Raw genomic sequence first — 144179 nt, forward strand, 5'->3', positions numbered from 1 at the left:
CAAGACAAATTTTTTTTCCAGAGTTTCAGTGAGAATAATGAAATGAGAGCCAGTTCAGTTTGTTAATCAGCTTACCAATATAAGATTAAATGGTAGAAACAAACAATATATAATAAAAAGCAAAGTGGCATTTTTTCAAAATAATATAAAATGTAAGTGGTGAAATTAAAAGGTATTCTCAATTTTCTGGTTATAAAATTATGATAAATTATTTTAAATTTTAAGTCATAGATTACTATTTCTTATTGCTGGATAATACACCACTGAGTCAGACTACTGGCAAGGGTATCAAAAACCCACAACTATGTAGTCGGACTAATTAGAGTGGGTAAACTGATGTGCTTCCAGTACACCATCCCTGGGGATGAGTTTAAATAGTAAGACACGGGGATGAATTTAAATAATAAGACATGGGAATTAATTTAAATAATAGACATCATACATGGGGATTAATTTAAATAATAAGACCAAATCAGTAACTTATGCTGCTGCTGCTAAGTCGCTTCAGTCGTGTCCGACTCTGTGCGACCCCATAGACGGCAGCCCACCAGGCTTCCCCGTCCCTGGGATTCTCCAGGCAAGAACACTGGAGTGGGTTGCCATTTCCTTCTCCAATGCATGAAAGTGAAAAGTGAAAGTGAAGTCACTCAGTCGTGTCCGACTCTATCGACCCCATGGACTGCAGCCTACCAGGCTCCTCCGTCCATGGGACTCTCCAGGCAAAAGTACTGGAGTGGGGTGCCATTGCCCTCTCCGAGTAACTTATGACTACTTATAATTATTTATAACTAGTAAACTATGACTAGTTCACATATGTTCTGAAGAGTTTACAATAAGGATACTTCAGAAATATGATTTATTACTTATTATAAGGAGATAGGTAAAATGCTCAGGATTTCCATATAGAAATTAAATTCAAGGTTGAAATCTATGTCCCCATATGTACTAGGGTGTTTACTAGAAAAAAGGAAAGCAACAAATACAAGTTTAACTTATACTACAGTTAATGGCTCCCCCAGGGTTAGAATGTTTATGAAATAATATCCTGCCTTTGCCAAGAGACTCTTTTATTTCCTCATGTGTGTCATATAAAATGGACTTCTTAACACATGTAATCCTTAATGTGTTCAGTTAAAAAAAAAGAAAACACCCTGGGGAAAATGGGTAAGACTATAAGAAACACTTTTTCTCTAATCAAGAAAATAATGCTTAAGACGTTATAAATGTCACAAAATTGAGAAAGAAATAAATTTGTAGCATACTAGATTAGTGAAATTTCCAATCACTATTTTGCAAATCATTTTGGAGTATTTTATTTGCCTTATAATTGGTTTTAATTTTTAAATAAAATTAATTAAAATGGTTATTTTGAAGTTGCTCTAAGTGCTAAGAAACATGTGAATCTTTCTTTAGTAAATTTTAAAGGTACACAATATTTACAGGTAGATTTAAAAGAATATCAAGAGAATGGAAAGGCAAGCAACATGTTGAGAGATGTTTGGAAATACATATTTGACAAGCATTCATACATAAAAAAGCATCTTCAACTCTATAAGAAAAAGTCAATGAAAAAATGAACAAAAGACTTGAATAGCCACTAAACAAAAGGAGATATTCTACTGAGCATAAACCTACAGTAAGTGTTCAATGTCATCAGTTATCAAGAACATGCAAAATGAAACCATAATGGAATTACTGTAAGTACCCTCCAGAATATGGGGAGAAAACAGCTGCTGCTGCTGCTAAGTCACATCAGTCTTGTCCGACTCTGTGCGACCCCATAGACGGCAGCCCATCAGGCTCTGCCATCCCTGGGATTCTCCAGGCAAGAACACTGGAGTGGGTTGCCATTTCCTTCTCCAATGCATGAAAGTGAAAAGTGAAAGTGAAGTTGCTCAGTCATGTCTGACTCTTCACGGCCCCATGGACTGCAGCCTACCAGGCTCCTCTGTCCATGGGACTTTCCAGGAAAGAGTACTGGAGTGGGGTGCCATTGCCTTCTCCAGAAAACAGCTGAACAATACTAAATATTAGTAATGATGGAACAACTGGATCACTCACACATTTCTGGTGAGAAATTAAATTGGTACAACCCTTGTTGGGAAACTTGGCAACATCTACTAAACCTCTTTATACTTGCTGTATGTACTGTGATGCAGTAAATCTCCCTCCTTGGAGAGGCCCTTAGAGCTGCACATATATCCCTGTACCAAAAAGCATACACAGGTATGGTCATACATATACAAGTAGCGTGGTAATGCTGCTCTCAAGAGTTATACGTGATAGCAGCTCAAAAGCCAACAACTATTAAATGGGATGAATACATCAGAAGATAGTCAAACAATGAAATTCAATATAGCAAAGGAAAAGCACACACATGTGATGTAAGTAGCAACATGAATGAATCTCACAAACATGATGTTAGATGCAAGGAAGAAGTAGCTGAAGACTACATGCTGTCTATAATATTTAGATTAAAGGAATAATCTCCATCACGATGGTAATTGAAACTATGGTGGTTCCCACAGGTGGTAATTACAAGGGAATATGAAGGGGACTTGCAAAATATTGTTAATTTTTTTTTGTACTGATCTGTGTCATGCTTAAGTTTACAAAAATTGATTGATATATCCATTTATATATCTCCCTTTGCTAAGTCCCCATTTAAATATACTGCATATTTTTCTGCTAAAATGTCATTTTCTTACAGATTTGAAGAAGCATATTACAAATACTTTGCATAAATACTTCATCAAACATATTAAGCAGATGAAAATATTTATGAGCAAAAGATAATATATATAAAATCAGTTCAGTTCAGTCACTCAGTCGTGTCTGACATTTAGTGACCCCATGGACTGCAGCACACCAGGCTTCCCTGTCCAATACCAACTCCTGGAGCCTACTCAAACTCATATCCATTGAGTCAGTGATGCCATCCAATCATCTCATCTTCTGTCGTCCCCTTCTCCTTCTGCCTTCAATCTTTCCCAGCATCAGGGTCTTTGCCAGTAAGGCCAAAGTATTGGAGCTTCAGCTTTAGCATCAGTACTTCCAACAAATATTCAGGACTGATTTCCTTCAAGATGGACTGGTTGGATCTCTTTGCAGTTCAAGGGACTCTCAAGAGTCTTCTCCAACACCACAGTTCAAAAGCATCAATTCTTTGGCGCTCAGCTTTGTTTATAGTTCAACTCGCACATCCATACGTGACTACTGGAAAAACCATAGCTTTGACTAAATGGACATTTGTTGGTAAAGTAATGTGTCTGCTTTTTAATATGTGGTCAAGGTTGGTCATAGCTTGTCTTCTGAGGAGCAAGCACCTTCTGATTTTATGGCTGCACTCACCAACTGCAGTGATTTTGGAGCCCCCCAAAATAAAGTCTCTCACTGTTTCCATTGTTTCCCCATCTATTTGCCATGAAGTGATGGGACTAGATGCCATGATCTTAGTTTTCCAAATGCTGAGTTTTAGGCCAACTTTTTCACTCTCCTCTTTCAGTTTCATCAAGAGGCTCTTTAGTTCTTCATTTTCTGTCATAGGATGGTGTCATCTGCATATATGAGGTTATTGATATTTCTCCCAGGAATCTTGATTCTAGCTTGTGCTTCATCCAGCATGGCATTTTGCATGATGTACTCTGCACAGAAGTTAAATAAGCAGGAAACAGTATACAGCCTTGATGTACTCCTTTCCCAATTTGGAACCAGTCTGTTGTCCAGTTGTAACTGTGGCTTCCTGACTTTCATACAGATTTCTCAGGAGACAGGTAAGATGGTTTGGTATTCCCATCTCTTGAATGTTCCATACTTTGTTCTGATCCACACAGTCAAAGGCTTTTGCATAGTCAATAAAGCAGAAGTAGATGTTTTTCTGGAACACTTGCCTTTTATGTGATCCAGTGGATGCTGGCAATTTGATCTCTGGTTCCTCTGCCTTTTCTAAATCCAGCTTGAGCATCTGGAAGTTGACAGTTCACGAACTGTTGAAGCCTGGTTTGGAGGATTTTGAGCATTAGTTTGCTAGTGTGTGAGATGAGAGCAGTTGTGCAGTACTTTGAACATTCTTTGGCATTGCCTTTCTTTGGGATTGAGATGAAAACTGACCTTTTCCAGTCCTGTGGCCACTGCTGAGTTTTCTAAATTTGCTGGCATATTGAGTGCAGCACTATAACAGCATCATTTTCTGAATTTCAAATAGCTCAATAGAATACTATCAGCTCCACTAGCTTTGTTCGTAGTGATGCTTCCTAAGGCCCACTTGACTTTGCGTTACAGGATGTCTGGCTCTAGGCAAGTGATCAGACCATCCTGGTTATCAGGGTCATGAAGATCTTTTTTGTCTAGTCCTTCTGTGTATTCTTGCTACCTCTTCTTAATATATTCTGCTTCTGTTAGGTCCATACCATTTCTGTCCTTATTGTGCCCATCTTTGCATGAAATGTTCCCTTTGTATCTCTAACTTCTTGAAGCAATCTTTAGTCTTTCCCATTCTATTGTTTTCCTCTATTTCTTTGCACTGATCACTGAGGAAGTCTTTCTTATTTCGCCTTGCTTTTCTTTGAAACTCTTCATTCAAATGGGTACATCTTTCCTTTTCTTCTTTGCCTTTCACTTTTCTTCTTTCTCAACTTTTTAAGGCCTCCTCAGACAACCATTTTGCTTTTTTGCATTTCTTTTTCTTGGGAATGGTCTTGATCACTGCTTCCTGTACAATGTCACGAACCTCTATCCATAGTTCTTTGGGCCCTCTATCAGATCTAATCCTTTGAATCTGTCACTTCCACTGTATAATCGTAAGGGATTTGATTTAGGTCATACCTGAATGGTCTAGTGGCTTTCCCTACTTTCTTCAATTTAAGTCTGAATTTGGCAATAAGGTGTTCAGGATCTGAGCCACAGTGAGCTTCCGGTCTTGTTTTGGCTGACTATATAGAGCGTCTCCATCTTTGGCTGCAAAGAATATAATCAATCTGATTTCAGTATTGACCATCTGGTGATGTCCATATGTACAGTCTTCTTTTGTGTTGCTGGAAGAGGGTGTTTGCTATGACCAGTGCATTCTCTTCATAAAACTCTATTAGCCTTTGCCCTGCTTCATTCTGTACTCCAAGGCCAAATTTGCCTGTTAGTCCAGGTATCTTTTAACTTCCTTCGTTTGCCATTCCAGTATGCTATAATGAAAAGGACATCTTTTTTTTGGTGTTAGTTCTAGAAGATCTTGTAGATCTGCATAGAACCATTCAGCTTCAGCTTCTTCAGCATTACTGGTTGGGACATAGACTTGGATTACTGTGATATTGAATGGTTTGCCTTGGAAACGAACAGAGATCATTCTGTCATTTTTGAGACTGCACCCAACCACTGCATTTCCTACTCTGTTGTTGACTATGAGGGCTACTCCATTTCTTCAAAGGGATTCTTGCCAACAGGAGTTGATATAATGGTCATCTGAGGCCTGATTCAATGAACAATGCAAAGAAACAGGAAAACAACAGAAGAGGAAAGACTAGAGACTACCTCAAGAAAACTGGAAATATCAAAGGAACATTTCATCCAAAGATGGATAAAGGACAGAAATGGTAAAGATTTAATAGAGGCAAAAGAGATCAAGAAGAGATGGCAAAAATACATGAAAGAACTGTACAAAAAAATATCTTACAGACCCGGGTAATCATGATGGTGTGGTCACTCATCCAGAGCCAGACATTCTGGATGGTGAAGTCAAGTGGACCTTAGGAAGCATTGTTATCAATAAAGCTAGTGGAGGTGATAGAATTCCAGCAGACCTATTTAAAATCCTAAGAAATGATGCTTTTAAAGTGCTGTACGTAATATGCCAGCAAATTTGGAAAGCCCAGCAGTGGCCAAAGGACTGAAAAAGTTCAATCTTCATTCCAGTTCCCAAGAACTGCAGTACTAAACAATATTCAAAATACCAAACAGTTGCTTCTGTGAGCCGTGTGTTATGGATCTGTGACCTCTGGAGGAGAGGATTTTGATCTGAGGTCAGAGATGAGGCTTGACTACTTGGAGCTTTTTGTGTAGCTCCGGTTCAGTCGCTCAGTCGTGTCCGACTCTTTGCGACCCCATGAATCGCAGCACGCCAGACCTCCCTGTCCATCACCAACTCCCGGTGTTCACTCAGACTCACATCCATTGAGTCAGTGATGCCATCCAGCCATCTCATCCTCTGTCACTTTTTGTGTAGCAAATCTTTATTAAACTATAACATAGGTAGGGAAAGTTTCTGACATAGACATCAGAAGGGGACAGAAAGAGGGCCCCCTTGCTAGTTTTTAGCAAGGTATTTTATGTCTGTTAGAAAGCTATTAATCATATAAGAAAAACACCTCAAGGCTGAGGGAGTTTCACCAGGCCCCTCTCCCACAATATGCATTTTTGAGATAGAATGGCACGAATGTATCATCCTCTGGCCATAAAACAATTGACAGGAATACTGGTTTGTTGAGCCTTTATCAGCCCCAGGTTTGAGAAGAGAAAAAAAGTTAGTCTTAGGTGGAATCATTTTGAAGAAAGGCAAATTTCAAAGCAAATACATAGCTTCATTAAAATAACTTAAGAAAAACATTTTCATAAGAAAAATGCATTGGTCAGCTGAAGGTAGAACCAGGTGTACTCAACACATAATTAAAAGAAGCCCCTTTTAATTTTGTGTAGAGAAGGAAAAAAAAGAAAAAGAAACAAACAAAAAACAACATCTGCTACTTGCAGTTTATTTCCTCCTGCCACCTGGCTACCTCTGGCCTTCCTACCTGTTACCCTCTCATTATCAGACAATTGTCCTCATCTCCCACGCTGGTAAGGTTATGCTCAAAATCCTTCAAGCTAGGTTTCAACAGTACATGAACTGAGAACTTCCAGATGTTCAAGCTGGGTATAGAAAAGGCAGAGGAAACAGATCAAATTGCCAACATTTGCTGGATCATAGAGAAAGCAAGGGAATTTCAAAAAACATCTATCTCTGTATCATTGACTACACTAAAGCCTTTGACTATGTGAAAAGTGTGAAAGTCGCTCAGTTGTGTCTGACCCTTTGAGACCCCATGTACTATATAGTCGATGGAATTCTCCACGCCAGAATACTGGAGTGGGTAGCCTTTCCCTTCTCCAGGGGATCTTCCTAACCCAGGGGTTGAACCCAGATCTCTCACATTGCAGGCGGATTCTTTACCAGCTGAGCCACAAGAGAAGTCCAAGAATACTGGAGTGGGTAGCCTATCCCTTCTCCAGTGGATCTTCCCAGCCCAGGAATCAAACCCGGGTTTCCTGCATTGCTGGCAGATTTTTTACCAACTGAGCTATCAGGGAAGCCTAGGGATCATAACATATGTGGAAAACTCTTAGAGTGACGGTAATACCAGACCATTTTAACTGTCTCCTGAGAAACCTGTATGAAGGTCAAGAAGAAATAGTTAAAACACGACATGGAACAACACACTGGTTCAAAATTGAGAAAGGAGTATAACAAGTCAGTTTATTGTCACCCTGTTTATTTAACTTACATGCAGAGCACACCATGCAAAATGCTGTGCTGGATGAGTTACAAGTTGAAATCAAGATTGCCAGGAAAAATATCAACAACCTCACATATGCAGATTAAACCACTTTAATGGCAGAAAATGAAGTGGAATTAAAGAGCCTCTTGATGAGGGTGAAAGAGGAGAGTGAAAAGCTGGCTTAAAATTCAGTAATTAAAAACACTGAACATTGACATTTTACATCAATGTTTTAGGAATCAGTGAACTAAAATGGAGAGGAATGGGCAAATTTAATTCACGTGACCATGGTATCTATGGTTGGGCAAGAATCCTTTAGAAGAAAAGGAGTAGCCCTCATAGTCAACAAAAGAGTCTGAAATGCAGTACTTGGGGTGCAATCTCAAAAATGACAGAATGATCATAGTTCATTTCCAAGCCATTCAGTATCACAGTAATCCAAGTCTATGTCCCAACCACTAATACTGAAGAAGCCAAAGGTGAATGGTTCTGTGAAGACCTACAAGATCTTCAGAACTAACCCCCCCCCCAAAAAAAAAAAAAAAAAAAAGAAAAAGAAAATGTCCTTTTCATCACAGGGGACTGGAATACAAAAGTAGGAAGTCAAGAGATATCTGGAATAACAGGCAAATTTGGCCTTCGGGTACAAAACAAAGCAGGACAGAGTTAACAGAGACTTGCAAAAAGAACGCGCTGATCATAGCAAACACCTTCTTCCAACAACACAAGAGATGACTCTACACGTGAACATCACCAGATGGTCAATACCAAAATCAAATGGATTATATTCTTCGCAGCCAGAGATGGAGAGGCTCTACACAGTCAGCAAAAACAAGACCGGGAGCTAACTTGGCTCAGATGATGAACTCATTATTGCCAAATTCAGACTTAAATTGAAGAACATAGGAAAAACCACCAAGCCATTCATGTATGACCTAAATGAAATCCCTTATGATTATACAGTAGAAGTGACAAATAGATTCAAGGGATCAGATCTGATAGAGTGACTGAAGAACTATGGACAGAGGTTTGTAACACTGTACAGGAGGCAGTGACCAAAACCATCCTCAAGAAAAAGAAATGAAAAAAGGCCAAATGGTTGTCTGAAGAGGCCTTATAAATAGCTGAGAAAAGAAGTGAAAGGCAATGGAAAGATAGAAAGATATACCCATTTGAATAAAGAGTTCCAGAAAATAGCAAGGAGAGATAGGAAAGCCTTCTTAAGTGAACAATGCAAAGAAATAGAGGAAAACAATAGAACAGGAAGGACTAGAGATCTCTGCAAGAAAATTAGATAACATTTCATGCAAAGATGGGCACAATAAAGGACAAAAACGGTATGGACCTAATAGAAGCAGAAGATATTAGGAAGCGGTAGCAAGAATACACAGAAGAACTATTTTAAAAGGTCTTAATAACCCAAATAACCACAACAAAGGATGAGATGGTTGGATGGCATCACCGACTCAATGGACGTGAGTTTGAGTAAGTTCGGGGACATGGTAAAGGACAGGGAAGCCTGGTGTGCTGCAGTCCATTGGGTTGCAAAGAATCAGACGTGACTGAACGACTGAACAATGACAATACATGTAAAATATATTAAAATAATGAATATTTTTCTCAATTTGTTGCTTAGTTTTCCATATCCTTAATACAGCTTTTAAATCTGGAACTTAGAATTTTTGTATGCATTTTCATAAAAACAAAACAAAACAAAACAAAACTTAGAGATACTTTGGGGCTTCCTTGATGGTGCTAGTGGTAAAGAACCCATCTGCCAATTCAGGAGATGAAAGACAAGTGAGTTTGATCCCTGGATTAGGAAGATCCCCTGGAAGAGGGCATAGGAACCCACTACAGCATTCTTGCCTGGAGAACCCCATGGACAGAGGAGCCTAGCAGGCTACAGTCCATAGGGTTGCAAAGAGTCAGACATGACTGAGAAACTTAGCATGCACACAGAGACAATTTGAAATATCCTAACATATTAAATGGTTGTGTAGGTGTGTTATATTAAAATTAAAGATCTAGTCACAAAAAAATAAGCCAATATTTATATTAAAATGTAGACAGCTGAGCTCACTTTAACTTTCAGAATATGCCCCAATTATGTAATATGTTAGTGGATAGCTTTGGAATTGTTTTAAGGTAAGTCGATTTTCTAGTTTTAGGACAACTAATAGCTTAGAAGTTACTTATAGAACTACACGTAATTGACATGTCAGTCATAGTAGTAGTGTCAGTAGTTGCTCAGTTGTGTCCAATTCTTTGTGATCCAATGGATGGTAGCCCACCAGGCTCCTCTGTCCATGGGATTCTCCAGGCAAGAATACTGGAGTGGGTTGCCATTTCCTTCTCCAGGGGATTTTATTCACTCAGGGATACAACCTGCATCTCCAGCACTGAGGTGTTGAAAGTGTATAACTTGTATTGATTTTAAAAAAAATACTGTTAATGGTTATAAGTAATAGTGACTTAATTCAGAAAAAGTGACCCTGTCTAACTATGGAAAAGATTTGATTTTATAAGTGAACTTTATGGAAAACTCAAATCTGATGTAGCATGTATCTACTTATTTCTCTTTCTGCAGCTTTCTGATTATTAGTCACTTCTCTGCATTTCAGAAGATGGGAGATATCTTTCAAAACCCTTGTCTGATATTTTCTCTAATTAGTAAAAATATCTCTTTTTCCCTGCTCCTTTGAAAAAATAAGAATTTGCCTTTGCTTAGGTGGTTATTTCTAGATAAAACAAGCCAGTGTTATGTTAATAACAACTAAAAGGACAGTGTTTGAACAGAGGAAGGAACTGTGCTCAGTACAGTGTGGATACTGTTCCAAAAGCACAGTTCTAAGAATAAATAGGACACTGTGCATACAGAAATACAGGAGAGGTGCGCTAAAAATGCTAGATTAAATATGTATGTACATGTATTCAAGGGGCTTCCCTGCTGGCTCACCCGAGCCACTAACACACATATTTAAATGAAATATATATGTAAATAGCATATTTACACATTGAAAAAGACAGTTGCTTAGTTGTGGCAGACCCTTTGCTACCCCACGGACTGTAGCCCACCAGGCTCTTCTGTTCTTAAATTCTCTAGGCAAGAATACCAGTGTGGGTAACCATTCCCTTCTCCAGAGGATCTTCCCAACGGAGTGATCACCTCAAGTCTTCTGAATTGGAGACAAATTCTTTACCAAATGAGACACCAGAGAAGCATTATATATATATATATATATATATATATACATACACACATATATTCAGTTTTTACTTTAGAAACTCTATATGTTTTACTGTTATGCTTTTTGTATCATTTCATTTTATTTTAAGAATCTACACTAAGGCTTTGGCGTAGTGAATTGAGATCAAATTGAGATCAAATTGCCAACATCCACTGGATCATCAAAAAAGCAAAAAAGTTCTAGAAAAACATCTACTTCTGCTTTATTGACTATGCAAAAGCCTTTGACTGTGTGGATCACAACAAACTGTGGAATATTCTTCAAGAGATGAGAATATCAGACCACCTTACCTGCCTCCTGAGAAATCTGTATGCAGGTCAAGAAGCAACAGTTAGAACTGGACATGGAACAATAGACTGGTTCCAAATCAGAAAAGGAGAACATCAAGGCTGTATATTGTCACCCTGTTTATTTAACTTCTATGCAGAGTACATCATGCGAAATGCCCTGTTGTATGAAGCACAAGCTGGTATCAAGACTTCCAGGAGATATATCAATAAAATCAGATATGCAGATGATACCACCCTTATGAAAGTGAAGAGGAAAAAAAAAGCCTCTTGATAAAAGGGAAAGAGGAAGACTGAAAAAGCTGGCTTGAAACTCAACATTCAAAAAACTAAGATGATGGCATCCAGTCCCATCATTTCATGGCAAATAGATGGGGAAATAAGGGAAACAGTGAGAGACTTTATTTTCTTGGGCTCCAAAATCACTACAGATGGTGACTGAAGCCATGAAATTAAAAGACGCTTGCACCTTAGAAGAAAAGCTATGACCAACCTAGACAGCATATTAAAAAGCAAAGACATTACTTTGCCGACAAACGTCCTTCTACTCAAAGCTATGGTTTTTCCAGTAGTTATGTATGGATGTGAGAGTTGGACTATAAAGAAAGCTGAATGCCGAAGAATTGATGCTTTTGAACTGTGGTGCTGGAGAAGACACTTGAGAGTCCCTTGGACTGCAAGGAGATCCAACCAGTCCATCCTAAAGGAAATCAATCCTGAGTATTCATTGGAAGGACTGATGTTGAAGCCGAAGCTACAATACTTTGGCCACCTGATGGGAAGAACTGACTCACTGGGACAGACCCTGAGGCTGGGAAAGATTGAAGGCAAGGGGAGAAGGGGACGAGAGAGGATGAGATGGTTGAATGCCATTACCAACTCAATGGACATGAGTTTGAGTAAGCTCTGGGAGTTGGTGATGGATAGGGAAGCCTAGTGTGCTGCATTCCATGGGGTTGCAAAGAGTCAGACATGACTGAGCGACTGAACTGAACTGAACTGATCATTTCATTTTCTTTTAAGAATCTACACTAAACTAAAATATACAAATACATGTTGAAAACTGCATAATTTTGCATCAATTAGTTAGTGTTAGTCATTCAGTCATGTCCGGCTCTTTAGGACCCTATGGTCCATAGTCCACCAGGCTCCTCTGTCCATGGAACTCTCCTTAAGCCAGTATCAAATTCACATCATGTAAGAATTGCCTAGGGGAGGAGAGAGTGAGATGTATGGAAAGAATATCATGGAAACTTATATTACCATAAGTAAAATAGATAGCCAACAGAAATTTGGTGTATGGCTCAGGGAACTCACACAGGGGTACTGTATCTACCTACAGAAGTGGGATGGGGAGAGAGATGGGAGGGAGTTTCAAAAGGGAGGGAATATATGTATACCTATGGCTGATACATGTTGAGGTTTGACAGAAAACAGCAAAATTCTGTAAAACAATTATTCTTCAATAAAAAATAAATTAATTTAAAAAATTACCTTCTTCATACTTATTCAAACCATGATAATGAGGGTGTTTCCACTAACTGCTGCTCAAATTGTATGCATGAGATCAATGTATTGAACAAAAATGAGTCAATGGGTAAGAGATCAATTTTTTCTGATAATAGTTATTATATGCTATAACAGGAGTTGAATTTTCATGGATTAACATATTGACATTAAATCCAAACTTCAAGAACAATTATCTAATTATAATTCTCAAAAACATCATTTCAGCAATGTAACTACCATTTAATTTTAGAAATTTCAAGAAAATTTGTGCTAGTCATTAATGATCATATCTGTACAACACATAAAACAATATTTTAGATTATAATAATCAATATACTAAATTTCAGTTGCTATCAAATAGAATCAACAATGTTTTTGGATAATTTCAAATAATATAAATGTGCTTTGTTAGTACAGATTATTTGCTAATTCTTATATTTGAATATATATACTACATGCAAATAGAAAATTTCCTTCTTTCGGAAGAAATTATATAAAGAGATACATATATGTATGTATATATATATATACACATATATGTGTGTATATATATATATATATATATATATATATATATGTATCTACAAACTGCCATATAGCTACAAACACATATATTGTTTTCCTCAAAACTAGCCCACTAAAATACCTAAATCAGGGTCATTGAGGCATGTTATATACAATATTATGTACAGTTGAGGTACCATGTACAGTAAACATTACCACTTTTACTGTAAGATTTTTCAGTTTTGAACAAAATCTATTCTGTAGTACCACCACAATCATAATATTGAACAGATCATGAAATCCACAAATTTAATTAGTGACTCAATCATATTCCCATAAAAGAGAGATATAATGGCAGACATTGATGCAGGAAGTTAGATAAAAATACACTGAGTAAAATCATACAGAGAGAACCATGCATACCTGGTTCCCTTTTGGTTTTACTGAGGTCAGTATGCATACACAAAAAGTCACCCTTAAAGTCTAAATTCTAGGATGTCGGACAACACACAGTCATATACACACTCTACAAAAATAAAGAGAAGTTCTATCATCTCCCCCAAATCATTGATTTCCCTTTATAGTCAAGACATCTGGCCAGCCCAGTCCTTTGCAACAGATTTGTGTTTATAAGTACCTTTGTCAAAAGGTTATATGACCCAAACCAGACATATTTTTCCATGTTGTTTCATATATCAGTAGTTTTTATTTTTATTAATGAATAACATTCCATTGTATAATGTATAACGCCACGTATCCATCATTATATTATTATACATTCTCCCTAGCAATAAATAATGTGAATGTTATGACTTTTGGCTATTCAAATGTACATGTAGAGGTATTGTTTTAATTTGCATTTCCATGTTGCTATATGATGGAGAACATCTTTTCATATAATATTTGCCATCTGTATATCTTTTTTAGTGAGCTTTCTGTTAAGGATTTTGACCTACTTTTTTAATCAGGCTGTTTGATTTTTATAGATGGGTCAGTATTTCTTTGTGTATTTTGCATAACAGTCCTTTATAAAATATGCTTTTTGCAAATAATTAGTCCTAAGCTGTGGCTTTTCATTCTCTTGATACTGACTTAGAGCACAAGTTTCTAATTTTAATGAAATTCAGCTTACTGATTCTTTCTTTCATGGATTGGTGCCTTTGGTGTCATAACTAGAAAGGCATTAACAAACTCAAGGTTATCCAGATTGTATATGCTATCTTCCAGGAATTTTACAGTTTGTATTTTATATTTATATCTTTGTGAAATTCTCTACTTTTGTTCATAAGTCTAATATAGCAATATTAATATTCTCCTCCAGCCTTATGCTTTATTTTTTGCATAGTTTACCTTTTTCAATCGATTACATTCAAATAAATCCATATTTAATGCATATCTATTTCAGAACTTTTCAAATAGTTGTGTTCCTCTTTTTCATCTACTCTGATAATCTCTGCTTTTTAATTGGAGTTTAAGCTCATTGACAGTTAAGGTAATTATTGTACAACTCTAGTTAAGTCTACAGAGAAGGCAATGGCACCCCACTCCAGTACTCTTGCCTGGAAAATCCCATAGACGGAGGAGCCTCGTAGGCTGCAGTACATGGGGTCGCTGAGGGTCGGACATGACTGAGTGACTTCACTTTCACTTTTCACTTTCATGCATTGGAGAAGGAAATGGCAACCCACTCCAATGTTCTTGCCTGGAGAATCCCAGGGACGGGGGAGCCTGGGGGGCTGCCGTCTATGGGGTCGCACAGAGTCGGACACGACCGAAGTGACTCAGCAGCAGTTAAGTCTAAAACGTCACTTTTTTTTTTTTTAATCTACAGTTTTTTCTCCTTTGTTCCACTCTCACTGCCTTTATTCTCACTGCCTTTTTAAAAGAATATAACACACACACACACACAAACATACACATAAATGTATGAAAATTTACATAAGAATTCATCTTAACCTTTTAATACTGTTCATGGGGTTTTCAGGGATACTGTTCATCAACAGATGGTCAATACCAAAGTCAGATTGATTATATTCTTTGCAGCAGAAGATGGAGAAGCTCTATACAGTCAGCAAAAACAAGACCTGGAGCTGACTGTGGCTCATATCATGAACTCCTTATTGACAAATTCAGACTTAAATTGAAGAAAATAGGGAAAATCATTAGACCATTCAGGTATGACCTAAATCAAATCCCTTATGATTATACAGTGGAAGTGACAAATAGAGTCAAAGGATAAGATATGGTAGAGTGCCTGAAGAACTATGGATGGAGGTTCGTGACGTTGTACAGGAGGCAGTGATCAAGACCATTCCCAAGGGAAAAAATACAGAAAGGCAAAAATGGTTGTCTGAAGAGGCCTTAAAAAGAGCTGGAAAAGAACAGAAGCTAAAGGCAAAGGAGAAAAGGAAAGTGAAAGTGAAAAGTGAAAATGAAGTCACTCAGTCATGTCCGACTCTTTGTGACCCTGTGGACTGTAGCCTATCAGGCTCCTCTGTCCATGGGATTTTCCAGGCAAGAGTACTGGAGTGGGGTGCCATTTCCTTCTCCAGGGGATCTTCCCAACCCAGGGATCGAACCTGGGTCTCATACCCATTTGAATACAGAGTTTCAAAGAATAGCAAGGAGAGGTAACAAAGCCTTCCTCAGCGATAGATGCAAAGAAATAGAGAAAAACAATAGACTGGGCAAGACTAGAGATCTCTTCAAGAAAATTAGAGATACTAAGGGAAAATTTCATGCAAAGATGGGCACAATAAAGGATGGAAATGGTATGGACCTAACAGAAGTAGAAGACATTAAGAAGAGGTGGCAAGGATATACAGAAGAACTATACAAAAAAGATCTTCATGATCCAGATAACCACGATGGTGTGATTACTCACCTAGAGCCAGACATCCTGGAATGAGAAGTTGAGTGGGCCTTAGGAAGCATCACTACGAACAAAGCTAGTGGAGGTGATGCAATTTCAGTTGAGCTATTTCAAATCCTAAAAGATGATGCTGTGAAAGTGCTGTACTCAAAATGCCAGCAAATTTGGAAAACTCAGCAGTGGTCACAGGACTAGAAAAGGTCAGTTTTCATTCCAGGCCCAAAGAAGGGCAATGGCAAAGAATGTTCAAACTACCGCACAATTGCACTCATCTCACATGCTAGCAAAGTAATGCTCAATAGTACATGAACCATGAACTTCCAGATGTTCAAGCGGGATTTAGACAAGGTAGAGGAACCAGATATCAAATTGCCAACATCTGCTGGATCACAAAAAAGCAAGAGGGTTCCAGAAAAACATCTAACTCTGCTTTATTGACTATGCCAAAGCCTTTGACTGTGTAGATCACAACAAACTGTGGAACATTTTTTAAGAGATCGGAATACCAGACTACCTTACCTGTTTCCTGAGAAATCTGTATGCAGGTCAAGAAGCAACAGTTAGAACTGGACATGGAACAATAGACTGGTTCCAAATCAGAAAAGGAGAACATCAAGGCTGTATATTGTCACCCTGCTTATTTAACTTCTATGCAGAGTACATCATGTGAAATGCCAGGCTGGATGAAGCACAAGCTGGAATTAAGATTGCCGGGAGACATATCAATAACCTCAGATATGCAGATGACACCATCCTTATGGCAGAAAGTGAAGAGGAACTATAGAAGCTCTTGATGAATTTGAAAGAGAAGAGTGAAAAATGTGGCTTGAAACTAAACATTCAAAAAATGTCATGGCATCTGGTCCCATAACTTCATGGCAAATAGATAGGGAACAAGGAAACAGTGAGAGACTTTATTTTCTTGGGCTCCAAAATCACTACAGATGGTGACTGGAGCCATGAAATTAAAAGACACTTGCTCCTTGGAAGAAAAGCTATGACCAACCTAGACAGATATTAAAAAGTATAGAGACATTACTTTGCCGACAAAGGTCCTTATACTCAAAGCTATGGTTTTTCTAGTAGTCATGTATGGACATGAGATTTGGACTACAAATAGCTGACTGCCAAAGAACTGATGCTTTCAAGAAGAAAATTCTTGAGAGTCCCTTGGACTGCAAGGAAATCAAACCAATTAATCCTAAAGCAAATCCATCCTGAGTATTCATTGGAAGGACTGATGGTGAAGCTGAAACTCCAATATTTGGACACCTGATGTAAAGAACAGACTCATTGGAAAAGACCCTGGTGCTGGGAAAGATTGAATGTAAAAGGAAAAGGTGATGACAGAGGATAAGATCATTGGATGGCATCATGGACTCAATGGACATGAGTTTGAGTAAGCTCCCCGAGTTGGTGATGGACGGAATCCTGGCGAACTGCAGTCCTTGGGGCTGCAGAGTCGGACACAACTGAGTGACTGAACTGAACTCATCTCAGTTTAATGGTCTTTTATATTTTTCTATTTATTTTATGAATTACATGCAAAATCCTATATTTCACTTAGGGTAAGTAAAATGCAAATAAAATTTAAGAGCTTTGTAACTTTATAATTTTATTAAGCTTCTCCCCTTCCCTTTCACTAGTTGCCATATGTATTATATCCACATATGCTATAAACCCCACAGTACAATGTCATAGATTTTCCTTTAATCGTTCATAAGCATATTAAGAAAATGAAATGAATTATAGTTTTATACCTAATTGTATATTTATCATATATCTGCTTCTTCATTATTAAAGCTTTGAGTTTCCATATACAATAAGTTATATCCTGAAAAATTTTTAAAATAGTTCTGAGAAATTCACTAGGTTATTATTTACAGATCTCATGGTTTGGTAATGACTGCAGTTTTATCTAACTGCTCTGTCACAGATTTCTGAATTCCAACCTGTTCTTCATTTATGCATAGTTTCTCAAAAATCTGGATCAGCTGAGTTAATATTTTTTAAAAATAGGGTTTAAATCTATTAAAATTCAAGCATGTGAGGAGTAGACAGACATAAAATTACATGTGCATATCCAAGTATTGATTTTTAAGGTATTCTGGTAAATATCTTTATGTAATAAATAGGTTAATTTTTCAAAAGTTACTTTTTCCCGGTAATGGTTATAAGATATCACAACACCTATTGTTTACTCCTTTCGTCACGATTTACATATCATTTAGCTCACATGAACTGGCAGGAAAAGTTGATGACTTCTTTTTTGTCCTTTCCACTCTTTTTTTCCTAATCTTGGCTTCTGCTTATGACATTACACTTCAAATCAATTTGAGTAAAAGGAGAGCTAAAGCTAAAAACCAGAGATAAGATGTGTCTTATTTAACATTTCAAACCCAATACACTACATTCCTGTATCTGAGAACAATTAAAAAAAAAAAAAAAAAAAACTTCAACTCAAAAGGATAATGAAAAGACCATTCAAAGTAATCACATAAAAAGCCATCTTACAAATATATTAAAGCTAAACCAACCTTAAAGTTGGAGAAATGCAATTCAGAGACTAAACTAGCATATAACTGGATCTGCCTTAGATAAAACAAATTTATTAATACATTAAAACTAGAGAAGGCAATGGCACCCCACTCCAGTACTCTTGCCTGGAAAATCCCATGGACGGAGGAGCCTGGTGGGCTGCAGTCCATGGGGTCACTAAGAGTCGGACACGACTGAGCAACTTCACTTTCACTTTTCACTTTCATGCATTGGAGAAGGAAATGGCAACCCACTCCAGTGTTCTTGCCTGGAGAATCCCAGGGACGTGGGAGCCTGGTGGGCTGCCATCTATGGGGTTGCACAGAGTCGGACACGACTGAAGTGACTTAGCAGCATATTATCAAAAGGCACAGTTATTTAAATAAATTTGTGTACCTTTAAAATTCCTGAATATTAATCAATTTCATGGTTTCAAAATGGCCTAATATTAGAAGTAATATGAGTGTGTCTTTGACTTTTTTAGAAAAAATAATTGGTAAGATGAATTCTGTGAGTACCAGCGTTGACTTACTAACTTAACATTTAAAATATTATGCCGGACTAAACAGATTTAAATATAACACACCAAAAGAAAGAGAATTATTCATGACAAATCTGTATGTAAATATAGATTTTCTTTCCTTTAAGCAGGAATGAAAACTTGCTGCTACTGTAATAAATAAGTGAAATTCATTTCTTTGATAACTCAGGAGAGGAAAAAAGAACTATAAACAATGTCTGTGCTACTAAATTCAAACTCCTTCAAAAAGATCCTAAATCACACTCAATGTTGTCATCTTTAATCTTGTATAATATTCAGAAACTAAAACAATCCTTATAACGTGAATATATATAAATATTTTTTTCATTTTTATTGTGTTGTCAAATTGTTTTTAATGCATAAAGACAATTTTTTAAAATATTCTTTTATATTCATGTTGGAAACTTTACTTTACCACTGTGTAAGCTGTATTTCCCTGATTCTGGGAAAGAAGGAATGCAGGAGGAAAAGGGGATGACAGAGGATGAGACGGTTGGATGACATCACCGACTTGATAGACATGAGTTTGAGCAAGCTCCAGGAGTTGGTGATGGATAGGCAAGCCTGGTGTGCTACAGTCCATGGGGTTGCAAAGAGTCGGATATGATGGAGCAACTGAACAGACTGACTGAAGTTTTACTTCAAAGTGAAAATTTACCTACTTCTTCAGCAGCCCCTATTTCAAGCCTCTGTTGCATTTTTTTTTTTTTTTTTTCTCATTTCCAAACACCCTGGAGTACGAAAGTCAAGTGGGGTTTAGAAAGTATTACTATGAACAAAGCTACTGGAGATGATGGAATTCCAGCTGAGCTACTTCAAATAATAAAAGATGATGCTGTTAAAGGGCTGCATTAATATGCCAGCAAATTCGGAAAACTCAGCAGTGGCCACAGGACTAGAAAAAGTCAGATTTCACTCCAATTCCAAAGAAGGGTAATGCCAAAGAATGCTCAAACTACTGTACAGTTGAGCTCATTTCATATGCTAGCAAGTTCAGTTCAGTTTAGTTCAGTCACTCAGTCATGCCCGACTCTTTGTGACCCCATGAATCGCAGCACACTAGGCCTCCCTATCCATCACTAACTCCCGGAGTTCACTCAGACCCACGTCCATTGAGTCAGCGATGCCATCCAGCCATCTCATCCTCTGTCGTCCCCTTCTCCTCCTGCCCCCAATCCCTCCCAGCATCAGCGTCCTTTCCAATGAGTCAGTTCTTCGCATGAGGTGGCCAAAGTACTGGAGTTTCAGCTTTAGCATCATTCCTTCCAAAGAAATCCCAGGGCTGATCTCCTTCAGAATGGACTGGCTGGATCTCCTTGCAGTCCAAGGGACTCTCAAGAGTCTTCTCCAACACCACTATTCAAAAGCATCAATTCTTCGGCGCTCAGCTTTCTTCACAGTCCAACTCTCACATCCATACATGACCACTGGAAAAACCATAGCCTTGACTGGATGGACCTTTGTTGGCAAAGTAATGTCTCTGCTTTTGAATATGCTATCTAGGTTGGTTATAACTTTTCTTCCAAGGAGTAAGTGTCTTTTAATTCCATGGCTGCAGTCACCATCTGCAGTGATTTTGGAGTCAAGAAAAATAAAGTCTGACACTGTTTCCACTGTTTCCCCATCTATTTCCCATGAAGTGATGGGACAAGATGCCATGATCTTTGTTTTCTGAATGTTGAGTTTTAAGCCAACGTTTTCACTCTCCTCTTTCACCTTCATCAAGAGGCTCTTTAGTTCCTCTTCACTTTCTACCATAAGGGTGGTGTCATCTGCATATCTGAGGTTATTGATATTTCTCCCGGCAATCTTGATTCCAAGGTAATGATCAAAATCCTTCAAGGCAGGCTTCAACAGTATATGAACCAAGAACTTCCAGATGTACAAGCTGGATTTAGAAAAGACAGAGGAACCAGAGATCAAATTGCCAACATCCATTGGATTATAGAAAAATGAAGGGAATTAAATCCAAAACAAACAAACTGGAAAATTCTTAAAGAGATGGGAATACCAGAGCTTCTTACCTGTATCATGAGAAACCTGTATCCTGGTCAAGAAGCAACAGTTAGAACTGGAAATGGAACAATGGACTGATTCGAAATTGGAAAAGGAGTCTGTCAAGGCTGTATATTTTCACCTGGCTTATTTAACTTATATGCAGAGTATATCATGCAAAATGCCAGGCTGGATGAATCACAAGATGGAATCAAGATTGCTAGGAAAAATATAAACAACCTCAGATATGCAGATGCTATCACTCTAATGGCAGAAAGCAAAAAGAAACTAAAGAGACTCTTGATGAAAATGAAAGAAGAGAGTGAAAATGCTGGCTCAAAACTCAACATTCAAAAAACTAAGATCATGGCATCTGGTCCAATCACTTCATGACAAATAGACGGGGAAAACATGAAAACAGTGACAAATTTTATTTTCTTTGAACTCCAAAATCACTGTGGACAGTGACTGCAGTAATGAAATTAAAAGACGCTTATTTCTTGGAAGAAAAGGTATGACAAACCTAGACAGCATATTAAAAAGCAGAGACATCACTTTGCTGAAAAGTGTCTGTATAGTAAAAGTTACGGTTTTTCCAGTAGTCATGTGCAGATGTGAGAGTTGGACCATAAAGACGGCTAAATGCCAAAGAATTGATACTTTCCAATATGGTGCTGGAGAAGATTCTTCAGAATCCTCTGGACTACAAGGGAATCAAACCTCAATCTTAAAATAAATCTACCCTGAATATTCACTGAAAGAACTGTTGCTGTTGCTCAAGCTCCAAAACTTTGTCAACCTGATGCAAAGAGTCGACTCATTGGAAAAGACCCCGACGCTGGGAAAGATTGAAGGCAGGACAAGAAGGGGAACAACAAAAGGATGAGATGGTTGGATGGCATCATTGACTCAATGGACATGAGTTTGAGCAAACTCCACGAGACAGTGAAGAACAGGGAATCCTGGTGTGCTGTTGTTCATGGGTTTGCAGAGTCAGACATGACTTAGTGACTGAATAACAAAAACAAAATAACCTAGTATATGATTATTTCCTCCTTTATCTCAGAAAAATTTAGGTTTCATTAGCATATGAAGTTTATCTATCTTCTGTTAGTTTTTGTATTCCCCAACATTGGTACAGAATAGGTACTTAATTAATATAAATGTCAAGTTATTCCGTATTTCACCATTTGTACACCAGTTCTAGTCTGAACTCTACCTTCTCTCCTGAACTGCGGGGGTAGCCTCTTATGTGAGATTTCTGTAACCAACCTTACATGCCTTGTATCAGGTTCAAGAAACTACCTTTCCTATAACAATCTTTTATCCCTCTTGAATGATTTTAGAAACTAAACAACTATATGCTTTTCATGCACTTTGTGCCAAGTCACTTCAGTTCATGCACTACAGCAGCTTAAATAACTCAATTTCCATCACTTTTAGCTTAAAATCTTTCCATTATTTCCCACTGCTCTTTAATATACATTTTGAGAGTCCTTAATATGTTTTTCAAGGTCCTACAGTATTTGAATTCTTACTTTTCTCATTCTTCTTCCATCCTCCTCTGGGCTCCAGCTCTGTATCAGTATCTTTTCCTTCTTACCTGAACTTCCTTGAATTCCCTTTGTAATCCTATTCTCTGTAAATGCTTTCTCTATTTAACTCTTTAGCAACCTTCAGTTGTCTGCTTAAATGTCATTTTCTAGACAAGGGTTATCCTAACACTCCTAAATCTTTTTCTGCCATACACACCCTCGTCTGCTTGTATTGATATTATGAATGAAAGGAACAGGGTGAACAATCCTGACATCTCTGTGCTTTCTGCTACTCTACCAAATTGTTTTTCAGGGAAGATTCAAAGTTTGCTTGAAATGGATTTTTCCTAGTGAATATAATTTTACTTTTAGAAAAATAAATTTTTTAAAGAGGTATTTCAGTTAGTTGAAAAAGAGGCAATGCAAAATCTTCTGAGAGTGGAATACTAATGATTTTCTTACTTGATAGAGACAGAAGTCCTTGGAATAGAGTTATTACTATTGGAGTATAGGAGCAATTTTCCTGGAGTGTAGAAATCCATGGGTAGAGGGGGTTTCTTTAAGAAGGTGGCACTTTCTTTTCTTTGCTTTTTTGTTTCTTAGTGTTTGAAAATTAGTGAAGTTAGGAATAGGAAGGGCTTTGCTAGGTTGAAAGACAATAATAAAGACACAGAAAAACACATGAAAAATGGGGACTTTGAAGAAATCCCTGACGATTCAATTTACTGTTTAATATAAAGTTTAGATAGGCAGTTGAACAAGTGGTAAGGGCTCCTACTGTGATTTATTGGGCAACAACAAAAAACATTTTATAGGTCCTGGTCAATGTGCTGACAGGGTGACAGTGGTCTTCCAACATCTGTCCACTAATACCAAGGGATAGAAAGGAGACTACAGAAAATGTGGGTAGATCTGAAACTTCAGTAACTCAATAACTAGATGGACTGCCTAGACCAGGACTGTACCAGTAAGAGTGGAACATAATGCAAGACCTATAAAGCCATTTGAAATAAAATGTATACTATTTAGATGTGAAAGATATAAATGTGATGAAGACAATAACTGCTGTATTTCTATATAAGCATCCGGAATAATAGCTAAAAGAGATAAAGGAGTATATGATAATAATTATAGTAACAGTTTTCCAGAATGCCAGTTAAATCAAACTGTGATAAGAGTGAGAATCATCTTTTTTGGTATTTGATAGAATGTTTTACTAAAAAAAAAAAAAAAAAAAGATGGTTCCAGAAATAAAATTTAGCTTTAAAACTTTGCTACTTCATTGTCTCTATGATCTTGAATAAATCACATAATTCCTCAAAACTTCAACCTAAAATAACAGCTTCTATAAGTATTATTTTCATTACCTGTTTCATTACCATTATTTTTCTTCTGTTATGCAGAACAAATAATTTAGAATCTTAAGAAATCCATTTTAAATTTCTTCATGTTCAGTTTTAAGTTGCTCTTATTAAGACTGCTATGGTTTGATACTCCTTTAAAAAATTTAGCTTGAAATACAGTAAAGTACACAGGGAGGATAAAACTATCATTTATTTATGATCTCCCTCCAAAGTTATAAAGAACTGATTAATGTTTAAGGGGCAGGAAAAGTAGAATTAACTGAAGAACTATTTGTAAAGGAATCAGACATTTTGGGTTGTTAATGCCCATCTCCCACATAGGAAATCCATCAACTCTAAAATATACTTGGCTGAAATAAGCTAAAAGTTGTAAGCCATATTTGTTAAACAGTTTAAGATGTCATTTGTTGAAATAATTTGAATCCTTGTAGCTGGTAATAAAGCTAGAAAATGAAAGGGTAGCCACTGTAGGATGAAACGCAAAGAACGCTGAAATGATTGTACCTTTCATTGCTGTGTCTCCTCCTAATGTCCTTGTTGAATGTAAAAAAAAAATAATTTAACATAACATTGGGTTTTATGGTATTATAAAAATTATACGAGAGGCTTGTTCCAGTTTTATAAAAATTAGCTCACGTTGTACATTTCTACAAGGGGCACTGATTATGCACACCTGAGACTCCAGAAGACAAAATGTGGATCACTTCAGCATGCTTGCTGCTTTCAGCATTTGAATCTGGCTGAGTTTCTAATTAGAAACATAAATAAAACATGAAGCATAAATAAGGAGTGTTAATGAAAACTACAGACTGGGACTAATCTAAAGACTATTTTCAGGAAGAGTGACATTTCTCTTATTTAGGTATATTGTAATACAGGAAAAAATCCTGGAATATATTGTATTTCATATTGTAGTCTATGTAAAACCATTATTTTGAAAATGAATGAAGGCAAGAAATAATAATAATAATTTAGTTGCTCAGTCAGGTCTGACTCTCTGCAACCCCGTGGACTGTTAGTAAACCTGGGTCTTCTGCATTGCAGGCAGATTCTTTAGTTTGAGCCACCAGAGAAGCCTGAGGCAAAGAAAAATGAGCAGTAAATGCTTAGATAACTATCAAGGAGTTAAACCATGTACTGTGAGATATAATGTCACATAATCTTAACTAGTTACCTATGAATTATGAGGTCTTTTTTATGCATACAAAACTAGACTGGAATTGAGGATTTAAAATCATGAAAAGTAGATAGTATTTAGAATATGTGATTTTGAGCGACAAAGACAAGACCAACAGTGCTTTTTATAAGTTCAGAAATCTGAAAGTTAATGAGTAAACTATATTTTGGAAATCAGATATATATAATCTGAGATATAACCCTAGCACACTCAAAGCTATCTAGTTTCTCATAGAAATACCTCTATTTCAGCATAGAGCTCTTTTTTTTTTTTTTTTGTAAATATATGTAACAACAATTTAAATTTGATTTAATTTTCAGACTTTTGAAAAACTGAATATCACTTTCACTATGGAATATGGTGTCAAATAATATATTTGTATAAACCAAATTATTTTAAAATACATAAAAATAATTAGTGCAAGGTATTTCCATCAATATAAGTGAGAGATGTGTGTGTGTGTGTGTGTGTGTATAACTCAATCATATTCCTAAGTATTCAAGACTAATTTATATATTTTCTTTCTAATCATAACAATTTAAGAAATTTAAAATTACATGTTTTATTTAACATTATGCCAATGTAGCATGGTTCTTTTTTTTAGATTTATCTGCAATACGTTTCTGATTTTATTCCTAAATTAATCAAATAGTGCAGGATTTCAGTCATTTGATCCTTTTTGGAGAATTTTCACTTCTAAATTCTGTAACAAAGGTACCCAGTTTTAGCACATTTTCAGCAAGAGAACCAATACCTCTTTTTGCATAATATGTGACAGTAAGTGATAATAATAATAATCAGAATAAGTGATTATAGTTAACCGTGAATATTCAAATTCAAGCACACTTGTCACCAATATTTCTCAAGAGAAGTTCTGATATACAAAAACATAGTGAGGTGTAAAACTACCCTGAAAAATAATGGCAGCTATTTCTCTTTACTAGTTTTACTTTTGCCACCACAAGACAATTATGTAAACATAATTTACATTTTATTTGGCTTCCTATCTTTGAAAACATGTAATAATTTATAAATTTAAATATATTTATATTATTTTTAAATTCACAAAGATTGTATTAGTGTTTACCATTAAGTGAACAAATGTCACATAATTCCAATTTGCATAAAATGTAACTCATTTTACATAGATTTCATACCACTGGTGTTAAAGCCTTCAGAACTCCTTCTGTAAGGCATCATATTAAGTACATAAGATGGAAGAACTTTTTTTTTTATTCAAGTATAGTTGCTTCACAATGTTGTGTTAGCTTCTGCTATATAGCAAAGTGAATCAGCCACCCATATACATTTATCCCCTCTTTCTTGGATTTCCTTCCCATTTAGGTCACCACAGAGTGCTGAGCAGACTTCCCTGTGCTATACAGTTGGGTCTCATTAGTTATCTATTTTATACATAGTAGTGCAAATATGCCAATCCCAATCTCCCAATTCATCCCACCCCCCTCCCCTGCCTTGGAATCCATATGTTTGCTCTCTAGATTTGTGTCTCCCTGCTTTGCAAAATAAGGTCATTTATACCATTTTTTTAGATGGGGCAATATACAGTATTTGTTTACCCTACAAAGGAAGAACTTTAAAAATACAGCTTTACTATAAAATATTTTAACTAAAGAATGTAAACAGAAATAAAAGGAGCCCCAAACACTAACTTCTGATCCATAGCTAACTCCCTCAGCTAACATAACCCTTTAAAAAACCGGTTTTCTATAAATCAGTACTAAGATAAAGACAAGGAATAGAAAAAACAACACACATGGGAAAGACACAAAGGTTACAGTAGTTGCAAAGTTCTCAGAGCTTTTATCCCTAGACTATAATTTCTAATTTTCTTTTAGGTCTGAGTTGGGAAGTCTTATGATCCTTCTACTTTTTGCATTTATTGCTCACAGCAGGGCTTACCAAAACTTTCCCCTCTAATTCCTTTACTTTGGACAGAAATCTTCCTCTTTGGTGGCATTTCATTCTATCACATAGACCTAAAAATACAATCTTCTCAAAGCTGTGCTTTTTTTGGAAATGAGTAATTTGCTAAGATTTGGAGCCTCATAACTGCGCCATCCATTTCTTCATTCCAGTTCTTTCAGACTACAACCATAGGTCCATTATAGATGTGCATAGTCTGGAAAAGTGTCCTGGCTGGGTTCCTTGAACACCTCACTTGAGGTGGACCATAGCTAACTGTAGCATCCTTTCATCCTCACTATGTACCCAAGATGGCAATACCCTCAAGTGACAACTTCTGGAGCTGTCTGATAAGTCTCTGAACCAGAAATTGCAGTGATTAGGAAGGTGGTTGTTTCCAAAGTGTAATTCAAAATGTAGCATTAGTTATGCAGTTTTTGGTAAACCCTTACTCAGGAAAAAAAAAAAAAAAAAAGCCAAAGATAGAGGCTTCATAGAATTTTCCAGTGGCTACTTCAACATAAGTCTGAAATTTTGGTCTTGGATAAAGCCTGTAAGAACTTTGCAAACTATTGTAACCATTGAATATAAGAGATAGAGCATTAGAGTTTGTAACTCTTTCCCCCAAAACCCATTAAGAAATGTTGGAAATGTTAAAGGTTTCCTGAGAAGAATAAATTCTTCAAGAAGCTGAAAATTGGAATCTGTATATAAATGGATACAGATAAATTAGTAGCTTAATTGAAAGACTGAAGTCAGTTGAGGGATAAAAAGCTGAACTTCTTTATTATTCAATATTTATAGTTTTGAAAATAATTGCCTGAAATGTGTAAACATTAATAAATTGATAAATTGGACATGACTCTGGTTCATAGGTGGAAAAGAGACTAGGGAACATTTTCAAATTTTACTCTTTTATTCTACTAAAAATTCAGTCCTAAATATGTACATACATAAGCTTATAAGGTCAGTAGGTGCCCAATATTCTACTGGAGATCAGTGGAGAAATAACTCCAGAAAGAATGAAGGGATGGAGCCAAAGCATAAACAATACCCAGCTGTGGATGTGACTGGTGATAGAACTAAGGTCTGCTGCTGTAAAGAGCAATACTGCAGAGGAACCTGGAATGTCAGGTCCATGAATCAAGGCAAACTGGAAGTGGTCAAACAAGGGATGGCAAGAGTGAATGTCGACATTCTAGGAATCAGCAAACTATAATGGACAGCAATGGGTGAATTAAACTCAGATGACCATTATATCTACTACTGCGGGCAGGAATCCCTCAGAAGAAATGGAGTAGCCATCATGGTCAACAAAAGAGACTGAAATGCAGTACTTGGATGCAATCTCAAAAACAACAGGATGATTTCTGTTCATTTCCAAGGCAAACCATTCAATATCACAGTAATCCAAGTCTATGCCCCAACCAGTAATGCTGAAGTGGCTGAAGGTGAATGGTTCTATGAAGACCTACAAGACATTTTACAACTAACACCCAAAAAAGATGTTCTTTTCATTATAGAGGACTGGAATGCAAAAGTAGGAAGTCAAGAAACACCTGGAGTAACAGGCAAATTTGGCTTTTGTATACGGAATGAAGCAGGGGAAAGACTAATAGAGTTTTCCTAAGAGAACGCACTGGTCATAGCACACACCCACTTCCAACAACATAAGGGAAGACTCTACACATGGACATCACCAGATAGTCAACACCGAAATCAGATTGATTATATTCTTTGCAGCCAAAGATGGAGAAGCTCTATACAGTCAACAAAAACAAGACCAGGAGCTGACTGTGCTCAGATCATGAACTCCTTATTGCCAAATTCAGACTTTAATTGAAGAAAGTAGGGAAAACCACTAGACCATTCAGGTACGACCTAAATCAAATCCTTTATGATTATACAGTGGAAGTGGAAATAGATTTAAGGGCCTAGATCTGATAGATAGAGTGCCTGATGAACTATGGAATGAGGTTCATGACATTGTCCAGGAGACAGGGATCAAGACCATCCCCATGGAAAAGAAATGCAAAAAAGCAAAATGGCTGTCTGGGGAGGCCTTACAAATAGCTGTGAAAAGAAGAGAAGTGAAAAGCAAAGGAGAAAAGGAAAGATATAAACATCTGAATGTAGAGTTCCAAAGAATAGCAAGAAGAGATAAGAAAGCCTTCCTCAGCGATCAATGCAAAGAAATAGAGGAAAACAACAGAATGGGAAAGACTAGAGATCTCTTCAAGAAAATTAGAGATACCAAAGGAACATTTCATGCAAAGATGGGCTCAATAAAGGACAGAAATGGTATGGACCCAACAGAAGCAGAAGATATCAAGAAGAGATGGCAAGAATACACAGAAGAACTGTACAAAAAGGATCTTCATATCCCAGATAATCACGATGGTGTGATCACTGACCTAGAGCCAGACATCCTGGAACGTGAAGTCAAGTGGGCCTTAGAAAGCATCACTATGAACAAAGCTAGTGGAGGTGATGGATTTCCAGTTGAGCTATTCCAAATCCTGAAAAATGATGGTGTGAAAGTGCTGCACTCAATATGCCAGCAAATTTAGAAAACTCATTAGTGGCCACAGGACTGGAAAAGGTCAGTTTTCATTCCAATCCCAAAGAAAGGCAATGCCAAAGAATGCTCAAACTACCGCACAATTGCACTCATCTCACACGCTAGTAAAGTAATGCTCAAAATTCTCCAAGCCAGGCTTCAGCAATATGTGAACTGTGAACTTCCAGATGTTCAAGCTGGTTTTAGAAAAGGCAGAGGAACCAGAGATCAAATTGCCAACATGTGCTGGATCATGGAAAAAGCAAGGCAGTTCCAGAAAAACATCGATATCTGCTTTATTGACTATGCCAAAGCCTTTGTGTGGATCACAATAAACTGTGGAAAATTCTGAAAGAGATGGGAATACCAGATCACCTGACCTGCCTCTTGAGAAATCTGTATGCATATCATGAAGCAACAGTTAGACCTGGACATGGAACAACAGACTGTGTCCAAATAGGAAAAGGAGTACGTCAAGGCTGAATATTGTCACCCTGCTTATTTAACTTATATGCAGAGTACATCATGAGAAACTCTGGACTGGAAGAAACACAAGCTGGAATCAAGATTGCTGGGAGAAATATCAATAACCTGATATGCAGATGACACCACCCTTATGGCAGAAAGTGAAGAGGAACTAAAAAGCCTCTTGATGAAAGTGAAAGTGGAGAGTTAAAAAGTTGGCTTAAAGCTCAACATTCAGAAAACGATCATGGCATCCAGTCCCATCACTTCATGGGAAGTAGATGGGGAAACAGTGGAAACAGTGTTAGACTTTATTTTGGGGGGCTCCAAAATCACTGCAGATGGTGACTGCAGCCATGAAATGAAAAGACGCTTACTCCTTGGAAGGAAAGTTATGTCCAACCTAGATAGAATATTCAAAAGCAGAGACATGACTTTGCCAACAAAGGTCTGTCTAGTCAAGGTTATGGTTTTTCCTGTGGTCAGGTATGGATGTGAGAGTTGGAGAAGGCTGAGCACCAAAGAATTGATGCTTTTGAACTGTGGTGTTGGAGAAGACTCTTGAGAGTCCCTTGGACTGCAAGGAGATCAAACCAGTCCATCCTAAAGGACATCAGCCCTGGGATTTCTCTGGAAGGAACGATGCTAAAGCTGAAACTCCAGTACTTTGGCCACCTCATGCGAAGAGTTGACTCATTGGAAAAGACTCTGATGCTGGGAGGGATTGGGGGCAGGAGCAGAAGGGGACGACAGAGGATGAGATGGCTGGATGGCATCACTAACTCGATGACATGAGTTTTGAGTGAACTCTGGGAGTTGGTGTTGGACAAGGAGGCCTCGTGTGCTGCGATTCACGGGGTCACAAAGTGTCGGACACAACTGAGCGACTGAACTGAACTGATAAGCTTATTTTATATATATATATATATATATATATAAAATAATAATATCTGCCTTTTAAGTCATGTGTTTTGAGAGAACATAAAGTTATTTCAAGTATTAATTGGTATAAAATATAAGCCTGTATCTACCAGATACACACTAATCAATTATGCTTCCAATACGTTAAGTATACTTGCTGAATTAACATCACAAACTGTCTGACCACCGCATGCTATCCTGCTCTCCTTCCCTGAAGAAACCTGTAATGCTGCAGTAGGTGTGCACCCTTCAAGTCCACCATTCTACACTGCCAGCATCCACATGTGCTTTCATAAACTGTGTGTATCATTGCTGCAAAAATTTAGAATCTTTGCTCCAACTTTTCTTTCACTGACATTTTCTCTCTCTTTTTTTTTACTTAGTTTTAGTGACAGTTCTAATGTTCTCTTCTATGATTAGCTGTTCATATCCTCTGCCCACTTTGCACTCTTTTTTTAACTTAGGGTTCTGAAGGAAGTCCTAATACATTCTGGAAAACTGCTAAATGTTTGCTAAATGCTCTAAGAAAAATCCTGTCCCAGTCTAGAGTTTCCCTTTTTATCTCTGTTTATTAGCCCATTGCCCTAGAAGAGCTACAAGTCAAATTTAAGGATCTTTTTCTTGTTCGTGTTTTCATGTTTTTCTTATCTTCCTTAATTTCATTATCATACTAGTATTATCCAAAATTTTCAAGAATATTTTAAAGCTTTGCTTCCCACAGAAGGATCTCTAGTCCATTTAGTGTTCCTTTTTCTTATTGTATAACATATGTATGCATTTGCTTAGCCATGTCCAACTCTTGGCAACTCTTTGGACTATAGCCTGCCAGGCTCCTCTGTCCATGGGGTTTTTCAGGCAAGAATACTAGAGTGGGTTGCGATTTCCTCCTCCAGAGGATCTTCTGCCCCAGGGATCAAGCCTTCATTTCTTGTGTCTCCTGCATTTGCAGGCAAATTCTTTACCTGCTGAGCCACTGGGGAAGCCCTGTAATATATAGCATAAGTAATGATCTATTTGCTTTTGCCACATGAGGAATCATTTGAACACTGTTTTATGAGAGTCTGTGCTTTATGCACTGATAGGCAATGTCTTCTCAGTCATTTACTAGTTTCCCATACCTCTTTGTTGTATGTGCCTATAGACATGATGACTTAATAGCTGGCAGGAAAACTACCCCTTCTTATGTTCAAAATAAATTCAGCACTTCATGACTCTCTATATTTATATATTGATATTATTTTAATTCTATGAAATATTACTAGGGCTTGGTTTTAAAGTGCACTGAATTTTAGATATCAAGATTACAAATAATTGCATTTTTATGATTCTGTGTCTTCAAAATCTCACATACATTTATTGCCATCAATTTATTTTTTTTATGGTCTTCAAAAAGTTCCCTAAATTATTCCAGTGGGCATCCAAATATTTTGCAAGTCATAGATTTTTGTTTTACATAAATGTGTTACTTTTATGCTACTTTTTATTACTGACTACTGCAACACTATATAAGTAAATGACCATATAGTACCTTTATTTTGATCACGGCAGCATGTCTATAAGATATTCCATCAGTTTATAAGGTTCCTACAAGCTTTTCTGGTCGTGCTTTTTAAAATGTCAATTTTTAAAAGTTCTCTCTCCATTACATTTCCTAGTTCTCTCCTTTACATTCTTTTTTCGCCATAGCACTAAACATGATATAAAAACTGTTAAGTTTTGCATATTTTAATGCAAAAATAACAGTCTCCACGAAAGAAGTGCATTTTGTCTATTTTATTATTATACCAAGTCTTAGAATAGCATCTGGCCTACAAACGGAGCTCAAAAAATATTTGTTAAAGGATGCATAACTGAGTGAATTGAATTAATAACTGAAAACTACTGAATCTAGATATTTTCAGAAAAAATGTGAATGAGGATTTTGATTTGTTCCTTGCATAATTCTACTGGAGATTGAAAACACCTATATTTATAAAACAACATGATTTAATAGCTTAAAAGAAACAGATTTTCTAATACTGTGAAATGTGAAAATGGTATAATACTCTGTCATCTTTTGTCAAGGTTATTTTACTGACCATATACTACTATGAAAATAATTTAATTCTCCAAAATATGTAAAGCAGGGTTCTAGGAAACACTAGAAAATTGTAGGAAAAGCAGTAATTTTTGATTAAAGATTGTAAACTCAGCATAAAACTTGAAAAACAATGGAGAAATTCTCCAGTACAAAAAGTGGATCTGCTGTTAACACTTTCTTCTGCCTGATTTGTTAGATGCTGAAAATTTGGACATGTCAATTAGGACATTAAGTAGGATTCTTTTAGCCTAATTAAGTCTCATCTACCTTAAGGTCTAGAACCAGAATTATTGGTAAAGTAATTAAACAACTGCAAACTAAATAGTCACTCACATTTTAAAGTATTTCTAATTAAACTAATGTGATATAGTCATTCACACCTTACAGTTTCATACCTTAGCATTAAAAGGAATGGTTCTGTTTTTAATGTAAGGTGCAGAAATTCCTGAATCCAGAAGAACACATCTGGCTCCATTTGTACTGTACCTGTTTTTCACAAAATATCTTCAGAAAGTATTTGACTTCTTCCTAAAATTATGCAACTCTAACAGTGTTGATGACTTGCATATCTTCAATTTATTGATATAAACTAGTAGTTTCCAGAGAGGATTTCTAAATTTTTTAGGACATCTCCCTCACCCCTCCCTTCACTCCCCTCCCCCACCAACATACTACAGTTGCAGAATAAATCCTAGAGAATAACAACTTGGCAACATCACAGTCTTTAAGTGCACAGTTCTCTGTAACACCAGTAGAATTCACTATGAAAATATGTCATTAATATTATGTGGAATTATTGAGTTACAGCTGACCCTTGAAAAAAAGCAAGTTTGAACTGTCCACTCATACACAGATATTTTTCAACAGTAAATTCTACAATCTGTGGTTGGATGTGGCGGGTAACTACAAATCACGTGCTGGTTAACCCTTCAAGTGTCAACTGTAATTCTTTACTTCTTTCTTTTGTCATCACAAGCTTGTACTTTTCATTCACTGTGCCAGGCTATATAAAAGGCAATGAGCAGAGAGAAATATCTTTCTTCAAGGAATTAAGTGACTGGTACTGAAGAAATGGTTAGTAAGCAAGTGTAAAAAAACGTTTGATAAGTGCTAAGACATGCTGGAGTATGGCAGGAAGTAAAAAAAAAAAAAAAAAAACACAGGACTCAAGTCTAACATAGAGAAAAGAAAAGCACATAGAAGATGTAATGATTGAAGTAAATCTGCTTTCACGCTTAATATAAACCTAAATTTCAGAAAATCATTTCAAACAAAAGAAAACTGAGAAAAAGTAAACAAAATATGAAGGTGTGAAACACCCTAGTCTGCTCGCGAAAATGAAAGTAGCTCAATATTCTGGATGATATGTTTACTAGTTTTCTAAGGCTTCTGTAACAAATCATCACATTGCAGTGACTTAAAGCAGATTCCTAATCTTACAGTTCTGTTGGTGAGAAATCCAACATGGATTTCAATGAACTAAAATTAAGGTGTCTGCAGGGCTATATTCCTTTGTTAAAGGCTCTCCAGAATAATCCACTTTGCCTTTCCAGTTTCCGATTCCCCCTATGTCTTGTGGCTGTCAGCCAACAATGCCGAGTATCTCTAACTATTCAACTGTAGGCAACTTTCCTCTTATTCTTCTGACTCTCTCTTCCAAGTTTAAGGACCTGTGTGATTACACTAGGCCCACAGGATAATCCTGTACAACTTCCCTATATCATACTCATATCTCCAAACCACATTAGCAAAGTCCCTTCTACCATCTTAAGTAACGTATTCAGATTTCAAGAATTAAGACATGGATATTCTTGGAGGGTCATTATCCTGCCACCAGAGTATGTTACAAAGGTTATGAGGGGAACCACAGGGAGAGATGAAACTGGTGACTAGAATCTGACCAGGTAATGCAGCCATTAGAAACCATCCTATAGATTTAAATGTACTGATACTATGTCAGTGAGAAGCCACTGACATGACACTGACATGATTACTTAGTACTGAAAAAGTTTAATCTGGGAGTTATATGGTAGAGAAATGAGAGAACAAGAGTAGAGAAGGAAGGCAACAACAAAATGGACTTAACAAACCAGTTGAGAAATGTAAATACTTCAATTTAAGCAGGAGTGAGGACTTTCCTGGTAGTCCAGTGGTGAAGACTGAGAGCTTCCGATGCAGGGATGCAGGGCAGGTTCAATCCTTGGTTGGATAACTAAGATTTAACATGCTGCTCAGCCTAAAACAAAACAAAACAAACTGCATTAAAAAAGAAAGAAAGAAAGAAAGGCAGGAGCAATGGAAGGTAGAGGAGAGAAGGTAATGGATTCAATAAATATTCAGTTCAGTTCAGTTCAGTTCAGTCGCTCAGTCGTGTCCGACTCTTTGCAACCCATAAATTGCAGCACACCAGGCCTCCCTGTCCATCACTAATTCCCGGAGTTCACTCAAACTCATGTCCATCGAGTCAGTGATGTCATCCAGCCATCTCATCCTCTGTCGTCCCCTTCTCCTCCTGCCCCCAATCCCTCCCAGCATCAGGGTCTTTTCCAATGAGTCAACTCTTCACATGAGGTGGCCAAAGTAATGAAGTTTCAGCGTTAGCATCAGTCCTTCCGATGAACACCCAGGACTGATTTCCTTTAGGATGGACTGGTTGGATCTCCTTGCAGTCCAAGGGACTCTCAAGAGTCTTCTCCAACACCACAGCTCAAAAGCATCAATTCTTCAGCGCTCAGCTTTCTTCACAGTCCAATTCTCACATCCATACATGACCACTGGAAAAACTATAGCCTCGACTAGACGGACCTTTGTTGGCAAAGTAATATCTCTGCTTTTCAACATGCTATCTAGGTTGGTCATAACTTTTCTTCCAAGGAGTAAACGTCTTTTCATTTCATGGCTGCAATCACCATCTGCAGTGACTTTGGAGCCCCAAAAAATAAAGTCTGACACTGTTTCCACTGTTTTCCCATCTATTTCACATAAAGTGATGGGATCAGATGCCATAATATTAGTTTTCTGAATGTTGAGCTTTAAGTCAACTTTTTCACTCTCCTCTTTCACTTTCATCAAGATGCTTTTTAGTTCCTCTTCAATTTCTGCCGTAAGGGTGGTGTCATCTGCATATCTGAGGTTATTGATATTTCTCCTGGCAATCTTGATTCCAGCTTGTGCTTCTTCCAGCCCAGCTTTTCTCACGATGTACTCTGCGTATAAGTTAAATAAACAGGATGACAATATACAGCCTTGAGGTACTCCTTTTCCTACTTGGAACCAGTCTGTTGTTCCATGTCCAGTTCAATAAATATGTTTGCGTGGGTGCAGGAGGTCCGAGAGGAGCTAATTCACGTTCAAATTCAGGAGGGGCAGCCGTGAGGAGATACCCCTTGTCCAAGTTAGGAGCAGCAGTTGCGCTTTGCTGGAGCAGCCATGAAGAGATACCCCACGTCCAAGGGAAGAGAAACCCAAGTAAGACGGTAGGTGTTGAGAGAGGGGATCAGAGGGCAGACACACTGAAACCATAATCACAGAAAACTAGCCAATCTGATCACACGGCCCACAGCCTTGTCTAACTCAATGAAACTAAGCCATGCTGTGTGGGGCCACCCAAGATGAACGGGTCATGGTGGAGAGGTCTGACAGAATGTGGTCCACTGGAGAAGAGAATGGCAAACCACTTCAGTATTCTTGCCTTGAGAACCCCATGAACAGTATTAAAAGGCAAAATGGTAGGATACTGAAAGAGGAACTCCCCAGTTTGGTATCCAGTTCAATAAATATCAATAAATATTAGGAACATAAAATTGACAAAGCTTGGTCTCTGGGTAGAAATGTTCGATGGTAAAATTATGAGCTGATAATGCGTATAAGAGGGCTTTGCTGGTGTCTCAGTTGGTAAAGAATTTGCCTGAAATGCAGGAGACCCAGATTTGATACCTAGGTCTATAAGATCCCTTGGAGGAGGAAATGGCTACCTACTCCAATATTCTCGGCTGGGAAATCCCATAGACAGGGGAGCCTGGTGGGCTAAAGTCCATGGGGTTGCAAAGAGTCAGATACCATTTAGCAACTAAATCACCAGTGTGTGTAAGATACGTGGTTTGGAGGATCATCATCATCATCTGTGCATGCTCAGTCATGTCTGGCTCTTTGCAACCCCATGGTCTGTAGCCCACCAGGAATTTTCCAGGCAAGAATACAGGAGAGGGTTGCCATATCCTTCTCTTTAGGGGACCTTCCTTACCCAGGGGTCGAACCCACCTGGGTCTCTTGCATTGCCAGGCAGATGCTTTATTGTCTGAGCCACAAGGGAAGCCCTGGTGGTTACCAGTGATAAATCCAGCTTAGGGTCAGGTGATAAGGATTAGAATACTTCCATAGGTGAATATCCATGTTTTGAAATTTGATCCATGAATGAGGCCTTGGAGACTAAATTTGAGCTAGGAATTCAAGTGCAAGATAGTACATTGGCCCAGATAGGATCATTGAAGGCGGTAGGTGGTCATGAATAAGAAAAGAGCGAGCACCAAGAGAGAGGTTAGCTGAACAGGCAAATGGAGTGCACATATTGAGTAAAAGTATAAAAGATGGACCTGGAGATTCATTCACTCTTTATATAAGAAATTCAGCAGCCTGAGGTACCCCGACCTAACTCAATAGTGTTTCTCACTAGTATGTGAATATTTAAAAAATTCTATGCCATGTGATAGAATATATTATGATTAAAACTCTCTCTCTGCTACCTGTTAATGTCACACTTCATAACATCATTCCCTTGTGGACATCAGAGACAAACGTCCTGGGGCTCTGATTCCAAATATAGAATTAACTAGCTCTGTAGTCCTTGAGAAAAATCACTTAATCTTTCTAAGCCTCTGTTACTCTTCACTAACCAGGGATAATAATCCCTGCACTAAAGGATTATTACACAGATTAAAGACGATGTACATAAAGAGCACTTGGCATGCTGCCTGATCCATAGCAGGTAGCCAGTGATTAAATGCTGCTTTATTGTGTCCCTTGGTGTGAGTTTCCTTCGTTTCATCAATGAGTGGCATATCCAAACTGATAGATGAATGCTTTGGAGTGTATAATTCCTGTTTTCCTTGTCTAGAGAAAAATTGATCTCCAGTGTCTGCCCTGATTTGAAACTGGTCATATCAGGAACATTCATTTGAGATGTAACAATACATCTCAATGTAACAATACATCTCAAATGAAAAGATTTCCATGAATATTGATTTACACAACCGAATTGGGAGTCTTAAAAATGACCATCCTGTGCAAAAAAATCACTGATTATTTTAAATTCCAACATTTGTGGTCAAAGGCAATTCTGCAAGGTAAGCAGCATGGCTTTTGTTCAGACATTGAATCTTTCTGTAAAGATGAAATTTTAATGCAATGGCAACCCACTCTAGTATTCTTGCCTGGAAAATCCCATGGATGGAGGAGCCCAGTAGGCTACAGTCCATGTGGTCAAAAAGAGTCAGACACGATTGAGCAACTTCACTTCAATGGTAAGAAAGTAACCTTACATTTTTATTAAATTTCTCACTGCTAGATAAATGAAGGCAGTAAAAAGATATTAGAACATCACAAACAAGAGTTCAACCTAAGAGACCACTGCTAACCTTAAAGGTAGAAGACACATCAAAAGCTTTCAAGATAGAATTATAGGGAACATAGTTGTTAATATCAAATGGTCAGCGTCCTCCTGTATAGTGCAGGGAACTCAGTTCAGGGCTCTGTGATGACCGAGATGGGTGGGATCTGGGGAGGGGGCTAGGAGGGAAGTCCAAGAAGAAGGGGTTATAAGTATCCATATGACTGACTCACGTCATTGTGCAGCAGAAACTAACATAACATTGTAAAGCAACTTTACCTTAATAAACACAAAATAGTTTTAAAATTAAAAAATAGCTTACACCAAAGTGGCTGTCACCTTTGAAGAAGTTTAGTAAAGTGATTAGGAATCATCTACGAAGTCCATCAAACCTGATTTTGAATGTCAAATACATTATTTATAAGGCATATTATATACAAATCTCCAAGTTTCAATTTCCTTATTGGTTAAATAATACTTAGCTCCAGTAAAACCTAACACTAGACCAGCCCATACAGAAGATACTCCATAAGGATTCCCATTTTTAATAAAATCTTAATGGTATTTCCTTCCTGGAGCAAACTTACATTCCTTTATGAACTGCTTATCAGGAATTCTGTCTAAAAGTGAACTTGGAGGCCTGGAGGACTTCATGAGAAAATGAAAGTACTTCTGATACCAATGCCATTTGTTGTTGTTCAGTCGCTCAGTCACGTCTTGACTCTCCGTGATCCCGTGGACCGCAGTATGCAAGGCTTCTCTGTCATTCACCATCTCCTGGAACTTGCTCAAACTCACATCCATTGAGTCAATGATGCCATCCAACCATCTCATCTTTGTTGTCCCCTTCCCCTCCTGCCTTTAATCTTTTCCCAACATCAGGGTCTTTTCTAATGAGTCAGCTCTTTGCATCAGGTGGTCAAAGTATTGGAGCTTCAGCTTCAGCATCAGTCCTTCCAATGAATATTCAGGACTGATTTCTTTTAGGATTGACTGGATTGGTCTCTTTGCTGTCCAATGAACTCTCAAGAGTCTTCTCCAACACCACAATTGAAAAGCATCAGTTCTTTGGCTCTCAGCCTCCTTTACAGTCAAACCCTCAAACCCATATACGACTACTGGAAAAACCATAGCTTTGAATAGAAGGACCTTTGTTGGCAAAGTAATGTCTCTGCTTTTTAATATGTTGTCTAGGTTGGTCATAGCTTTTCTTCCAAGGAGCAAGCATCTTTTAATTTCATGGCTTCAGTCACCATCTGAGCCCAAGAAAATAAAGTCTCTCACTGTTTCCATTGTTTCCCCATCTATTTGCCATGAAGTGATGGGACCAGATGCCATGATCTTTGTTTTTTGAATGTTGAGTCTCAAGCCAGCTTTTTTTTCACTTTCCTCTTTCACTTTCATCAAGAGGCTCTTTAGTTCTTCTTTGCTTTCTGCCATAAGGGTAGTGTCATCTGCATATCTGAGGTTACTGATATTTCTCCCAGAAATCCTGATTTTGTGTTTCATCCAGCCCAGCATGTCACATAACGTACTCTGCATGTAAGTTAAATAAGCATGGTGACAATATACAAACTTGATGTACTCCTTTCCTAATTTTGAACCAGTCCATTGTTCCATGTCCAGTTCTATTTGACCTGCATACAGGTTTCACAGGAGACAGGTAAGGTGGTCTGGTATTCCCATCTCTTAAAGAATTTTCCACAGTTTGTTGTGATCCACACAGTTAAAGGCTTTAGTGTAGTCAATGAAGCAGATGTGTTTTTGGAATTCTCTTGCTTTTCTATGCCATAAGTAATAAGCCATAAGGAAGAGTTCATAAGTGCTAAAAACTACAATATTTTTCTACTAATTAAGGAAAAAAATGCTAGGTCTACTCTTAGCAGTAATTTGTTTTCTCAAAAAAGACAGCTCATTTAAATACACTGCACATGGTCATTTAAAGATATCACTATTAGAATGTCTTAAGTGTTCCAATTGGAAAGTGGTTTCAGGATTAGTTATGTAGAAAAAAAAACATATGTATAGCATCAGTCTTTCATACTATCTGAAATAGAATTTTTATTTATGTTTAGGTTAAAATGAAAAAGAGTATTTTTCATTTTTAATAGAAATGTTGATTTCATAACTTTAATATTCAGCAGTTTCTCATGTGGTAAAACTTTATTTTTAAAATTATATTTGTTTTCCAATGACAATGAGAAGTACTGTCAAACTGAGTACTGATTTGTAAAAGAAGAAAAGGAAAAATTTAATCTACTTTAATTATACCTTTGAAAAGATAATCATATGACTTAGTTATCCCATGCTCATTACAAGGTTTAGCCTTAACACCATAGTGAGATACATAATTATTTTTATGATGGAATTTATAGTAATAATGAGAAGTTCTCAAGAGAGAGAATGTATAAGAATTATAGTTCTATTTTTGAATCTTCCTCTGGGCATTTTTCAGAGTTTTATTAAAATGGCACTTCTCAAGGTAGTTTAACAGTCACATTCAAACACATAAATTAATCTCCATATACAATTAAAAGGAAGACTGTGCACTGGGCACAGCTACTTATATTCTGCAGCTCAGGTCTAAATCTGTTCAACACAGAAGTGAAACACTGGAGGATGGAAAAGGAAGATTTTGCATCAGATAGAAAATATACCTAAGGAATATACATTATTCCTAGCATATATTTATGTAAGCAAAAATTTTACTTAGTTTCACATAAGTAAAATATTACTAAACAATTATAATACATATTTAATTATTATTGGGCTCATTATGGTACTTCTGCCACCACTACTATATAGGGCATCTATTGTGCTGCTAATAGTGTTTTTCCACTATTTAACAAAAACATTGCTGTATCCAGTTCAGTCAATTAATACATTTGAAGAGCTGCCTCATTAGAATATATAGCATGCAGTAGTTTAAAATGTAACACATTTGGAATAATGTTCTCTACTACGTGGAAAACATATACAAAACCTCATTAAAAAAAAAAAAAAAAAAAAAACATGACCACTGTAAAGTAAATAAATCCCAACAGGGCAAACTATATATTTTTTAGAAACATCATTTAAAAAATATGTGAAGTAGGTAGCCACCAGGAGATTTCTAATCATTAAGTGTTCACACTAGTGGATAGCAGTGGAATTGTATTAAATTTCTTTAGTGGCTCTTTAGTGGTTCTGCTGTATTTAAGATAGAGCTTGCTATTTACTGCACAATAAATATTTATAACAGTAGAATTAGTATATATTTTCTTTTATTATTACAAGATCTCATCATTATTAGTTTTTGAAAATCTGGGAAGGAACTTTTTAAAATTTATTTTTAATTGAAGGACAATTGCTTTATAATATTGTTTTCATTTCTGCCATACATCAACATGAATTAGCCCTAGTTGTACATACGTCCCCTCGTCTTTGAACTTTCCTCCCACCTTCTACCCTCTCCCACTCCTAGTGTCAATATACTTTTGTAAGTCGAAAATAAAATGTTTGCTGATAAACTTAAATGATTGTTGTTGCGGTTTAGTCACTAAGTCGTTTAGTTTCTAACTTTCTTTGTAACTCCATGGACTGCAGCGCACCAGGATCCTCTATCTATGGGATTTCCCATTGAAGTATACTGGAGTAGGTTGCCATTTCTTTCTCCAGGATATCTCCCCAGCCCTGGGACAGGGATCTAACTTGCATCTCTTGCATTGGCAGGCGGGTTCTCCACCACTGAGTAAATCCCGTAAAACAAGTGAAATGACGTCAACAAGTAACTATGGAGGCTGTCAGTGCATGCGATGCCATCCCAACCCCAGAGCTCCATGGGATGGGCTGAAGACTTGTGGACTGCATCACAATTCGATTTCTCCTTCCACACAAAAATTTTCCTTAAGTTTCCCGTAAGTTTTAATTGTGAAAACACTTCTAATTAATTTCTTGAGGGAAAATTTTTATTTCAGTCTGTTTCTTGGGGAACACAATCTGAAGAAGACACAGTTCTTTTCAGAAATACCTTATTTTTAGTTGTCATTTAAAATAACCTGAATAAGGCATCAGGAAATAATCTTAACTTGAATTATAATTTTAAATTATAATTGCTAGCTTTTACTTACTGATGTGGGTTATTTTCCAGACATAAAGCAAATACAAAAACAAATATAGCCACAAAGATTGTACATGACCTCTATGCTGAAAGCAATTACTTTTTAAGAAAGTATTAGTTGTTTGGTATCAGAAAGTAATTTTTTTTTTTTTTTTTACTTTTTAACAGTATAGTCTTTCTTGTAAGTGTTTTATTGTATTTTAGTAATATTTTTTGAAAGTTGCTGGGGGAATTTAGTTAGATGTGCTGTGTTTTCTATATTTTTTCCTCTTGTAAAGAGAAGAATTTTTTGCCATTTTATAAAAACACTGCTACTTTTAAGAACAAATTATTGGTGTTGATCTACAGATGGCTTTAGATGCATAAGAATTATTTTAGATTATATGGTTTGATTTTTCTATAACTTAACATATTTGTATCCATTAGATCTGACTTCATCTGAGAACAATGGCTTAAAAAGTTGTAATATTGGTGGGTTTTTATACAGTCTATTTCATTTTTTATCTTTAAGGTTTTTGCATTGTGTGGTTATTTCACTTTATTTCTCCTCTATTCTGAGTAAGCATGTTGTTGCATTCATTATTCTTTGGAGATTTTTGCTAATTTGTCTGCATTGGTATGGTGATATTTTATTTGTCTTCGGAGTGTTCCTTGAGTCTGAGTCTGTTTTACACATTCCCATTGTTGGTATTGTTTTTTATTGGGCTTTTCAATACAGTATTTGTAGTTTTTGCATACCTGAAATACATTAAAAGAATAGTTAATGCTAGAGAGTTGTGCTGTCAGTTTTCTCTGGTTTGGGCTTCATTTGGGGGGGCGGTTAATTTATTGAAATTTTTATGTTTATATTTGGCATTGAATTTATTATATCATGTTTATATTACTTTTTACATTTTTTCACTTCATGAATACTTTCTATTGGATTTTTCCTAAAAGCAATAGCAGATGATCATATAATGTTAACAGTGAGAAAGTTTATATAGTTTAATATATTTTTTCATTGAAAAGAGCACTTTTTCATTCCTCATTCTAGTGCAGTTTCTGCACCAGTTTCAATTTTTTTTTTCAAAGTGGTTGTTACCCAAAAGTGGGAAAAAAAAAAAAAAGTTGTGAAGAAAAATTAGAAACCAGTTCATTTTTATTTGAGCAAAACTACTAAACAAGCCATTTTCAGTTTAATCATTCATGGCATAATGCTTAAGTATAAGAAATAATTTTCTGGCATCTTAAAAAGCATGGTGTGCATTATATAGAAAGAACTATATCCCATCACTATGTGGGATTTATCAAGTATGCAAGCCTGGGTTAACATTCAAAAGTCAGTTAACGTAGCACTTTCTTGGTGGCCTCGTGATGGGAATCCATCTGCCAATGCGAGGGGCACTGGTTCAATCCCTAGTCTGGAAGACGCTGCACGCTGCAAAGCAACTAAGCCGGTGCACCACGACTACTGAGCCCACTCAGAGACCGTGAGGCACAATTACCAGGCCCAAGTGCCGCAGTTACTGAAAGCCGCACACCTAGTGCCCATGCTCCACAACAAGAGAAGCTACCACAGTGAGAAGCCCGTGCACCACAACGAAGAGCAGCCCCTGCTCCCTGCAACGAGAGATGGCCCATGTGCTGCAACAAAGACCTAGCACAGCCAAACAGAAGTAAATAAATAAAATTAACCTGTAAAATGTCAGTTAATGCAATCCATCACATTAACAAGCTAGAATAGAAAAAAAAATCCACATGATTATTTCAATAAATGCAGAAAAAATATGACAAAATTCAACACTTTATTAATGATAAACTCTCAGTAAACAAGGAATGGATAAGAACTTCCTCAACTTAATAAAGAATATCTACAAGAAATCTACAACTGATATTATACTTAACAGTGAGAAACTGAAAGCTTCTTTACCAAGATCAGGTTTTCCCCTTTCACCACTCTTTGCAGCATCATACTAAATTCCAGCTAAGTGATAACAAAAAGTTTAAAAAGTATACAAATTGAAAATGAAGGCATAAAGTTACCTGCATTTGCAGATAGTATAACTGTCTATGTAAAAAGTCCAGAACAATAAACACAAAAATCCTTGAAACTAACAAGCAATTATAGTAAGGCTGCAAGACAAAAGGTTAACATACTAAAGTTGAGTTTATTTCCCTACAAATGGAAGATGAAATTAAAAACACAGAAACATTTACATTAGTATCAACAAAAATGAAATACTTAAACATATATCTGACAAAATATCTACTGAGAAGAAAACATGGATGAAGTTTTAAAAATCACTAAATGCATAGACAAACAGATGAACAGAACAGAGAGCCCAGATATGGACCCACATTAAATATAATTCAGTGATTTTTGAGAAATGAGAAAAGGCAATACAATGGAGTAAAAGTAGACTTTTCCACAAATGATCATGGAACAGCTGGATATCTATAACAGCAACAAAAGAATCTAGATACATATCATACACCATTTACAAAAGCCAACTCAAAATGGATTGTAGAGCTAAATGCAAAGTGCGCAACACAGACTAAATGTAAAGTGCGAAAATAAATCTTGGTGATATCTTAGAAAACAATCTAGGGGAACCTGGCCATTCTTTAGGCAGTGGCTTTTTAGGTACAACACTTAGGCATAAACCATGAAAGAAAGAACTGACAAGCTAAACTTCATTAAAATTAACTATTTTTGCTCCACAAAAAATGCTGTCAAGGGAATAAAAAGACAAGCCACAGAAAGGGAGAAAGTATTTGCAAAAGACATATCTGAAAAAAGATTCATAGCAGCTTTATTTATAATTGTCAAAATATAATAAAAGCAGCCAAGATTTCCTCAAGAAGTACTATGAAAAAAAACATGGAGGAAACTGAAATTTATATTCCTAACTAAAAATAGTCTGTTCAAACAAGCTACTTACTGTATGATTCCAACTATATGACATTATATGAACAGAAAAGGGACAACCATGATACAGTAAAAAGATCAGGCCACCAGAGATTGGGAGGGAGAGGACAGAAGTAGATAAATAGGCAGAACACAGGATTTCTAGGGCAGAGAAACTACTGTGTTTGATATGATTCTAATAGATATATGTCTATAAATTAGCCCAAATTCACAGAATGTACACCACCAAGAGTGATCTCTAAAGTAAATTATGAATGCTGGGTGACAATGTGACAATGCAGGTTTATAAATAGGGACAAATGTACCACTCTTAATGACTGCTGATAATGAAGGAGGCTATGCATGTGTGGTGGCAGGGGATAAATGGAAGATCTCTGTATCAAACTTCCTCTTAATTCTGCTGAATTTACCCTGTTCTGCAGTAAGAGAGAAGGAGAGGGAGAGGAAGAAAGACAGAAAGACACACAGACATCAGGAGGGAAAAAGGGTGAAATATGTTGTATCAAAATTTGTAAGAAAAAAATTAACCTCAAAAATATAAACTTTAGTTTACAATCTGCTTTCCAAAACAGTAGATGGATTGTCTTCGTTTAACCTTTCACTGAATAAAAACAGTGAAGGAAAAAACAGCAACAATAGCAGCATAATAGAAACAATTAGTAACAATCAGTGAAAATTTTTTGTATAAAGGGTCATCTCTTCAGCACTATATACAATTATTTTAAGAAAATTGAAATCTGCCTCCCCAAATTCCCCAGGCTAATTATATGATCATCTTCAGCTATAGATGAGAAAACAGAAACTACAGATTTTACTCTTACCAAGTTGTGACAGCTAACATATGGTGAAGGTTGATCGTAACCAGGTATTCCAGCCTCAGCACTCATGTCTTTCACTACTCCGTTATAACCTTTCCATTTCCTCCTACACTAAATGGAGGTATTACATAAAAGGATGATTGCGAGGATTGTCTAAGGTGATATACACAGAAACATTTATCAAATATATTGCACTTTAGAGTTAGTTTTTATTATTTCCCCTATTTCCTTTAACATCAAATATTCAGAAACATCATCATAAACTTGGGTTACTGAACTTTGTTGTAGTTTAATCATCAGACCCTGGTGACCTGCATGTGTGTATGGCTTCCCTTGGAGTAGATGTTCTGAGGTGAAGGTTTAGCTAAACTAAGGGTAAATAGGTAAACTATTTACCAGAGCATTGTTTGCTCATTAAAAATTGTTTTAGGGGTATCAGTTCATGATGTTTCCAGTTTCATGTATATTATCTGATACAATGCATACAAAGTTCTTTTTTATGATGCACCAAGCTGCTGAATTGAGCTTTCTTTGTGTAGTTAATACGTTTATTTCACAAAATCTCTACTGGCTACTCAAATATAAATTAATCATGATTTTGCTAGAAAAGGCTCTAACCTAACAGAGTATGTCCTATAAGTCAACTAGAGGAATTTCAGAATGAAAATTTTAATAAGTCTACTTTGACTACAGAGTTGTTTTTTCTTGTACTCCCGGATCTTAAAATTTTGGACTTGTAAACATGTTTAATTAAATGGAATTAGAAAGGAGTAAAATCAAGTTAAATGTGCAGTTAGACAATGACGGATGGTAATTAAAATAGCTCTTGAATATGAATTTCCTCTTGTTACTCAGTTGAATTAATCCCAAATTCTTATCCTGTGGAGATGGTTTACATATACTAAAAGAAAAGAGGACATTACAGTAGCATCTGAGAGCTCCAAAATTCTAATTTCAAGCATTTAAACACATTACATGTAAATTTAAATTTTCCATGTGATGTAGCAGTTGCTGCTGTACTTTCTCACAATATTTTATTCATTACTGAAACCAGATTTTTTATGTACAGCAATAAGCAAGTCTAACTTGCAAAACAAAATATCTTTAGAGAATTTTTCCTCAATTTTATTTTTTTCACTGGTATTTATTTTTTCCTCCTTAAAATGTTGCTTTTCTAATAAAATGCTATGAAAGTTCTCAAAAAGACAATAAAGATATTATCTTGTCAAGAGAAGATTTGGATGCAATCCAAATTATGATATTTATGATTTAAAAGATGAACTAATTCAGAGTAATACATTAAACACTTTAATGCAATCCAAATTTAAAAAAAATAAAATAAGGCAATAAAGATTATAAACCAGGATTCAATTTTAAGGTGTAACATGAAGAAATGGTTGATTTTAGTTATTTTGGAAGAACATTATCAGTTGTAGAAATGTGCTGCTACAAATGTATTAAGTTAAGGAGAAATACATTTGTTTAAATATGTAAAGAAGTTATAAGGGTCGGTCAAAACACTTGTCAACAATAAAGCTTGCCACAGTTTTTCTGCACTTATCAAAAACTGGTTTTATGAACCTGTTCTTTGCTATGATGCCTTTGGGCTTATGGAGGAGAAACAGAAAACATCCACATGTGTTTCATTTTATTAATATAAACTAAATATTTCATTAAATCCTTTGCCTAATTTTCCATTACATAATATTCCTCATAATACAATACTTTCATAGCTTAAGGTCAGGGAAAAAAAAAATTCTTTTTACAAACAGCTGGGCTTCTTGTCATTTGGTGTATAGAGAGCTAGAGAATTTGATTTATAAATATGGGGAATTCAGAGGAAAGTTCCATTCTCTCCTATGTCGATTTTGTCAGGGGACAATTCTTCATGGTATGGTGTCACTGTGTGTGTGACAGCTTTTTTTTTTTTTCCCTTGGACTAGCTTTTAAAAAATGTCTGTAGAGCACAAAAGAGATAGTATATCTCCCTCTTGAGCAAAAGGGAGATTTTTTTTTTTTTTGACCAGGATAATAAAAATAACAACTTTCTCCAGTAAAGGCTGTGCATGTTTTCCAGTGGCCTATGTGTAAGATGGGGTTTCCCAATTTCAGAATTCCTGTCCTAAGACAAGAGTCAACTCTTGGGAAAGCATTCTCTCCCCTGCCACTAGTCATGCCCATGGGTCTTGGGGACAAGGGGAACTGGTATGAACATGCAGTTCAATTTGTCTGGAGCAATAACATCCTCTCTCTCTCACTCAGGAGTCTCTGGTATTCTACCAGCATATATGAAACCACAGCAAGAGAAGGAATCTCAGTACTCCATTTTTGACAAACTTTTCTCTTCAAACCTCTTACTGGTCTTGAAAATACTACTTAAAAAAAATTTCTTTTACATCCTCCGAAGTCTCTTTTGGAAGTAGGTCACTTATAAATAAGTGTAATTTCAGTGCCAACTCTGGTATCATCCAAAAAGCCTTCTCAGAGTTTATCTGAATCCCATAGCTTATTATCTCATGGACTTTAAATTCCTATACCTTAGAGGGGAAATAGAAAAATCACATGAAGTTTTGTTCTCTCTCAACTCAGCAAATACAGTTTGATATTTTAAGCTAAAGAGGCAGTGTAACAATCATCAAATTGAAAAACTTAGAAGCAAGAAAATCTGAGTTCAAATTTCAAGTTTGTAACTTGTTTTATTTTGGGAAATTAACTCAATTTCACTGAACATTAATCTTTTAACAGTAATTAAGTGAGGATAAGTCTGTTCATCCCCTGTGTATCAATACCCACTTCATTGTGTTACTAGAATTTTATAAACTGATACATAAAACTTTCTTGTAGTGTCTTTGACATGGTAAGTATTTAAAATTTTAATTATTAATAATGTAATAATTTGTCATTCACAATATTTTGGTAGAATAAAAATAATATATGCATGCTAATTTGCTTCATTTATGTCCGACTCTTTGCAACTCTATGGACTGTAGCCCAGGACAACTGAGAATGTGACCATTACAATTATCAAAAAAATATCTATCAGAAAACACTGATTTAAAGCATAAATTACAATTTCAAGTTTAGATTATTTTTTTTAGTCTTCTCAGGTGGTGCTCATGGTAAAGAACCCACCTGCAATGCAGGAAACAGAAGAGATGTAGGTTCAATTCTTGGGTTGGGAAGATCCCCTTAGGAAGGCATGACAACTCACTCCATTATTCTTACCTGGAAAATCCCATCCCAAGTTTTCTTTGCTCTTTATTACCCCTATTTATAAAATACCCTACAATGTGGTACTATTCTGGGTTTTTAAGGGACATACTGTTGTAATGAATGCTATGAAATGAAAGCAGTAATCAAAAAAGAAAGAGAGGACTTTTGGCTGAGTGAGTCAGGAAAGACTACTTGTACGTGGTAGCTTTTGAACTGGAAGACAGAGCTCAAGTGGTGCTCTGGCACATGAAATTCACAGAGACTATCTGAGACTATAGAGCAAAAATAAAGTGAGAACAAAGAATTCTCAAATCTAGATTATTATATAACAAATGTATCCACATACAGGTAGAACTAGTTTGTTTTCCTCCTTTATTTAAAGAATCTGAGTTAATAAGCAGGGACACAATACAATTTTTTTAAAGACCACTTCAATCAAGAATGGATTGTTGTGTTTGTGCGGGCACCGATTTTGTATCTGAGTAAAAACACCTTGTACGAGAAGTTATGTGTGAATGGGTAACAACACAAAGGGCTTTATAGTTGCAATTTTCCTATAAAATGTGCAATGTGGAAATAAGCCATATCCACAAATCTCACTGAATTATGTTAAGTGAGCTTTAATTAGTAATACTTTGGGGCGATGTTTATGAACACTTTAAGATTCAATGGTATAGTTACATATGCTGTACTGTGATTGTTTAGGAAACAAATGATACAGTGACAAAACAATTTTTGTGATAAATGCTTCTCAAATGGCCAGGTTGTTTGAAAACCTCACACATATTTTCCCTTAAGAATATAATAAAAATTAGCAGAAATATGGAAAATTCTAAAGTACTGAAACATGGTGAGTTCAATAAAAATACTAAAATCTTATGCATGTAATTTATGAATAGTATTCAAAAGACTTATTTTTAAGCTAGAAAAAAACATGTATAAAACTTTCATATATTAAAAATAATACATGTAGGTCATACAAATATGTAAAATTTTACTGCAAAAATATATGAAAAAGGAATAAGAGGTAAATAAGAAAAAAATGCCCCAAAGAAGAAATAATAAATATGTAAGAAAAATTGTTTCTATCACGTTAATCCACATGCATTTTTTTTAAACAATAACAACAAAACTTCTCACTAACATTTAAGACTGAGCAATCTGCCCTGTTCTTTCTTCAAACACTGGTAAATAAACATAAATAGACTTCTTTTTTCGGTGAAATCTCACAGGGTCTAAGAAAAAGGAAGAAAATATGACAGAAATACAGTTTTCAAAGCTGAAAGGCAGAATGCATGCTAACTGCAATTAGCAAACTCGAAATAGAGAAAACAAAACTGCTTTTGGAAGAACTGGAAATATACAAGGCTGGAGAATGGACAATATCAGACATTTTAAAAAATGATGTCAATGTGGTGCTAAAACACGAAGAGTGTGGTCTTATGAAATAATATTTAGATCCCAAGGCTTCATAGACCCTCTTTCACCATGACAGAAACTCTGTGTGCTGTCTTTAAAAAATAAATAAAAATAAAAGCAACTACAAGTCTCTCTATATAAGACTGGGGTGCATGGCCCTTTCCCTCACGGGATGCCAAGACAGTGAGAGCCAGTGTTGTTCTAGACACAGGAAAAGGAAATGCATTTCTCTGGTCAATCTGAGCAGCCTGAGCAAAAGACAAAGACACTTAACCCTTTAGAGTCAACCAAAGAAATCTATTCTGTTGTACTGTGGCAAAGAGGTAAAGCCCATTAGCCACCAAGACAAATTAACAGATACAAAGAAATCCTGAATCATTTTGTAGTTACCATGAGCAGTGGACCCCCCAAGCATTTGAGGAACACGCAACAGGAAAGACTGAACCAAGTTAACAGAATCTGGTGGAAACTTAGGCAATATCCTTAAGAGAGGAAGGGCAATTATTCTTAGAAAATCTGTTACATCCATGAAAGAAGAAATGAATGACACATAAAATGAAACAAACTCAAAATATGAAGATTAGAAAGTAAAACACACATACACATCAAATAGGATAAATAAGATTTTTAATTAGTTTCATGAAGCCCATCATAAACCAGTTTCAGGAAGGAAGAATAGTAAAAACAGAAGATAAGTTTATGATAAATATTTATTAGAAATGAGATAAGTGTTTCCAGATGAAAAAGACTACTATTTCAAATATTTCATTAAAAAATATGTACATTGAGGTACGCCATTGTGAAACTGAAGAGTACTAGGAGCAAAGAATAGATACTAAGAGCTTTCAAAATGGAGGGGGAAAGTTCACATAAAGCGTATATAGGTTAAGATACACACATATGTGGAGTCTAGAGGGATGGTACTGATGAATCTATAGCAGAGCAGCGATAGAGATGCAGACATAGAGAAGAGACTCATGGACAAGGGTAGGGGAAAAGAGGGAGAGGGTGAGATAAATGGAGAGGGTACAGGGATGCATATACACTAACATATGTAAATAGACAGCCAATGGGAATTTTCTCAATGACTCAGGGAACTCAAACTGGGCTCCGTAATACATGGAGGGGTGGAAATGGGCAGGAGGTGGGAGGGATATTCAAGAGGGAGGGGACCTATGTACACCGATGGTTAATTCACATTGATGTATGACAGAAATTAAACCAATATTGTAAATCAATCATCAGTCAATTTAAAATAAGTAAATATTTTAAAAAGATCAGAAATTAGAACAATACCAATTTCTTGTCAACATCACTAGAATCCAGTAATCAGTACAAATCTTTTCAAAATTCTGAGCGGGAAATAGTTTTCTTCTTAAATTTGACATGCAAAATTATCACCTACGAACTATGTGTGTGTGCGCATGCCCAGTTGCTCAGTTGTGTCTAACTCTTTGAGCCCCCATGAACAGCAGCCCACCAGCCTCCTCTGTCCATGGGATTTCCAGGCAAGAATACTGGAGCATGTTGCTGGGGGATCTTCCTGACACTGTGTCTCTTGCGTCTCCTGCATTGGCAGGCAAATTCTTTACCTCTGTGCCACCTGGGAAGCCTCCCTATGAACTATAAATTCAGACAATTAACACAGGCAAAACCAATATGCCTCTGTGGAGGAATCCAGTAAAGAAAAAGCATTTCACTAAAACGTGGGACCAAATAAAAAAAAAGGAAAATGTAAATTTTCTATAATGGAAATCACTACAGAGGAAGAACTCCCAGGGAAATGATGAGACGTTCCAAATGAGAGGTGTGCAATAGGCCAAGAACATGTCCTGTCCAGCTGCCCAGCAATGTGCAGGCATCTAGGACATTCATATTTTCACCAATTGGGAACATGTATCCTATAGGTGGTAATTTAGGATTCAATTCATATGATATATCAGTTTAATTCAGCTGCTCAGCCGTGTCTGACTTTTTGTGACCACATAGGCTGCAGCACACCAGGCCTCCCTGTCCAATCCCAACTCCCAGAGTTTACTCAAACTCATGTCCATTGAGTCAGTGATGCCATCCAACCATCTAATTCTCTGTCGTCCTCTTCTCCTCCTGCCTTCAATCTTTCCCAGCATTGGTGTATTTTCAAATGAGTCAGGTCTTGGCATCAGGTGGCCAAAATATTGGGAGTTTCGGCTTCAACATCAGACCCTCCAGTGAACACCCAGGACTGATATCCTTTAGGATGGACTTGTTGTATCTCCTTGAAGTCCAAGGGACTCTCAAGAGTCTTCTCTAACACCACAGTTCAAAAGCATCAATTTTTTGGCGCTCAGCTTTCTTTATAGTCCAACTCTCACATCCATACATGACCACTGGAAAAACCATAGCCTTGACTAGACAGACCTTTGTTGGCAAAGTAATGTCTCTGCTTTTTAATATGCTGTCTAGGTTGGCCACAATTTTTCTTCCAAGGAATAAGCATCTTTTAATTTCATGGCTGCAATCACCATCTGCAGTGATTTTGGAGCCCCCCAAAATAAAGTCTCTCACTGTTTCCATTGTTTCCCCATCTATTTCCCATGAAGTTGTGGGACCAGATGCTATGATCTTAGTTTTCTGAATGTTGAGCTTTAAGCCAACTTTCTCACTCTCCTCTTTCATTTTCATCAACAGGCTCCTCAGTTTTGATTCACTTTCTGCCATAAGGGTGGTGTCATCTGCATATCTGAGGTTATTTATATTTTTCCCAACAATCTTGATTCCAGCCTGTGCTTCATCTGGCCCAGAGTTGCTCATGATATACTATGCATATAAGTTAAATAAGCAGGGTGACAATATACAGCCTTGACGTACTCCTTTCCCTATTTGGAACCAGTCTGTTTTTCCCTGTCCAGTTCTAACTGTTGCTTCCTGACCTGAATACAGATTTGTCAAGAGGCAGGTCAGGTGGTCTGGTATTCCCATCTCTAAGAATTTTCCATAGTTCTGGCGATCCACACAGTCACTGGCTTTGGCATAGCCAATAAATCAGAAATAGATGTTTTTCTGGAACTCTCTTGCTTTCTTGATAATCCAATGGATGTTGGAAATTTGATCTCTGGTTCCTCTGCCTTTTCTAAAACAAGCTTGAGCATCTGGAATTTCATGGTTAATGTACTATTGAACCCTTGCTTGGAGAATTTTGAGCATTACTTTACTAATGTGTTGCTGCTAAGTTGCTTCAGTCGTGTTCGACTCTGTGTGGCCCCATAGACGGCAGCCCACCAGGCTTCCCCGTCCCTGGGATTCTCCAGGCAAGAACACTGGAGTGGGTTGCCATTTCCTTCTCCAATGCATGAAAGTGAAAAGCGAAAATGAAGTCACTCAGTCGTGTCTGACTCTGTGGGACCCCATGGACTGCCACCTACCAGGATCCTCCATCCATGGGATTTTCCAGGCAAGAGTACTGGAGTGGGGTGCCACTGCCTTCTCCACTAGCGTGTTAGATGAGTGCTATTATTTGGTAGTTTGAGCACTCTTTGGCATTGACTTTTTGGGATTGGAATGAACTATGGATGGAGGTTTGTCATATTGTATAAGAGACAGGGATCAAGACCATGCCCAAGAAAAAGAAATGAAAAAAGCAAAATGACTTTCTGAGGAGGCCTTACAAATAACTGTGAAAATAAGGGAAGAGAAAAGCAAAGGAAAAAAGGAAAGATATACCCATTTGAATGCAGAGTTCCAAGGAATAGCAAGGAAGGATAAGAAAGCCTCCCTCAGTGATCAGTTCAAGGAAATAGAGGGAAACAACAGAATGGGAAAGACTAGAGATCTTGTCAAGAAAATTAGATACTAAGGGAAAATTTCATGCAAAGATGGACACAAAAAGGACAGAAATATTATGGACCTAACAGAAACAGAAGATATTAAGAAGAAGTGGCAAGAATACACAGAACTATATAAAAAGGATCTTCATGACCCAGATCATCATGATGGTATGATCACTCACCTAGGGCCAGACATCCTGGAATGCAAAGTCAAGTGGCCCTTAGGAAGCATCACTATGAACAAAGATAGTGGAGGTGATGGGATTTCAGTTGAGCCATTTCAAATCCTAAAAGATGATGTGAAAGTGCTGCACTCAATATGCCAGCAAATTTGGAAAACTCATCAGCGGCCACAGGACTGGAAAAGGTCAGTTTTCATTCCAATCCCAAATAAAGGCAACACATGATACACAGAGAACAAAACTGCAAAAATGAAGCAAGTGTCAATAACTATTGTAAAAACAAAAAATTCAGTCGTGTATGATACAGATTCAAGTTGTAAGGAAAATATTATAACCATAATAATTTAAATACTAGTATGTAATCTAATGAAAATAATGCCATAAATCTACTAGAAGATATACTGTGTGTGCATTTATAGATAAGGAAGTGTGAATTGGATGTTTCTCTTCAATAATAGAATAAGACTGGCTGTCACTTGAAAGGCATCTGGTGAACGGACCAGCCATGTGTCTCAGACATCTATATATAGACTTAGAGTTGCTTTTTGCCCAAAAAAGTAGAATAGAGACATCTGAACTGCACTATGGCAGGATGTTGACCCTCTCATCACAACAGGGTCTTCATCTTTTATAATACTAATTTTAACTTCCCAGATTTAATCAGTCAGAATCTCCTGAAATTCAAAGCCAAGTATAAAATTCCACTTAAATAATTAAATAATTATAGTTCTGTAATGAGGTATCCATTCTGAACCCTGTGTTTAGAATTTGTAAAGTAGGCTCGGGCTTTATCATTTTCTGCCAAATTTTCTGCCAAATTTGGTCAGTAATGGACAATGCATTAATCAAAATAGTGAACTCACTTGATAAACAATACATTATCATATGTCACGTGTGCTTGAGTAAACATGAGAATTTTGTGTTGATAATCAGAAAGTAGTAGTACACGGCTTATCCAGAATTCCAATTTAAAGTCAGAAAAAAGATATCAGAACTGTTAAAATTACCAGCTGTCCATAAGGAAAGAAAAATTAATAAGGTGAATTAATGATAAAAATAAACCAGAGGAGCAAGATTTCTCAACAGGGAATGCTAGCCAACCTTGGGTCTGTGAAGATAAGCTGGCTGGCAGTCATTATAGTGAAAGAATGCCATAGCCAATTTAAACTATTTTAATAAGCTTTGGCTAATAAGCAAATATGGATTTGGGAGAGAGTCATGTTGCATAATGGGGAAAAGCAAGTCCAATTATATACACAGTAGAATGCTATAATATCAGCATTAGTCATGTATATGCTAAAAAATGAATAATAAAATATATAAAACTACAGACCTCAGCTACAGACTGGCATAATTTAATTGAGCTAACAATTTTAATGGTTACCAGGATAGAACCACCAGCTTTTTGTGTTGAGCAACTGATTTAACTCTAAGGGAAGTAAATAGTAAAGCTGAGGCCCGGAGTGTCCCAGTTGATAAAAGGTTCAAATTTCCTGGATCACAGCAAATCGTCAGTTGGTTCTGGTACAAATCTAAAGAAGTCAGAAGCAAGGGGAATCCAAGTAGAACTGATAAGTGACTTTTTCTCATTTTCCCTTTTGAATCTTTCTCTTGGTTCCTAATTACCATCTATTCTAAAATATTCCCCAATTAAATTTTCCCCAATGTTTTACACTCTTCATTTTCTTAAGTTTTCACAGGAAAGAACAATTCACCTTGCTCTGATATTCTGCTTACGTCCTATGAACAACTTTTTCTTTATTTCCAGTTCAAAGATTCTATCAGCATGTTTTTCTAAGTAGTAACTATGACACTATCGCAACCATTTCCTGTCTTAGATTGAGTGCAACCTCTAGCTCTGCACCACCTGAGAAAAAAGAGAGTATGCAATACTGCATGGAACACTGCAGTGTGATGGGAGCATTGTCTCAAACCTAAAAGGACCAAGATTTTGCGTAATGAGAGTTACAACATCCTTTGGGGAAGAAACTAGCATTTCTATTAAATTTTGTATACTTGCATACTACCCAAAATTGGCCAAAATGGACAGGAAAAGAAACACATCCATGAACAATCATTTTTAAACATTGGAAAATGAAACATAATATACATGAAGGAATGAGACTTTCTCCCTGAATAAAATCACCATAAAACAAAAGACAACATTCAAATGGAATTAACCTTATTTAGTATCTTCATATGAAATCCTATATTTCACATAGAAATATATATCATGATAGGGAAAATCACCTTCAGTCAGAAAAATAAAGTGAAAAAATCAGGAAGAAATGAAAAGAAAGTTGATTAAACTCAAGGAAGAAGGAAAAGGAAAACATACAGTGATCTTAATTTTTCAGACTCCAGACTCTTGTTTACCTCTCGGGCACTCAGGAAACAAAATACAAAACTCTCACTAATGCAAGACAGAATATACTAATTAAAATTTAATAAAAGGCATTGAAGAAAAGCAAGAAGACAACCAACAGAATAAGAATGAGATAAAGAAGGAAGCAAACATGTCTATATTGAATCCTACTGAACTCATGGAACATACAACTCCCTTTTCACAAAGACATCCCAATGTGTTATCCATTTAGTTCAGGGGTTTACAACCTTGGCAATACTAACATTTTGGACCAGATAATTCTTTGTTTGGGGAAGTGTGATAATTTTGTGCAATGCATGGTGTTTAGTAGTACTCCTAACTTCTAACCATTAGATGCCATAACACATCTTTCCCAGGTGTGACAACCAAAATATCTCTAGATGTTGCTAAATGTTCTGAGGCTGGGGGGAGGGGTGATCATTCTTAGCTTGTAATTATGGATTTAGCACATGCAGGATGAAATAGCATGCCTTACTAGATGTCAAAGATTAGAAGTTAAATAATGCTATGCAGTTCACAGAACAATGAATGATATCTGAAAAATAGAAACAGAACTAAAAATTGATGGAACATTATTTTATGGCAAATTGGCATTGCAGAATGTGGGAAATGTTTCTTAACAAACAGTTTGATGTCAACTGCTTAAACCTATTTGAAAAAACAGAAACATGTAACCTATCTTTTCCCTATGCATAAAATTTTATCCCAAATAAATAAATCATTAATGTGACAGAATAAAATCACAATAAAACTGCAAAACAGAAAACAGAATAAAACCATTATGAATCAAAAATAGGAAAATATTTCTTACAAAGATATAAAAATGTCTACTATAAATGATAAGACTGACAAATATGATCATAGCTAAATAATTAACCCCTGTTCATATATGTTCATATAAATATACAATAATGGAAATTAAGGATCAGGTCACTAAAACGTGAGATATGCAGATGATAACACTCTAATGGCAGAAAGTGAAGAGTAAATAGAGCCTCTTGATGAGAGTAGGAGAATGAAAAAGCTGACTTGAAACTCAGCATTCAAAAACCAATGATCATGGTATCCAGTGTCATCACTTCATGGGAAGTGGAGGCAGTAACAGATTTTTTCCTGGGCTCCAAAATAACCGTCAATGGTGACTGCAGCCATGAAATTAAAAGACGCTTACTCCTTGAAACAAAATCTATGATAAACCTAGACAGCGTACTAAAAAGCAGAGACATCATTTTGCCAACAAAGGTCCATATAGTCAAAGCTATGGGTTTTCCAGTAGTCACATTCAGATGTGAGAGCTGGACCATAAAGAAAGCTGAGCACCAAAGAATTTATGTTTTTGAACTCTTGTATTGCAGAAGAGTCTTGAGAGTCCTTTGGACTGCAAGGAGATCAAACCAGTTGATCTTAAAGGAAATCAACCTTGAATATTTATTGGAAGCACTGATGCTAAAGCTGAATTGAAGCTCCAATACTTTGGGCAGGTGATACAAAGAACTGACTCAATGGAGAAGACCCTGATGCTGGGAAACACTGAAGGTAAAAAGAGAAGGGGGAGGCAAACGATGAGCTTGTTATATATATCATTGACTCAATGGACATGAATTTGAGCAAACTCTGGGAGATAGTGGAGGACAGAGGAGCCTGGTATGCTGCAGTCCAAGGGGTCTCAAAGAGTAGGCCACTACTTAGCCACTTAACAACCTCAATAAAATGTGAGATAACATTACATAAATATATATAGAGACAGATTAAATAGATAATTGATTGATAGGCAAAAGATATAAATAAAGATATAGATATCCTAACAGATGATAAAAAAAATACAAATCAGAATACAGAAAGTCCTTCTTTGGAGCAATAAAAAAATACTGATTATACAAAAGCAAAATTTAAAAAAAATCACTAAAATAGCAAAAAATAACAAAGAAAATGACTGATAAATATTTGAGGAGATGAACAACCTCATCAACAGTCAGCAAAATGCAATGAAAGATCAAATATTGGTAGGGTGCAGAAAAAGGAGAACATATTTTTTATTGGAATTTAATTGGAATAATCACTTCTGGAAATAAATTTGTAATTTTTCAGAAACACTGAGGTAAAGATACTCGAGGAATACTGAGGACTTTTTTTTTTCTTTATCAATCTCACTTAAACATTGTTTCACAGTACTGTTCCTAACCTCTCTTGCTAATCCTAGAAACTAATACCTGTTAAACCTTAATTCCTGTCTTGAAGTCCATCATCCTATCACATGACAAATGCAACCTAAATTCCTGAGATTTTTAAAAGTAAGCAAGCCATAGAATCAATCTGATTTTCATCTTATTTTGTCCAACCTATAAATTCTTCAGGATACTTACTTGTGATACAACAGCATTCTAAAGTCACTTTTACCTTGCAGTGGTGGTGGAGGTGGCTCAATCATATGTAACTCTTTTTGACCCCATGTACTGTAACCTGCCAGGCTCCTCAGTCCATGGAATTTTCCAGGCAAGAATACTGGAGTGCCATTCTCCAGGGGATCTTCTTGACTAGGGATCGAACCCAGGGATTGAACCTGTGTCTCTTGTGTTTTCTACATCGGCAGGTAGATTCTTTACCACCATGCCACCTGGGAAGCCCCACCTTGCAGTTTTCTTAACAAAGGGGTTAGCTAACCACTTTTGCTTGGATGTTCTTCTTTAATATTTATGATCCAGAAATATTACTATTTTATGGACTCAAAAAACCCTTTGGGTGCTAAAGAAAAAAATCATTGTAAAATAACATTTATTGTGATTTTGTTTCTTGCAACTCCAACTGATGGAATATAATTGTTATTCAAGAGTAAAAATAGATAAATTGTGTTATGTTTATAAAATGGAATACTATCCAGAAGTAAAAAAAAAAAAAATAACAAACATGAATAGTACTATTTAGCTATGTTAAATCTGGAATAAAAAACACTGAGTGAAAAATTCAGCATAGAAAAATACTTATGCTATACTGCTACTGCTGCTAAGTCACTTCAGTCGTGTCCGACTGTGTGTGACCCCATAGATGGCAGCCCACCAGGCTCCCCCGTCCCTAGAACACTGGAGTGGGTTGCCATTTCCTTCTCCAATGCATGAAAGTGAAAAGTGAAAGTGAAGTCGCTCAGTTGTATCCAACCCTCAGCGACTCCATGGACTGCAGCCTTCCAGGTTCCTCCATCCATGGGATTCTCCAGGCAAGAGTACTGGAGTGGGGTGCCATTTGCTTCTCCTACTTATGCTATAAATAGGTTGAAAAATATAAAGCTAAGCTATATGTTGGAGAGGTAAATGGCAACCCACTCCAGTTTTCTTGCCTGGAGAGTCCCATGGACAGAGGAGCTTGGCAGGCTACAGCCCACAGGGTCACAAGAGTCAGACACAACTTGGTGACTAAACCACCACCAAGCTATATGTGGCAATGGAAACAAACATACATGGGAGAAAATAAAGAAAAGTAATGTGATTATAAATACAAAATCTGAATAATATTTTGCCCTGTGGGGCTGGGAAAAGAAAGGAGTCAGGAAGGAAGATATAGGTGAGATTTCAAATATAACAATTACAATCTATTTTTTGCATTTTTGTTCTCTACATCCCATTATTACTCATATATACTAGTAAATCTACTCTGTATTTAATAAATATCTGCAATCAAACTAACAAATTTACAAGAAAAAGTTTATGTAGAGAGAGTTCTTAAGGAGGTGAAACAGAAAAAGTACAGATTACTTCAAATAGTTTTGTGGATTAAAAGTGACAAACTCTGGGAAAACCTTTTAAAGCAAGTCATCACTCTATGTCTTCTTCCAGCGTTAGCAATTGCTTCTTTTTTTTTTTTCTAATGTATATTTATTATTTTATTATTTTTATTTTTTAAATTTTATTTTATTTTTAAATTTTACATAATTGTATTAGTTTTGCCAAATATCAAAATGAATCCGCCACAGGTATACATGTGTTCCCCATCCTGAACCCTCCTCCCTCCTCCCTCCCCATATCATCCCTCTGGGTCGTCCCAGTGCACTAGCCCCAAGCATCCAGTACCGTGCATCGAACCTGGACTGGCATCTCGTTTCATACATGATATTTTACATGTTTCAATGCCATTCTCCCAAATCTTCCCACCCTCTCCCTCTCCCATAGAGTCCATAAGACTGTTCTACACATCAGTGTCTCTTTTGCTGTCTCGTACACAGGGTTATTGTCACCATGTTTCTAAATTCCATATATATGCGTTATTATACTGTATTGGTGTTTTTCCTTCTGGCTTACTTCACTCTGTATAATAGGCTCCAGTTTCATCCATCTCATTAGAACTGATTAAAATGTTTTCTTTTTAATGGCTGAGTAATACTCCATTGTGTATATGTACAATAGCTTTCTTATCCATTCATCTGCTGATGGACATCTAGGTTGCTTCCATGTCCTGGCTATTATAAACAGTGCTGCGATGAACATTGGGGTACACGTGTCTCTTTCCCTTCTGGTTTCCTCAGTGTGTATGCCCAGCAGTGGGATTGCTGGATCATAAGGCAGTTCTATTTCCAGTTTTTTAAGGAATCTCCACACTGTTCTCCATAGTGGCTGTACTAGTTTGCATTCCCACCAACAGTGTAAGAGGGTTCCCTTTTCTCCACACCCTCTCCAGCATTTATTATTTGTAGACTTTTGGATCGCAGCCATTCTGACTGGTGTGAAATGGTACCTCATAGTGGTTTTGATTTGCATTTCTATGATAATGAGTGATGCTGAGCATCTTTTCATGTGTTTGTTAGCCATCTGTATGTCTTCTTTGGAGAAATGTCTATTTAGTTCTTTGGCCCATTTTTTGATTGGGTCATTTATTTTTCTGGAATTGAGCTGTAGGAGTTGCTTGTATATTTTTGAGATTAGTTGTTTGTCAGTTGCTTCATTTGCTATTATTTTCTCCCATTCTGAAGGCTGTCTTTTCACGTTGCTAATAGTTTCCTTTGATGTGCAAAAGCTTTTAAATTTAATTAAGTCCCATTTGTTTATTTTTGCTTTTATTTCCAGTATTCTGGGAGGTGGGTCATAGAGGATCCTGCTGTGATGTATGTCAGAGATGGTTTTGCTTATGTTCTCCTCTAGGAGTTTTATATTTTCTGGTCTTACATTTAGATCTTTAATCCATTTTGAGTTTATTTTTGTGTATGGTGTTAGAAAGTGTTCTAGTTTCATTCTTTTACAAGTGGTTGACCAGATTTCCCAGCACCACTTGTTAAAGAGATTGTCTTTAATCCATTGTATATTCCTGCCTCCTTTGTCAAAGATAAGGTGTCCATATGGGCGTGGATTTATCTCTGGGATTTCTATTTTGTTCCATTGATCTATATTTCTGTCTTTGTGCCAGTACCATACTGTCTTGATAACTGTGGCTTTGTAGTAGAGCCTGAAGTCAGGTAGGTTGATTCCTCCAGTTCCATTCTTCTTTCTCAAGATGGCTTTGGCTATTCGAGGTTTTTTGTATTTCCATACAAATTGTGAAATTATTTGTTCTAGCTCTGTGAAGAATACCGTTGGTAGCTTAATAGGGATTGCATTGAATCTATAAATTGCTTTGGGTAGTATACTCATTTTCACTGTATTGATTGTTCCAATCCATGAACATGGTGTATTTCTCCATCTATTAGTGTCCTCTTTGATTTCTTTCACCAGTGTTTTATAGTTTTCTATATATAGGTCTTTAGTTTCTTTAGGTAGATATATTCCTAAGTATTTTATTCTTTCCATTGCAATGGTGAATGGAATTGTTTCCTTAATTTCTCTTTCTGTTTTCTCATTATTAGTGTATAGGAATGCAAGGGATTTCTGTGTGTTGATTTTATATCCTGCAACTTTACTATAATCATTGATTAGTTCTAGTAATTTTCTAGTGGAGTCTTTAGGGTTTTCTATGTATAGGATCATGTCATCTGCAAACAGTGAGAGTTTTACTTCTTCTTTTCCAATTTGGATTCCTTTTATTTTTTTCTGCTCTGATTGCTGTGGCCAAAATTTCCAAAACAATGTGGAATAGTAATGGTGACAGTGGGCACCTTGTCTTGTTCCTGACTTTAGAGGAAATGCTTTCAATTTTTCACCATTGAGGATAATGTTTGCTGTGGGTTTGTCATAGATAGCTTTTATTATGTTGAGGTATGTTCCTTCTATTCCTGCTTTCTGGAGAGTTTTTATCATAAATGGGTGTTGAATTTTTTCAAAGGCTTTCTCTGCATCTGTTGAGATAATCATATGGTTTTTATTTTTCAATTTGTTAATGTGGTGTATTACATTGATTGAGTTGTGGATATTGAAGAATCCTTGTATCCCTGGGATAAAACCCACTTGGTCATGGTGCATGATCTTTTTAATGTGTTGTTGGATTCTGATTGCTAGAATTTTGTTAAGGCTGTTTGCATGTATGTTCATCAGTGATATTGGCCTGTAGTTTTCTTTTTTTGTGCCATCTTTGTCAGGTTTTGGTATTAGGGTGATGGTGGCCTCATAGAATGAGGTTGGAAGTTTACCTTCCTCTGCAATTTTCTGGAAGAGTTTGAGCAGGATAGGTGTTAGCTCTTCTCTAAATTTTTGGTAGAATTCAGCTGGGAAGCCGTCTGGACCTGGGCTTTTGTTTGCTGGAAGATTTTTGATTACAGTTTCAATTTCCGTGCTTCTGATGGGTCTGTTAAGGTTTTCTATTTCTTCCTGGTCGAGTTTTGGAAAGTTGTACTTCTCTAAGAATTTGTCCATTTCTTCCACGTTGTCCATTTTATAGGCATATAATTGCTGATAGTAGTCTCTTATGATGCTTTGTATTTCTGTGTTGTCTGTTGTGATCTCTCCATTTTCGTTTCTAATTTTATTGATTTGATTTTTCTCCCTTTGTTTCTTGATGAGTCTGGCTAATGGCTTGTCAATTTTATTTATCCTTTCAAAGAACCAGCTTTTGGTTTTGTTGATTTTTGCTATGGTCTCTTTTCTTTCTTTTGCATTTATTTCTGCCCTAATTTTTAAGATTTCTTTCCTTCTACTAACCCTGGGGTTCTTCATTTCTTCCTTTTCTAGTTGCTTTAGGTGTAGAGTTAGGTTATTTATTTGACTTTTTTCTTGTTTCTTGAGGTATGCCTGTATTGCTATGAACTTTCCCCTTAGGACTGCTTTTACTGTGTCCCAAAGGTTTTGGGTTGTTGTGTTTTCATTTTCATTCGTTTCTATGCAAATTTTGATTTCTTTCTTGATTTCTTCTGTGATTTGTTGGTTATTCAGCAGTGTGTTGTTCAGCCTCCATATGTTGGAATTTTTAATAGTTTTTCTCCTATAGCTGAGATCTAAAATTACTGCATTGTGGTCAGAAAAGATGCTTGGAATGATTTCTATTTTTTTTTTGAATTTACCAAGCCTAGCTTTATGGCCCAGGATGTGATCTATCCTGGAGAAGTTTCCATGTGTGCTTGAGAAGAAGATGAAATTCATTGTTTTGGGATAAAATGTCCTATAGATACCAATTAGGTCTAACTGGTCTATTGTATCATATAAAGTTTGTGTTTCCTTCTTAATTTTCTATTTAGTTGATCTATCCATAGGTGTGAGTGGGGTATTAAAGTCTCCCACTATTATTATGTTATTGTTAATGTCTCCTTTCATACTTGTTAGCATTTGTCTTACATACTGCGGTGCTCCCGTGTTGGGTGCATATATATTTATAATTGTTATATCTTCTTCTTGGATTGATCCTTTGATCATTATGTAGTGACCTTCTTTGTCTCTTTTCACAGCCTTTGTTTATTATACAGAGTGAAGTAAGCCAGAAGGAAAAACACCAATACAGTATAATAACGCATATATATGGAATTTAGAAAGATGGTAATAATAACCCTGTGTACGAGACAGCAAAAGAGACACTGATGTATAGAACAGTCTTATGGACTCTATGGGAGAGGGAGAGGGTGGGAAGAGTTGGGAGAATGGCATTGAAACATGTAAAATATCATGTATGAAACGAGATGCCAGTCCAGGTTCGATGCACGATACTGGATGCTTGGGGCTTGTGCACTGGGACGACCCAGAGGGATGGTATGGGGAGGGAGGAGGGAGGAGGGTTCAGGATGGGGAACACATGTATACCTGTGGCGGATTCATTTTGATATTTGGCAAAACTAACACAATTATGTAAAGTTTAAAAATAAAATAAAATAAATAAATAAATAAAGTCTATTTTATCTGATATGAATATTGCTACTCCTGCTTTCTTTTGGTCCCTATTTTCATGGAAAATCTTTTTCCAGCCCTTCACTTTCAGTCTGTATGTGTCCCCTGTTTTCAGGTGGGTCTCTTGTAGACAACATATGTAGGGGTCTTGTTTTTGTATCCATTCAGCCAGTCTTTGTCTTTTGGTTGGGGCATTCAACCCATTTACATTTAAGGTAATTACTGATAAGTATGATCCTGTTGCCATTTACTTTATTGTTTTGGGTTCGAGTTTATACTCCGTTTTTGTGTTTCTTGTCTAGAGAATATCCTTTAGTATTTGTTGGAGAGCTGGTTTGGTGGTGCAGAATTCTCTCAGCTTTTGCTTGTCTGAAAAGCTTTTGATTTCTCCTTCATACTTGAATGAGATCCTTGCTGGGTACAATAATCTGGGCTGTAGGTTATTTTCTTTCATCATCTTAAGTATGTCTTGCCATTCCCTCCTGGCTTGAAGAGTTTCTATTGAAAGATCAGCTGTTATCCTGATGGGAATTTCCTTGTGTGTTATTTGTTGTTTTTCCCTTGCTGCTTTTAATATTTGTTCTTTGTGTTTGATCTTTGTTAATTTGATTAGTATGTGTCTTGGGGTGTTTCGCCTTGGGTTTATCCTGTTTGGGACTCTCTGGGTTTCTTGGACTTGGGTGATTATTTCCTTCCCCATTTTAGGGAAGTTTTCAACTATTATCTCCTCAAGTATTTTCTCATGGTCTTTCTTTTTGTCTTTTTCTTCTGGAACCCCTATGATTCGAATGTTGTAGCATTTAATATTGTCCTGGAGGTTTCTGAGATTGTCCTCGTTTCTTTTAATTCGTTTTTCTTTTATCCTCTCTGATTCATTTATTTCTACCATTCTATCTTCTAATAGCAATTGCTTCTTAAGCTTCATCTTATTCTTCAAAAAACAATTCATGACCAAGACCTATTAAAACATGGTCCATGGAATGCTATGTCCTGGAATGCCTGAGTAAATGTATTCTTATAAGGCCATAACCACTACTATTTATGCTGCATTTTGCCATTGCCAAAATGGATTAGAAGCACAAAATCTCTCTTTTTTTATAAGCAATAAAAGCAATTTGCCTGAACCTATTACAATATGCCTATTAACCATACCTTCAAGTATAATATGCTTAATAATTTATACTTTTGAACTAATTCTACATGTCTTTAACTTTTTAAAGAGAAACTTAACTGATGAGATATGGAAAAGTCATTATTCTAATTAGAAAAATACTGAAGGCTTAGAGTTCATTCAACAAATCAATATTTAATTAGCCATGTGCCAAACTGCAGATACCAGTTACTACGGTATATGTTACTAAGATGAGATGTTCATTTATCATTGATGTAGCTGTGAAGACTAGGTCACAGAGATCTAAATAAAAATGGAATTAAGTACCCACGTGGCACTGGAAGACAGCCAAAACACCTCTTCTGTATGACCCCAATAGTGGAAACATGTCATCAGATTTCTAAACAAAGCATTTCATCTTTTGTCATTTTTACATCTGGCTTGTGTATGTGACTGCAAGGAGCTTAACAGTGGTAAAATCACAGAGCCGAGTTTCCCTGACTTGGGAATTAATTCAGGCATTTACTTTTTAATAGCCTAAACTTTTAATAAAAATAGACATTCATAAGAAAGTTTGTGTTCTTTATGTGCTTTAATGCATCTGTATGATTACTACAGATAATGAAAACTATTACTTCACTTACCCTTGTAAAACGAATCAACACTAATGTCAAGTGAATTTCCCAGCATGGTGCAAGGTAGTTGTAAAAAGTAAAGAATAAAAAGAAAAGAAAAATAAAGAAATATTCCTAATTTGTGAACTGCACAGAAGGAATACTGACTAATCAATATTCTGAGAGTCTCACATATTGAACACATTTCTTTAGAAATACTGTAAGGTAATACATGCATCCAAAATGTATATGTGTATATATACATATATACATATATATATATATATATATATATATATATATAATAGTTACATATTACAATAATCAATGAAAATATTTACTAGTACATGCTGATTTACACATAAGATACTTAATTTCTTATGAAATATTCTCTAACTTCTGATGCAAAGATAGCAGAATGCTGTATAGTAGTTCATTTTTAAAATAGGAAATATTCACTAAGTAGGAATAAAATGAGATATCTAATTGAGATATAGAAATTTGAGCTAAGTATTTTTCATTTGAAATATAAAAGTATCAAAGTAACAGATAATACAAATATTAATCTAAATGAGGTGACTTAAAGTGCTTAATATTTGAGAACCTAGATTCAAATAAGAGGAACACATTCATAATATTTCATAAGTGAGGTCCTATGCAATCCAGCAGTAAAGAAAATTCAGATTTAGATATGCAAAGGACATTCTGTGATATGGGAGGATACAAATTATGATACTTATTGTGAGATGTGATTATGAGTTTGGGGAATGTTAACTGTAGAATGTGCCAAAATTAAAACACAGAAAACAATAAAATAATGAAATAGAAAACTTGGTTTTACAGAAAGAGAAAACCTGATGTCGATAGAAGAGGAATAAATATTTTTTATCAGAAAAGCTCAAACCCGTATGGTCTCTACAGGTGTTGTTAAAATTAAAAATAAGTCTCATACTAGCTATGGTAAGACTATGCTTATTTATCTCACTTCAAATTAATGCAGCCTTGCAGTACTCAACACACTTAAAACTACTTTAGATGAATACTTTCATAAGGATTGCTTAGTTTAAGGAAAGAGCATCAAAATCCACAGACCCAGAAAAAAGACAGAAGAGCCAAAAGATTAGAAAAACTGATTTGTATAGGAGTTAAGAGTGTGATCTCTGGGGCCAGATTTGAATCTCTGTCATCACCTCCTGGTTGTGTGAGCTTGATTAACTTAGCCATTCTCATATGTTCCCAAATTTATCAAATGCATCGAATAACTGCATTTATTTCAAAATATTTTAAGCATATTTTGCATTCATTAATATACTTGTGTATCTATAATAATACCTGTTAGAGAGTAGTGCTGGGCTTCCTTGCTAGCTCAGATGGTAAAGAATATTCCTGCAATGCAAGGAGACCTGGGTTTGATCCTTGGGTCAAGAAGATCCCCTGAAGAAAGGAATGGCTACACACTCCAATATTACAATATCTGTTGAAGAATAAATTCTCAAAAAATACTGACAAACTGCTTCATGTTCGTCCTTTTCACAAGGTTTGGCTAATCTAAGCAACAAAGCTTGACATATTTAACATTATAATTCTATACAGTTGGTTAACAGAAGGCTTTATAATAAATTAGCTGCCATTATCTTTTGCAATTATTAAGGGCTTTCAAGCAATAGGTTTTTAATTTTTTTTAAATTTTATTTTATTTTTTAAATTTACAATATTGTATTGGTTTTGCCATATATCAAAATGCATCCGCCACAGGTATACATGTGTTCCCCATCCTGAACCCTCCTCCCTCCTCCCTCCCCATACCATCCCTCTGGGTCGTCCCAGTGCACAAGCCCCAAGCATCCAGTATCGTGCATCGAACCTGGACTGGCGACTCGTTTCACATATAATACTACACATGTTTCAATGCCATTCTTCCAACTCAAACCACCCTCTCCCTCTCCCACAGAGTCCAAAAGACTGTTCTATACATCAGTGTCTCTTTTGCTGTCTCGCATACAGAGACAGCAAAAGATGGTTATGGTTACCATCTTTCTAAATTCCATATATGTGCATTAGTATACTGTTATTGGTGTTTTTCTTTCTGGCTTACTTCACTCTGTATAATAGGCTCCAGTTTCATCCACCTCATTAGAACTGATTCAAATGTATTCTTTTTAATGGCTGAGTGATACTCCATTGTGTATATGTGCCACAGCTTTCTTATCCACTCACCTGCTGATGGGCATCTAGGTTGCTTCCATGTCCTGGCTATTATAAACAGTGCTGCGATGAACATTGGGGTACACGTGTCTCTTTCAATTGTGGTTTCCTCAGTGTGTATGCCCAGCAGTGGGACTGCTGGATCATAAGGCAGTTCTATTTCCAGTTTTTTTAAGGAATCTCCACACTGTTCTCCATAGTGGCTGTACTAGTTTGCATTCCCACCAACAGTGTAAGAGGGTTTCCTTTTCTCCATACCCTCTCCAGCATTTACTATTTGTAGACATTTGGATTGCAGCCATTCTGACTGGCGTGAAATGGTACCTCATAGTGGTTTTGATTTGCATTTCTATGATAATGAGTGATGCTGAGCATCTTTTCATGTGTTTGTTAGCCATCTGTATGTCTTCTTTGGAGAAATGTCTGTTTAGTTCTTTGGCCCATGTTTTGATTGGGTCATTTATTTTTCTGAAATTGAGCTGTAGGAGTTGCTTGTGTATGTTTGAGATTAGTTGTTTGTCAGTTGCTTCATTTGCTATTATTTTCTCCCATTCTGAAGGCTGCCTTTTCACCTTGCTTATAGTTTCCTTTGTTGTGCAGAAGCTTTTAAGTTTAATTAGGTCCCATTTGTTTATTTTTGGTTTTATTTCTAACATTCTGAGGGGTGGGTCATAGAGATTCTACTGTGATGTATGTCGGAGAGGGTTTTGCCTATGTTCTCCTCTAGGAGTTTTATATTTTCTGGTCTTACATTTAGATCTTTAATCCATTTTGAGTTTATTTTTGTGTATGGTGTTAGAAAGTGTTCTAGTTTCATTCTTTTACAAGTGGTTGACCAGTTTTCCCAGCACCACTTCTTAAAGAGTTTGTCTTTTATCCATTGTATATTCCTGCCTCCTTTGTCAAAGATAAGGTGTCCATATGGGCGTGGATTTATCTCTGGGATTTCTATTTTGTTCCATTGATCTATATTTCTGTCTTTGTGCCAGTACCATACTGTCTTGATAACTGTGGCTTTGTAGTAGAGCCTGAAGTCAGGTAGGTTGATTCCTCCAGTTCCATTCTTCTTTCTCAAGATGGCTTTGGCTATTCGAGGTTTTTTGTATTTCGATACGAATTGTGAAATTATTTGTTCTAGCTCTGTGAAGAATACCGTTGGTAGCTTGATAGGATTGCATTGAATCTATAAATTGCTTTGGGTAGTATACTCATTTTCACTATATTGATTGTTCCAATCCATGAACATGGTATATTTCTCCATCTATTAGTGTCCTCTTTGATTTCTTTCACCAGTGTTTTATAGTTTTACATATATAGGTCTTTAGTTTCTTTAGGTAGATATATTCCTAAGTATTTTGTTCTTTTCATTGCAATGGTGAATGGAATTGTTTCCTTAATTTCTGTTTCTATTTTCTCATTATTAGTTTATAGGAATGCAAGGGATTTCTGTGTGTTGATTTTATATCCTGCAACTTTACTACAATCATTGATTAGTTCTAGTAATTTTCTGGTGGAGTCTTTAGGGTTTTCTATGTAGAGGATCATGTCATCTGCAAACAGTGAGAGTTTTACTTCTTCTTTTCCAACTTGGATTACTTTTATTTCTTTTTCTGCTCTGATTGCTGTGGCCAAAACTTCCAAAACTATGTGGAATAGTAATGGTGACAGTGGGCACCTTGTCTTGTTCCTGACTTTAGAGGAAATGCTTTCAATTTTTCACCATTGAGGATAATGTTTGCTGTGGGTTTGTCATAGATAGCTTTTATTATGTTGAGGTATGTTCCTTCTATTCCTGCTTTCTGGAGAGTTTTTATCATAAATGGATGTTGAATTTTGTCAAAGGTTTTCTCTGCATCCATTGAGATAATCATATGGCTTTTATTTTTCAATTTGTTAATGTGGTGTATTACATTGATTGATTTGCAGATATTGAAGAATACTTGCATCCCTGGGGTAAAGCTCACTTGGTCATGGTGTATGATCTTTTTCATGTGTTGTTGGATTCTGATTGCTAGAATTTTGTTAAGGCTGTTTGCATGTATGTTCATCAGTGATACTGGCCTGTAGTTTTCTTTTTTTGTGCCATCTTTGTCAGGTTTTGGTATTAGGGTGATGGTGGCCTCATAGAATGAGGTTGGACGTTTACCTTCCTCTGCAATTTTCTGGAAGAGTTTGAGCAGGATAGGTGTTAGCTCTTCTCTAAATTTTTGGTAGAATTCAGCTGGGAAGCCGTCTGGACCTGGGCTTTTGTTTGCTAGAAGATTTTTGATTACAGTTTCAATTTCCGTGCTTCTGATGGGTCCGTTAAGATTTTCCATTTCTTCCTGGTCCAGTTTTGGAAAGTTGTACTTTTCTAAGAATTTGTCCAATTCTTCCACATTGTCCATTTTATAGGCATATAATTGCTGATAGTAGTCTCTTATGATCCTTTGTATTTCTGTTTTGTCTGTTGTGATCTCTCCATTTTCATTTCTAATTTTATTGATTTGATTTTTCTCCCTTTGTTTCTTGATGAGTCTGGCTAATGGTTTGTCTTTTTTTTTTTTTTTTAAATTTTACATAATTGTATTAGTTTTGCCAAATATCAATATGAATCTGCCACAGGTATACATGTGTTCCCCATCCTGAATCCTCCTCCCTCTTCCCTCCCAATACCATCCCTCTGGTTCGTCCCAGTGCACTAGCCCCAAGCATCCAGTATCGTGCATTGAACCTGGATTGGCATCTCATTTCATACATGATATTTTACATGTTTCAATTTTATTTATCCTTTCAAAGAACCAGCTTTTGGCTTTGTTGATTTTTGCTATGGTCTCTTTTGTTTCTTTTGCATTTATTTCTGCCCTAATTTTTAAGATTTCTTTCCTTCTACTAACCCTGGGGTTCTTCATTTCTTCCTTTTCTAGCTGCTTTAGGTGTAGAGTTAGGGTATTTATTTGACTTTTTTCTTGTTTCTTGAGGTATGCCTGTATTGCTATGAACTTTCCCCTTAGCACTGCTTTTACAGTGTCCCACAGGTTTTGGGTTGTTGTGTTTTCATTTTCACTCGTTTCTATGCAATTTTGATTTCTTTTTTTATTTCTTCTGTGATTTGTTGGTTATTCAGCAGTGTGTTGTTCAGCCTCCATATGTTGGAATTTTTAATAGTATTTCTCCTGTAATTGAGATCTAATCTTACTGCATTGTGGTCAGAAAAGATGCTTGGAATGATTTCTATTTTTTTGAATTTACCAAGGCTAGCTTTATGGCCCAGGGTGTGATCTATCCTGGAGAAGGTTCCGTGTGCACTTGAGAAAAAGGTGAAATTCATTGTTTTGGGATGAAATGTCCTATAGATATCAATTAGGTCTAACTGATCTATTGTATCGTTTAACGTTTGTGTTTCCTTGTTAATTTTCTGTTTAGTTGATCTATCCATAGGTGTGAGTGGTTTATTAAATTCTCCCACTATTATTATGTTATTGTTAATGTCTCCTTTCATACTTGTTAGCATTTGTCTTACATATTGTGGCGCTCCCATGTTGGGTGCATATATATTTATAATTGTTATATCTTCTTCTTGGATTGATCCTTTGATCATTATGTAGTGACCTCCTTTGTCTCTTTTCACAGCCTTTGTTTTAAAGTCTATTTTATCTGATATGAATATTGCTATTCCTGCTTTCTTTTGGTCCCTATTTTCATGGAAAATCTTTTTCCAGCCCTTCACTTTCAGTCTGTATGTGTCCCCTGTTTTCAGGTGGGTCTCTTGTAGACAACATATGTAGGGGTCTTGTTTTTGTATCCATTCAGCCAGTCTTTGTCTTTTGGTTGGGGCATTCAACCCATTTACGTTTAAGGTAATTATTGGTAAGTATGATCCTGTTGCCATTTACTTTATTGTTTTGGGTTTGAATTCATACACCCTTTTTGTGTTTCTTGTCTAGAGAATATCCTTTAGTATTTGTTGGAGAGCTGGATTGGTGGTGCAGAATTCTCTCAGCTTTTGCTTGTCTGAAAAGCTTTTGATTTCTCCTTCATACTTGAATGAGATCCTTGCTGGGTACAATAATCTGGGCTGTAGGTTATTTTCTTTCATCATTTTAAGTATGTCTTGCCATTCCCTCCTGGCTTGAAGAGTTTCTATTGAAAGATCAGCTGTTATCCTGATGGGAATTTCCTTGTGTGTTATTTGTTGTTTTTCCCTTGTTGCTTTTAATATTTGTTCTTTGTGTTTGATCTTTGTTAATTTGATTAGTATGTGTCTTGGGGTGTTTCGCCTTGGGTTTATCCTGTTTGGGACTCTCTGGGTTTCTTGGACTTGGGTGATTATTTCCTTCCACATTTTAGGGAAGTTTTCAACTATTATCTCCTCAAGTATTTTCTCATGGTCTTTCTTTTTGTCTTCTTCTGAGACTCCTATGATTCGAATGTTGTAGAGTTTAATATTGTCCTAGAGGTCTCTGAGATTGTCCTCATTTCTTTTAATTCATTTTTGTTTTTTCCTCTCTGATTCATTTATTTCTACCATTCTGCCTTCTAATTCACTAATCCTATCTTCTGCCTCTGTTATTCTACTATTTGTTGCCTCCAGAGTGTTTTTGATCTCATTTATTGCATTATTTATTATATATTGACTCTTTTTTACTTCTTCTAGGTCCTTGTTAAACCTTTCTTGCATCTTCTCAATCCTTGTCTCCAGGCTATTTATCTGTGATTCCATTTTGATTTCAAGATTTTGTATCAATTTCACTATCATTTTTCAGAATTCTTTATCAGGTAGCTTCCCTATCTCTTCCTCTTTTGTTTGGTTTGGTGGGCATTTATCCTGTTCCTTAACATGCTGGGTATTCCTTTGTCTCTTCATCTTGTTTATATTGCTGAGTTTGGGGTGTCCTTTCTGTATTCTGGCAGTTTGTGGAGTTCTCTTTATTGTGGATTTTCCTCGCTGTGTGTAGGTTTGTACAGGTGGCTTGTCAAAGTTTCTTGGTTAGGAAAGCTTGTGTCTGTGTTCTGGTGGGTGGAGCTGGATTTCTGCTCTCTGGAGTGCAATGCAGTGTCCAGTAATGAGTTATGAGATGTCTATGGTTTTGGAGTAACTTTGGGCAGCCTGTATATTGGAGCTCAGGGCTGTGTTCCTGTGTTGCTGGAGAATCTGCTTGGTATGTCTTGCCCTGGAACTTGTTGGCCCTTGTGTGGTGCTTTGTTTCAGTGTAGGTATGGAGGCATTTTATGAGCTCCTGTCAATTAATGTTCCCTGGAGTCAGGAGTTCCCTGGAATCAGGGTTTGGACTTAAGCTTCCTGCTTCCAGCTATCAGTCTTATTTTTACAGTAGTTTCAAAACTTCTCCTTCTATACAGAACCATTGATAAAACATCTAGGTTAAAGATGAAAAGTTTCTCCACCGTGAAGGTCACCCAGAGAGGTTCACAGTGTTACATGGAGAAGAGAAGAGGGAGGAGGGAGTTAGAGGTGACCCAAATGATATGAGGTGGAATCAATAGAGGAGAGAGTGGGCTAGCCAGTAATCACTTCCTTATGTGCACTCCACAACTGGACTGCTCAGAGATGTTCACGGAGTTATACAGAGAAGAGAAGAGGGAGGAAGAAGACAGAGGTGGCCAGGAGGATAAAAGGGGGGAATGAAAAGGAGAGAGACAGATCCAGCCAATAATCAGTTCCCTAAGTGTTCTCCACCATCTGGAACACACAGAAGTTCACAGAGTTGGGTAGAGTATAGAGGGGTTAGGGAGGAGACACAGGCGATCTGGTGGAGAAAAAGGAGAGTCCAAAGGGGGAGTGAGCAGTCAAGCCAGTAATCTCGCTTCCAAGTAAAAAATGGGTACTGAAAATTGGGTTCTTAAAGGTACAAAATTGGTAACAAATACCTAAAAGCATAAATTAAAAATCTAGAGTTTGGAATTTCAAAAATACAATGTTAAAGAAAAGAAGAAGGAAAAGAAGGAGAGAAAAAGAAAAAAAATCACAAAAATTATAAAGAAAATATAGGTACAAAATTGATAACAAATACCAAAAAGCAAAAGTTAAAAATCTAGTGTAGAGTTTGGAATTTCAAAAATACAATGTTAAAGAAAAGAATAAAAAAAAAAGAAAGAAAGAAAGAGAAAAAGGAAAAAAAAAGTCACAAAAATTATAAAATATATATATATGAAGTTTGCTTTAAAGAAAATAGGGTCTTTTTTTTTTTTTTTGCAAAGTAATAGTAGGTTATAAAAGTGAAAATTAAAGGAGTAATAGAGGACTTAATATTTTTAAAAAATCAAAAAAAAAAAGAAAGAATGATCATAAAAATAGTAAAAATATATCTAGGACTTTCTCTGGTGTTGTTGTGGGTATTGTGGGGTCAGTTCATTTTCGGCTAGTTCCTTGGTCTGGCTTATATTTCTCAAGACATATAGGCCCCTTCCTATGTAGTTGGTACTAACGACAGGGTTTTAATCTATTGCCTGTCGCTTCTGTTACAGCTTCTTCTGTTTGCTGGTCTCTTCAGTGTCTGATTTCCACCCTGATACCAAGGGGGTGGTGGTGGACACTTTTTTTTTTTTTTTTTAGGCTCACTTGTTCAGTCGCGCTGTGGGGAGGGAGGGATGCTGCAAACAAATAACACTGGCATGTGCTTGCAGTGCCTCAGCCACACTGGGCCTGCCCGCACTCACGGCATGTGTAGCCTCCCTGCCCACACTGCTCAGGCTCTAGGTTGCTCCGCCAAGAACCATCCAAGGCTGGCCCTGGGCTGTCTGCATCTCCCAGGTCTAAGCCGCTCAGGTTCAGGCACTCGGGTAGTCCTCAGAGGCACAGACTCACTTGGGCCTGCATTTTGTACCCTCCCCAGGTCCGAGCAGCTCAGGTGATGAGGTGTTTGGCGAGCGTGATTGCTGCGACTTATTGCCTCCCCGCCGCTCGGTGATCTAGGTGTACAACCAGCACACCTTCTTAGGCAGATGTTGACCGTCCAGACCCCCAAGAAGTTTTAGTTACCAAAGAAGCCTGCTTGCAGTTTTGTAGATAATGTCTCCTGGGGCTGCAATTGCCCCCTTCCGGCTCTGGCTGCCTGTCACTGGAGGGGGATGGTCTGCAGCTGGCTATCTCTGTTCAGTCCTTCGTTCTGTGTGCGGGCCTGGTGGTGTCTTAGGTTAGGGCTGGCTTTTCGCATGATACATAGCCCACAGTCTGGTTTGCTAGCCCAAATTAGTTCGCTCAGATAGCAGTCAGGGCTTTCAGGCCAGATCCTTGCTCTAAGTGATGCAGCCCGTGCCTCTCTGCCCTGCCCCCGCTTACTAGTGGTAGGTGCAGGCGTCTGTGCTGCTTCTCCACTGGGGGAGTTATCTTTGGGCTCGTAATCTGTGGGCTTTAATTGTTTATTTATTTTTCCTCCCTGTTATGTTGCCCTCTGTGCTTCCAAGGCTCGGCACAGACTTGGCAGTGAGAGTGTTTCCTGGTGTTTGGAAACTTCTCTCTTCTTAAGACTCTCTTCACGGGACGGAGCTCTGTCCCTCCCTCTTTTGTCTCATTTTTTGTCTTTTATATTTTTTCCTACCTCCTTTCGAAGACAATGGGTTGCTTTTCTGGGTGCCTGATGTCCTCTGCCGGCATTCAGAAGTTGTTTTGTGGAATTTACTCGGCGTTTAAATGTTCTTTTGATGAATTTGTGGGGGAGAAAGTGGTCTCCCCGTCCTATTCCTCCGCCATCTTAGCTCCTCCCCTCTCGGTTTTTAAAGTTTTAAATGGAAAATTAAGATGCCTATCTATATCAATATCTGTATCTACCCTCTTGCCTCCATTCACATTTTTATTAATCTACTAATTGAAAGCAATGGCTATTTGGTGCATGTTATGCAGTTTTACTCCGCTATCTTTGATAGCAAAAGACAGAGGAAATGGTATAACCAGAGAGTAAATTCATTAGACTGATAACCTGAGAAACAACAAAGAATATCTTGCTTCAATTAAAATCTCTGGATGATGTTACAATGTTAATTTTTATGACAGGTGAAAGCAAAACTTGGAATTTCAGGGGAGAAAGTTTATGTAGATATACCTTTCATATTCATTTTCTTAATGTCAGAGTGTATCTCTAATAGAGCAAGAGTGAGTGTTAAAGGCCACTGGTTTTGTTGTTATTTGTTTTTGTTCATTTACAGTAAAATTTAAGGATGTTTATGTACAGATAGTAGAGATTGATAAAGGAGAGAGAAAATTATTTGGGATCAGTCAAATGAGGTCTCTGAAAAGAAAGGGGTGAATAGAATCCAGACTACAATTTTACAGAAAATAGAAACACCCTTTTCATTGATACCAGCAACAGGAAAAAAAAAAAAAAGGATCAGTTTGTTTTTTTTTTAACATTTTTTATAAGTGAGATTTAAGATGCATCTATGTCAAGAGATTTAACTTTTTTAATTCAATGTCAGTTTTCAAACTGAGGGAGTGGGTAAGCAGATTGAAAATTTGAGGGGATTGAGGAATTTGAAATAGCTATTGTGGAGAATATTGTCAAGGCCTAATTAGGGAACAACAGAAATGCCAGAAAGCATTAAGGATCCCATTGGTGTTGTACTAGGAATGTATAATGCCTATCCAACAGGAGCTGGTGCATTACTGCATTATTCAGCATTCATTGGCATGTGTGTGTGTGTGTGTGAGTGTACACGTGTGTGTTTGTGTGCGTGTGTTTAAGGGAAGAAAATTGCACTGACTCAGAGGTTTGAGATATTGCCTGATGTTAGGCTAGAAGAAAATGTAGACATGCACATTGAAAGTGAATTGAGATGGTGAAGATCTTGTAAAAGGACTCAGCAGAGAGCCATTCCTTATAGGTTAAAAAATACAAGAAGAAGGAAAAGAAACAATCATGGATTTAATTAAATGAAGAAACAGAAATTATTCCATCACATATGCCAGGAGTAAATATTTATGTTAACACAATGATATCTCCAGGTTAACAACCAATAGGAACTATCATTATAAAAAGTAATTTGTACCACCCTCTACTTTCTCCCCCCCATCCCATGTCCATAAATCTTTATGTCTCCATATCTATTGCTGCCCTGCAGACAGGTTCACAGAATGGACAGTGTAGCATGAAAGCATATACCTACCATATATAAAACAGATAACCAAAAGGAAATTGCTGTATGACTCAGAGAACTCGAAGATCTGTCTAGTCAAAGCTATGGTTTTTCCAGTAATCATGTATAGATGTGAGAGTTGGACTATAAAGAAAGCTGAGTGCTGAAGAATTGATGCCCTAAACTGTGGTGTTGGAGAAGACTCTTGGAGAGTCCCTTGGACTGCAAGGAGATCAAACTAGTTAATCCCAAAGGAAATCAGTCCTGAATATTCATTGGAAGGACTGATGCTGAAGCTGAAGCTCCAATACTTTGGTCATCTGATGCAAAGAACTCAGTCACTGGAAAAGACTCTGATGCTTGGCAAGATTGAAGACAGGAGGAGAAGGGGACAACAGAGGAAGAGATGGTTGGATGGCATCACTGACTCAATGGACATGAGTTTGAGTAAGGTCCAGGAGTTGGTGATGGACAGGAAAGCCTGGTGTGCTGCAGTCCATGGGGTCACAAAGAGTCAGACACAACTGAGCGACTGAACTGAACAGGGAACTCACAGGGGCTCTGTTAACAACCTAGAGGGGTAGGAAGGGGTGGAAGATGGAAGGAAGGTTCAAGATGGAGGGATATATGTGTACCTATGGCTGATTCATGTTGATGTATGGCAGAAACCAATTCAATATTGTAAAACAATTATCCTTCAATTAAAAATAAATCAAAAAAGAAAGTTGTAATATTCCTAATTTGAATAAAATTATATATATATAGTTGTTAAACTATAAAACCTTGATCAGCATCTAGAACAAAAAATAAATTAAGCTTATTATTTCAAGTAAAATTCTCTTTAAAAAACCTGTATCACTATACTGTAGACCACATAACAAGAAATTGCATTGAATTATAACTGCATTTAAAGGTATGTACTTTTGATAGTCTGATTAGGAGTCAGAATTCTAAATGTCCCCTGCTAGACTATAAATCCTAATGATATCATAACTAATTTTGATATAAAATTATAGATTTACCTATCACTGGAGTTGACCCATGTAATTAACCCAAATTAGAAATTATTATTTATATAGACTAATGCCATAATTTCAAGTGATTCCAGAAATTTTCCAAAATTTTACTTATTCTAGACAAATGACCAAATTACATATACAAGCATTTTAGTACATACAAAGGAGAGGGAACTTGGAAAATCTGTGTACACTGAAGAGTAAAACTACAAAATTTTCTGTGAGAAATGTTTGCTATAGGGTAAATCACTGTGAACTAGACCTTTATTTTTTAACAGTATTTCGTGTGTTTCTATTAGTTTTTAAGGCACTAAACTGTAGGGATTCAAACAGTCAATGTCTTTTGAGAACTAAGCTTATTGAATATAGTCCATTTATTCTGTGGTCCTGGCATGTCACCCAACAGTTACTTGACACAAAGCTACCACATTAAAAAAAAAAAAAAAAAGGCATATAAATCTTTTTCTCTGCAGAATGTTTGAGAAACATATGAGACAATTTATTAAGATTTCCTCTTATAGTTTCTGGCACAGACAATAGGATAAAAATTTGAGAGCTATTATTATTTTCTACCATATGCTACTTTTACATACTATCAGGGCTTTTTTTAACATAAAATTAAGGATGAATTATACACATATCATATTCTAAGTACAAAAATACGGAAGAACAGTTTGACTATAACAGGTGGCAGTTTCCTTGTCATTTGCCATTGTCACTGCAGTGAAAAACAGAATGAATATTTTCTATTAGAAAACTATATATATTTTTTACTGTTGCAACATCTAGACATTTTGCACAACAGAGAAAGACTGATACTATTTTTATGGAGGAAAAAACTCTTAATACTTCATAAACCATGTTCTGAAGGAGAAAGCTATGTTGTTTTTCTCCTCAGAACAATGCATTTTGCTTACTGTTAAAATTATTTTTGAAAAGTAGATTTGCACAACACATCTGGGAATTTTTAAACCATATTCTACAGTGTAATAAAATACATGACTTTAATTTATTGATGATTTCCTTCAACACAGACATATGATTTGCAAGCAGAGAACTGGAATGTGAAACTGAGCCATCAACTGATAAACAATTTTGATACCATAAAAGATTATCAGTGGATAATAACAAGCACAAGCTGGAATCAAGATTGCCGGGAGAAATATCAATAACCTCAGATATGCAGATGACACAGCCCTTATGTCAGAAAGTGAAGAAGAACTAAAGAGCCTCTTGATGAAGGTGAAAGAGGAGTGAAAATTTGGCTTAAAACTCAACATTCAGAAAATTAAGATCATGGCATCTGGTCCCATCACTTCATGGTAAATAGATGGGAAAACAGTGGAAAGTGTCAGACTTTATTTTTTGGGCTCCAAAATCACTGCAGATGGTGACTGTAGCCATGAAATTAAAAGACACTTACTCCTTGGAAGGAAAGTTATGACCAACCTAGATAGCATATTGAAAAGCAGAGACATTACTTTGCCAACAAAGGTTCGTCTAGTCAAGGCTATGCTTTTTCCAGTGGTCATGTATGGATGTGAGAGTTGGACTGTGAAGAAAGCTAAGTGCCGAAGAATTGATGCTTTTGAACTGTGGTGTTGGAGGAGACTCTTGAGAGTCCCTTAGACTGCAAGGAGATCCAACCAGTCCATTCTGAAGGAGATCAGCCCTGGGATTTCTTTGGAAGGAATGATGCTAAAGCTGAAAGTCCAATACTTCGGCCACCTCATGTGAAGAGTTGACTCATTGGAAAAGACTCTAATGCTGGGAGGGGTTGAGGGCAAGAGGAGAAGGGGACGACAGAGGATGAGATGACTGGATGGCATCACTGACTCAATGGATGTGAGTCTGAGTGAACTCTGGGAGTTGGTGATGGACAGGGAGGCCTGGCGTGCTGCACTTCATGGGGTCGCAAAGAGTCGGACACGACTGAGCGACTGAACTGCACTGAACTGAATAACATGAAGCATTCTATTTAAAATATCTTATTTAAACAGATACAAGGAATATCAGTGGAGTATCCTGCAGGAGCTGCAGGAGACCCTGGTTCGATCCCTGGGTTGGGAAGATCCCTGGAGGAGGAAGTGGCAAAGCACTCCAATATTCTTGCTAGGATAATCCTGTGGACAGAGAAGCCTGGCAGGGTACAGTCCACAGGGTCCCAAAGAGTCAGATAAAACTTAAGCAACTGAGGATGAACTCAAGGAATATCTACAGAATATACGTATGTCCCACTACATTCACTTATTTTTTAAAAGAGATGTTCTTAGAAACTTGCTTTTTTCACTAAGGAATTCTCTCACATTTTTTTTTTTTTTTTTTAAATAGGGATGCTTGAAATTAACATACTTCAATCCCTTGACTTATGGAATTGAAGGGGAATTTTGACATATCAAATTCAATTTAAAATGAATCTCTGCCTCACAGAACAGCTTCAGTGCTTTATCAGTATTTACTGCCAGCTAGAGCAAAAGATACTATTTTTGAAATTTTATGATCAGAGATTTCTGGTTCAAAATGACAGCTGGTTTGCAGGCCCCAAGGGAGCCTTCCACAACTATTCATTAAATACTGATGGAGATACAGTGATATGGTTTTAAAACCCTTAGCAGCCTCCTATAGTAATTCTGACAGATAACCTAATATTGGAATCTTGTATGAATTGACACTAATATGAGATACTTAAGAGTTAGATAGAGGAAAAGTGGAAAGATATAGAGCCAGGTTTCAGCTCTTAGACTGAGTCCCTAATCTTCTAAAAGCTTATTTTAGAAGTGGGAAGATGTTTCATATTCTACTGCCACTGATCAACTAACTGAGCCACAGACTCTGAGACAAGCAGAGAGCCTCTCTAAAACACTGGTTTGGAGCTATTTCCTCAGATGAAGATTTCAAATCACTGATAATAACATGAAGAACACAGGAAAAAACAGGTGATGGCAGAGTACGTTAGGAGGAGAGTGGTAACCTCCCATGGGTAAACTGCTGTAAGTAAGGGCAGAGAAAACAGAACCTGGCCGCAGTGCTGGCTGATGAGTGCACTCCTCAGTGCACAACACTGGCTCTGTTGTTCCAGAAAACCTGGAAACAGTGCTTGGAAAAACACTTAATCAAAGTAGAGCAGGGCCAGAATATGAAGAACTGCCAGAAATGAGTAATTGGACTGGAAACTGTGCACATCAACCTTCCATTCTTTTACAGATTTGAAAACAGAATCTCGAAATGGTGCCAGTGAGCAGGAAGTGGAATTCAAGGTCAATTCCCTCACCTTACCTATTAAGACAAGAGTTATACAGACCTTCCCCAAATAGGGGAAGAATATGAAGAAAAGCAAAAACATGGGTACCACAAAAAAAAAAAAAAATACAAAGACAGAGAAACTGAGGGATAGCATAACAAATTTAATGCTGGTTCTAGATAAAAATACCGAAACATGTACATAGATATGATTAGAATTAAGAAGGTCAATGCAAGCCTGGTAATCTCTGTGTATAAAAAGATATTCAATAAAATACTTAGTATAAAGAGAAAGCAATTTAAAGAATCAGAAATGCAAATTTTAACAAATATGAGCCATGAACTCACTGATAATTACATGAATAAAAACTACAGTAACAAGAAACTATTTTCCCTATTTTAAGAAAAAAATTATTTTTAAAAGGTAACATGTACTGTTGATTAAAATACGGAAAATGAGATACTTTCATGCATTGTTAGTGTGACTGCCAAATTCTACAATCATTTTTATTTGGCTGCATGCAAATTTAAAACGTACAAACACTTAAACACAAAACTTTAGTTCTCAAAACCTTTCCAATAATGATACCTGCTAGAATGTACAATAAGAACTGACCAAAAGAACTTTCAGTTGGTGGAATAGCTCTATGTCTTTTCTGTCCGATATCAAGGCCTCAAGCAAGACCTGCTTACCGAGCTCTTGAAACTTAGCTACTGTGCTGACAATCTGGACTCTTCGTTTTTAAAAGAAACATATTTAAATTTAAAAGGCTACATGTGACAGTTGCTACCATACTTGACAAGAAAGTTATAAGTTGGAGAATATTTATTGAAACATTTTTGCAATGACAAAGTAACTGAAACAACCTAAACATACACAAATATGACACAAATTAGTATGTATACATGCAAATTAATGAGGTTGATCTTTATAGATCCACATTAAATAGGAGTCCCAAATATAACAAAATTTTAAAAAACAAAAATACAGTAAGCATTAAAAATATCAACTATTATTATATCAGAAACTGTACAAATTTAGGCATATAATTTATTTATACAAATATATATATGCATGCAAAATAAGTACCAAATAGATTCTTAACTTATGGATATGTAATTTAAGCAAAAAATATGATATTCACCTTTATTTAATTATGTCTCAATTTTTTTACTTTAATTAAATTTTATGTAGTTTCTAACAGTAATTTTATAAACTCCTGGACTTATGAATAACCCTAAAATTAAATAATCTGAATATTTAATTTCATTTAACAAGAGAGAAAATGATGAATACACCAAGATGAAAAAAAGTATATGAAACTGATAGAGATAAAAGTGGATATTAATGGCAAAAAAATGAAGCTATCAAAAAATGAAAAACAATAGGTGGCTCTTTTAAATCAATTACAAATAGATAAACAACAAGGAAAATAGGGAAATGAAAACTATACAATAAAATATGAATAAATTAGAGAAAAATTACATTTATGGAGAAATCTGAAACTGAGTGCAGAAAATATTAGTGAAATGATTACAACACTAATTGAACACTCAAAGTCAACAGTCAGTATACAAAGGAGTAAATACATGCCAAGCAAAGGAAATGGAATTATGATACAAAAATAAAAAAATAAAAAAATTGAGGTTTCTGCTTACTCTTTTGAAATAGGACCAGAGTAGTCACAAACTTCTTTCCTAGACAAAAGGAGAAAAAAATATCAAGCTAGATGCCTTTATACCTGGGCTAGAGAATTTTTTAATAATTTTATCTAGTTTGATTAGATAAAATTCTGTTCTCAAAAATAAAAATATCTTTGGCTGCCTCTATAGGTACAGAAGCATAGAGAGGTATAGTAGTATATCAGAACCTGAGAAGTATCTATAAAAATCTAGGACAACCAAGTTCTTTGAAAAACCAATTATGTGTGTAGTTAATGAACCAATCACTCAGCAAATTTTCCCACTTTTATCTAATCAGGGAAAACAAAGTGGTCTATATTGCAAGAATTGTTATATCATTCTAATTTAAATGATAGTGTTATTAATTTTAAATAATTTTTTTATTTTCTTAATTAGTTTTTATTGGAGTATAATGTGCAGACAGAATAAAAAGCAGATTGTAGGATGTCTCTCTTGTATTCCAGAGCAACAGATCTTTGCTTAGGACAAGTTTCTAGAATGGAGAACTGCTTACAATTCTCTACAAGTACTCCTACTTTATGAAATCCATGGAGTTCAAGAGGGATTTCATTCTTATTTGTGACCCAAGTCTCTGTTATATACTTGGGCCACAAATAAGAGCACATACTAAGTATGTGCTTAGTTGCTCAGTCATGCCTGGCTCTTTGTGACCCCATGAACTGTAGCCCACCAGGCTCCTCTGTCCATGGGGTTTCTCCAGGCGAGAATACTGGAGTGGGCTGTCATGTCTCCCACCAGGGCATACTAAGTATAGACAACCCTACAAACATTTCCATTTAGGAGTCCAGCTGGTCCCCTCTGAAAGATGGCTACACACTCTTATTCTAAGTCACAGTCTGGAACATTCTGGATTTCTTTGTTCTTGCTGAGGTCACAGAGCTCATAAACCTGTGGTCAGAAAAGGTCAGTATCTACACTTTAGCAACAAAGGCAACTGACAATAATACATTGAGATTACTCTCACCGTATTATTAGGTGTCATTTCCTCACTGGGTAAACTCAGGAAGGAACTTAACTGCCAAGACTGACAGCAGGAAAAGGCAAAATCTGATTGCTAGGCCACTGGATATGGCATTAGTCAAGTCCCAGAGGGTGCCAGCTGGTTTAGCAGCCAGATGCTACCAGGTAACATAGTGATCAACTCTTCATGAGTGCCAGAAGATGAAGTCTCAGGTCACAAGGAAAGAATTCTGTCATTTCCAGTGAAGACCAGTAACAGATCCTAAACTGAAAAATACATACATTTTAAGAAGTCTAATTCTCACTTGAAAAATGTCCGTTTTCTTGCGTACCAATTCTAAAAAGAGAAATTTATACTTTCTAAATTTCTCTAAAAAATAAAAAATATTATAAATAAAATATATAAATTCTAACAAAAGACAGATGACTCCCTACGATTTTCTAGAAAACCAGAGAATGAAAAATTAAATATATCAAACTTGATTAAAAGCATGCAAAAATCCAAGGAGACCACTCTAGTAGAGAGACAGAAAAAAATTATCCTTTAGAGTATTTCAGCAACAGTTTCAGGCAATTTATTCCAAGATTTCTAGGAGCAGATAATATGCACATCCTTCAAACTGACACTCGAAACAACCAAAATGTAAAACAATTGAAAATGCAAAGGAAAAAAATCCCATTCACAATAGGAAGGTACTTTATCAAATGCATAGCAATAAAATTAATAACAAATGGCAGAAATTATAAAACTTAGCTGAACAACATAAATAAAACTTGGCAAAACAGAAATCTACATCTACATTGGTATTGGATACACCCATTTGTTTTCAAAATTAATCTAAAATTCATTAAAATACTAAAAAATTCCAGACTTTTTCATATAATTTAATATGATATTTGCCATTATCTATAAGTGAAAGTCAGTAAAATATCTACATTAAAAATCTCTGAAAAACATTAGAAAAATGAGGTAGACCTTGTCTCATAAGGTATTAAAATATTTCCACTGATTTAGGAAAAATTGAACAATTTAGTTGTATTTAAAAGAAACGTTTTTTTAAAATGGCAATCCACTCATGTATTCTTGCCTGGAGAATCCCATGGGCAGAGGAGCCTGGCAGACCTTAGTCCATGGGGTTGCAGAGAGTCAGACACGACTGAAGCAACTAAGCATGCATGCATGCAAAAGAAATGCTTACTTCTGTGAATTTTTTATAAACATAATATTTCTAGAAAACTTTTATAAGAAATATTTTGGTGTATCTGATTTAATTTAAACATTCTTTAAATCAAGAATATAAATCATACTTATATTCTGTAAATTGATTCTCAGAGCTTAGAAAAAAATAGCTGCTGCTGCTGCTAAGTTGCTTCAGTCGTGTCTGACTCTGTGCGACCCCATAGACAGCAGCCCACCAGGCTCCCCCATCCCTGGGATTCTCCAGGCAAGAACACTGGAGTGGGTTGCCATTCCTGGTGCAATGCATGAAAGTGAAAAGTGAAAGTGAATTTGCTCAGTCCTGTCCAACTCTTCGACCCCATGGACTGTAGCCTACCAGGCCCCTCCATCCATAGGATTTTCCAGGTAAGGGTACTGGAGTGGGTGGCCATTTCCTTTTCCAAGAAAGAGACAGAGTTAGTGTAATAAAGTAATTTTCAAATTTCAAAGAGCATGTCAAACATGAGAGAGAATAAAACTGACTGGAAAATATACAATAGAAAGGTGACTCATAAAACATATCAAAGGATTTCTAACCTTCAGCTAACACATCTAAATTCTTTAAGTTCAGTTACCTATACAAACCTTTCCCCAGGGCATGGCAACCCAGTCCAGTATTCTTGCCTGGAGAATACCATGGACTGAGGAGCCTGGTAGGCTATAGTCTATGGGATCACAAATAGTTGGACATGACTGAAGGACTAACACTTTCACTTTCATACAAAACTTTAAGAACAACTAAAAGAGGTGAATTTCCTTTATTCATGTTGAAACTTATGGCAAACAATGAGAAGAAAAATACTGTTATAAAAACATATAAAATATATGCAATATACTTTGGGTGAGGGGTCTTCACAGGTGGCTTAGTAGTAAAGAATCTGCCTGCCAATGAAGGAGACCTGGGTTTCATCACTAGGTTGGGAAGATCCCCTGGAGAAGGATATGGCAACCTGCTCCAGTATTATTGCCTCAGAAATACCACGGACATGGTGGGCTACAGTCCATGGGGTGACAAGAGTCAATACTTAGTGGAGACATGGCTTAGTGACTAAACCAACCAAATACTTCACTTTGCAAATTAGGAAATTATTCTGGTATGACACTGTATGTGTTCTTCTGGTTCTTTAGATTTCTTCAACTACCTTTAATATAAGAACAATCCTCTTTTCAGATGGCAGTTATGGAAAATGGTCTGACTAAAAAGAAAGATCATTTCAGTTCAGTTCAGTCCCTCAGTCACGTCTGACTCTTTGCAACCCCATGGACTCCAGCACTCCAGGCTTCCCTGTCCATCACCAACTCCCGGAGCTTACTCAAACTCATGTCCATTGAGTCAGTGATGCCATCCAACCATCTCACCCTCTGTTGTCCCGTTCTCCTTTTGCCTTCAATCTTTCCCAGCATCAGGGTCTTTTCCAATGAGTCAGTTCTTTGTATCAGGTGGCCAAATTATTGGAGTTTCAGCTTCAGCATCAGTCCTTCCAATGAATATTCCGGATTGATTTCCTTTAGGATGGACTGGTTGGACCTCCTTGCTGTCCAAGTGACTATGAAGAGTCTTCTCCAACACCACAGTTCAAAAGCATCAATTCTTCAGCGCTCAGCTTTCTTTATAGTCCAACACTCACTTCCATACATGACTATTAGAAAAACCAAACCTCTGACTAGACAGACCTTTGTTGGCAAAGTAATGTCTCTGCTTTTTAATATGCTATCTAGGTTGGTCTTAACTTTTCTTCAGATGGATGGATATCTGGGTCTCTAGTTTTTTACCACTGACCTGGAGGAAGTATAGATTTCTGATATAATAAATGTACAAATCAGTTTAAATTTCAGCTGAAATCTCAATATCTAGTAACAGTAACAAGTGATAGTTGTACCAGTATTGTTTCTATTACTAATGTGCTCATTTTATTCATTTGCTTATGAATGCATTTTATGAATGCATTTTAGCATTATATTCTCTTTTCTTTTGTTAGTTAAATTCCTAAGGGCATAATTGATTTCATTAAGATATGTTTTCCTCTATTTCTTTGCATTGAGTCTGAGTGAACTCCGGGAGTTGGTGATGGACAGGGAGGCCTGGCGTGCTGCGATTCATGGGGTTGCAAACAGTCAGACACGACTGAGCGACTGAACTGAACTGAACTGAACTGAAGATATGTTTAGAGAGATTGATATTTTTTCCAGCAATCTTAACTCCAGCTTGTGATTCATCCAGTCCAGTATTTTGAATGATGTACTATGCACAGAAGTTAAATAATCAGGGTGACAATGTAGAGCCTTGTCATACTCTTTTCCCTATTTTTACCCAGTTGTTCCATGTGCAGTTCTAATTGTTGCTTCTTGACCTGCATACAGGTTTCTCAGGAGACAGGTAATGTAGTCTGCTATTCCCATTTCTTCTAAGAATTTTTCAGATGATACCCACTGTAATGGCAGAAAGTGAAGAGGAAGTAAAGAGCCTCTTGATGAGTGTGAAAGAGAAGAGTGAAAAAGCTGGTTTAAAACTCAACATTCACAAAACTAAGATCATAGCATATGGTCCCATAACTTCATGGCTAATAGAAGTGGAAAAAGTGGAAGCAGTGACCAATTTTATTTGCTTGGGCTACAAACATCACTGAGGACGGTTACTAAAGCCATGAAATTAAGAGGCAATTATTTTTTGGAAGGAAAGTTATGACAAACCTAGACAGTGATTATCACTTTGCCAACAAAAAAGCAGAGGTAATCACATTGCCAACAAGCATCCTTACAAAGCTATGGTTTTTCCAGTAGTCATCCATGGGTGTGAGAGTTGGAACCATAAAGAAGGCTGAGCACCAAAGAATTGATGTGCTCAAACTGTGGTGCTGGAGAAGACTGCTGAGAGTCCCTTGGACTGCAAGGAGAGCAAACCAGTCAATCCCATAGGAAATCTACCCTGAATATCCATTGGAAGGACTAATGTTGAGGCTGAAGCTTCTATACTTTGGCCACCTGATGTGAAGAGCCGACTCACTGAAAAGGACCCTGATGCTGGAAATTGAAGGCAAAAGGAAAAAGGGACAGCAGAGGATGAGATGGTTAGATAGCATCACCGACTCAATGGACATGAATTTGAGCAAACTTCGAGAGTTAATGAAGGACAAGAGAGCCAAGCATGCTGTAGTCCATGGGGTTGCAAAGAATTGGACGTGACTTAGCAACTGAACAATACGAGAGATTTCATTCAAAATTATAATGGAACTAATTTAATACAATGTAAATTAGTTGAGATTGTAAATGATGAGGTACAAAATTCTACATAGATATTTTTGAAATTTTGACAGTGAATCTTCCAACTTTGTTATTATTTTTCAAGTTGGTTAGGTTATCCTGGGTCCTCTGTATTTTCATATGACTTTTAGGGGGCATTATTCAACTACTACAGTCTGCACTGCTATCCTCAAAAATTCACATTCAACCCACATGGAAAATATGATTCCTCCATCACAGAGTCAACAAAAATATCATCATATTCCACTATCAACACAAATGGAAAATACATCTAAGTTTCACTAGATCAGAAATTTCTAATTTTTCCATCTAAATCATCTAACTATCAACAGGTGAGGATCCAGTGTAATCCATCCAAAAGTAGAAGTCCTCTCTATCCATCTACTTATAAAACTAGAAAATAAGTTATTTATTCTCAAAGTACTATGGTGGGACAGGCATAGTATAACAGCTATAAACATTTGTGCTCAAAAAAGAGACAATGACAGAAAACATTCAGTCACCAGTCACAATTTTCCAACCAAATTCCATCATTTCTTAGAAATAACAGAATAACCTTCTGTGGTTTGTAGCTCGGCCCTTTAGACTTGTGGCCCCACTCTCTAAGCCACCATTTATGTTTCTAGACAGACAGCATATATTTACATATCTACAGAAGTCAAGTATATTTTTATCAGTTGTTTTTTTACCTGTAGTACAACTGTCCTCTTTCATTTCATACTTTGTGCCTTAGACCTTGCTTTTCAAGCTGGCAGCTTTCCTGCTGGTATAAAACTTTCAAGATCCTTGTCTGTCTTTTGTGTATAAAATGTGGTTTCACCTCTTAGAAAATGGTCTCCTTCAGAGAGACTTCTTGGATAATCACATTTTTGTTACCTCCTTCATCTGTAATGGCTGAGGAGCTGAGGAGATCCATGAACCATTGGTACAGCCTTTTCAAAGGGCCCTCGGTGTGACCAAATGCTCTGGCCTATTGATTTAAGTTGTTATCCAGTGTCATTTCATTTCAACATAAAGGACTCCTTTTATTTCTAGTTCATCATGTCTGCTAGTGACACATCCTTTCAATTTTTGATGATCTGAGAAAGTCTTAAGCTTTCCTTTACTTTTGGAAGAATGTTTTGTTGGATGCAGAACTCTTGTCTGACATAATTCAAGGACTTCAAATATGTCAATCCAGTTCTTTCTGGCTCCCACGGTTTCTTAAAACAACGGTCAATCTTATTGAAAATCTCTTATATGTGATATCACTTCTCTCTTGCTATTTGCACAGTCCTGAAACTTTTTTTATATATTATTTTTTATTGACGGATAATTGCTTTACAGAATTTTGCTGTTTTCTGTCAAACCTCAACATGAATCAGCCATAGCTATACATATATCCCATCCCTTGGAAGCTCCCTCCCATCTTTCTCCCCATCCCATCCCTCTAGGTTGATACAGGGCCCCTATTTGAGTTTCCCGTTGGCTATCTATTTTACATCCTGCAAATTTTGCCTTTGATAATCTTATTAAGAGGTTTCTAGATGTGAATTTCTTTGAATCTATTCTATTTGGAGTTTGTTGAGGTTTTTGGATATACAGATTAGTTTTTCATCAAATTTGGGATAGCTCTGGCCATTATTTATTTTTCCAATATGTTTTCTACATCTTTTTTTTCTCTGTTCTCTTTCTGGGACTCTCATTTTACCTATGTGGGCATGCTTGATGGTGTCCCAGTATCTCACAGGTTGTGTTCATCTTCATTCTTTTTTTTCTGTTTCTTAGCCTGAATAATTTCAACTGATATATCTTAAATTTTGCTGGTTTTGCTAAACATCTTTAATGAATTATTTTAACTTAAAATTATAGTTTCTACATCTCAGATAAAATTCTGTATTTGGTGAGAAACTGTTCTCATATGTTTCTTTAGTTTTCAGATATTTTTTTTTTTCCTATGAACATAACTTAAAATTACCACTTTAAAATCTTTGTCTCATTAAGTCCAGATCTGGGCTTCTTCTTAAGATGATTCCTATGGACTGTTTTATTTTTATGGACTGTTTATATTTTTCTTTCTTTCTTGAGATCATCATTTCTTATCTTCGCAAGTCTTGCAAATTTTGATTAAAAACTGGATGTTTTAAAGGTCACAACATGGCAACTTTATTAAGTAGTTTCTCCCACATCTCCAGGGTTTGTTTTGGTTTCTGTTTGTTGTTGTTTGTTTATTCAGTAATTTTTCTGAAGTAAACACGTCAAGTCTGTATTCTGTGCTTATGTGGCCACCAAGGTGTATTCAGTTAGCTTAATGGTCTGTCAGAGACTGAACAAAGATTTGGTAAGATACCTGAAATCCGCAAGTCTCCTGTTTATTACCAAGCGTCTCTGTCTCCGTATTAAAATTCACCTTCAACGAACACCCAAAGCAGTTTACTACTCCAGCTTAGCCTTCACTTCCTGCCGGTGTGGAGCCTCAGGTTAGCCAAGGTGAGAGCTCAGTGTCTCTTTAAGTGTTTTATGAGTATGTCCAGTTTGGGCATGTACACAGCCTAGCCCATGCTGCTGCTGCTAAGTCGCTTCAGTCGTGTCCGACTCTGTGCGACCCCATAGACAGCAGCCCACCAGGCTCCCCCGTCCCTGGGATTCTCCAAGCAAGAACACTGGAGTGGGTTGCCATTTCCTTCCCCAATGCATGAAAGTGAAAAGCGAAAGTGAAGTCGCTCAGTTGTGTCCGACTCTTCTCGACCCCATGGACTGCAGCCTACCAGGTTCCTCCGTCCACGGGATTTTCCAGGCCAGAGTACTGGAGTGGGATGCCATTGCCTTCTCTGAGCCTAGCCCATACATGTGGCCAAATCTCCAGAATATGCTGTAGCTTATCAAGCTCTCTCTGGATGTCTTACTCTCCAAATTTTTCCTTTTAAGCTTTTTAGTTATCCTATAGTTTGTCTCATCTGTTATCTACCACTTAAGGCAGCAGTTCAACATTTCCTTTGTTTTGATGAATGATTCCTCAAAAAGGAGCACTTGGTGAGCTCAGTCTGCCAAATAAAAGGCAGCTTTGCAAGCAGTCTTTCAGGGAACATGGTCCTGAAGAAACTCCATTCCTACTTTGCCCCCCTACCCCCCAGCCTAGGGGCTGCCAGGCTGCTGGTTTTCATGCTGAATTCAGGTTTCTGGTTTTCAAGAATACTACAGAATTGAGGAGGGAGAGTTGGAAATGGGGCAAATTGAAATGCCATAAAGCTCACTGTTCTCACTGAGAGTCCACAATTTTTGTTTTTAATAAACACTCTTCAGGACTGCTGCCCATGGTGGTTAGTTTTCAGAATTTTGGAAAAGTTGGTTCTGACATTTTTTCTTATTTTGGTGGAGAAACAAATTTCTGGAACTTCTTATTCCACTATTCTTGCTGAGGTCACACTTCTGCATCACTTGAAAAACTTGGGCAAAGTACTTTATTGCACTACTATTAACTTCTTTTGTATGTAGTCAATCATAGTATTACCACTTTTATTATTATCAGGCTGTACTGGGCTATCTAAATTTTCCCAAACTATCTCTTTTATTACTTTTTTTTCTTTTCTAATTTATTCATTTCCATATACCAATTATATTTTCTTTTCAAAAATTATTTCTTGTGTTTTTGTTATTTCAAAGCACAATTTAACTCACAACCCATGAACAAATACACAGATTATCTTTTTCTTTGGAACTGCTTATGCTGAATAATATACTTCCAGATACAGTAGTATTTTTCTCTCTGCACCTACCCATCTCCTCATTGCCCAATTCTTTAGGTAGAAGCTGTTATTCATATTTGTGGAGGTGTTTGTGTTTTGTTGTTTTGACTTTTTCAACTTCTTTAGCTTCAAAATGTTTTTCTTCTTATCTTTTAATCCTGAATATTACCTGAAAAAGTTATCTTCCCCACTGTAGTTTTTCCAGTTTACTTATTTCCCCACATCAAAATAGTATGGATTTTTGAAATTAATTTACCTGTTGCTTCAAGTTAACTTTTATTATATGCCATTGTTTGTGGATCCACTTAACAAACATTTATGGAACATTTTGTTTGTTTGTAGTAGTGGCCTCAATACATTTCATTTTGTTTAAATGGTACTTATAATTACCCTTTAGCAAATTAAATTTCTCATGATATTCTCTTTTTTTCATGTACGGATTAAAACTGATCTCTTCTTAAAAAAATAAAATAAAATAAAATATTGCTTTTTTTTTTTTTTTTTTGAGGCAGGGGATTGGTTTCTACTTTGGTCCAAATTGCTTTAAGATATCTTGGATTACTTTAGCAAGGAAAGAAACTTACTGCAAGCATTCTGAAAGTTCACAAATTCACCTGAAAGTTTAAAGATCAAAGCTCAGAAAAGGAATAGGAACTAAGATAGAGAAAAGCCTCACTTACATAAAAGTCTGTGGGGGCAAGGTCACAAGCCCTGCTGCCACTCAACATCCTCTCTTATTTATTATTTATCACACTGTTTTATTTAGGTACGTTATTACAATACCATTTGATATTTGCAAAGTTATGGTTTACTTTATTATAAAGTACTTTGACTGTGTGGATCACAATAAACTGTGGAAAATTCTGAATGAGATGGGAAAACCAGACCACCTGAACTGCCTCTTGAGAAACCTATATGCCGGTCAGGAAGCAACAGTTAGAGCTGGACATGGAACAATAGACTGGTTCCAAATAGGAAAAGGAGTACGTCAAGGCTGTATATTGTCACCCCGCTTATTTAACTTATATGCAGAGTACATCATGAGAAATGCTGAGCTGGAAGAAACACAAGCTGGAATCAAGATTGCTGGAGAAATATTAATAACCTCAGATATGCAGATGACACCACCCTTATGGCAGAAAGTGAAGAGGAACTAACAAGCCTCTTGATGAAAGTGAAAGAGGAGAGTGAAAAAGTTGACTTAAAGCTCAACATTCAGAAAATTAAGATCATGGCATCTGGTCCCATCACTTCATGGGAAATAGATGGGGAAACAGTGGAAAGTGTCAGACTTTATTTTTTGGGGCTCTAAAATCACCGCAGATGGTAACTAAAGCCATGAAATTAAAAGACGCTTACTCCTTGGAAGGAAAGTTATGACCAACCTAGGTAGCATATTCAAAAGCAGAGACATTACTTTGCCAACAAAGGTCCGTCTAGTCAAGGCTATGGTTTTTCCAGTGGTCATGTATGGATGTGAGAGTTGGACTGTCAAGAAAGCTGAGTGCCAAAAATTGATGCTTTTGAACTGTGGTGTTGGAGAAGACTCTTGAAAGTCCCTTGGACTGCAAGGAGATCCAACCAGTCCATCCTAAAGGAGATCAGTCCCAGGTGTTCATTGGAAGGACTGATGCTAAAGCTGAAACTCCAATTACTTTTGGCCACCTCATATGAAGAGTTGACTTATTGGAAAAGACTCTGATGCTGGGAGGGATTGGGGGCAGGAGGAGAAGGGGACGACAGAGGATGAGATGGCTGGATGCATCATGGACTCGATGGACATGAGTTTGGGTGAACTCCGGGAGTTGGGGATGGACAGGCAGGCCTGGCATGCTGCAATTCATGGGGTCACAAGAAGTCGGACACTACTGAGCGACTGAACTGAACTGAACTGAAGTTGTCTTATAATGTTATGACCCACCTATGCACAAAACTACTTTCTGCAATTAAAGATGTCTTAACATAATTCGTTTTTGGTTAGTTGATTCTGTGTACTGATCTATATTTTGTATAGAATTAATTGATAATGTCTCATTATCTCAGGTATATATATATATATAAATTATTCAATGTCTCAAGAGCTATAGGCACAGAATATATGGAAAGAAAATAAAGAGGAACTCTATCTAAAGTTCCTGCCCATGATTTATCAAACTGTGAGCATTCCCTTTATCTACCAGTTACCCTCCCCTCTTAACCTTTCCTCTCATCTTGTCAAATGATTTTTCATTAGGACTAACTAGGGACTGCTCCTTTCTGTTTGGATGATCTGTATGATTTAATCATTTTCTGTTCCTCAAGATGGTATCCATTTTTAGCAAACCTTGTTGGTATTTCTGCTAATTGCCTTTGGATCTCTTACATTATGTTGATGCTCTGCTCCCTGGCTTTGGTGGGCTTTGTTTTCTATTACCTGTACCCAGGACTTGCAGCAAAACACAGCTTCCAGGTATCTGGAGCTCCACTTCTCTATGTACACCTATAGTAAGATCCCTCGTGTACCACTGCTTGCCCAGACAGCTCTTAGTTCACAAATAACTGCTGTATAAATATGAAAGCCTATTCCCCTGAGCTCTCTTTGGCTTGGGTTGGACTTTACTGTAACTATACCCTTAGTTCCTCCCTCTTCCCAGATTTCCTTCCTGAGTGCACTTCACTCGTTATGTTTTCTGACCTGTCACAGGTATCTATATCCTTCCTCAGCTGTTTAAACTTTTCTACTGCCAAATTCATAACTTAGTGCTTAAGCTGAGCTGCATTTTAAGACATATTTCTTTTTGAACTATTCAGCATTAATCTTTCACTTTATTATATACAGTAATATTAGCTGTTAGCCCTGTTTATCCTGATTCTTCCATCGCAAATTATTGTTTACATGCTTCAGGCTGAGTTCTAGTTATAATATCTGATTTCATTCACATATTTTAAAATATTCATCTGTGTCTGTTTTCTTGTTTTCCTGGATCTTATGCAGTTGCATTTTATTGTTATTTTTAATAACAGCTTCTGCTTTCCACTGTATTCCTAACTATTGAGTGCCACATTTTATATATGAAAATGAGTAGAAATAACTTGAAATTCAAATAATGTTATTTTACCTCAGAGATCCTTTATTTTTCTTCTGTTGCCTATTTAGCACTCTGATGTCTTTAAGAACAACTTTTATATTTTTTCAGCTTTTCTAGTTGTTCTCAGTGGGATAATGAATTATAATTAGATAATCTACAATTAATAGAATTTCATCAGTCACATAATATTTATGTACCTGTTTACCTTCTTGTGTTTCACAACAAATTGTGTCCTTCCTAAGGGCAGTAGCTTTATCTTATCCATCTTAGATGCCCAGCATCCTGTATGTTGTAACTGTTCTCCATACGCACATATTAAACTGTCAATGAAAAACCAGTGGACTAAGATGGTTGCTAATAAATAACAGGAAATCCAGGAAATGTGATAAGCACTCTAGGCAAATAGCAGCCTCCAGTAATTGTAAGAGATATCATACTTATTGCAGCCTGAAAGATCTGATATGAAATTCTGCTGCTATAAATTCAATAGCTTTCAGAATTCTGTGCAAGTATTAAAAACTCATCAATTTCATTTTTTTATGTAAGATGAACTAAAATTGTTCCAATGAGAAAACAACTTAGTTGACATAAAGTTCCTAGAAAAATGAATAAATAACGCATGAGTGCTCAAACACTGAACTTTTATTATTGTAATTATTATTACCTGATATGTGTACTATGCTAGAACCCAGCCTTGAGGTATCAAGTAGCATGTGAGCAGGAATTTGGGATGGAAGAAGAGGATAAACAAGGCTAGTTGAGCTAATGCTTCCAACACTTAAAATGACTAAATTAGCTATATCTCTTATAGAGATTAAATTTCTTCTAATTCTTTCTCACAAGTCTTATTCTCTAATGAGTGAGTACTTTTGTGCTGTTGCTTTCTGGGAACTTAAGAATTCCTATCTCTCTTTTACTACATTCTAGACAGGAAAAAGAAATCCAGTAAAATTAAGAACGCTTCAGAATTCCTTAGTGACGTTTTCTCTTGTATCCCCTCAAAACTATTAGTGGCTACACTTTTACTTTATGATTGGCAATGAGTAAGAACATACAAGCCAAAGTACCCAAAAGAAACTAAACCTGTGTAGCAGACACATGATTTTGCTGCCCAACATTCATCCCAAATCTGCCAGTCAAACTGTAACTTGGGGATATCTCTTCGGGAATCTCTCCTCTCTTGTTGAAACAAAGCTATTTCAGTGATATTCATTCCAATCTTAGATTCAATGCCAAGGTTTCAATTAAACAGTTGGCCTCAGGGACTGTCATACAACCCAATTCAGCCATGGCTAATTTTGAAAATGTTTAGTGGGAATCTGGGAGGTCAAGTTCTTCACTCTCCTCTCTGTGGTTTTAGAAGCGAAATATTCTCTCCCCACTGGACCTGAAAAAGAAAGTTTTAGGCCACAGGAGCCTATAGCAGCCAACTGCTGAAGAAATCATTTTGAAAGGCATAGGGGAAAACTGAAAAGAAATTATTAATTTTTAAAAATCTTCAGCCAGGTAACTTCTTACCTGATTTAACTTTTGGTTTTCTGTTTGTGTAAACCAATCAATTACCACTATACTTTAAGCTGGTTAAATTGAGTTTTGGTAAATATATCTGCAAACTCTTATCTAACTTGCACATAAAATAATTCTGAATAGCACATTTTGTGTTTCTTTGATTTCTAAATATATTCTTTCCTTTAAAAAGCAGATATAGACATTTGATTAGTAACCAAAGTGTAAAACCATTTACAATGGTTTTCAATTGTTGAAGATCATTTAAAATCTTTTATCGTGTAAGTTTTTCTCACTTTTGTAACTTCAACTTAATTTTTTAATTGTATGTTAACAGTAGTTATGTAACAATTGTTTTAATGTTTGAAATGGTACATTTTATGTTATACTCTCATAATAAAAAAAAAAAAAATCAAAACAAAAAGTTTCCAAATGAGTGGAAAAAGTGAAAAAGGATGAGCACTGAAGCAAAGTTACACAGCTTAAAATAGCCTGGAGTTAAAACTCCCCTCAGGGTCCTCCCCACCCTTGTATACAAACAAAGAACTCTCTCAGGGAAGAAAAAATGGACATTAAGTTTAATTATGCCCAGCTCCCAGCCGGTCCCAGCCTCAGGCTGATCTCCTGAGTTCCTTGCCCCAGCGTTTAAAAGATAACTAATCCAAACAACCTTGGAGAAGAACAGGCCCCCTTAAGACAGATTTCCACATATATGCCTGTACATACTTATACTTTTCTTGGGTTAGTGCAGCAGCTCACTAATCTGACTGCTGCCCCTTCTCGCCTTATTAAAGGTGATACGTTCTTGTAAAGCGCCGGACTCCTTTCTCCGAACCTCGCTTTCTCTAATTCCCTTACCCTACAAGCATAGGCCTTGGGGACTTCAGGGTGGAAAAGAAATCTGCAGGTGTCATTTTTTAGTGGAATCTAAATAGAGAAAGGACACTGGGGGCTGCGACCCTGGTGGGTTTTCTTTGTCCACCCCTCCACTCTGAGCCCAGGCGTCCACAGTGTCCCACCCCTCACTGTTCTGGATCACCGACCTTAGATGGAAGAGAAGATGAGACCCCTGATGGCCTGGAGCCAGCAAGTTATGGGGGCCAGGGTGCTCAACTCCTCGAAAAGGGGCAGCCTCCAGCCCCAAGGAGTTGGTGGCTCTTTCACAAGCAGCTCGCCAGGCCCGCATAGACTTCCCAGAAACTTCATCTTATAGAGGTGGGAACACGCGAGGCTGAGATCACGTGCATCCTCCGACGACCCAAGGCGCAGCCTCTGATGTCACGGGTCACAGGTCGTGACCTCTGACGTGGCAGAGCGCGCTTGCTGGTGTGTCACGTCCTTATGGACCCATGTGGATAGGCAGCTCTTGGTTTCCACGTAGTGTGGTGCTCAGTTTGGTGGAGTGTGGTGCTTCCGCGAGGAAACTGGTCGTGATGCAGGCTAGTTCCTGGCGCGGGTGCCTGGTGGAGGCCGAGGGGACCTTTTCTGCCATCCTGTGTTCTCGGGGCCACAGCATTCCAGATGAAGATGTCCATGGGTGAGCCCTGTGACCCCTGCAAAGTAGATTGTTCTTGAAAGTGGATTCCGAGCCCAACTCAGATCGCAGTCTCTGCTGAACCAGCCTCTGATGTTATTTGCATGGGATCGGGTGGTCTGGACGAGGTTCCCTGGCCTTGAGTCTCTGGGACGCCGACCCTGGACCACACTTAGACCTGCCCTCCTTCTGCGCAGGTGGCTGCCATGGGGGACGATCAGACAGGGCAAGTTCGGCTAGGGAAATGCTAGTCGGACAACCAGAGTGACTGTGTTTCTCTTTTTTCCCTGCTCACCTAGGGAAGATGTGTCTCCTGGAACCCGAACGCAGGCAGGTGTGTTTTCTGTGCCCTTCTGTGCTCATGGCCGGGTTAGAAGAATTGCATTTCTCATTGAGATCCACTGGGTCTGTTTTTAACCGGAGCCTCAGAAAAACACAAAAAGCACATCGCAACTGGTAGATGCATTTCATATTTCAGCAAATATCTTTGAGTGCTGTTTGTATCAGTCCTTGTTCTTAGCCCCAGGCATGCAGTAATGCACAAGGATGAAACCTGGCATTTATCAGGATGAGTGTGAGAAGGAGGGGAGACAGACAAAAATACATAAACCAAAAATGCTATGTCAGGTGGTGACGCTTGCTGTTAAAAACAATGTAGTGAAGGCAGAAGGGAGAACTGACGGTAAAGAGTATTCATCTTAACTAGTGCAATCCGAAAGACTGCATTGGTTGATGCTGCCTGCATGCTTAGTATGGTAGATAAATAAGTTGTTATTGTTTGGTTGCTAAGTCGTGTTTGACTCTTTTGCGACCCCATGGACTGTAGCTGGCTAGACTCCTCTGTCAACGGAATTTCTCATTTAAGAATATTGGAGTGGATTGCCATTTTCCTCCTCCAGGGGATCTTCCCAACACAAGGATGGAACCCCTGTCTCCTGCGGTTTCTGCTTTGGCAAGTGAATTTGTACCACCTGGGAAGCCCGTAGTTCTAGTAAAACATGGTATGTGATGTACCGGCCATATCCCTAAATTCGCAGATTTTTTTTTTTTTTCTGAATTAATGCCCTTTATCTCGCTAAGAAGGATATTATATGCAACACTATTAGTTCTTTTATTTATTTAGATGTTATAAAATATGCTGGATATTGACAAAAAAAATTATGTATGTAGTACTCCAAAGAACACTGATAATTTATGAATTTCTATTAATCCCATTTTACTCTATTTTATTGAACTTGAGAGCTGTGACCTATCTAGAGATTTCAGTTAAATTGAGCTAATTAAAGCTTGGAAATAGCAAGGGTGAAAATGGCATACATGTAAATTACTTAATGCAAATTTAAATTAATGAGTACAGCAAATTTAGAAGTGCCCTGTTTTTATACAGTTAATACACCGTTGTCTTTTTGCCAGTACAGTAAAGTTACAATTATAATATCTATTAAAAAGTGATTTTTTTGAAGTTTGACTTTTATACATTTTAATATTTAGAGATTCAGGATAATTTTAATAGAAATCCTTTCTTTTGAATTTTTCTGATTCACTGTAGTTTATCTTAGGGTTATATGCTGTAAAACTTACTTTGCTATGTATTTGTGTTTTATTTTTAGTGAAACCACTTTGTAGTTGTTTTTATCTGTAGCACAACATACATGCATGCTTAAAATCATAATTTGATTACATAAATACAGTTAGTAAAATGGGGACATGCAGAAAGAAAGGGATGGAATAAAATTAAGTTGATTGAAAAGGATATGGAGAAAAATGAGAACAATGGTAAGCTAAGAATTAAAGATATATTTAAATGTTTCCTTGAATATTTATTTGGTTTGTACATGCACAGACACATACATATATGCATGTGTGTGTGTGTGTGTGCACGTGTGCACGCACTAAGTCGCTTCAATCCTAACTCTTTGCAACTCTATAGATTGTAGCCCATCAGACTCCACTGTCCATGGGATTCTCCAGGCAAGAATACTGGAGCTGGTTGTCATTTTCTTCTCCAGGGATTTTCCCAACTCAGGGATAGAACCTGTGTCTCTTATGTCTTCAGCACTGGCAGGCTAATTCTTTACCACTAGTGCCACCTGAGAAGCCAAAAAAGAAAAAAAAAGGCTACTAATAAAAATCTAGGTTATGATAATATGTGTAAATAATGTATATATGTATGCATATGTACACACACATGCACATGTGCACACACATGCACATGTAAATATATGCATGTGTACATATATGTACATGTGTGCACATATGTATATGCTACTGCTGCTAAGTCACTTCAGTCGTGTCTGACTCTGTGCAACCCCATAGATGGCAGCCCACCAGGCTCCCCCATCCCTGGGATTCTCCAGGCAAGAATACTGGAGTGGGTTGCCATTTCCTTCTCCAATGCATGAACGTGAAAAGTCAAGGTGAAGTCGCTCAGTCGTGTCGGACTCTTAGCGACCCCATGGACTGCAGCCCACTAGGCTCCTCCGCCATGGGATTTTCCAGGCAAGATACTGGAGTGGGGTGCCATTGCCTTCTATACATCCACAAATAAATGCATTATTTAAATATATTATCATAGCCTAGATTTCTGTTAGTAGAATTTCTTTCTTCTGGCTTTATTGAAGTAGAATTGACAAAATTTTATTTCCTTAAGGTGAATAACATTATTTCATATGTATACATTGTAGAATAGTTCCCACAATCAACCTCATTAACACATATTTCACTTCCTATGGTTATTATCCTTTGTGTGTGTATATCATGTGGGGTGTGTGTGTGTAGTGAGGATACACAAGATCTACTATCAGTAGATCTCAAGTATACAGTACAGTAACATGAATTATAGTCACTGTGCTGTACATTAACCCCCCTGAACTTACTCATCTCATAACTGAGAGTTTGTACCTTTTGACCAGCATTCTCATGTTTCCTCCATCCACCAGTCCCTGGCACCACCATTGTATGAGTCTGGCTTTTTTTGATTCCACACCTAAGTGAGATCATACAGTATTTATCTTTCTTTGTCTTCCTTATTTCACTTAGCATAGTATTCTCCAGATTCATCCACATTGTTTTAAATGAAATAACGTGTTTTCTTTTTATGGTTGAATAATATTCCTTTGTATATATTTATGCCACAATTTTTTTATCCCTTTGTCTGTTGTTGGACACTTAATTCATACAGCAGTGAATATGGGACTATAGATATATCTTAGAGATCCACATTTCACTTCTTTAGGATATATATAACTAAATATAAGATTGCTGTATCATGAAGTAGTTTTACTTTTAAAGAAATTTCCATTATATTTTCTTTAGTGGCTGTAACAGTTTACATTCACATCAACCCAAAGTACTGGGTTCCCTTGTCTCCATATCCTCAGCTGTACTTGGTATCTCTTGTCTTCTTGATAACAGCTATCATAACGAGTATGAGGTAATTTGATTGTATTATGACTTGCATTTCCCTGATGATTAGTGATGCTGAGCACCTTATGATATACCTGTTGGCCACTTTTATCTCTTTGGAAAAATGTATATTTGGGTCCTTTGTCCTTTTATAAATTGGATTATTTGTGTTTTTGCTTTTGCTATCAAGTTGTATGAGTTCCTCATATATTTTAACTCTTAACTCTTTATCATATATGTGGTTTGCAAATATTTTCTCCCAATATGTAGGTCACTTTTTCATTTTTGTTGATTATTTCCTTTGCTGTACAGAAGTGTATTAGTTTGATGTAGTTTTACTTGTTTATTTTTACTTTCTCTGCCTGTATTTTTAATGTCTTATCCAAAAAGCATTCAGTTCAGTTCAGTCGCTCAGTCATGTCTGACTCTTTGCAACCCCATGGATTGCAGCACGCCAGGATTCCCTGTCCATCACCAGCTCTCAGAGCTTGCTTGAACTCATGTCCATCGAGTCGGTGATGCCATCCAACCATCTCCTCCTTCATCTCTATCTCCTCCAGCCTTCAATTTTTCCCAGAGTCTTTTGCAGTGAATCAGTTTTTGGCATCAGGTGGCCAAACTATTGGAGTTTCAGCTTCAACACCAGTCCTTCCAATGAATATTCAGGACTGATTCCCCTTAAGATGGACTGGTTGGATTTCCTTGCAGTCCAAGGGACTCTCAAGAGTCTTCTCCAACACCACAGTTCAAAAGCATCAATTCTTCGGCACTCAGCTTTATTTATAGTCCAACACTCACGTCCATACATGACCACTGGAAAAACAATAGCCTTGACTAGATGGATCTTTGTCGGCAAAGTAATGTCTCTGCTTTTGAATATGCTATCTAGGTTGGTTATAACTTTCCTTCCAAGGAGTAAGCATCTTTTAATTTATTTGCTGCAATCACCATCTGCAGTGATTTTGGAGAAGAGCAACCCACGTCCAAAGAGCGGTGGCTGCATGGGCACAGGAGGGCCGAGAGGAGCTACTCCACGTTCAAGGTCAGGAGGGGAAGCTGTGAGGAGATACCCCTCGTCCAAGGTAAGGAGCAGTGGCTGCGCTTTGCTGGAGCAGCCATGAGGAGATACCCCACGTCCAAGGTAAGAGAAACCCAAGTAAGACGGTAGGTGTTGTGAGAGACATTAGAGGGCAGACACAAAAACCATAATCACAGAAAACTAGTCAATCTAATCACTCAGACCGCAGCCTTGTCTAATTCAATGAAACTAAGCCATGCCATGTGTGGCCACCCAAGACAGAAAGGTCATGGTGAAGAGGTCTGACAGAATGTGGTCCACTTGAGAAGGGAATGGCAAACCACTTCAGTATTCTTGCCTTGAGAACCCCATGAACAGTATGAAAAGGCAAAACAATAGGATACTAAAAGAGGAACTCCCCATGTCAGTAGGTGCCCAATATGCTACTGGAGATCAGTGGAGAAATAACTCCAGAAAGAATGAAGGGATGGACCCAAAGCAAAAACAATACCCAGCTGTTGATGTGACTGGTGACAGAAGCAAGCTCTGATGCTGTAAAGAGAAATATTGCATAGGAACCCAGAATGTTAGGTCCATGAATCAAGGCAAATTGGAAGTAGTCAAACAGGAGATGGTAAGATTGAACGTTGACATTCTAGGAATCAGAGAACTAAAATGGACTGGAATGGGTGAATTTAACTCAGATGACCAATATATCTACTACTGTGGGGAAGAATCCCTTAGAAGAAATGGAGTGGCCATCATAGTCAACAAAAGAGTCCAAAATTAGGTACTTGGATGCAATCTCAAGAACGACCGAATGATCTCTGTTTGTTGCCAAGACAAACCATTCAATGTCACAGTGATCCAAGTCTATGCTCCAACCAGTAATGCTGAAGAAGCTGAAGTTGAAAGGTTCTATTAAGACCTACAAGACCTTTTAGAACTAGCACCCCAAAAAGGTCTCCTTTTCATTATAGGGGACTGAAATGCAAAAGTAGGAAGTCAAGAAACACCTGTGGTAACAGGTAAATTTGGCATTGGAATAAGGAATGAAGGAGGGCAAAAGCTAATAGAGTTTTGCCAAGAGAACGCACTGGTCATAGCGAACACCCTCTTCCAACAACACAAGAGAAGACTCTACACATGCACATCACCATATGGTCAACACCGAAATCAGAATGATTGTATTCTTTGCAGCCAAAGATGGAGAAGCTCTATATGGTCAGCAAAAACAAGACTGGGAGCTGACCATGACTCATATAATGAACCCCTTATTGCCAAATTCAGAGTTAAATTGAAGAAAGTAGGGAAAATCACTAAACCATTCAGGTATGACCTAAATCAAATTCCTTATGATTATACAGTGGAAGTGAGAAATAGATTTAAGGGACTAGATATGATAGATAGAGTGCCTAAAGAACTATGGATAGAGGTTCATGACATTGTACAGGAGGCAGGGATCAAGACCACCTCCAATAAAAAGAAATGTAAATATGCAAAATGGCTGTCTGAGGAGGTGTTAAAATAGCTGAGAAAAGAAGAGAAGCAGAAAGCAAAGAGGAAAAGAAAAGATATAAGCATCTGAATGCAGAGTTCCAAAGAATAGCAAGGAGAGATAAGAAATCCTTCCTCAGAGATCAATGCAGAGAAATACAGGAAACAATAGAATGGGAAAGACTAAACATCTCTTCAAGAAAATTAGAGATACCAAGGGTTAATTTGATAAGTTCATAACACTCTCTTACAAAGCTGCAGTAAGCAAAACACTATTGTACTGTTATAAGAACAGAGAACAGACCCCTAGGCCATGGCACAGAATAGAAATCCCAGAAAAAAATCTCATGAACATATAGTCAACTACTCTTTAATAAGGGCACCAACTATGTTAGTATTAGTAGAGTTTTTCAATTAAAGAAAATAACTTAGGTAAAGAATATTAGATCAAGAGTTACTGAAATCTGACACTATGTTTCCATTAGTTTTTAATCTATAATCTCATAATTCTGTATTTTCATTATAAACAAGATAATTTATCACAAGCTCCACTTGTAAATTCAAAATCCTACAAAATGTCTTCCAAAATCATCAAGCAAATTGTACTTCTAAAATTGTACCTACACTTTTCCATGACTTCTTAACTAATCATGTATGGTTATCAGGTTACTGTATTCTATATTTCATCCTTTATTTTAAAGAAAATTGTAATAGTAGTTTTAAATGCCAAGAATTCTCTGTGCTTTGGATTGCTTTAACTCATAGCTATCCATCAGTTAATTGTGATTGTCACACCATCATTTTAAATTTTATAGTGATTTTTAATTAAAAAATAGTTTTAATGTTTTCCTCTGTCCATAAGTTGTCTGTTTCCTCTGGAATCTCCTTTGTTCAGTGTTTACTTTATTCTCTTTATTCTTCTTTATTCTATGTGTATTTTATCTGCATGACTGTTTTTTCCCAGACTTGGGGGATTTTTAATAATTCCAATTCTAATTAAGAATCAGATTGATTATTACATATATCTGTGGTAGACCTTGTTTGAAGGTAGGAAGGTCTTTCCCAGTTAGATTGTAGAAGACCAACTATATTTTTATTAAATTATTTTTATATGTATAATGAAGTATGTTTTCTCTCCTATGAACGAGAGCTAATAGGAACTTGAAAATTATTTAACTTCTGCTTCATTGACTACAGTAAAGCCTTTGACTATGTGGGTCACAAAAAACTGTGGAAAATTACTGAAGAGATGGGAATACCAGACACCTTACCTGCCTCCTGGGAAACTTTATGTGGTTCAAAAAGCAAGTTAGAACTGGACATGAAACGATGAACTGGTTCCAAATTGGGAAAGGAGTATGTCAAGGCTGTATATTGTTACCCTGCTTATTTAAATTCTATGCAGAATACATCATGTGAAATTCCAGGCTGGATGAAGAAAGCAAAGAAGAAATAAAGAGCCTCTTGATGAAAGTGAAAGAGGAGAATGAAAAAGCTGGCTTAAAACTCAACATTCAAAACACAAAGATCATGGCATCCAGTCCCATCATTTCATGGCAAATAGATGGGAAACAATGGAAGCAGTGCCTGACTTTATTTTCTTGGGCTTCAAAATCACTGCAGATGGTAACTACAGCAATGAAATTAAAAGATGCTTGCTTATTGGAATAAAAGTTATGACAAACATAGATGGCATATTAAAAACCAGAGACATTACTGGAAAAGCTTTGTCTAGTCTAAGCTATGGTTTTTCCAGTAGTCATGTATGGGTGTCAGAGTTGACCATAAAGAAAGCTGAACCCTGAAGAATTGATGCTTTTGAACTGTGGTATTGGAGAAGACTCTTGAGAGTCCCTTGGACAGCAAGGAGATCAATCCAGTCAGTCCTAAAGAAAATCAGTCCTGAATATTCATTGGAAGGACTGATGCTGAACCTCCAATACTTTGGTCACCTGATGTTAAGAGCTGACTCAAAAAAGACCCTGATGCTGGGAAAGATTGAAGGCAGGAGGAGAAGGGAACAACAGAGATAAGATGGTTGAATGGCATCACTAAATCAATGGACATGAGTTTCTGCAAGCTCCAGATGGTGAAGGATTGGGAAACTTGACGTACTGCAGTCCATGAGGTTGCAAAGAGGCAGACATGTACTGAATGACTGAACAGCAAAAACAACAAATTGTGTTTTTACTTTGTAATTTCTTTGCTTATATTATCCTAACTTTGATAATCATGAAGGTGTGATCACTCATACTCACCTAGAGCCGGACATCCTAGAATGTGAAGTCAGGTGGGCCTTAGGAAGCATAACTCTAAACAAAGCTAGTGGAGGTGATGGAATTCCAGTTGAGCGATTTCAAATCCTAAAGATGATGCTGTAAAAGTGCTGCACTCAATATGTCAGCAAATTTGGAAAACTCAGCAGTGGCCACAGGACTGGAAAAGGTCAGTTTTCATTCCAGTCCCAAAGAAATGCAATGCCAAAGGATGTTCAAACTACCACACAATTGCACTCATCTCACACGCTACTAAAGTAATGCTTAAAATTCTCCAAGCCAGGCTTCAGCAATATATGAACCGTGAACTTCCTGATGTTCAAGCTAGTTTTCAAAAAGGCAGAGGAACTAGAGATCAAATTGCCAACATCTGCTAGATCATCAAAAAAGCAAGAGAGTTCCAGAAAAACATCTATTTCTGCTTTATTGACTATGCCAAATCTTTTGACTGTGTGGATCACAATAAACTGTAGAAAATTCTGAAAAAGATAGGAATAGCAGACCACCTGACCTGCCTCTTGAGAAACTTGTACGCAGGTCAGGAAACAACAGTTAGAATTGGACATGAAACAACAGACAGGTTCCAAATAGGAAAAGGAGTACATCAAGGCTGTATATTGTTACCCTGCTTATTTAACTTATATGCAGAATACATCATGAGAAACGCTGGGCTGAAGGAAGCAAAAGCTGGAATCGAGATTGCCGGGAGAAATATCAATAACCTGAGATATGCAGATGACACCAACCTTATGCAGAAAGTGAAGAAGAACTGAAGAGCCTCTTGATGAAAGTGAAAGAGGTGAGTGAAAAAGTTGACTTAAACCTCAACATTCATAAAACTAAGATCATGGCACCTGGTCCCATCAGTTCAATGGAGTCGCTCAGTCGTGTCCGACTCTTTGGGACCCCATGAATCGCAGCATGCCAGGCCTCCATGTTCAACAACAACTCCTGGAGTTCATTCAAACTCACATCCATCGAGTCAGTAATGCCATCCAGCCATCTCATCCTCTGTCGCCCCCTCCTCCTCCTGCCCCCAATTCCTCCCAGCATCAGAGTCTTTTCCAATGAGTCAACTCTTCTCATGAGGTGGCCAAAGTACCGGAGTTTCAGCTTTAGCATCATTCCTTCCAGAGAACACCCAGGACCGAGCTCCCTTAGAATGGACTGGTTGGATGTCCTTGCAGTTCAAGGGACTCTCAAGAGTCTTCTCCAACACCACAGTTCAAAAGCATCAATTCTTCGGCACTCAGCCTTCTTCACAGTCCAACTCTCACATCCATACATGACCACAGGAAAAACCATAGCCTTGACTAGACGGACCTTTGTTGGCAAAGTAATGTCTCTGCTCTTGAATATGCTATCTAGGTTGGTCATAACTTTCCTTCCAAGGAGTAAGCATCTTTTAATTTCATGGCTGCAGTCACCATCTGCAGTGATTTTGGAGCCCCCCCAAATAAAGTCTGACACTGTTTCCACTGTTTCCCCATCTATTTCCCATGAAGTGCCATGATCTTAGTTTTGGCAAATAGATGGGGAAACAGTGGAAACAGTGGCTGACTTTATTTTTCTGGGTTCCAAAATCACTACAGATGGTGATTGTAGCCATGAAATTAAAAGACACTTACTGCTTGGAAGGAAAGTTATGACCAAACTAGATAGCATATTAAAAAGCACAGACATTTCTTTGCCAACAAAGGTCTGTCTAGTTAAGGCTGTGGTTTTTCCAGTGGTCATGTATGGATGTGAGAGTTGGACTATAAAGAAAGCTGAGCGCTGAAGAATTGATGCTTTTGAACTATGGTATTGGAGAAGACTCTTGAGAGTCCCTTGGACTGCAAGGAGATCAACCAGTCCATCCTAAAGGAGATCAGTCCTGGGTGTTCATTGGAAGGACTGATGTTGAAGCTGAAACTCCAATACTTTGGCCACTTGATGCGAAGAGCTGACTCATTTGAAAAGACCCTGATGCTGGGAAAGATTGAGGGAAGGAGGAGAAGCGGACAACGGAGGATGAGATGGCTGAATGGCATCACTGCTACAATGGACATGGGTTTGGGTGGACGGTGGGTGTTGGTGATGGACAGGGAGGCCTGGCGTGCTGCGGTTCATGGGGTCACAAAGAGTCAGACACAACTGAGCGACTGAACTGAACTGAACTTTGTGTTATCTTTTTTTTTTCCTTTCTAGGAATGAAATATAATTTAATTCAAATATGATGCACTATTGTCTTTATTATTTTTCCCATCATGGCTAAAATACTTTAATATATGAAAATGCTTGTGAGTGAAAATCCTAATAAAAGTGAAATAGTTTAGTTTTTTATCTATATAATCCCAATGAACCTTAATCACATACATAATATTTGGATAATTAAATAATTTCCAAGTGGCTACTCTTTTGTGAACCTTCTCATATTTGCCTTTCTGAAACTAAAAGTGCATTAAATCACATCTTCTGCTTTGAAATACTGTATTACCATTGCTCATCTGTAAAATAGTTATGATAATTTTATTACCATGATATTTCCTTTATTTAATTAAAATATGTACCTAAATTATTTTTCTTTCTTCTTAAGGTCCTATGTTTCAAGCATTTTGGTTTTAAGTTACATTAATGTATGTTTACAGGCAGTTGGCAGCATGGTGAATTGCTTTTAGAAGGCTAAAAATATTTTTATTTTTCAGTATTTAAATACCGAAAAAATAATTATTGTTTGGTAATTAAGTGGCACTGCTTACTTTTTCAAATTTACATTTCATTTTTTCACACATTAAGGATAATCACACTTGAACTTAATATAATTACCTATTTATTATAAACTTAGGTTGAGCCCTGAGATTCAAATATTTTCAAACCCACATTACCTTGAGGCATATTCATTTTGCTGAATATAAAGACATCAGTTATTCCATGAATAATGTTTTATGTATATTTCAGTGATAGCCATACTTATTCTATCTGCTTACTACCTATAAGTTCTGATCCTTCATTAACAGTCATTCGTTAAATTATTTATATTCTTAAATATCTTGAACATGTTGAATGACTTAAAGTTGTACAGACAATTGAAGTAAGGTAAAGAGATCCTTTGTTTGCTTGTTTAATTTTGACTGTATTTTCCCTTTCTATAGATACATGACGGAGAAGGCAATGGCACCGCACTCCAGTACTCTTGCTTGGAAAATCCCATGGACGGAGGAGCCTGGTAGGCTGTAGTCCATGGGGGTCACAAAGAGTCGGACATGACTGAGCGACTTCACTTTCACTTTTCACTTTCATGCATTGGAGAAGGAAATGGCAACCCACTCCAGTGTTCTTGCCTGGAGAATCCCAGGGATGGGGGAGCCTGGTCGGCTGTCGTCTATGGGGTTGCACAGAGTCGGACACGACTGAAATGACTTAGCATACCATAGCATAGCAAAGAATGACTAAATCCAGGGTTCTACTTACTTATGCTAAAAGAATGTACTCAAAAACACATTTTGCTTTTTATCACTCTCAACATATTCAAGAAGACTTTACAAAATGGCTTTTGTACATTTTGAAATTGAATAGTACAGTCAAAGAGAGAACCTTTTAATTTTGTTGACAGACATGACGCTTGAATTCAAATAAAGAGAAAGAGCTTCTTCACCTACCTATTAGAAAAAAAGAAAAACAAAGTCTCAGTAACAGAAATAGTATATATACTCTGGAAAGTGGGGTAAATAAGAAACAAAACCAGAAAGTCAATCACTATTTTTAAATATCCAGTCAAGGGGATAATGAGACTCACTAAGCACAACTTTTAGGTTACATGCATTTTTTCAGTTGACACTTATCATACACTGCATTAATATGAATCCTGTTTTGATACGGCAAGAAAACCTCAAAGAACTATAGAGCATTCATGCTTAGTTACCTGAGACTGCATTATATACAGCACATACTTAGAATAGTACCCTGAAGACATTGAATGTATTTTAACTAAATGGCCTGCGAATAAAAATAGTCACAAATCTACTGAATACACTGGTCATTTCATAGTACACTAAGGAAGTTTTTGACATAATTCTAATACCTTTTTTATTGTGAGACTATGTTATGAAATTTATATATCACTTGATTTTCCAATACTTTTAAAAGTGTATTTTATATTAAAATCTTAAAACTTGTACATACTTATGACAGCAATATTGATAATTACATGTGGAATCAAAGGGTTGTTTTAATTCTTCAAATCACAACAACCTGGAATATATGTATATATTAATAATTAAATTTATATTATATTAATATGTTAATCATTGTATATTAATATCTATCCTTATCTCATGTTTGTTTATTCAGTGTCTAGTTAAATATACTTGTTGATGGAATATTCAGAGTTTTTTATCTAATTGCAACTGTAAGTTCTAGGTTTAACAATAAACTTGTATATAAATGATTTTTTTAAACCTCAAAGAGACTATATAAATAGAATCTCAATTGTTATTACTGATCCCAGACTTATTACAGCTGAAAATTTTATCAAAAATTAGAAAATATGTTTTAAAATAAAGAATATGCATATAAGAGAGATGATCAATATGTGTAGGTTTTAAATAACTGTGAGGTGAGTGCAGCATTTCAAATTCTTTGCCAGGTGATTAAAATTTCACTTGGCAAGTTTCAAAAGCACCTGGTAAATGATGCTAAAAATGGAAACCAGACATACTTCACACTTTCTATCTCAATTTGGTAAAGTACATTTGAGTGAAATGTAGAAATGAAGTAGAAATCTCATAGCTCCTTGCTATGCTGTGGATAAGTAAAAATATAAAGGGTAGAACCTCAGGAGATGCAATGCATTTCAAATTAAATGCAGCGTCTTCATGTGTGGAAAATGGACAGGTCTGACCCAGTATTTTTTAAACATTACCTTATCTTATAAAAACTCAGAAATTTTATCATAGGGAAAAGGAGTTACCTTTTCTGTAGCATTTCCTTTGGAAAATCTTCATCTCAGTTCCTCACTAAGAACATCTGCAAAACATGTCTACTAGACTAGTAATATTTACTATATTTATAAGTAAATATTTCATTTATGGGAAAAAAAAGACTTTAGTTCTTAAGGAGACAAAGAATTGTTCTTACTTGTGTTCAACAGCTCCATTTCATAGTTGATTGTCCAAATGTATTATGTAATTTTATTTTATTTTTACATGATATGAATCATTGATGTCTAAAAAGAAAACATATTTGATTCAGTTTGTTTATAAATTTTAGTATTGGGACTTTACATTTTAGTCATGATATTGTATGATTTTCAGAAAAGGAATTATGTTTTATCTCACATTATTTTCACACAGCCCCCTGAAGTAATCAGTTATTATTATTCCCTTTGAACAGTTAAAATAGTTGTAACCAACAAACGTTTTGTGTTACTGAATCAAAGTTAAACCACTTGTAAGCTGTGGATGAGAGACATAAAAGTGGTTTTCTGGCTGCTACTCTTATGCCGTTCCTTGCAAATACTTGAGCCAAGAAAAAACTAACTAAAGAAAAAAGAGAGATAATGGAATATTACCAAGGAAGAATGAATTTTTTTTAAAGTATCATTTTATATTCTTATCACATTTTATAAAAGTTTTGCCTTATAAGGCAAAATATCCAGAGGGTATAGCTTCAGTTAAATAATTTTGAAGTATGTTTGTATATTTAAAAAGCTGAACATTAGAGAAATTAGATAAGATAATTACTTTATAATCAAATACCTATATCTGTGACATATTGATTTGTGGCAATAAACTACATGTCAGAATTAATTTGCACATTTAATTTAAATGTTCTGGATATAGCACAGGACTCTCAAGAGCTTTCATGGAATCTTAAAACTGTACAACTTGGAAACAGAATGGCATACTTGATATTTGTAAACCAATATGAAAATTAATAAAGTCAGAAAATGGTGAATGATTGACACATTCATCATATAAGGGTTCTTTATAAATGAAACAATGTAAAATTCCTGAGAGTAGCAGAAAAAAAAATGCTTGAGCATCAGCAAGCGAATCAGCTTGCACAGGGCTTGCTGTAAAGGGATTGATGTCTCAGCGTTTCTCCTCTCAGTGGAAAAAGACCTATTCTCGAATTAAGCCTGGCTAAACAGATAAAGGTTGAACTTTTCAACTGCAAAGTAGGTATAGGAATTGCTCCCTTTTTTTTTTTTTTTTTTCCTGAGACAAGCAGTAAAATTTTACTACACACATCGTCAATTGGGTTTTTCAGCATTAAATACCAGAGAGTCTATTGTGTGGTTGTCTGCAATATAAATGAGGGCTGCAGAGGGGAGAGATAAACAGGCATCTCAAATGTTTCAGAGGAAGATGGAGAATCAAAAGTAGTAAAGCACCTGCTTTTCTTTGATGAGGTTTCTGACTTCTTGATATTTCAACTTTCATGTGACAGAAACACTATGGGAAAGGAGTGGAAAGAAAGGGTTGAATGAAACTTTGAAAAGTAAAAATGGAAGTTTGTATGGCTGGGCCAGATGTATAAAATCATTAGTTTTATCCCAGTGACAGAATTTTATGGAAAACGATAAAAGCTGCATAAAAGAATGCTGATAGCATCACTTTACTCTCTATTAGCATTAGTTTAGATGTGTATGAGAGCGAATATGCACCAGGGAGAAGAAAGGATGGAGACATTTTTTTTCTTGACCATTAAGTTAATGGAGCTGATAAATGGAATTGTAACATTGACACTAAGTGACAGTCTTGTTCCTTTAAAATCTGCTGTTTCATTCTAGTTACTTCAACCTTGAATTTCTAATGTGTTCAGCTATTACATTTAATAGTTGTGTTTGGTGATTTTATGAGATTCCAAAGAATAATAAAAGAAATGCCACTTCTGCCTGAGTAAACTAAGTTAAAACACATTAGTGAAATTTCAAATCTATATCTACGTATAATTGTTGCAATTTCTTTAAAATAAAATCCATTTGATTTTTCAGACTGAAGACAAGAAAGAACAGTGCCATGTAGCCAGTGAAGGAGACTTATTTCTTCCTGTATTTAAAGAAACAAGGTAGAGAATGAAATCTTTTTGTTTGTTTTCATTTAATTGTTCTCTTCCTGGGACAGCAAAACATATCTGTGTGTATACCTTCCTGGAGAGAAAAATGTAGTCCCATTCTATATCTTTTCAAATATGTAAACCTAGCATCTGTTAAAAAAATAGTAATTAATGCTTATGGCCTATATATATTTAAATGAATAAAATTTAGCCAAGTAGTTTGGAAAGACTAAAAGTAAAATTTTCTCTGTCAATACTCGAAAAATGTGTTGTTTGACATGAAGGATAAAGGACTGATTTCTCTTTGTTAGACCTACTTGAATTCCATTCAAATTATTAATTAGGCATATAAGTTTTTAAGACATTTTAATTCTTTATCATACTTTTATATTGCCACAGACTTTTTGAAAATAAAATTGTAACTTTTAATGATTTGGGAGAATGGTATTAAAACATGTATAATATCATATAAGAAACAAATCGCCAGTCCAGGTTTGATGCAGGATACAGGAAGCTTGGGGCTGGTGCACTGGGATGATCCAGAGGAATGGTATGGGGAGGGAAGTGGGAGGGGGTTCAGAATGGGGAACACATGTACTCCCGTGGTGGATGCATGTTGATGTATGGCAGAGCCGATACAATATTGTAAATTAAAAAAATAAAAAATAAAAAAATTGTTGCCAGATATTTTAACAGTAAAAATTAATTATGAATCCAGGGTGGAAAGTTTATAGATTTTTATATTAGTAAAAGAAAAACTCTGGCTTAAAAAAATTGTATCTATTCAAAAAGAAAAAAAAAAAACAGAAGGAAAGAAAAGAGAGAGGAAAGGAAAAAAGGAGCTGATAGAGCAAAACTAATCCTTAAAGTTGTGCAATAGTAAGTGTAGGTTATTCTTTTTTTAATTATAAAATTTTAGAAGATTCAAGTTCTTAAAAATATAAAGCCAACTATAAAAGTAAGTAAACAATCTCAGGGAACAGCTGTTTCCAAAAACTGCTTCTTTCATACCAAAAAATAAATAGACTGAAGGATTATTTTTGTAAAATTGACATGTTTGTAAATACTTGATGGGGGTCAGGGGCAAGAGAGGAATTAATTCCAATTGATATCCATATCTAGATGGGAATATTGAGACTCCATCCAACTGTTGTGACTGAAAGTAAATAGGATATATGAAAAGCATTTTAGAGAGTGCAGTATTACACACAAGCTACTGCTGACACAGTTGATTTATAAGTAAAAGTTCAAGTTGATTTATACTTTGTCTTTTTTCCAAAGGACATTTTCAGTTAATTAATGTCCTTGATTGTAAAACTAGCTAGCATAAATGGATGATTTTATAACTTGGATATGCTTATTGATGAATAAATGACTCTGGGTGTATAGCTCTCTATTTTGAAGAGTGCTTCTCTGGAGTGCTTCTGTGTAGAATCTCTCAACTGGACAGCCAGTGTATGAAAAATAGATGTCAAGATATTGTCCAATCTTACTTTCACTTATTCATTCATTTATGTATATATTTATATATGTATACACTTTCAGCATGCATCCATAAAGGCTTTAGGAAAAGAATTTTAACCAGTCTTTCTGTTACATATCATTATATAACAACTCTGAAACACAGATGTATACTACAAAAATTATTTTAATTTTCTTACATGCTTCCTTGCCATGGGCTGAGGTCAGCTGAGATGCCGTCATGCTGTGGTTGGGTTGGACTGGAGGATAGTGACTAGAATAAGCAGGCTTGCTGAGATGACTAGCGCACTCCTTTCAATAGTGCCCCCTCCCAAATTCACATCCACCCACAATGTCAGAATGTGACCTATTTGGAAATAGGGTCACTACAGATCAGGGGGTCCCTGAATCCCAAAACTGGTGTCTTTATAAGAAAAAGGAGAGAGGTTCATACCCAGAGACACAGAGGAGGCACTCAGCAAAGAACCACCATGTGAAGATGGAGACGGAAATTGAAATGATCTGCATAATGGCCAAGGGAACCAAGGACGGCTGGTCACCACACTGAACTCGGAAAGAGGCCTAGACAGATTCCCCCTCCCAGACTCAGGAAGTAAGCAGCCCCACTGACACTGGGTTTCACATGTCCAGCTTCCAGAACTGTGACAGAGTAGGTTTCAGTTGTTTTAAGCCATACGGTTTATGGTACCCTGTTGCTGCAGCTCTGGGAAACGAACACAATTAGCTGTCTTTTTCTCTCTCCATGTAGCTCAGCATCCTTCCCTTTCATGTGGCTTCACCACCTGTCTCTCTATGTGGTCTCTCCACCTGGACAACTGAACTTCTTCCATGCATGTTCAGGGTGAGCACGAGCCCAAACTACTCTAAATAAAAGCCGTCAGGGTAATGAAAGCTGAGAAGTAGAAGGGGCATTGTGTTACTTCTGCTAAATCTGGTTCAGTTCAGTTCAGTCACTCAGTCGTGTCCGACTCTGCAACCCCATGAACCACAGCACACCAGGCCTCCCTGTCCAACACCAACTCCCGGAGTCTACACAAACTCATGTCCATTGAGTCGGTGATGCCATCCAACCATCTCATCCTCTATCATCCCTTTCTCCTCCTGCCCTCAATCTTTCCCAGCATCAGGATCTTTTCAAATGAGTCAGCTCTTTTCAAGCAAATCTCAGGTCACACCCAGGTTTGTAGGAGACTGTAGCAGTGATGAGCACCAGCAGTTATATATATCATCAGTGGCCTCTAGTGTCAGTAGAATAATAGTCTTCCTCACACAGTTAAAGATAACAAATGTCAAACAGGCAGTATGGATTAAAATATGTTGTAAAACATTAAGGTTCTGTTTCAGAACGACTAAGAAATAGTCATGCTCTGAGACAGAAAGAAATCACAATTTAGCAGGTTTTCCTTCTTATTACTTTCCTATGTTACTAATATCTATTAAAATGAAAACTGTTTATTTGTTACATCCATATCGAATCTTCAAAATTTTGACTTGTAGCTACCAAGGACAAATCAAGTTGTATTGCTTTGGTCTTAACCATTCAAATCTGCCTTTAGAGCCCTTTAGTAAATAGACCAAAATTAATGTAAACATAAAAGCTGTTAAGTTTTGAGAATTTTGTCAACACCTCAATTGAGAAATTACATTGCTGGATAATTATACAATGTGAAGCTTTACAATAGATGGTAAAGATGATGCTTCTAGATAATTACCTTGCCTTAATGAAGCTTTCAGTCTATTGGATGATACAGGCACTATCCAAGAGGAAATATATCTAACAAAAATCCAGTAATAACTGTGATGAAAAGTAAAGCAGGGTAATAAGTCATACAAGTTTCATTAGTGTTCACAAAATGTTTTCTGAGATGATAAAAGTTTGAGCAGAAAGATGAATTAGCTAAGAGTATAAGACACTTCAAGATTTTGGGGAAGCTGCAGGCAGAGAAAATTGTGAAAACAAAGGCAAATGGATAAGAATACAGTAGTAATTTCTAGAATTTGGGCAGCAGCATTTCAATAGTTTTAATTTGGTCCAAAGATGCTTATTATTTCTTTCATGCCTTACTCTTTTCTGATGTGCCAAAACCACAGTGGATCAGATAAAACTGCTATACAAATCCTTGTCAATTAACTTACCATTTAACAGTATCTTGCCAAGGCATTTGATTTTTTCTTTTTTTTGGATGGCTTTTAAATCTTGGATGCCAAAAAGAGATTCATTTCTTTAAGGATTTCTTGGCACAAATTGAGACATTGGTCCCATGAAGTTAGCCTCACAACTCAGAATCAATTGAAAGAAATTTTATGTGTGTTTCAAAACCTATGATTTATCTGAAATCCATATGTAACATCCTAAATATAGGTTCCTAGAACTTTTTTGAAGCTCAAAAATTATTGAAGTATAAAACCTGTTGTAAAAATTAAGATGGAAATTCTAGTTCAGAACCACTACAGCTCTGGTGTGTGCTCTCCACCTTGCTGCTGCTGCTGCTGCTAAGTGGCTTCAGTCGTGTCTGACTCTGTGCGACCCCGTAGACGGTAGCCCACCAGGCTCCGCCGTCCCTGGGATTTTCCAGGCAAGAACACTGGAGTGGGTTGCCATTGCCTTCTCCCCTCTCCACCTTACCACCTCATTAAACAGAACTATCAAAGAAAGTAGATTATTATTTTTTTTAAAAGGATTTCCTCACAATGGGCATCATTGAGCAGGTTTTGCCAACTTTAAAATAATTGAGAGGAAAACACCCAACAACTACATTATGCTGTCACTTTTGTCACCTGATACCTCGAGAAGAAACATATTTTCTTTAACAGTCATTTCACTTTCTTGTATATGGTGGTCACCAATGGCACCCCACTCCAGTACTCTTGCCTGGAAAATCCCAAGGACGGAGGAGCCTGGTAGGCTGCAGTCCATGGGGTCGCGAAGAGTTGGACACAACTGAGCTACTTCACTTTCCCTTTTCACTTTCATGCATTGGAGAAGGAAATGGCAACCCACTCCAGTGTTCTTGCCTGGAGAATCCCAGGGACGGGGAGCCTGGTGGGCTGCCGTCTATGGGGTCGCATAGAGTCAGACACGACTGAAGCGACTTAGCAGCAGCAGCACCGTTCCAAGTGCTTTGTTATTTCATTTTGTTCATTTGATTCGTTTCCCCACAGAGTTTTCCTTAATTTTTGCCCCCACTGCAGTGCCTTTATCACTGAAATTGTCTCGGCCAGCTACAGGTTTTCCCTTTGGAAAATTGTGCAATATGTAGCAGCAGAGGCTCCAAAGGCTGCATTCTGGTTACCAGCAGTGTTCTTTTCAGATTATTTATTTTTTATAACTGAAGTTAAGATCAATTAATATACTTATAAAATTACCATTACCATCTTTGCTTTTTATTAATAATTGAATATTTAGATAATTTATATTGATATCTTGTGCAACAGTGGGGATTCCCTGGTGGCTCAGCCGGTAAAGAATCTGCCTGCAGATCCAGGTTCCCTCCCTGTGTCAGGAAGATCCCCTGGAAAAGGATATGGCAACCCCACTCCAGTATTCCTGCCTGGAGAATTCCATGGGCAGAGGAGCCTGGTGAGCTACTGTCCATTGGCTCACAAAGAGTCAAACACGACTGAGCAACTAACACTTTCATTTTTGTGTAATTTGGATATGTTTCGGTGTAAATCTGTGATTTGATATCTATTTTCTAATTATCTAATCTTTTCTTTCTTCTACCTTCTTCTATATAAACTAAATTTTTGTGATTTTATCTTCTTTGCCTCTTGCCTATAACTCTTTGTGTTATTTTAGTAGTTGCATAGGGTTACATTAGAACAGTTCAATTTATTACAGTCTGTATTCAAATAATATACTGTATCACATAATTTTTAAGAATCTTGCAAAAATAAACTAGTGCTTGTCATTCCCTGGCCTTGATGCTTATGTTGTATGGCCTTTTATTTATATTTATACTGTTTTATATTTTCTTTAATCAGTCCATTATATTATATAGAGATTTATAATTTTAAAAATTATTTTATGTTAATATTTCCTCACAGTTATTATTTTCAGTGTTTTTCACCCTGCTTTGAATCACTTTCCTTCTTCTTGAGGGTTTCATTTGATATTTTTGCTGATATAGATCAGTTGGTTGGTATTTCTTTCAGCTTCTGTATGTCTGGGGGAAAAAACTCCTTATTTTTATTTTCTTTTTGAAAGCTAGTTTTACTGGAGATAGGCCCCTATGTTGGCAGGTTTGTTTGTTGCTTTTCCTTTCAGTACTTTAAAAATGTTGCTTGTCTGTCTCCTGAGTTAGATTGTTTTCAATGAGAAGTTTCAACAAGAATAAGAAGACTTCTCTTTGTAACTCTGTATGTGGTATGTGTTTATGAGTTCCTGGGTCCAGGGCAGCCATCCTCTGAGCCACCCTAACCTCCGTTCCTTCAGCTAGTCTTCTCCCCACCCCCCAACCCCTCCTTCTGGACTCACACTCACTACACTTACTTCCCCCAAGCCACACAGCATAACCTGTGGTCTACCACTGTACTGTATTTCCTTCCTTCACACATTTGTTCTGTACATCCGGTCCAGGCCCCACCCTGGCCTCCAGAGTCCATCATGGTGTTCAGAAGAGAACATTTCCTGCCAGAGGGGTTAGCCAGGAAGGGCCAGCCCCTACCTCCCCACCCCTAATCCACCATGCTGACAGTTGGGCTGGTCAGATTGAGAGAGCAGTGCTCTGAGGCTGTTCTTCAGGGAAAAGGCTCTGGTCAGAGGAAAGACAAGGATGAACTTCGAGGATGAGGAGTAGACACCTCCTACTACCAGGAGGAACATCTGGCCCCTCAGACATGTGGGAGAGCCTGGGTGTTTTTGTTTGCATGTAAGTGCAGAACTTACTGAGTGAGTATGTGTGTATGTGTATGTATATGTGTTTTCATGTATTTTTTTCTCCACCTTCTATGTGAAGTGCACTTATTTGACTAAGGGATTCACTCTTCTTTGAGAACAGTGTCAGAATGGGGAGCTGGTCCTATGGTGCCTTAGGACCAGTTGTGGATGGTATACTTGTTACTGTACTTTGGGTTCCAGATATAAGGGCTGTTCTTTCTCTGGGACTCAAATGAACTGAGAAGGCCATTTCATTCACAGGGATAGTCACCTAGATATGTTTGTGAGACTATCTACCTTTCCACAGTTTTGGGCATCAAGCTATTTTTGTGTTGTTGTTGTTTCACAGTAAGGATCTGAGAGGCTTGGATAGCCTGATTCATGATAACAATGACTGTGTTTTCTCAGCCACATACCACTATGACACTATACTGAAAGATATCCCTTGGCTCAGTTTTCTACTGGGCTGTCCAAAGAGATGAATCTCCTCAATTCAAGACTCTGACACAAAGCAAAACTTTTGGATCACAATTTTTCTATACAGTGACTTAGTCTGGAGTTAGGGGCAGAGGTGGAAGCATGGTAATGTAACACACATATGAATAGTCATACAAAGTACTAGCTTTGTATTAGCAAATAGAAAACAAAACATATACAAAATTTTGTAACTTTACAAAGTGTGAATTACTACAGAAATGTAAAATGACTCAATATAGACCATCAGTTAATATAATCACCATATTGATATGGTTGAGAAGTAAAAATCACATGATTAACACCATTAATGTTTAAATGAACACCAAAAAAACACATATTTTGTTTAAAATCACCTATGATTAAATTATGAATTCACATTTAAGAACATTAAAATATTGATACTTAAGTTCAGAAAACATCATCCTATTTAAAGAGAAAACATTAGAGATGCTCTTATCAGTTCAGTTCAGTTCAGTTTAGTCGCTCAGTCATGTCCGACTCTTGCGACCTCATGAATCGCAGCATGCCAGGCCTCCCTGTCCATCACCAACTCCCAGAGTTCACTCAGGCTCACGTCCATCGAGTCAGTGATGCATCCAGCCATCTCATCCTCTGTCATCCCCTTCTCCTGCCCCCAATCCCTCCCAGCATCAGTCTTTTCCAATGAGTCAACTCTTCGCATGAGGTGGCCAAAGTACTGGAGTTTCAGCTTTAGCATCATTCCTTCCTAAGAAATCCCAGGGCTGATCTCCTTCAGAATGGACTGGTTGGATCTCCTTGCAGTCCAAGGGACTCTCAAGAGTCTTCTCCAACACCACAGTTCAAAAGCATCAATTCTTTGGCACTCAGCCTTCTTCACAGTCCAACTCTCACATCCATACATGACCCCAGGAAAAACCATAGCCTTGACTAGATGGACCTTTGTTGGCAAAGTAACGTCTCTGCTTTTGAATATGCTATCTAGGTTGGTCATAACTCTCCTTCCAAGGAGTAAGCATCTTTTAATTTCATGGCTGCAGTCACCATCTGCAGTGCTTTTGGAGCCCAAATCTGTCAGCTCAATGTCTGACACTGTTTCTACTGTTTCCCCATCTATTTCCCATGAAGTGATGGGACCAGATGTCATGATCTTCGTTTTCTGAATTTTGAGCTTTAAGCCAACTTTTTCACTCTCCACTTTCACTTTCATCAAGAGGCTTTTTAGTTCCTCTTCACTTTCTGCCATAAGGGTGGTGTCATCTGCATATCTGAGGTTATTGAGATTTCTCCCGGCAATCTTGATTCCAGCTTGTGTTTCTTCCAGTCCAGCGTTTCTTATGATGTACTCTGCATATAAGTTAAATAAACAGGGTGACAATATACAGCCTTGCCGTACTCCTTTTCCTATTTGAAACCAGTCTGTTGTTCCATGTCCAGTTCTAACTGTTGCTTCCTGACCTGCATACAAATTTCTCAAGAGGCAGATCAGGTGGTCTGGTATTCCCATCCCTTTCAGAATTTTCCACAGTTTATTGTGATCCACACAGTCAAAGGCTTTGATGCTATTTTAAGTCAGATATATTCATTGCCCTATTATTGAATTAGAGGCATTGGCTAATATTATTAGGAAAGAGATAGAAACAAGTTAATACATATTGGAAAACAAAGTAAAATTGTCTCTTTCTTAATAGATTACCTGGAATCTATGACACTGTCAAGCATGGTTTATGTGATCAGGAATGAAGAAGAGGAAATTCAGGGTGAAGGAAGGGTGGGAAACTGAGAAAAGGATGTGAAGAAAAGAGTTTGGAGAGCAGTGTTAGGGAGACCATCTGCAAATTGATTTGCTTTTTACAGTTGTAAATAAATAATCATATTCTTTCAGTTGAGTTCAGTCATTTAGTCTTGTTTGACTCTTTGTGACCCCATGGACTGCAGGATGCCAGCCTTCCCTGTCCATCAACAACTCCCAGAGCCTCCTCAAACTCATGATCATCGAATAAGTGATGCCATCCTGTTGCAGTTCTTTAATAGACTGGAACTTGGCAGTCTGGAGTAGACAATAAGAAAGTGAAAGAGAGAGAGAGAGAGAGAGAGAGACAGTGACCCAAGCTCTGATGGAGCAAGGGTGCTTTATTAACAGAAACGTAGGCTTATATATCTTTAGTAAGATCAGTCGCTCAGTCGTGTCCGACTCTTTGCAACCCCATGAATCGCAGCATGCCAGGCCTCCCTGTCCATAACCAACTCCCGGAGTTCACTCAGACTCACGTCCATCGAGTTAGTGATGTCATCCAGCCAACTCAGCTATTACACAGGGTGAAATTTTATCAATAGCCACAATATGGATAATCTAATACATACAAGGTCGCTGATGCTGAAAAGAATCACTGAAAGGGAGTTACTAAAAGGAATCCAAGCAGATACCCTTTCCCATGATCTCAGTCCTGAGAACTGCGTGCCGTTTCACTCGTTCCCATTGCCAGGAGCTGATAAGGAACAGAGGATTTATGAGAAATAGAAAACAGCATGCAGGAATCCTGTTAAATGTTCCCTGACACCATCCAACTATTTCATCCTCTGTAATCCCCTTTTCCAACTACCTTCACTTTTTCCCAGCATCAGGATCTTTTCCAATGAGTCAGATCTTCACTTCAGGTGGCCAAAATTGGAGTTTCAACTTCAGCATCAGTCCTTCCAATGAATATTTAGGACTGATTTATTTTAGGCTTGGATTGGTTTGATCTCTTGCAGTCCAAGAGACTCTCAAGGGTCTTCTCCAACACCACAGTTCAAAAGCATCAGTTGTTCAGTGCTCACCTTTCTTTATAGTCCAAATCTCACATCCATACATGATTACTGGAAAAACTATAGCATTGGCTAGATGGACCTTTGTCACCAAAGTAATGCTTCTGCTTTTTAATATGCTATCTAGGTTGGTCATAACTTTTCTTCCAAGGAGCAAGTATCTTTTAATTTCAAGGCTGCAGTCATCATCTACAGAGATTTTGGAGTGCAAGAAAATAAAGTCTGTTTCCATTGTTTCCCATCTATTTGCTGTGACGTGACGGGACCGGATGCCATAATCTTTGATTTTTGAATGTTCAGTTTTAAGCCTGCTTTTTCATTATCTTCTTTCACTTTCAGCAAGAGGCTGTTTAGTTCCTCTTTGCTTTCTGCCATAAGGGTGGTGTCATCTGCATATCTGAGGTTATTGATATTTCTCTTGGAAATCTTGATCCCAGCTTTCGACTCATCCTGGCTGGCATTTTGCATGATGTCCTCTACATATAAGTAAAATAAGTAGGGTAACAATATACAGCCTTGGAATACTCCTTTCCTAATTTTGAACCAGTCCATTGTTCCATGTCCAGTTCTGACTGTTGCTTCCTGACCTGTATGAAGATTTCTCAGGAAGAAGGTAAGGTGGTCTGGTATTCCCATCTCTTGAAGAATGTTCCACAGTTTATTGTAATCCACACAGTCAGAGACTTTGGCGTAGTCCATAAAGCAGAAGTACATATTTTTCTGGAACTCTAGTGTTTTTTCAGTGACCCAACAGATGTTGGCAATTTGATCTCTGGTTCATCTGCCTTTTCTAAATCCAGCCTGGACATTTGGAAGTTCTTGGTTCACGTACTGTTGAAGCCTGGCTTGGAGAATTTTGAGCATTCTTTTCCTAGCATCCTAGTTGAGTACAATTGTGCAGTAGTTTTAACATTCTTTGGCACTGCCTTTCTTTGGGATCAGAATGAAAACTGACATTTTCCTGTCCTGTGGCCACTGCTGAGGTTTCCAAATTTCCTGGCATATTGAGTGTAGCACTTCAACAGCATCATCTTTTAGAATTTGAAACAGCTCAGCTGAATTCCATCACCTCCATGAGCTTTGTTCGTAGTGATGCTTCCTAAGGCCCACTTGACTTCACATTCCAGGATGTCTGGCTCTAGGTGAGTGATCACACCATCGTGGATATCTAGGTTATTAAGAATTTCTTGCGTAGATTTTCTGTGTATTTTTGCCATCTCTTCTTAATATCTTTTGCTTCTGTTAGGTCCATACTTTTTCTGTCCTTTATCATGCCCATTTTCACATGAAATATTCTCTTGGTATCTCTGTGTGGGAGTTGCAGGACCATGGCCTCCGCTGTAGGCAGACAGCATTTCCTTTCCTCCTGCTCAGCTGTTTTGACCTTGGACAAGTCATTTTGTTATATCCTTTTGCCTCTTGTATTTGCAGTCACCTTACCCCTAACATGAATATTAGGAAAACTGGAGTAATATGGGAGGGCTTGGAGCTGGTGCAGTCTGTGGCAAAATGTGGTCTACTGGAGAAAGGAATGGCAAACCCCTTCAGTATTCTTGCCTTGAGACCCCCATGGACACTATAAACAGTATGAAATCATATTCTTAGAGAATTCTTAGTCACACAGTCCTATCTGACTCTTTGCAGTTTCGTGGACTGTAGTCCACCAGGTCCCTTAGTCCATGAAATTATCCTGGCAAGAATACTGGAGTGGGTAGCCATTCACTTCCCTAGGAGATCTTCCCAACTCAGAGATGGAACTCAGGTCTTCTGCATTGCAGGAGGATTCATTAGCACTGAGCAATCAGTGAAGCCCATTTTTAGAGATTATTAGATTCTAATTAGTAACAAATCATTTGAATGATGAACAACTTGAGTTAAGGTTAAATTTGAGAACCCCATGAAGAGTATGAAAAGGCAAAAAGGTATGACACTGAAAGATGAACTCCCCAGGTCTGTAGGTGCCCAATATGCTACTGGAGATCATTGGAGAAATAACCTGAAAGAATGAAGAGATGGCGCTGAAGTGGAAACAACACCCAGTTGTGAATGTGACTGGTGATGGAAGTAAAATCCAATGCTGTAAAAAGCAATATTGCATAGGAACCTGGATGTTAGGTCCATGAATCAAGGCACATTGAAAGTGGTCAAACAGGAGATGGCAAGAGTGAACATTGACATTTTAGGAATCAGTGAACTAAAATGGACTGGAATGGGAGAATTTAACTCAGATGACCATTGTATCTACTACTGTGTTCAAGAATCCCTTAGAAGTAATAGAGTAGCCATCATAGTCAACAAAAGATGCAGTCTCAAAAACAACAGAATGATATCTGTTCATTTCCAAGAAAAACCATTCAATATCACAGTAATCCAAGTCTATGCCCTGAACAATAATGCTGAAGAAGCTGAAGTTGAAAGGTTCTATGAAGATCTACAAGACCTACAACACCAAAAAAAAGATGTCCTTTTCATTATAGGGGACTGGAATGCAAAAGAAGGAAGTCAAGAGATACCTGGACTAACAGGCAAATTTGGCCTTGGAGTACAAAATGAACAAGTCAAAGACTAAGAGAGTTTTGCCAAGAGAACACACTGGCCATAGCAAACTCCCTCTTCCAAGAACACAAGAGAAGACTCTACACATGCACATCACCCGATGGTCAATACCAAAATCAGATTGATTATATTCTTTGCAGCCAAAGATGGAGAAGCTCTATACAGTCAGGAGAAACAAGACCAGGAGCTGACTGTGGCTCACATCATGAACTCCTTATTGCCAAATTCAGACTTAAATTGAAGAAAGTAGGGAAAACCACTCCACCATTCAGGTATGACCTAAATCAAATCCCTTATGATTATACAGTGGAAGTGACAAATAGATTTAAGGGACTAGATATGATAGATAGAGTGCCTAAAGAACTATGGATAGAGGTTCATGACATTGTACAGGAGGCAGGGATCAAGACCACCTCCAATAAAAAGAAATGTAAATAGGCAAAATGGCTGTCTGAGGAGGTGTTAAAATAGCTGAGAAGAGAAGAGAAGCAGAAAGCAAAGGGGAAAAGAAAAGATATAAGCATCTGAATGCAGAGTTCCAAAGAATAGCAAGGAGAGATAAGAAAGCCTTCCTCAGAGATCAATGCAGAGAAATACAGGAAAACAATAGAATGGGAAAGACTAAACATCTCTTCAAGAAAATTAGAGATACCAAGGGAACATTTCATGCAAAAATGGGCTCAATAAAGGACAGAAATTGTGTGGACCTAACAGAAGCACAAGATATTAAGAAGAGGTGGAGAATACACAGAAGAATTATACAAAGAAGATCTTTATGACCCAGATAACCACAATGGTGTGATCACTCACCTAGAGACAGACATCCTGGAATGTGAAGTCAAGTGGCCCTTAGGAAGCATAACTACAAACAAAGCTAGTGAAAGTGATGGAATTCCAGTTGAGCTATTTCAGATCCTAAAAGATGATGCTGTGAAAGTGCTGCACTAATATGACATCAAATCTGGAATACTCAGCAGTGGCCACAGGACTGGACAAGATCAGTTTTAATTCCAATCCCGAAGAAAGGCAATGCCAAAGAATGTTCAAACTACTGAGCAATAGCACTCATGTCACATGCTAGCAAACTAATGTTCAAAATTCTTGAAGCCAGGCTTCAATAGTATGCAAACCATGAACTTCCAGATGTTCAAGCTGGATTTAGAAAAGGCAGATGAACCAGAGATCAAATTGCCAGATCCGCTGCATCATAAAAAAGCAAGAGAGTTCCAGAAAAACATCTACTTTTGCTTTATTGACTATGCCAAATCCTTTAACTCTTTGGTTCACAACAAACTGTGGAACATTCTTCAAGAGATGGGCATACTGGACAACCTTACCTGCCTCCTGAGAAATCTGTATGAAAGTCAAAAAGCAGCAGTTAGTACTGGACATGGAACAGACTGGTTACAAATCAGGAAAAGAGTACCTCAAGGCTGTACATTTTCACCCTGCTTATCTAACTTATATACAGAGTACATCATCCAAAATACTGGTCTGGATGAAGCACAAACTGGAAACAAGATTGCCAGGAGAAATATCAATAACTTCAGATATGCAGATGACACCACTGTTATGGCAGAAAGCTAAGAAGAGCTAAAGATTCTTTTGAAAGTGAAAGAGAGGAGTGAAAAAGCTGGCTTAAAACTCAACATTCAGAAAACTAAGATCATGACATCTGGTCCCATCACTTCATGGCAAATAGATGGGGGAACCATGGAAACAGTGACAGAGTTTATTTTTGTGTGTGTGCTCCAAAATCACTGCAGATGGTGACTGCAGCCTTGAAATTTAAAGATGCTTGCTCCTTGGAAGAAAATCTATGACCAATATAAACAACATATTAAAAAAGCAGAGACATTACTTGGCCAACAAAGTCTGTCTAGTCAAGGCTATGGTTTTTTCAGTAGTCATGCATGGATGTAAGAGTTGAACTACAAAGAAATTTGAGTGTCTAAGAATTGATGCTTTTGAACTGTGGTGTTGAAGAAGACTCTTGAGAGTCCCTTGTACAGCAAGGAGATCCAACCAGTCCATCCTAAAGGAAATCAGTCCTGAATATTCATTGGAAGGATTGATGCTGAAGCTGAAACTCCAATACTTGGCCACCTGATGTGAAGATCTGACTCATTTGAAAAACCCTGTTGCTGGGAAGGATTGAAGGCAGGAGGGGAAGGAGACGACAGAGGATGAGATGGTTGGTTGACATCACCAACATGATGTACATGTGTTTGAGTTGCTCCAGGAGTTGCTGATGGACAGGGAAACCTGGTATGCTGCAGTCCATGGGGTTGCAAAGAGTCCGACACAACTGAGTGACTGAACTTAACTGAGCTAATTAGTAACATTTTTTCCCTTTTAATTTAAGTGGATTTTCTTAACAGACTATATAAGTCAGTCAATAGTACTGCCTTAAATCCGACTTCAATGAAATTCATTGAGAATGGAGAGGATTGTATCATCAACATTCACTTTCTAAGTAGAGGGTTCACATTTGTGATAAAATGAAAATGTATCTGGAATTAGAATATGTATTTAAATCTCCTATCAAAAAAAAAGATCATCTTAAAAATATTATTAAAGAATCTTTGGTTTGGGGGAACTTTGAAATTTCAAGCTTGACAGGGTTTTGGCTTTCATATTAGCCCATTTTGAACATTTAACTATGGTAATAAATTATATCTTTAGTCTTACCATGCAAGGAATTTCTTTAATTTGAAGCAGCTTTGACTGTGTGGATCACAATAAACTGTGGAAAATTCTGAAAGAGATGGGAATACCAGACCATCTGACCTGCCTCTTGAGAAACCTATATGCAGGTCAGGAAGCAACAGTTAGAAATGGACATGGAACAACAGACTGGTTCCAAATAGGAAAAGGAGTACGGCAAGGCTGTATATTGTCACTCTGCTTATTTAACTTATATGCAGAGTACATCATGAGAAACGCTGGACTGGAAGAAGCACAAGCTGGAATCAAGATTGCCAGGAGAAATATCAATAATGTCAGATATACAGATGACACCACCCTTATGGCAGAAAGTGAAGAGGACCTAAAAAGCCTCTTGATGAAGGTGAAAGAGGAGAGTGAAAAAGTTGGCTTAAAGCTCAACATTCAGAAAACGAAGATCATGGCATCCGGTCCCTTCACTTCATGGCAAATAGATGGGGAGACAGTGTCAGACTTTATTTTGGGGGGCTCCAAAATCACTGCAGATGGTGACTGCAGCCATGAAATTAAAAGACTCTTACTTCTTGGAAGAAAAGTTATGACCAATCTAGATAGCATATTGAAAAGCAAAGACATTATTTTGCCAACAAAGGTACGTCTAGTCAAGGCTATGGTTTTTCCTGTGGTCATGTATGGATGTGAGAGTTGGACTGTGAAGAAAGCTGAGTGCCGAAGAATTGATGCTTTTGAACTGTAGTGTTGGAGAAGATTCTTGAGAGTCCCTTGGACTGCAAGGAGATTGAACCAGTCAATTCTGAAGGAGATCAGCCCTGGGATTTCTTTGGAAGGAATGATGCTTAAACTGAAACTCCAATACTTTTGGCCACCGCATGCAAAAAGTTGACTCATTGGAAAAGACTCTGATGCTGGGAGGGTTTGGGGGCAGGAGGAGAAGGGGACGACAAAGGATGAGATGGCTGGATGCATCACCGACTCGATGGACATGAGTTTGGGTGAATTCCAGGAATTGGTGATAAACGTGGAGGCCTGGCATGCTGCAATTCATGGGGTCACAAAGAGTCAGACACGACTAAGCAACTGAACTGAACTGAACTGAGAAAGTGTCATGTACTATGGGGGAAAAATAAATGCTACAAGTTATGGAACCTAAGTTTTGATTCTTGTAACTTTTTCTTTCATATAGCATACACTTATACAGTTTATATGTATTTACTTGAATGTAAGCTCAAAGAAATTGTAACACCTTGAGATTAAAAATTTGGGCATGTCTTCAGCTTTGTAGAACAGATATAGGAAACACACACACATAAAATTTTACAACTTATTATTCTTTTATAAAATGAATATAATGTTTGCTTTGGGACACAAATGTAGTAAATTATGCTTATGTTTTAAATCTTTTAACAATTCTCCTGGGATATTTGATTTTGAAACCTGTATCTTTGGGAGCAAGAATATCATCTGTCAGATGCTTCTATTGCTCTAAGGCTCAGTTTTAAGGATTAAATTAATATTGAATGAATGCCCTACTTTATTTAGGCAAATACATTTATTTAACTGAAATGAAAGAATGATATATTCTGACCTTTATTTTCTACTTTTCCAAGATGAAAAAAGTCATAACAGTGTTATGAAGGAAAATACGTTCCTGCTCTGAGGTTTGTTACGTAAACAGACCTCTAATTGTTGGTGCATATTATTTTAAAAATATATTCTTGTCTATCAGCCAAAATATGAATTAAAATATAAATAAAAGTTATGTATCAATACCTGAAGTATATGTAATCATATCAATTACTTCAGATCTTGTTTGATTAGAAACAATCACTATGGACAATTGAAACCCCAATGTCAAGTTATTTCCTAAATTTTTCTCTTAGAGGAAAGCATTCTCCTGTATCTGATGTTTACAGGCCCCATTTATTAAATCCTTTCCCTACATTTATATGTTCTCTTAAGCCATATTTAATATTACTTTACCCAGTTTTGAAATACATATCATTTTAAAAAGTTTTCGTGAGTGAATTATAGGATGTTCCAGATGTTACTGTATATGTTAATTGAAGAAAAAAGTATTTTTTCTAAAATATCATGTATATAGGTTTATATTATTTAATTTGCATGCACCTTTACTAAAATGTTGTCTGTTTTGTACAATGTAGTATATAATTTATTGAATCCTAATTTTTTTGCAGCTTAATATATTTGTATTATCCTCCTATGTTCAGTATAATAATGACAGGGTTGTCCAGAAATTCAGAGATATAAAGTTTTGTCCTTTTTATAAGGTTGCTAGAATTTTTATAGTGTGTGCAAAGAAATGTATACAAACTTTCTTTGTTGACATCATTAACACACCCATGTTAAAAAAAATTAAAATAAAATCCCAAACCCCATAAAATCAAATACTATAAAATGCATAATGTCACTGACATGGAAGGTAATTTTTTTAAGTCTTTATATGAATTTTTTTTAGATTCTTATCTAATTAGTAGCCAAGAGCAATGAAAGAAATAATGCATGTCAGTAGAGAGAGTCTTATATTTTTCCTAAGATCACCTTTTTTTTAAATCACTTTTTTAATCATAGTGTTTGTTAGTGTTGAATGCTAGTCATTTTAAAATGTCCAAATCAATATGTATAATTATATCAGTAAATGCAATTTAACATTAAACTCACCTATTGAGAAAAAACATTTCAATTTCAATCATTTTTTCTATGAGCATTGTTCACCCGATTATGAAAGAAAAACACACTTTGTGCTTGGATTGCATTAACTAGGGACAGTTGTAGGGAAAAGAAATGCAAAAAAGCAAAATGGCTGTCTGGGGAGACCTTACGAATAGCTGTGAAAAGAAGAGAAGCAAAAAGCAAAGGAGAAAAGGAAAGATATAAGCATCTGAATACAGAGTTCCAAAGAATAGCAAGAAGAGATAAGAAAGCCTTCTTCAGTGATCAATGCAAAGTAATAGAGGAAAACAACAAATGGGAAAGACTAGAGATCTCTTCAAGAAAATTAGAGATACCAAGGGAAAGTTTCATGCAAAGATGGGCTCGATAAAGGACAGAAATGATATGGACCTAACAGAAGCAGAAGATATTAAGATGAGATGGCAAGAATACACAGAAGAACTGTACAAAAAAGACCTTCATGACCCAGATAATCACGATGGTGTGATCACTGACCTAGAGCCAGACATCCTGGAATGTGAAGTCAAGTGGGCCTTAGGAAGCATCACTATGAACAAATCTAGTGGAGGTGATGGAATTCCAGTTGAACTATTCCAAATCCTGAAAGATGATGCTGTTAAAGTGCTGCACTCAATATGCCAGCAAATTTGGAAAACTCAACAGTGGCCACAGGACTGGAAAAGGTCAGTTTTCATTCCAATCCCAAAGAAAGGCAATGCCAAAGAATGCTCAAACTACCACACAATTGCACTCATCTCACATGCTAGTAAAGTAATGCTCAAAATTCTCCAAGCCAGGCTTCAGCAAAATGTGAAACGTGAACTTCTGATATTCAAGCTGGTTTTAGAAAAGGCAGAGGAACCAGAGATCAAATTGCCAACATCTTCTGGATCATGGAAAAAGCAAGAGAGTTCCAGAAAAACATCTGCTTCTGCTTCATTGACTATGCCAAAGCCTTTGACTGTGTGGATCACAATAAACTGTGGAAAATTCTGAAAGAGATGGGAATACCAGACCACGTGATCTGCCTCTTGAGAAATTTGTATGCAGGTCAGGAAGCAACAGTTAGAACTGGACATGGAACAACAGGCTGGTTCCAAATAGGAAAATGAGTATGTGAAGGCTGTATATCGTCACCCTGCTTATTTAACGCATATGCAGAGTACATCATGAGAAATGCTGGATGGAAGAAGCACAAGCTGGAATCAAGATTGCCAGGAGAAATCTCAATAACCTCAGATATGCAGATGACACCACACTTATGGCAGAAAGTGAAGAGGAACTAAAAAGCCTCTTGATGAAAGTGAAAGTGGAGAGTGAAAAAGTTGGCTTAAAGCTCAACATTCAGAAAATGAAGATCATGGCATCTGGTCCCATCACTTCATGGGAAATAGATGGGGAAACAATGGAAACAGTGTCAGACTTTATTTTCTTGGGCCCCAAAATCACTGCAGATGGCGATTGTAGCCATGAAATGAAAAGACACTTACTCCTTGGAAGGAAAGTTATGACCAACCTAGATAGCATATTCAAAAGCAGAGATATTACTTTGCCAACAAACGTTGGTCTAGTCAAGGCTATGGTTTTTCCTGTGGTCATGTATGGATGTGAGAGTTGGACTGTGAAGAAGGCTGAGTGCCAAAGAATTGATGCTTTTGAACTGTGGTGTTGGAGAAGACTCTTGAGAGTCCCTTGGACTGCAAGGAGATCCAACCAGTCCATTCTGAAGGAGATCAGTCCTGGGTGTTCTTTGGAAGGAATGATGCTAAAGCTGAAACTTCAGTACTTTGGCCACCTCATTCGAAGTGTTTACTCATTGGAAAAGACTCTGATGCTGGGAGGCATTGGGGGCAGGAGGAGAAGGGGACGACAGAGGATGAGATGGCTGGATGGCATTACTGACTCGATGGACGTGAGTCTGGGTGAACTCCGGGAGTTGGTGATGGACAGGGAGGCCTGGCATGCTGTGGTTCATGGGGTTGCAAAGAGTCAGACACGACTGAGCGAGTGAACTGAACTGAACAGAACTGAGTCTTGACCAATAGATCAATATGAAAATAATACAATTAATCTTGTTTAGTTTTCTCTGATAATTAAGTATCCACACCCAAGTGCTAACATGTATCAAATAGCATAATTGAAAATACAAACATTCCTACCGTTTGAAGAGGTTTCAAACAAAAATTGTTTTACATACAGAAGGTTTTAAAAAATATTTCCCCGTAACTTTTTTTTCATCTGCTGCTGCTGCTGCTTCTAAGTCGCTTCAGTCGTGTCTGACTTTGTGTGACGCCGTAGATGGCAGCCCACCAGGCTCCGCCATCCCTGGGATTCTCCAGGCAAGAACACTGGAGTGGGTTGCCATTTACTTCTCGAATGCATGAAAGTGAAAAATGAAAGTGAAGTCGCTCAGTCGTGTCCGACTCTTAGCGACCCCATGGACTGCAGCCTACCAGGCTCCTCCATCCATGGGATTTTCCAGGCAAGAGTACTGCCAACATTTATTCATCATTTAATCTTCACTATAATGCTTTAATAATGGCAGAAGTTTAATGGTCAGTTTCTCAGTGCCAGACATCTAGTCAGCATCCATAATAACAGTTGTTTGGAATAGTGCCAGTTTGTAATGGCGTTAATACTGTAAGATGATAAAGTAGGCTTTTCACAAAGGTTAATGACTTCAGTTAGGTACTGGAACTTTTTTTTTAATATGCTGAGCATATGACCTTTGCATTATTATTATATTTTTAAATTGTAGTAAATATTATTTATAGTAGATATTAATGATGTATATCTATTTTTTATTTCAGAAATTTAGAAGATAACTTATTTCATTTTTCTTTTACTATGAAGTGCTTTGTTTAAGAAAATCATGAGCTGCATATGAAACGAAAGAGTAGCAGAAAAATAATCTTATTTTAACTGGTATTAACAGCCTGTATCACTGAATTATCAAATGGAGAATGACTCACAGTATCTTTGTGTCTCACAGGGAACATTACATAAATGTAAAATAGTCATTGTCACATAAACCACTTGGGATTATATTTTTACTGTTGTGTGACCTAACCTATGTTCTCTTCTATTTCTTCTATTGAGATATAATTGACATCTAGCTTCATATTAGTTTTAGGTATACAATATAATATTTGCACATGTTGCAAAATGATTACCACAATCAATAAGTCTAGTCAACATCCATCACCATATATAGTTACAAATTTTTTCTTGTGATAAGAACTTTTAAGATATATTCTCCTAATTATATATTTTTAAATTTTATATTTTTAAAACTTCCTGGGCAACATATTTAAGAAAGTAAAAGATATTAAAAAATAACTTAGAGAAAGCTTTGTTTCCATGTTAGAGGGAAAACTGATTTTTGTGAAAAGTGTTTTGCAATATATTCAAAATTTGCTATCAACTTATTTAGATTTTTCTTTCAACCTTGTTTTTCAACACATAGCTAGTGGGCCTACTTATATAAAAAGTGATCAAAGGAATTAACTAAGAGTTTATCAATAGATGTTACCAAAGTATAGGTAGAAAAGCAAAAAAGCATATGTAAGATAAGCCACGTAGAAATAACTAATCCAAGGATAAATATAGAATTTCAGATGTAATTCTAAGACCCGAAAGCAATTAGCCTCTGGTTTTAAAATATATGGGTGCTAAGTTGCTATAATTGTGTCTGGCTCTTTGTGACCCCATGGAGTATAGCCAGGAAGGCTCCTCTGTCCATGGGGATTCTCCAGGCAAGAATACTGGAGTGGCTTGCCATGCCTTCCTCTGGGGGATCTTCCCTGACCCAGGTGTCTCCTGCATTGACAGATGAGCCCTTCACCACAACGCCACCTGAGAAGTACGATTAAATAGGTGGTAAATTAATAGAGAAATAAGGTAGAAATTATGTAAATTGAAAAACAGACACCTAAATACCACATGGAAACTAACAGATACAAGTATCAATAGAAAGAAGCTGGTGAAATGGATAAGGAACAAATAGAATGCAATATGCATATATGTACAGAAGAAACAGAACAAGTGAAAATTTTCCAAAGAATTGCCATTAATATATAAGAAGAAACTCTGAATATACATATTGAACAATAACTTGATGTTCTATGGAAAAATAATGTAGTTAACAAACAAAAAGACATTTATTAAAAACACTAAACTTGAAGAGATAATGGGTAAAAGTCACATATTACAATATCCTAAAAAAAAAACAATAACTTTATATTAGTTATATGAGTCCAAAAATTTGAACTTATTTTTTCTTAAGAATACAAACATAGTAGAATAAACTAGAATACACAGTATAAAGATACTCTATGTATTATTTCTTGGTGGTAGGATCCTATGTAAAATGATAAAAAGTAATTAAAAATGCAAAATATGTGATTTGAAATGATTGGGATTACCAAATTAAACACATGTTAATGAACTGTACCTAAATGATTAAGACATTGCTTACTATATAAAATATAAGTACACTAATTATTAAAAATTAAATTATTTAAAATAAGCAACATTCTATTGGACTTGGAAATCTACTTAATAATACCCTCATCCTTTGCAATAGTCAGTTAAGATGTTTAAAAATTATAAATCAGAGGGTGTTACAGATTGGTAAAGCTGGAGATCGACTTTATAACCTGAGAGGCTGTTTTGAGTGCTAAAAGAAACATGGTAAAAGTATGTGCTCAGTTGCTCAGTCATGTCCAACTCTTTGAAACCACATGGATTACAGCATGCCAGGCTTTGCTGTCCATGGAATTTTCCAGGCAAGAATTCTGGAGTGAGTTGTCATTTCCTCCTCCAGGGGGTCTTCCTGACCCAGGTATGGAACCCACATGTCCTGCATCTCCTTCATTGGCAGGCAGATTCTTTACCACTGAGCCACATGGAAAGTCCAGGAAAAGTATATGTATGTTAAAAAGTACAGAAAGTCAAGATAAGAAAAATGAGGAGTTCTAGAGAAGTGTAATCCAAAATGGAGAGTTTGTTTTAAACAAGGGCCTATTAAAAAGAAGACATTTGAACAAAAACATGAAGGTGATGTCAAGCCAACAGTGCTCCTACCTAACAATGCTTCTGGAGAAAAACAACCCAGAGGCAGAGAGAGCTGTTGGTACAAAATGTACTCATTGTAAGCACGATGGATTTTAAATTAAAAGAAATGGGAGGACCATTCGAATTTTGTTATGTTATAAATGATCTAATCTAGTTTGAACTTTAACAGATTGCTCTGGCTGTTTTGAAAATGTTTGTAAATAAGCAAAAGGGAAAGCTTAGAGACAAGTTGATATCCTTGCAGTAATTCAGAAGAGAAAAAAAGGTGAAACAGAACATAATAAAACAATGGACGTGCTGAGAAGTGGGTAGTTTATACATATATTTGAATGTAAAGCCAGTAAGATTTTCTGATGGACTGAAAGCAAGGTGAAAGAAAAAGGCATCAAGGATAATTCTAAGGCATATGGCTTGAGCAAATGGAAGGATAGACCTACCAATGGGTGAGGTGGTGGAAATCATCTTCTGAGCAGTTTTTTTATTTTATTTTATTGTATTTTTAAACTTTACATAATTGTATTAGTTTTGCCAAATATCAAAATGAAACCATCACAGGTATACATGTGTTCCCCATCCTGAACCCTCCTCCCTCCTCCCTCCCCATACCATCCCTCTGGGTCATCCCAGTGCACTAGCCCCAAGCATCCAGTATCATGCATCGAACCTGGACTGGCATCTAGTTTCATACATGATATTTTACATGTTTCAATGCCATTCTCCCAGATCTTCCCACCCTCTCCCTCTCCCACAGAGTCCATAAGACTGTTCTATACATCAGTGTCTCTTTTGCTGTCTCAAACACAGGGTTATTGTTACCATCTTTCTAAATTCCATATATATGCATTATTATACTGTATTGGTGTTTTTCTTCTGGCTTACACTTTTTCTATAAGAATTCAGGAGTTAAAGTTACGACATATAAAAAACTTAGCTGTTTGTTACAAATGTATAGTGATGACAATTAGTTTGAAAAGGAAAAATTGAAATTCAAGGGACGTGCCTAGAGTGGAGATGTACATTTGGAAGGATTTAGTCAGTTCAGTTGCTCAGTCGTGTCCGACTCTTTGTGACCCCATGAATCACAGCACGCCAGGCCTCCCTGTCCATCACCAACTCCTGGAGTTCACTCAGACTCACGTCCATTGAGTCAGTGATGCCATCCAGCCATCTCATCCTCTGTCGTCCCCTTCTCCTCCTGCCCCCAATGCCTCCCAGCATCAGAGTCTTTTCCAATGAGTCAACTCTTCACATGAGGTGGCCAAAGTACTGGAGTTTCAGCTTTAGCATCATTCCTTCCAAAGAACACCCAGGGCTGAGCTCCTTCAGAATTGACTGGTTGGATCTCCTTGCAGTCCAACGGACTCTCAAGAGTCTTCTCCAACACTACAGTTCAAAAGCATCAATTCTTCGGCACTCAGCTTTCTTGACAATCCAACTCTCACATCCAAACATGACCACAGGAAAAACCATAGCCTTGACTAGATGGACCTTTGTTGGCAAAGTAATGTCTCTGCTTTTGAATATGCTATCTAGGTTGGTCAAAACTTTTCTTCCAAGGAGTAAGCATCTTTTAATTTCATGGCTGCAGTCACCATCTGCAGTGATTTTGGAGCCCAAAAAATAAAGTCTGACACTGTTTCCACTGTTTCCCCATCTATTTCCCATGAAGTGAAGGGACCAGATGTCATGATCTTCATTTTCTGAATGTTGAGCTCTAAGCCAACTTTTTCACTCTCCTCTTTCACTTTCATCAAGAGGCTTTGTAGTTCCTCTTCACTTTCTGCCATAAGGGTGGTGTCATCTGCATATCTGAGGTTATTGATATTTCTCTTGGCAATCTTGATTCCAGCTTGTGTTTCTTCCAGTCCAGTGTTTCTCATGACGTACTCTGCATATGCGTTAAATAAGCAGGGTGACAATATACAGCCTTGACGTACTCCTTTTCCTATTTGGAACCAGTCTGTTGTTCTATGTCCAGTTCTAACTGTTGGAAGGATTAAAGATATATATTTTAAAGTTATGACAATGCATATTTCTGTATGGGAATCAGTAAAAATAAAGACCAGTAGAGAAAATCATTTTTAAAAGAAGAGTTGATAAATTTTTCAAAGAGTAAGTCCTGGTGTGTCAGAAGTAGAGAATGGGAAGAATAATTGTCAAAATTAATGAGAAGAAATGCTTCAAGTTGGGTAGAAGGAAAATCATATGATTATGATGCCCTGAAGGCCAAATAAAGAAAGCATTTTAGGGAAAGTGTATCACATTCTCTTGATTAACCAAGTGAAAGGAGTATGTTCAATTTACCATGAGGTTGAATACCATAGAGGTTATTTGCAACTTAAAATATATTTTTGCTAAAGTAACGGAGTTAAAGTATTGATCAGTGTAAGGTGAAAAGAAAATTGGGTCTGAAGAATTCAACATAGTGAATATAGATTATATTTAATGCAATCTGATGTATAGGGAAATAGAGAAATAAGAGAAATAGACCCAAATAAAATCAACTGATCTTTGACCGAGCTGGAAAGGAAATAAAATGGAGCAAAGATAGCCTTTTCAACAAATGGTGCTGGAACAATTGAACATCCAAATGCAGAAAAAAAAATTAAATCAGCATATAGACTATACTTTTTACAAAAATTAACTCAAAATGGCTTCCAGCACAAAACTATAAAAGCACAAACTACAAAGCACAAAACTATAAAAATCCTAGAAGATAATGTAGGAGAAAACCTAGATGACCTTGGTTGTGGCTTATGACTTTTAAGATCCAATACCAGAATCACAATCTGTGAAAAAGGTATTTGATAAGCTGGACTTAATTAAAAAGTTTATGAAAGATAGTTTCAAGAGAGTGAGAAAGCAAGCCATAGACAGAGAAGAATATATGGTGTATATGATAAAGGACTGTTATCAAAAATATTTGAAGAACTCTTAAAACTCAATAATAAGAAAATAATCGATCTGATTAAAAAATCTGCCAAAGATACTAACATACATCTCACCAAAAGATATACAGATGATAAGTAAACATATGAAAAAATGCCTTCTATCATATGTCATCGGGGAAATGCAACTTTAACAAGAAGAAGCTACTATTTATTGAGCTCCCCTTGTGGCACTAGTGGTAAAGAACCCGCCTGCCAATGCAGGAGACATAAGAGACACAGGTTCGATCCCTAGGTCAGGTAGATCCCCTGGAGGAGGACATGGCAACCCACTCCATCATTCTTGCCTGGAGAATCCCATGGAAAAACTGTTTATTAGAGTGGCCTAAATCTGGAACATTGACAACACCAAATACTGGCAACTATGTAGAGCAACAGGAATGCACATTCATCACTGGTGAAATAGTACAGCCAGTTTCGAAGACACTTTGGTAGTTTTTTAACAAAACTTAACTTACCCTTATCCTATGATTCAGCCATCACACTTTCTAGAATTTTACCTAAAGAAGTTCAAAACATGTGCACACAAAAACCTGCATGTTGATCATAATGGCAGATTTGTTCATAATTGCCAAAAGTTGTAAGCAACTGTGATGCCCATCAGTAGGTGAATGGATTAACAAATTGTAGTACGTATGTTGTTGTTGTTCAGTCACTCAGTCATGTCTGACTCTTTGGCAACCCCATGAACTGTAGCACACCAGGCTTCCCTGTTCTTCACCATCTCCCTGAGCTTGCTCAAACTCATGTCCATTGAGCCAGTGATGCCATCCAGCCATCTTCTCCTCTGTCATTCCCTTCTCCTCCTGCCTTCAATCTTTCCCAGCATCAGGGTTTTTTCTAATGAGTTGGCTCTTTGCATCAGGTGATCAACATATTGGAGTTTCAGCACCAGTTCTTCCAATGACTGTTCAGGTTGATTTCCTTTAGGATTGACTGGTTTGATCTCCTTGCAGTCCAAGGGACTACCATATAGATGCAATGAAAAAGTCATGGAGGAAACTTCAGTGCATATTACTAAATGAAAGAAACCAATCTGAAAAGCCTCTGTATTGTATGGTTCCAACTACATATGTGATATTCTGGAGAAGGCAAAATTATGGAGACAGTAAAAAGACCAGTGGTTCCTAGGGGTGGTGGTAGGAGAAATCATGAATAGGCAGACCACAGAAAATTTTTATGGCTGTGAAAATACTCTGTGTAATATCATAATGATGCATTCACTGAACTATACATTGGTCTAAATTCAGAGAATGTTGCATTCCCAAAGAGTAAATAGTATTATAAACTGAAACTTTGGGGTATTTTGATGTGTCAGTGTAGGTTCAGTAATTATAACACATGTACATTCTAGTAGGGGGTGTTTTTAACAAGGGGTGCTGTGTGTATGGAGCGGCAGGATATGTGGGAAATCTCTGTCAATTTACTGTGAACTTGAAATTACAGGGCAATCCAGCATTGCCCTGTAATTTCAAGGGATCGCAAAGAGTCTGACACGACTGAACAACTGAACAGTAAGAACTAAAACCACATGGAAAGATAATCTTAAAAAGATATATATATATATATATATATATAATGCTGACCAACATAGCCTTACTATTTCTCTAAGCTTGGCCAAACTTCAGACAGACTTCTTCCTGCCTCTTGGCCCATGACCTCACTCCTACTCTGGCCCTTGTGAAATCCATGTAGCCTAACCACAGAGGTTCCTCAGCTCTCTTATCCTGGAACATTTACCTTAGAAAACGTGTGAACTTGAACACTTCTCTGTCTCTTTGAGATACAAACCTTTTTGAAAAGTGTCTTACCAGTTTTTCAACCCATGACTGTCTCCGTCTAGGACTTGGAGTGTCATCGTCAAGGATGCTACCATTGCTGCCTGCATCCTAGTCTCTGTGGGAGAGTTGGGAGCCTAATCTCACTGTGCATCCTGCTCAGAGTTATAAAACTATCCTATAGCTCCCATCATGAAACAGACCAATAGGCAAACACAAATGGTCTAAGATTCCTTGAACTCCACTCTTAAAAATTCTCCTTTTTGTTTTTGTTTTTTTTTTTTTTGAGGAGCTGTGTTCAGACCGTGTTACGTTCTCTCTAGTCTGTTTTAAGAGCCTCCAAAACAATCTTCCTTTACCTGTTTAACTGCAATTTTTGCTTTAACTATACTTAGTGTCATTTTTGTTTTATGAAATGAGAGTTTCAAGAAAGAACAGTAAGATGAAAAATACAGATGAATAATACTGATTAGAAATAAACTGTATTAGAATAGCCATCCTTTTTGTTTTCTCGAAAATATCCTTCAAAAGCACAGATCTGTACAAGTTTCAATTCTAAAGCTAGATATAATCGCTTAGAAAGGTTGGACTAGCAGAGCTTCTTCTTTAGCACATTGTGATTGGAGTATGGTAATTGTGTTCGTTTTAATACTTCTGATTCAATGCGTAGCCATTGGCATTTGCCCTGAATATAAAGGAAATATCTTGGACTAAAAATCAATAATAGCAGTTTTGAAAATCATTTTCTATTGATGAGATTCTGCTTCCAGAATAAGACTTAGCCCACAATTTGAAACTTTATAGTAACATGAAAACAGTTCACAATTACTGTAATTTAAAATTTAACTCACATTCAAATTGAAATGGGAGGAAAAATAAATCCCTGTATGAAGCTGTTCTCACTGTATGTGTTTTGAAGCTTATTCTAAAATGTAAAATCAACATTGCTATTCTAGTCACAGCAATGCACTTTCCCAAATGCCGTATTAAACTCATTACTGGGAGAATGACAAGGCTTGCTAATGTGATTGTTCTTTCCTCATAATAAAGGCAAAATTACCAGTGCTTCTGAACTTAAAATAAGATGTGATTGGAGTTAGATGAATTAGTTCTGATGAATATGTATTTCAAATGGTTATGTTTAAAAATATGTATCCGTGAGTATGCTTTATTTCAATTTTTAAGCTGTAGTTAGCAGACTAAATTTTTACTTTGAATATTCTCATAATAACTTTCTTGATATCAAAGTTGCTGCAGAGTTGCATAGTAAAGAAAAGGTTGACACAATATTTGGTGTAAATTGAAAGGTTTTGACTTTCTTTTTCCTAGTCTTGGTTATTTACTTGCATCATGCTTATATAGTCTTTGTCACTCCAGTTCCCATTTCCTTGACTTCCTTTTAGAACACTATAATGTGTTATTCTCTTTGTGTTTGGTGAAATGGTTGGTAGAAAACAAAATTGATGGATATTTCATGAAACATTTTAGCTACATAAAACAGATGCCAGTTTTTTTGAAGTAAATTATAATAGACTACAATAAACATTTGCTATCATCTTTCAGCTACATCTGCAACTATTATGCTTAGGACATAGTAACAATTTTCTGATTGTAACAAATTATGTTATTGATATGTATGAGA

The 144179-nt window shown here is 36.9% G+C and overlaps 1 long non-coding RNA gene across 1 annotated transcript; it reads right to left on the minus strand.

Moving 5' to 3' along the window:
* Window positions 1–33807: 33807 nt before the first annotated feature.
* Window positions 33808–99616, minus strand: LOC139176556 (uncharacterized). The gene is made up of 3 exons (XR_011561019.1): window positions 99448–99616; window positions 84621–84659; window positions 33808–35281 (listed from the first exon to the last, which is right to left on the minus strand). It is a non-coding gene; the product is annotated as an uncharacterized lncRNA (long non-coding RNA).
* Window positions 99617–144179: the final 44563 nt, after the last annotated feature.

This window comes from Bos indicus, chromosome 16 (assembly GCF_029378745.1).
Source record: "Bos indicus isolate NIAB-ARS_2022 breed Sahiwal x Tharparkar chromosome 16, NIAB-ARS_B.indTharparkar_mat_pri_1.0, whole genome shotgun sequence".
Taxonomy (NCBI): Eukaryota; Metazoa; Chordata; class Mammalia; order Artiodactyla; family Bovidae; genus Bos; species Bos indicus.